Below are 144179 nucleotides of genomic sequence, written 5' to 3'. Positions count from 1 at the left end.
GTTTTCCGGGTCATAAAAAGCTCAAAAATGCACTGTTTTTGCTGAAATAAAAAGCTATAGGTCAAGTACAGGCTAAGGGATGATCAAGAGGATGAAGATCTATCACAAAGAGTAAAGAGTCTTTTGTAGATAAGCTCTTCAAATCTTGAATCTGCTCAGCAAATGAGCAAGAGTAGCAGTCCCTCTACTTCGCTTTTGATATAGTCAAAAGCTTTTCGATTTGGTACTCTTTTCTTCAAGAAATGAATAGCAAAATACTACAAACACCAACAAGATACTAGGCTCCCCAGCGGAGTCGCCAGTTTGTTGTGGGGAAAAGTATCCGATGCGGATGACCCTATCCCTACTCTAAAGGTGACAGTCTTTAGCAACAACTGAAAGTAAAGCTTTGATGTTTTCCTTTATGAAAGTACAGAGAGAAGGATGAAAAGATTAACCAACCTGGTGTCCTTCGCTTAGTCGATCTTGATCCTCTCTCTTTGTCTCTTGTTCCCACCTCCTTACTCTCTTTGCCGGTCCAGCTACACACAGATCCTGCACAAAACAAGAGAGGAAACTACAAGATACATGTACTCATAACTGATGCATGGATTAGAGTGAATCAAATATACATGTAAATACAATACATCAATGCAATACAAGTATATAGGAGAACATGCAAAACTTTATTGATAGAAGTAACAAGGTTCTGAGAAGGTTACAACCAATGATGGCTCCAATCCAGCAGCACCTCCCCAGCAGCAAGAACTCTCCTCTTCACCTCTAGTAAAACAATCACCCAATAGCTCTAACTGTAATCCAACAGCACCTCCTTGCTTTACATAAAATTCCAGCCTCCTTAGACCTCATAGAAGAGCTCTATATATAGGAGAGAAGAAGAGAGGATGAGTCAGCTTGAGGCTGGCATAGAGCTGACTAGTGTCCTCTCCCTCTTCAGTTAATCTTCAGTTCTTGAGTCCACTTGGAGATCCTTGCTTACACATGGTGATCAAGTACCTCTTACTCATCACAGGGCGAATCTCATGAACCAAGTGTCAGTTTGGAAGCTTCCTGGGCAGTTGACACCTTGCAGGATGACTGTGCCACTTGGCCAATCTTGCCCAGCGCAGGTAGCCTTCATTACTTTTGACTTCCAGCGCAGGTACAGAGTGGGACAGTTGCATTACAGCGCAGAAGATCAGTTAAGCAGCTGACATGATCCAAAATAAGCCTGTTTTGAAGTGTTTTCAGGTGGAGAACTGATTGGAAGTGCTGTTGTTTGATGACCTTGTTCTTTTAGGGGTAAGAACAACATGTTTAGGGACTGAGGATCCCTGTAATTATTGACATTCCATGCTCCATGATGCGAGGCACAAAAATGTCTATAACACCTGTGGTGTTCCTGTAATAGCATCAAAAAATATATTATCCATCTATATTTGTTTCAATGCACCCTTATGGGGCTGCAACAAAATGGTACATAGGTCAACCGTTTGGGATGCATAGAAACTTTGGCTCCATGGCCACTACTTTCCTCACATATTTTTAGCTCACGATCCAACAAGAGTCGGGCTTGGAACTCTTTACTCATTTTAAGCGGACACCTATTATACACATGTCATACCACATCCACAAATGGTGAAAGTGTCGAAGCCTGTGTAAAGATAATTTGGAAGCAAGACTGCTCCTTGATCTTTTTCTGAGATGTCTTACATAAAACATATCTAAGGACATGGTGAGTTCTGACCCAAAAAACGAGGAAGAGGCCATCAGTAAAGCTTAGCAATTATAGCTCAACTACACTCAGTCTAGATACATCTATCATATAATTCCATATTCCTTCCCTACCAAATTTTAAACAAGAGACACCAGGAACATCCAATTTCAAACAGATTGATTGATTCCATATCCAAAAACGAACCCAAAGGCACCTACCAGTATCCTAGATACATGTTTAGTGGCTGAATATTTGATTCTACACAAACTACACCACTAGGTTATTGTTATGGTCAACCTATACTGATGCAGAATATAATTAATAGGGTTAACCAATATCAACCCCTTCCTAGAGGACGACATCCTCCGCTGCAAGGAAACCAATACCCCTCTAGGAATGCAGACGCAATGTCCTCTTCCCAAAATCCATATTCCAATCACAGGAAAGGAAGTTAATATTCTCCTTCCACTACACAATAGAGTAACCCACTAGTGTAAAATAATGTAGGGGTTAACCTAGTTCAAACCTCCCTGTTGCATGTGGAACCTAATTATCTTCTTTATTTAGAGATATCCCCACATTGGATCCAATTTCATAATGTGGCACCAACGATACCCGTAAAATATATGCTGCAAAGGGGGTTGGGGGAGGCGGGCAACTGCGACCTTTGGGATCCTTCCCTAGTGATGGGATTGGGGGCAGCACCCTCGACACCAAAAATAGATGTAAAATTGCCTTGTAAAATGTTGTAATTTCATAGTCAATCTGAATTGTTCATTATGCGCAGATCTGATGGTAGATATTATGTTTAATTTAGGGTTTTTTGCCCTAGAAGGCACCCCCTTGCTATATATGAGGGAATTGTATTGCGTCTCGGTAGATCTGTATTCTGAGTGAGAAATATAGAGGAGATTGTGTGAGAGCGAAGAGGGAATTGCCGCAATATGCTGTAGGTTGTATCTCTTTAGTTTTCTTGATAATATAAAAGGAAGGACTAGCTATTTCTCCATGGACATAGCCCAAATTGTGTGAACCAGGTATATCTGTGTCTCTCTTGTTTTATGTGTTTTCTGTGTTTGTATTTTGTAATATATTTTATGTGTTCCGTTTCTTTGTAATATATAATTTTCTAACAAATGGTATTAGAGATGAAGGTCTATTTGTCTGATAAACTCGTAGGAGAGAAGGGCTCCTGGTTCTAGTGGGAGCAATGGTGGAAGATGGTAGGTCTAGGGTCAAAATATTTATCGGCCAAAACTACCAGCTGTGTAATACGCAGATGGAATATTATCTATATCAGAGAGACCTATACCAACCATTGAGCGAAAAGGAAAAGAAGCTAATGAGTATGACAAACACGAAATGGGATATTCTAAAAAAAAGGCAATTGGAACATACTGTTGTGCCTAGTAACATCGATAGCGTTTAATATTTCAAAGGAAATGACAACAGAGGGTTTAATGCCGACATTGGCCAAACTATGTGAAAAACCCTTGGCCTCAAATAAGGTATTTCTTATGAAGAATTTATTTAATATGAAAATGTCAGAAGGTGGATCTTTTGCTAATCATTAGAATGAATTTAATACGGTTACCAGTTAGTTAAGTTCTGTAGGGGTAACTTTTGATGATGATATTAGGGATTTGTTATTTCTATGCTCATTGCCAGAGAGTTGGAATCGTTTAGTTATAGCCATTAGTAACTTTGTCTCTGGATCTAGTACTTTAAAGTTTGATGATGTTGTTAGTGCAATCCTTAGAGAGGAAATGCGATGGAAAAGCTCCAGTGAGACATCAGGTAATGCTTTGACTATACAGACTAGGGGAAGAAAAATGGAAAAAGGAAAGAGCCCATGATATCATAGTAAGCCAAGGAAAGGCAGATCCAAGTCCAGATCGGGCATAGTGTGCTGGAAATGTGGGAAGAAAGGAAACCTGAAGAAAGACTACAAGTCTCGGAAGGGATTTAAAGAAGGAGACGCGCAAAAAGAAAACAATCATGAAGCGAATGTGACAGGTGTGTGTTACAAGATGCTTTGATTCTTTCTTTAGAAAATATTATTGATGCCTGGGTGGTAGATTCAGGGGCCTCATTCCATGCCACACCTGATAGGAAACATTTTCATGATTATGTTCAAGGAGATTTTGAACAAGTTCGATTGAGTGATGATAAACCATGTAAAATCATTGGAATGGATAAAGTTTTCATAAAACAACAGAATGGAAATCAATGGCTATTGAAGGAGGTAAGGCATTGTCCAGATCTAATGAAAAATCTTGTTTCAACAGGGTAGTTTGGAGGTGAAGGTTATGTGACTACTTTTATAGATAAAACCTGGAAGGTCACTAAAGGATCCCTGGTAATAGCAAAATGAGAGAAAAGTTCGGTACATTGAATTTATGCAATGGTATTTCTAATTATGTTAATTATTTAACCTCTATAGGAGAAGATACAACATTGTGGCATCATAGGCTCGGGCACATGAGTGAGAAGAGGATGCAAATTCTTCACTCAAGAAATTTGTTGCCATGTTTGAACCATGTTCATTTAAAATTCCGTGAGAATTGTGTTTGTGGAAAACAGAAGAGAGTAAGATTCCTCAAAGTTGGAAAAGAAAAGAAGAGCAAAAAATTAAGGCTTGTGCATACAGATGTATGGGGACCTACTAAGGTATCATGTCTTGGTAGCTCTCGTTATTATGTTACTTTTATTGATGATGGAACTAGAAAAACCTGGATTTATTGTATTTGAAATAAATCTGATGTATTTGATACTTTCAAGAAATGGAAAGCTTTGGTTGAAAATGAGACAGGAAAAAGGTTGAAGTGTCTCAGATCAAACAATGGAGGTGAATATTGCAGAAAAGAGTTTGATAGGTATTGTTCAGAGAATGGATTTGGCAGGGAGAAGACAGTTCCCATAACACCAAAAGAAAATGGTGGGTCAGAAAGGATGAACAGGAAAATCATGGAGCGTGAAAGGTGCATGAGATTGCATGCAAGATTGCCTTTACAATTTTGGGTTGATGCTGTAGATATTGTTGTTTATCTAATAAATAGAGGGCCTTCAAGTTCCTTGGATGGTGGTATTCTAGAGAAGGCATGGATAGGTAAAAAGGTAAACTACTCATTTTTAAAAACTTTTTGTTGTGAAGCATTCATCCACATTAATAAAGAAAATAGAACAAAGCTTGAGGAAAAATCAAAGAAATGTACTTTTATTCGATGTGGTGTTAATTATTTTGGTTATCTCTTTTATGATTATGAATAACACAAAATGATTAGGAGTAGAGATGTCATATTCAATGAAAAGGTTTTGCATAAGGATCAGTTGTAGGAAAAGAAACAAGAAAAAGAGAATAGAGAATACATAGTGCTTGATGAGATCGTAGAAAAAGTGATGGTGCCTAAAAATCATAATGATCAATGGCCAAAACAACAACCAGAAAAACAACAAGCACCTCAAACACCTGAAAGTGGTGTTAGAATATCTACCTGGATAAGTAGACCCCCTAAATGATACTCTCCTTCATTATATTATGTATTGTTGACTGATTATGGTGAATCGGAATGTTATGAAGAAGCAGTGTAGGTAGAAACCAGGAAGAAGTGGGAGCAAACCATGAAAGAAGAGATGGACTCATTAGCACATAACCAAACTTGGGATTTAATCAAGTTTCCTGCAAGTAAAACAACATTGCGGAATAAATGGGTTTACAGGTTGAAGGAAGAAGATGGAGGTAGAAAAAGGTATAAGGCTAGACTTGTGGTGAAATGGTTTGCACAGAAAAAGGGCATAGACTTTGATGAGATATTTTCTCATGTGCTTAAAATGACTTCATTTAGAACTATTTTAAGTCTATTAGCAGTTGAAGATTTGCATCTTAAGTAGTTAGATGTAAAGATAGCCTTTCTCCATGGGGATTTGGAGGAAGAGATATATATGCAGCAACCACAAGGATATGAGGTAAAAGCGAAGGAGAAACTAGTGTGTAAGTTGAAGAAGAGATTGTATGGCTTAAAATAGGCTCCAAGGTAGTGGTATCTAAAATTTGATAGGTTTATGTTTGAACAAGGTTATACTAGATGTAACTATGATCATTCCATTTATCTCAAAAGGAAACATGATGGCAACTATATTATATTCCTATTGTATGTAGATGACATGCTTGTTGTATGTTCTAACATGCTGGAAATAAATGTTCTCAAAAGACAATTGGCTAACTTATTTACAATGAAGGATTTGGGTGCTGCAGGACAAATCCTTGGTATGAGAATAACTAGAGACAGGAAGAATTGCAAGTTAACATTGTCTCAAAGTGAGTACATAGAAAAGGTGTTGAAAAGGTTTAATATGAAGAATGGAAAACCAGTTAGTATACCTTTGGCTAGCCATTTAAAATTAAGTAAGGAGGAGTGTCCCAAGACTCAGGAAGATATGGCTCATATGTCTAAAGCTCCATATGCATCAACAGTTGTAAGCTTAATGTATCCAATGGTCTGCACAAGGCCTGATATTGCATGCAGTGGAAGTTGTAAGAAGGTACATGAAAAATCTAGGAAAAGAACATTGGATGGTGATGAAGTGGATTCTCAAGTATTTGAGAGGTACCACAAATCAAGCATTATGCCTTGGTGGTTCAAACATTTCTCTATAGGGATATGTTGATGCAGATATGGTGGTTGATAGAGATAATAGGAAGAGCACAACAAGGTATGTGTTTATTGTAGGTGGAACAGCTATCAGTTGGGTTTCAAAAATGCAAAGTGTTGTTTCTAGAGAGGCTAGTAAAGAAATTATTTGGTTACAAAGTTTTCTAGATGAATTTGATAAGAAGCAGGAGTTGGGCAGGTTATACAGTGACAACCAGAGTGCCATACATCTTGCAAACAACTCTGCATTTCATTCCAAGACTAAACATATACAGCTCAAGTACCATTTCATACGGTCAGAATTGGAAGGTGGATAGTTGAAGCTGGATAATATATACAATTGCCAGAATCCTGCAGATATGTTAACAAAAGTTGTAACTAGGGAACAACTAAGAATTTTCTCAGTTTCAATTGGTCTTGAAGTATGATGAAGAAGATGAGAAATAGCCAAGTCCAAAGTGGAGTCATTTGCCAGCAAATGAAACAACGGTGGAGTTTCTATAATCAGTCTCCAAGTGGAATATTGTTGTGTGTGGAACATGATTATCTTCTTTAGTTAGAGGTATTGCCACATTGGACCCCAGTTCATAATGTGGTGGGAACGTTGCCCATAAAATATACGCTATAGGGGCGGTCTACCGGGGGCTACTGCAACCTTTGGGAGCCCCCCCTGCTATGGGGATCAGGAGCAGTGCCCCTGAAGCTAAAAATAGATGTAAAATTGCCTTGTAAATTGTTGTAATTTCATTGTCAACCTAGGTTGTTCATTAGGCAAAGATCTGACAGTAGATGTTATGTTTAATTTAGGGTTTTCTGCCCTAAAGGCACCCTCTCGGTATATATGAGGGAATTGTATTGCATTTAGTTAGATCTGTACTCTAAGTGAGAAAGAGAGAGGAGATTGTGTGAGAGTGAAGAAGGAATTATAGTGGACCTGCTATAGGTTGTATCTCTTCAATTTGCTAGATAATATAAAAGGAAGGACTAGCTATTTCCCCATGGACATAGCCCAAATTGGGTGAACCACGTATATCTATGTCTCTCTTGTTTTATGTGTTTTCTATGTTTGTATTTCTAGAATATATTTTATCTTCTCCATTGCTCTGTAATATATAATTTTCTAACACTCCCATTCTGAACAACAATTGTCATTTGATCAGGGGAATATGGTAAATCCACCAAATTTTACTAAGAAAAAACCAAATAACAAACCAAAGGGAGAGGTTTGCGAGGGGGGAAGTAATCAAGAACACCCCTCGTGGACACCAGCTGAGGGAAACCCCAACCAGAATCGAAACTAGGAATAGACTAATAATAATTCACAAAGGAAAAAAAAAGAACAAAAGTCTAAGGACAAATCATTCTTGTGACATATGTGAGGAAGATGGTCACTATACTCACCATTCTTCTCAACATCTCGAGTTGAAAAGGATTTAGGATACTAAGGGAGAGGAGAGTAAAACCAACAAACTATAGTAATGCCCTGATCCTTCCCCGCATTAGGGAGTGGTTAATACTCAACAACAACAACCATCCTAACCAAAGCCTATTGTAGGGAACCCCCATAATAACTCTAATGGTGAAATTTACATGGAAGGGAAATATATTCACCTAGAGACGTGAATTAGAAATTATGAAGCTCCCCCAGAAAACAATCCATCCACCTTGACCATGACAAATCCTATAACCATGTTAGCCATTGATTGGATTCCTATAGAACCCATGCCGAAATTTGTCAAAGGTCGTTTACAATGAAAAAGACATAACTATAAGGTTGCTCATAACTACCACATAGTAAATGACTTAGCTCAATTCCCTTCACCTATGTTAGGATTAGAAGTCCTACAATCATCCATAGCCTAATGGAAACCCCTATTTTATGCAATAGGTGCATTGGACCCTTCTGATTCTCTTTTAACAGTTTTTTATCTAGATAAAGTTGGCCCATGACTTGCCTTGCTAGTTTCCTTCCAAATATCGGTCTCAATACAAAACATCACCATTCATTGTTACAATGTTTATAAAGGAGCATCCACATGTATCATGTCCAAAATAGTTTGGAATATCACCAGAGGTCAAACCATCTAACATTATGCTCTGAGCATACGATGGATGCCCTTCAGCCCCCATAGTTTTGTACCAAGACGTGTGGGTACATCTCGTCTATAAAAGAATACTTATTGACGTCAAAGTCTTTTATGCATAATTGGATTACAAAATTCTTCTTGGCCTTATTTATATGTATGGAATGACTGCTATAGCATCCTCCATATTCACGGTAATGATGTTCTCTCATGAAGGGAAAGTCATTACAATTGACTAGCTCACGTATTACGAGAAAAAAAGAGTAACATCCCTTGATGGTGCCCTATTTTATGTAGGATATTCTCTATAGTTGACTACAACTTACACTAATTTCAGTCCCAGATAGTTTAAACCATCCACTGTCTTTAGTACATATCGTAGAGAACCCCCTCTATTATTGGAAGATGTTTCACCAACCAGAGGCTTTCTAGTGTGCACGATGAGTTCATCAAACACCCAACTGAGTCAAGAACGAGTGCCATATGCGGCAAGTGTCGTCACTAGTCACTCCATGTTCCTCCCATATGCGATCACCCAAACCCCTTTTTATACCCTCCACCTCGTTTTGTCTTGCATTGATTCATGGCAACACTTACATTGCCAAATATGACTCTCGCAATATGGGTCTGGTATCTTGCCCCTCTGACCATGTCAGAAAAATCAGGTATCACCTTGACAGGAATCATTCCTATAGCCCCTCATGAGGTCATCATAAATCAGGAAGCACTTGTATTTACAATATTTAATGCCATCAAGAGGGATGAGAAAAAAAATGAAGACAATGGACACCCCAAAGTCTTCAAGGGAACTTCCACCCCATGCTTTGTGTGGAGTCGTTGGCCACCACATCAACGTTTTCCCTGAGTTATAAGAGTTAAAAACTATTATGCATGCCCCAAAAATGATTGTCACCCCACCTCTACCAATTTTAGAAAATGTCACAACAGTAAATAAGAGATGCATTAAGTGCACTCGTACAAGCCAATTCTGAGGCTCCGTCAATACCAGCCACATAGCTAGTTAATGATGGATCCAAAACAATCCTTTATGTATGAGGAGAAACAACTTCATGCTCATACTTGAAGCTCATAACCCTCTCACTAAACCCCTAGAATAGAAGATGTAAAATAGAGTCCACACCTCCTGCCCTGGCATGTGCCTTGTACAATGAACTAAACCATTTTGTCGCCGAGTTCCCTGAATTAAGGGCATTGAACTGACGATATCTAGTCAATCACATTGCCTAAAGAACCATATCTAGGTGAAAATGTCTTACTTGCCATATTTTTGCAGTAAACCATCATGTGCGACATTGACCTAATCTTTCCCAATTCTGCTCTATGTTAAACTTCATGCTCTGATTCATCACTAAAAACTCTAATTTAGTCGTATTTGACAGCAAATCTTTAGACAACACCAAACCACAAAGGAATGAAGCATCTAAGTCCATGTTATGTATGTTTTAGGTAAAAATATCGTCAATAGTCCAACCGGTCTCCATTCACTATTATTGATCTAGATCAAGAAAAAAGACCAAATGCCCTCAATTTTCCTGGTTAAAACCACCCATCACATTTGCCCTATGCAATAGACTTAACCGCCCAGCGAATCAGTTACCGGAATTGAGTAAGTTTAAAAATGTATTTTTATTAGTGGTGAATATTCCTCAAATTCATCTTCCTAACCAAGAGAAAATCACACTTTGTTATTTTCGTATCTTCTCTCAAACACATCATACACCAAACTGTCAATACATTCAACGTTTTAGAGTAGTGCGAGAATCATTAAAAAAACCCATGCTAGGAACACATGTCACTCGAATACTAATATTGAGAGGTGGAAACTAGTGCAATATTCCCCATCTCATGACATTAACCATGTGCCGTAATCTTATACTATGAGTAATACTGACCCAAAGACTGCCTATTCAATTAATAGAAACCCTATGTGCAGCATTTGCGCCATTGATTCTCATAGTGAGGAAGCATGTCATATGTTACAAACATTTCAACATCTTAGGATTCAGCATCAACCTCTGATGGGATAAGAAACCTTTGTTCCTTGTACACAAACAAGGTCACGAGAGCTCCCTCCCACTCACTATAAACCATCAATTATGGAAATTATTCCACCACCTAATGCCGACGACATGCAACATCACATACAATTCATCTTCTCATCCATAGGAACCATGATTTGTGTTGTCTTCTCATCATTTTTTAGTGTCAAGATCACTAAACCTACCACACCAATTTTAACACCACCAAAAGTGTAGACCCATCCCATCTGCACATTGTCAACTTTTCTTGGTTCTATGGCATCAACCACCAAATCATATTCTTTCTTGTCGACCAACATTGCTACGCCCAAAATCCCTCCTCACGCCCTCGCACATTCTAATTCAACTTTAGATAATGTTTTTCACTCACATGAAGATAATCTTGAGGAAATGACGTAACCCAAGTTTCCATGGAACACCATGCACCATTGTTTGTTTTTTTACCTAAAAAAACATATTTTTCCTACTAACACACTAACCCACGATACTTGAGCCATCAAATACAAGACTTCCTACTGTTAGGAAGAGTAGATTGTTTCAAAAATGCCATCCCAGTGCCTGTCACATTTGAGGAAGGGAACATTCCAAATATTTCACCTACCATTAAGGTGAATATTTCAAGAAAACCTGGCAAGGACGAAGAGATCACCTTGGGGCCAGCATGCTCTCCAAAAGAGGTAACATCATACACAACATTTTTCCAAGAATACAAGCATATTTTTTCATGGGATTACTTGAAGATGTCAGGCATCAGTCCCATCATTATGGAACACCATATTGACACGTGGCCTGATGCCCATCCCATTTGGAAGAAACAATTTCAATTACATCCTTCTAAGGTAGAAGCAATCAAACAAGAAATAGAGAAACTCCACAAAGCTAGTTTTATCTATCTGTTATCTTACACGTCTTAGGTTTCTAACCCTGTACCTGTCATGAAAAAATAGGGCACCACTCACATTTGTATTGATTTTTGAGACCTGAACAAATCATGTCCCAAAGGAAAGTACCCTACACCATTCATAAGCAAAGGCATTGATGTTTGCGCTAGTCATAAGGCTTTATCCTTCATACACGAGTTCTCTGGGTATAACCAAAGTGAGATTTTCCATATGGATCAGTACAAAACCTCATTCAAAAATCGTTAGGGTTCATTCACATAAAACGTTATGCCCTTTGGTCTTAAAAACATTGGTGCCACCTTCCAGTGGGCCATGAATTAAATCTTCCATGACTTGGATCATATTATCCTCGCCTACTTTCACGACCTTACAATATGATCTAAGAAGCACACTAACCATTTGTAGGATCTCTGGTTGGCTTTCAGAGATGTCGACAATATAACCTATCCTTGAACCCACTCAATTGTTTGTTGTGTCAACTTTAGAAGACTACTAGGATTTATAGTCTCCTAACAAGGTATTAGAGTTGACCCTATCAATGTCCAAGCCATTAAGAAAGTTCCACTTCCAAAAACATTAATGCAGTTATAAATCCTATAGGGTAAGTCCGATTTCTTACAACGTTGTGTCCGTGAATACAGTACATATGCGTAGGGATTTCTAGCCCTCATTCGTTAGGATATTCCTTTCCAATGGGATGAACAAGCTCAAAAATCATTTGAAGCTTTAAAATATGCATTATCACAAGCTCCTTTCATTAGCCCACTTGACCACAATAAATATTATACCCTATATCTATTAGCATCAAATGTAGCCATTAATGGGGTGTTAGTTTAGGATGGAATATATAACAAGGAGCATGCAATTTATTACATCAGCACGCACCTATCTAGGACTGCATTGAAGTATGTGCGAAAATAAAAAATCGCCTTAGCTCTAGTACATTCAATACAAAAGCTTCAACCTTTATCATCCTTCGAACCACTATTGTAGTATCGTCTGTCAACCCCATGCGATATTTTCTCACTCATCAAATGATGAACCAAAAATATGCTCGATGGATAGTTATAATTCAATAATTCAGTTTACAGTTTAATTCCCATAAAAGAAAAAATATGCTCATCCTCACTGAGTTCATCATTGATCTCCCAATAGAGACCCAACGATCTCCCCTTAATAATGCTCTTCTTGATGAACATCTATTTTTAGTATCAACGGATGACCCCTGGTACAGTGATATCTTCCTATTTCTATGTGCTGAAATTTTCAAACCTCAACTTTCTCGTGATGATCATAGGTAGATATGTCATCAAGCCACCCGTTACCTCCTTTTGGGAATTTTCCTTTATCGACGAGGCATCGACACCATCATTCATATGTTCCTCACTCACAACCAAGTCGAGCAAGTCTTAAATGATTGTCACAATAGAGATTCTAGTTGTCACATATCAAGGATGGCTACTACCCAAAAAATACTTCATGATGGTTACTTCTGACCCACCCTTTTTCACGACTATGGCCAAGCAGTCAAAAGATGTGATATGTCTCAATGATATGCTCATAAGGCTGAAGCCACTCTAGCCCCCCTACATCTAGCCATCATTGTTGTCCCCTTATACAAATGGGTTATAGACTTGATGACCTACAGCCCCACATCATTTGGTAACCATAAGTACATTGTGGTTTTCATTGATTACTTCACCAAATGGGATGAAGCCATGCCCATGTATAATAACACTGTAGAAAATTCCACACAAATTTTCATTAAGCATGTCATAACAAGTTCTGATGTTCCCAAGGAATTGGTATTCAATCATGGGAAACATTTCAAGAATGAAATATTCTAGGAATTATCCCAACACCTTGGTTTCTCTCACGAGTTCATGTCCACATAATACCCTCAATCCAACATTTAGGTAGAAGTTGTCAACAAAGTTCTCAAAACGATGTTATAACATATGGTGAACAATCGAAAAACTAATTGGCCCCACATGGTGTTTTCAACCCTGTGGGCATACTGTATAGTGGTCAAAACATCACCAAGGTTCACACCCTTCTAATTAACCTATTGCAATGAAGTTGTGTTTCCCATTCAGTGCAAGATACCCACCTTGCACTCTACCATCAAACTTCTCACTGAGACCAAACATTTGGAGAAAAGGTTGGTACAACTAGATCTTGCCAATGAAAGTTGACAAGAATATCTCCAACATAATGAAACACAAAAAGAGGATCAAAACCTCTTTTTATTGCAACATCACCCCTTTTACATTCACCGAAGGTGAGTTAGTTATCCACTATGATGTTTCCCAAGAGGCTTTAGGACCTGGGAAGTTCAAGACATTATGGAAGGATCCATATATTATCAAACATTTCCTCCTCAAAGGGGCATACATTTTATCGGAGACCAATGGGACTTGACTAAAAAATACCATCAACGGACTCTACCTCAAAAAATTTCACCCATAATAATGCGCAAGTAGCCCTAGAATGTAAATGTATGCACCATGAATTATTTTTATGATGATCACCTCATCATGGAACCACTCTAAATATCGCTCTCTCATCATGTGTCATACATGGATCATCTGCTAGTCTATCATTATGGATTTTATGATGGTTCCTCTTGATGGTCACAAAACCTCATTGCAGTAGCCTGGGCCATATGCTCACCTGACCAGACACCTTGTCACACCAATGGACTATGTATCAAGTTAGCCACCAATAATCAAGACAAACTGGGCCATATGCTCACCTGACCAGACACCTTGTCACACCAATGGACTATGTATCAAGTTAGCCACCAATAATCAAGACAAATATGATGCCCTCATCGGCCTCTTGGTCAATGGCTCCCTCCTATGTATCCATGATCTGCATGTCTTCCTTGTTTCCCAACTCATTGTATCGTTGTTGAATAAAACATTTCATGTTCATGATCCATCATGCCTTTTCCGAAGTATCTAAATGCACAAAGTTTAGCTCAAATTTTTTATCATATCACATTTACACATATACCAAGGGATCAAAATCACACAGTTGATCAGATAGTTGATCAAGTCATAAACTGGATTGAATCACATATATACCATCAAACATGAACCATAATCATAATATCCATCAAATATATAAATACATACATAACATACATCACATGTATAAGCATGTACATCAAACACATCATGAGAGACACCAAAAAATCGCATCCCGTATATACATATCAAACAATATATATGAGTAAAAACAATAGTTGTACATCCCCTGTCTAAGGACAAGGTAAACTAAGTCCTTGAAAAAAAAATTAGGGGAGCATCCTCATAATGGGTTCTTTCCCTAGTCCATACATCAAAAAACATATATATCTAGGGCTATGGCCCTAACCCCCTCTCCTAAATTCCAACTGCCACATCAAGTGCCAAAATGGGATGGGATGTGGCCACTTCCGTAATGATACGCCGAAGAATCAATCATCATTCTTGCTTGTGCGCCATCACCATCTCCACCACCACCTCTCCAAGTCCTGCTCAATCATCCTCAGGAATCTCCCTCATTAGGGCATCGACTCTACCCTATGAATCCTCATAATCTTAGAGTTGTTCCACTAAATCTATTTAATGGGCCTCCTCTACCTTGCCATGCTCTCACAATATCTCCATATACTTGGGAGAAGAGTAAATATACTCCTTCCTATAGTGACCACCGATCTCAATCCGTTGGCCTGTGCAGGCCTCTCAGGTCCCCCCACCTCTTGAGCATCCCATCATCACCATGCTACATCAGGACCACCCGCCACTCTTATACACCATGGGTCATTTCCTACTAAGTAGGCCAATTGTTATCCATGTGACCCCACATCTGCAATTACAAATAATTGATATCAACATCATATAAAAATGTATCATAAAATATAAATATCAAAAAATTGAAATGCAAAATTAACAAATATCATACATGTTGGCCCCCAAGCTTCACTAGGAGGGAGCCCCATCTTTGGATCAGCCACAAATTTCACTCCACGATATTTGTACTCAAGAATAAAATGAGGGTTGGACACAAACCAACCCTCCACCTCGACATTACAGTAATGACACATTGCACTGCCACTAGCCCGCGACATCACAAACGCCCATCGTCTCATCCTAGGCTCCATAGCAGGATATGGGGCTACTTATATAAAAGGATGTAGCATCAAATCCCTCTCGTACATGATGCTACATAGAATATTTTCATAGCAAAATCTCTGAGCCCATCCCTACCACACCTCTGTCAACTAAGACGTCATCCCCCTATACACAAACTCGACCGAGTAAAAAAAATGCCCCGCCTATAGCCTTTAGAAGATGGAAATCTGGGACCCTGGTACTTGGTGTGGGGATGCAAAACCTAGCAACTACACGATCATTGAAAGCGTTTCTCGCTCGGTGAGATCCAATATAGCCTGCACCGTGATGCACCCCTCCCCAAAGTGGTTAGTCCTGTAGTGTCCCTTCTTCTCTGCCTATTGTCGGATGTCAACATTCCTATCTGGTATGGGATGCTGAAAAGCCCCCCCATGAGCTACTAGCTTGGTCATGAACTAAACATCCAATGCTATGTTTATCGGTAGATTGGTCCCCCTAATGATGAAGATTTTTTGATCTACATCCCAACACTGTATCACAAACCGCAAGAATGCATCTTGTGACCTGAAAATGAGGTTACAAAGGAACTTCACTAACCCCCACCCAAGTAATGTACTACTAGCCACATGGTCCTCTATAATCATTGTACACAAAGGCACTCGATCTCTCTCTCAATATAGCATGCCCATTATGTCATCAATGATGCCAAAATAGAAAAAATTAGCCTCTCAGGCTACAAAAATAAAATTTTCAACTTGTGTGTGTCTTTTCCCATTATAGACATGAATACCATGCATCCATTTTCCTAATAAGCATGTCATGCTCATGTCTGCCAAGAGACAATTCATGTCAGCACCGATTCAAGAACCGCATGTCTACTCACTAAGCATATGTGTTTTCTAAGCACTTTTTCTAGTTACAGGTGTGCAGACAACACAAGGTAGGGAGGTCTAGCTCTAACATCTCCATTCCATCTACTCCATGAATTTCAGACTTTTAGCCGCACTAATCATGTGGTTGCTAGCCCAATTCCCTATACGACCATAAGGCTGAAACAAAATTGACCATGTGGTCAAATAATTTTCACCTAAAAGGTCATACAGGGTTCCCTTGTACGACCTACCTAACCTAAGACTATAAAATTCAGAAAGTCTTGGTTTCAAGTACTTACTTGTCTCTCCCTGCACATTTCTCTGATACATAGGCTGATTGTAATAATAAGAAACAACTCCTGGATCAACTCTGGCCTCCCAAAATAGTAAGTGCAAATGAGGTGGCATAGGGCCCACTTTTCCCTATATATCTCCAATTTTGACATCTTCTCGAGCCCAGTACAGGAGCTCATGACCTTATTTTCAAATGCATGGGAGACACAAGGATCAACATCGAATCATATTTATCATGTTACCTTCCATTAGATTTTTTTCCCAAACTCATTTTTGGACCCACCACATGCCCATAATATCACTTCAGGTGCACCTTCTCTTTTTTTTTTTTAATTTATCTTGTTCAGTTGATTTTCGATTATTCATATGATCCAAAAATATGTTTTCACTTCGGGTATTGGTCACTGAAATTGTAGGTACACCATGAAATACTTTCCACGATCAACACCTTAGTGGCTAGAAGAGGTACCATTCACCACTCAACATGATAGGCTTCTTACAAAAGTTGTGCATATCCTCACATAATTTCTCCAAAAATGCCTCATAGGGTCCATTATCTCAACCGCATTTATCACTGCCTCACCTTCCATATGGTAAACATTCACTCTAGTTGATAGATCTTTCCCAGACATGGATAACCTCATACTTTAGAGCCCCATATATAATTGGTATCCATAACCATTTGCTCAAGCACGAGAACCACTTAAATTTCATGCCTTGAAGTTCAACCTCATTCTTCTTCACTCATCACTTACCTACCCTATTCCCAGGCCACCCTAATATTTTGCGATGGATCAAGAAGGATGCCCATTTTTATCACTTCATTCACCTCATGAACCGCACACCGAGACTAGCCAATGGGCCCCTCACCCCCACCCTCAAAGAACAACGCTATCTCTAAATCATTATGCAATTCAACGTCTTTTAGGGCACCTATCTCTATGTTTGTACATCAAAACCACCATTAAATTATATTGGAAAGCTTACAAAGAGTCTTTAGGAAAATGATTCCCACCCATATTTTCATGTCTTATACTCAGCGATAGTTTCTATTCATCCTTGGTTGGAGTTCATACATTATGCACTTACTCCCTTCACACCAGTCAAAACATACTTACACCTACCCTATAATTCTTATCGACTCTAATGTCATTACTGTCATAATTTATTTTTTTTGACTACCGTCACTTGGATTACATCTCCGACCTTAGGTCAGTTTTCCATAACCATTGATATCACCAACTACCTTTATCATGCCTTACTGATCAATAATATTATAGTTTGCTTTCATATAATATCTTGATTCCCTGAATCAACACTTTTCGGGTGGTTGATCCTCCTTTCATGTTGACTTCAAAAATAATATTCCAGGACTGAGGTTGTACCTTTAATGGTTCCCCCCTTTTAGCGACACCCATGGGTAGAAAAATGGGAACCACCATTTCCGATTGATATCATTGACCACTGTAACATTCGACACCAACACCATATTTCATTTCAAGGTGGTGTCGTACTTAATGACCATTGAAAATATTTCATTTATTCAAAGACCCATGTATCACTAAGCACCTCATTCAAAAATACTTACATCACGATGCTAGGGAGGTACCCAAATTCAAGGACCCATGCATACATAAGAACCTCACTCAAGAAATGTTTCACCTTTTTTATAAACGAGGGAACCAAATTCAGTCTATTTGTTAAAGAAACATCCTTGAGGGTGTCAACAGTTATCATCACCAACCATCAACATATCAAATTAGCACGGTTTGACCAAAAAGAACGATACATTGTTTGATTGTAATAATCCATCACTAGTCATCATAATGAGCATGGGACCTGTCAGCCTTATATACACACTTTTTCCAGTTTCATTTTCTTCAGAGTGTGGTTATCCTTTTTCCCAAATCAAGGGGTTCCTGTATTGATTTCCACAACAAGTTATTATGTCTCTCTCTCAAAGAAGTTACTTAGACTCTTAGTCAAAACAGAAAAAAATGATGTATTTTGGCTATAAGTTTGCTCGTAACCTCATACAACAAGGGGAAACTATTAACACCAGGAAATCATAAACTCTAAAAGAAAACTAAGGTCGTCCAATAGAACATACAAATAAAGATTTTCCAGATGCATACATTAGGAAAGTTCAAAACATATAGTTTCTCCTATGGTTGCCTATATCAAATTTGGATTGTGCACCATATAAGAAGGCCAAAAGTGCGACCACATGGTTTTCTCTTCGAAATTCATGCGGTCGAGGAAAAGTGTGACTCAGAAAATTTGGGACCACTTCCCACACTTGGAAGATGATTCCCTAACATGTGCCAATCAAGTAAATTTGAATTCAAATCACCCTGAAGATATGCATCCCTCAATGGAATCATCTTCTCCTACTCTTGAGTCACTATCATTCATGAAACAAGAGAGGGAAGATGGATTCAAAAAATTCTATATAAACAATGCATGGGAGAACCAAAACATGAGATAATCTTATTCTCACCAAATTTATATCATAGCAACACCACATTTCATTGTTGAAGCAAAATAAGGAAAAGTGTTAGCATGTTGGCCATATTTCTTCTAAGCAATCCATCATCCTAGTGATAGAATAAGAGTCCAGTATTGAAAGAGTCTCCATAGTTATTTTGAGATATAGGAGAAGCTTGCAAAGAGATTGAGGAAAGGGACCTCATTGCTGAGAAATTTTGGGCACCATATCTCAAAGTATTCTATTCAAGTGTTTGGTATTCATCTATTCTATTCATCTTCTGCCACTAGAAGTCAATAAAGGAAGATTTTTTCCATTATTTTGGTAACTTGATTGCTTCATTAAGCATTATTTTGTGTATTTATCTCCTTTTTTAGTTTATGTTTGTAAATGAATTGTTTTCACTATTTGGAATTATTTTTTATCTAAGTTTGTCCACTAATAACACCAACTCTATATGTGTTCTTTTGTAGGGAACAACCAAATTCTAAGGTGGTGTTATTTGGTACTCCATTACCACAAAAAACTGCCACAATAATTTTCCACCCTAGCTCAATATAGTCACTATTAATCACTATGTATTCATGGTTTTCCTCCTCATTATGTCAAATTTCTACTCCTGCACAAATATTTCCTATCGGTGCTCAAGAGCTTAACCAACCCATAGTTGTGGAGTCTATTTCTATTCCTTTTGGTAATGATTTGATTTCCATTGAAATATTGGTAGATGATTTTGATTGTCTTGCTAATCCACCTTTGACAGAACCTATAGGACCTAAGTTATTGTGGCTAAACCTTGAAGGTCCAACACCTACCTATACTAATGTTCCCTTCTCAATATTTTATCTTATGGTGGATTTGATTTATATTTACCTTATGTATAAACAATATCTTTTTCCAAGTCATCATTTCCATCATTTAGTGTGGCTACAACTACTCCTTTTTCCATGCTTCTCACATCTTCTTGGGGAATTCCACTAGTCTCATCAATGGCTCCCATAAATTTCACTCATGTCTTTGTGCCTACTACATCATCTACGTTGGCGATGATTGTTAATACTAGTAATCTGGTAGGGTCAAGAGTATTTTCTCCTATCTTTTCTCAACCTATGATTCATATTCCTCAGTTAGGTATGGGAACATCTGGAAATGTGTGGTGGGGGTCATCAGTTCCTCCTAGCCAGCCTCAGGGAAAAATGACTTCCAAAATGTCACAAGCCTAACACAATTGATTTTTTGGAGGGATGTAAACTTCCAACGCTTTTTCTGGAGTGGCTATTTTATATAATGGAAAGTTCCCTACTTCTAGTATGTTCACTTCTATGAATTACCCTCCTAATGTCATTTCTACTACTCAAGCTGATCCATCCTTTCCCATTGGGTGCAACCCTATCAATAATCATGCTCTCAAGGGTCCATTTCTATTTGGGAGTATTTACCGCAGTTGGGGGGGGTGGAGCCTTTCAACATTCATTTTGGACCACATCAATTATATGTTGGTGTAAACCCTTACCAGAGCCAACAACGATTACATCGTAATCCTTATATGGGGACACCTCAAGGTTTATCAAGTAATTATCCTACCTATGACTCATTTTGTAAACTTCACAATCCATTTTTATCTTCACTTGATTTACTATATTTGGCTAAGTTGACCAACGAACCCATTAGACATCATCCCTAGTGGGCACCTTTGCCCGTGAAATTACCCTCTGATATCCCCAAATTTGAAGAAAAGAATAGAGATAATCCATCCACTAATATCACCACATATCACCTTTGGTGTTCATCTAATTCATTAGTTGACGATTCAATCAAATTATTCTTGTTCCAACATACTTTAACTAGGGATTATTCTAAATGGTACATCGAATTGGACATAACATCTTATGGTGATTTTTCATCCTTAGCTCAAACCTTCTAGACATGCTTTCAATTTCGTATGAGGTATGATATCGATTTTGATCTCTTACCTAACTTTAAACAAGGTGATGCCACATTGATTCATAATTATACTCATGAGTGGCGTCATTGCAAGAGGTTGGTGAGAACCAATATTCCTAATGAGATATTTTTTAAATGGTTCATTCTATCCTTAATACCTCAAATCACCAAATATGTGTCTATGTTTAGTTTTGTCACTGAGGATCAAGCCACATTAGCTTCCCTACAATTCGATTTGATTTATTCACATTCACTTATGCTTTATGAAGTATTTCCCAATGCTCTTAGGCCTTTAATTGACCCACCAAAACCTACCCCTGACCCACACACTGATGGTGTGATTTTTCCTATTTCTAATTCCATGATCCAACTTTCTTCCCATCTTGGGAAATTTACCATTACGTCGCAAGCCCTAGCAAGTTCATTTTCCTCTTAAAAATCACTTTATTCTGTGCAGTTCACTGATGTTCTTATGGTGAATTCCAAAACACCTGAGAACCACCAATAATCTGCTAGTAAAAGGAACACAAAAAATAAACAAAAAGATCACCCTACATAGGAATCCCAACCAAAGCCAAAAAATTAGGGAGGGGGCATGACTGAATGTCCTTGACGGATTAAGTTTACTTGTAAATTTTGTCAAGGTGAACATTTAACTCATGACTTACCTCGAATGGATGAAGTTCATAGGATTCTTGTACCATCATCTACCCAACAACCTGTTGTTTTAACTCATCCATTTCTTGCGCAACCACATCCACAAATGGTTTCCTAGCCTCCTCCACCTCTACAAATGGGCAACGAGGGGCCATTTATCAATCCTAGAAATAAATCGTCCCTCTTTTTGTGTAAAGATAATGTCAATGTTACTATGTGATTTAAATCGTATGATGTTCCTAAGTCGATTTCTTTTCCTAAGGACTCACCCACTCCACATCCTTCCACTGGAACTCTCATGTTAGATAATCCTTTATAACATCTTAATCACCTACCTAATGGTGTCGTTTCTAAGACAACACACAACCCCTTTGCTTGGAGTGCTCAACACTATAGTACTGTTGAAGATATTTCCCAGACTCCCTATGCCATGTCTTTCCTTGAGGTTTTACAAAGTTTTCCTCAACAACGTAACGTCTTGTTGTCTTCAATCGATGGAGCAAACCCATCCGACTCAAACCTCATTACATTTAATGTTGAAAAGGTTTTCATTCAGATTTACCTCCATTCATATTTTTTACATTACTGTGCATATATTTCATAAGAATATCGATCACACCTTAGTGGATGAAGGGTCTTTCACTTATGTCATGTCAACATAAAGTAGGAAGGCTCTCCAATCTTCGACATTTTCTAAGTCTAATACCACTTTTCCAGCATTTAATGGACATAATTATGTACCTAAGGTGGTTCCTACCAAGTTTTCAATTGAGCTAGGAAGTAAAATTGTTTATGTCAATGTTGAAGTCCTCGAAGCCACTTTGGATTACAACATGTTCCTTGGTTATAGTTGGTTTAATGCTATGAAGACAATCATTTCATCGGTATTCCATGTCCTTTTATTTCCTCGTGAAGGAAAAATTATTACCATTAATCAACTCAATTATTTTGTGTCATTAGATTAGCTAACCACTATGGGAAATTGAGTCCTCCTTATTGGAGATAACCCTAGTCATTATGAGAATGTTGGTGCGGGCTTGCTTAAAATATCATCACTTATTGGGGTGTTTCCTTAATTAACACAACTTGACATTTCTTTCTCATACTCTAAAGCTCATATGCATTTGATCTCTTCCAAAACTTGTGGATCCCATAGATCTCCTGACCCTTCTGTGGTGTTTTGTGATCCTATGGAAGTTGATCAAGCTAGTGAGCATCCTTTTCGACCTATCATGCAAAATATTGCCCCTCCAGCAATTGCACCAATACCACTTGACATTGGTTAGAAACTCCATCATAATATAGAATATGAGCAGGTTCCTTTTTGCACATGGGCTTCCACTCAACCTATTCCACATGAATCCCTCAATGAAAAACCCCCCTGTTTAATCACCTTGGATGTCTTGGATATTCCCATTGATAATCCTAGGGATATTGTGCCTCTTAATGCCTCTGGTATCCCTTATTCAGAAGAAGCAAAGCTTCGCAACATGAATCTTGCAATGATTCAGGAGGGCACCTTTGTGGCCCTCCTTGGAAATACCATCCCTGGACTAAGTAGATTCTTGGGATTATACTACCGAAATTGGTAATGAATTTTCCAACTCATATATTGTTTTTGATGAGTGTCTTGTACCCCACTTATGCCTTGATCTTCCTTATCAGGTAGCTTCATTATCTCATGACACCATTCACCTTTTATATCCTTAGGTTAATTTTGAGAGCATATGACTATGTTAGAATGTCCTTGGCATGGTCAACCTTTCCGAGTTGGGAAGTTTTCTTTCTTTTCGCGTGGAACCACATTAATGAGCCATATGGTCCCCTTTCCCTCCATGAGTTCACGTATTGAAATCCTTGGCTAGTTCCCGACAATGGACACACTCTAACGTGACCTATTAGACAAAGTTTCACTTGTATATATTGAACATATGAGTGTGATTCTTTATCTCTTTTTTGTTTTGGTGTGTGATGAGAGTATTTGCTCTTCCTTATATATTCCAAAATTCAAAAAATAACTATAATTTTTTTTTTTTTCTCTTTTACCTTTGTCATCAAAATCCATGCTAGGGGGCAAGACCATGTCAAAATATCCCTGGAAATATACTCCATATGGGTAGTCATCCACCACCAATTATTCACCTCTCAACCACTTCTAGTATGTATCTGGGAACCAATGGCTACTATCGACACCCACTTTCCTTATCATGAGACTACACCACCTCACCATCTGAGGCTTAGTTGGTGGTGGATATACCACATAATCTAACGACATTGGTCTCATGACCAAGATCTTCTTAGAAATGAAACTGATGAGTAGACTCCCATAGGCAAAAAAAATTATCTTCCCTCTCTTCATCTTGCTAGGTTATTATCCAACATTGGATAACATGCTTTCACACAAGTTGAACAAGGTAGGTTGCATGCATCTTAGAGCTAGCGCCAGATGTGGTTTCATTACACTATGAGTTTCTGATGTACTTGCTACCTAAGTCATAGTTAAAGCTAGGGTTTGTAGTGTGATGTCACCAAGGTATTCAATCATAATTCTATCATTGACCCTATGAGCTCCTGCTCTACAATGATGCTGGATATAGCTTCAGATTTCTTCTCCACTTGTACTGCATACCCCTTCCAACACAACTGCAACACCTTGCTTTAATAAATCTGTGAGGAAATAGATGTCCTCCAACTCTATGGAAAATGTATCCAGCCCCACAATAACGTGTTGGGTTTCTACATCCCACAATCGAATGATTTCTGTATGTAAGAAGGGTTGGTTTTTCATGTTGGGGATCATGAAAAATTTATATAACACACAATTCCTTAGTGCATCTAAGGTTGGTTAATGGTCCATGATCTACATTTTGGTGAATGCATGGTCTCTTTCCCTCCATTCAACCATGTTTTCTCCTGTATCCACAACACAAAAAATTATCACTCATGGTCATGGCCCAATACAAAATTTCACTAAAAAAATAGATTTTCAGGCAAATACCAATGAAAATTTGTTAATTTAATCCTAACCGCACTTTGTAAACACACAATTTTCAGTTGCAACCACATGAAATGCATTGCATTCATGTGGTTGGACATTTCTAATCACAATTTTCCCATTCGATGCATGTGGTCGAGGAAATTTCTTCACAAAACATGAAAATTTATTTCAAAAATGACCATGACCTAAGAAAAACTTGCATTTACATCAGAAAAGAGGGAGCTCAATCTGCTTACCTTGATGGGGAAGCTTCTCCTTTGGCTACTCATGTGCCTACTTTCCTTTGCACCATCAACATTGGATGTTCTCCCTACCTCTCTACTTCCAAATAAAATGAACAAATGAGGAGGTATGGGCTATTTTATAACATTTCTAGCATCTTTATATAATATTCCTTTTTTAATTTATGGGCTTGAGAGGGTTTTTTCTTTATAAATGTATTTCCTAGTTCACTTTTTGCAAGAGATTGGTGAGCTACCTTTTAGTGTCACTTTTTGGAAATCTCACTTACAATAATGGGCCTGCAATATGTTTCCTTTACTAGCATATCGAGGTAGGTCATTTTTTTTCGTATTGAATTTTGACTGTCAATGCCATATGTGACTTAGGTCTGACCCTATTAAGTTGTAATTTTAGCCTCTTTCATTTATGCATGTCGTAGAAATTCCTTGTAAATTAAAGCTGCAGATTGTAATATGCTAAATAATTTGACTTTAATCTACTCTACTCATTAATTGAACAATAAATGATAAATTAAATCATGAAGCATAAAAGAGAAATAATTCAATCACACATAACACAATGGTTTTCTAGGGAAAGCCACAACTAGAAACCCTGACTATCTATATATTGCATTAATCATAAAATATGAGAAGATTACAATGCTTTTCTCAATCCTGAGAAACCTCTGCACTATCGTTATCTATATCACTGCTTCTTAGACAAGCTCAAGCCAATACCTATCCAATTTTGTTTCCTGTCAAGCTCCTATTTCCTTGCAAAATTTCCGTGGGAATTAGCCCATATTTAATTGGGAAATTTCACAAATATGAATTCCGCAATCCTAATTGGCCTTCCTCGAATTGTATGAACCACTTGTACAATTTAGATGATTATACAACTGATAATACGCTGTCCCTGAACTCCAATCTCAACTTGGTCTTTCTATGATCTAACATGCATGAGTTAATTATGATTGAATCTTTAATTTACTGGTTGATCACTACTAGTTACACCCCACTATTATAGGTTACACCCCACTACTAGATCACCCACTAATTACTCCATTGGTTGGAACTATTTTAATTGAATTAAATAATTACAACTCGAAATAAACTCCAACATGGCTCCTAATAAATATGAGACACTCTACATGACTCTAGTTAGATCCTCAATTCAAATTAACCAAGCCAACTAAGTCAAATTAACTTAGTTAACTATTATAAGTTGTCATGAGTTGTGGAATTACAATTTAATTCCTAATTTAATTCAAGGGAACAACTAAATTATGATTTTCATGTTGCACTTTCAACACTCCCTCTCAACACAAAGTGGATTATATGCTACCTTGATCTTGCGTTTGTGAAACTCGAATTTGGATCTTGAAAATGCCTTTGTCAAAATATCTACATCTTGCTCCTTTGTAGGAATGTACTCCAAGAACATGATTCTCCTCTACATAAAATCTCGTAGATGGTGATACCAGATGTCAATATTCTTGGACTGATCATGAAAAACTAGATTCTGAGAGAGTTTGATGCAACTTTGGTTGTCATAGTAGATCACTGGATCCATCTACTGACCAAACAACCCAAAAAGGGTCTTCCTCATCGATATAGCCTCACAAGCTACTTGACTAGCACCCATGTGCTCTACTTTTGGTGAACTAAGTGTAACTGATCTATGCTTTTTGCTATACCAAGGAACTAATGTTGATCCAATATTGAAGATTCCCCCTAATGTGCTCTTTCTGTTAGATGGATTCCTTACACAATCTACATCTCTGAAGCCTTGAAGCTTCACTCCCTATGTCCATCTGTGACAAAGACAAAACTAAGTGGTGTTTCTGAGGTAAATCAACACATGTTTAGCTACCTTCCAATAAATTTTTGTTGGATTAACCATGGCTTGACTAAGTTGGTTAACTACAAAACACATTTCCAGTCACGTGTTCACAAAATACATAAGTGAACCCACAAGTTGTCTATAAATAACCTCCACTAATTCACCTGAAGTAACATATTTCTTCCTCCAATTACTTACTAGAGGATTCTTCATGGGTTTGTTTCTCTCCATGTGGAACTTCTTCACAATATCATTGGCATACTTTCCCTAAGAGAGAAACAATTCCCCGTCTCCTTTTCATACTTCCATACCAAGAAAGTAATGCATGAGAGCTAGGTCCTTCATCTCGAGTTCTCTTGCAAGATCCTCTTTGCAAGCTTTTATCAACTTCTCATCACCTGTCAGAATCAAATCATCAAAATATAATACTATAATCAACAATTTACCTTCAACCACAATATGTTAAAGGTTCCCATCTACTTCACTTTTGGTGAAGCCCAACCTGGTGAAATAACTACCAATCCTAGTGTACAAAGCACGAAGTGATTTTTTTAGTCCATACATCACTCACTTGAGTCTGCACACATGAGCCTCTCCTTTGAAGGTATATAATCCTTCCAGCTACTATATATATGCCTCTTCATCAAGCATACCATTGAGGAATGTTTTATTCACATCCAGTTGATGTATCTTCCATCCATCTACACTGGCAGTAAATCTGATTGAAGAGTACCTTGCTACTAGAGAAAATATCTCACCATAATCAAGTTGCTCCACCTGAGAGAAACCTATAGCCACAAATATGGCCTTGTGTTTCTCCACACTCCCTTCTACTACTTTATTTACCTTGTAATCCATCTAGAAATAACGACTGACTTGTATGTTGCTCTTGAAACTACTTCATAAACATTGTTTTTGATAATGGAGTCATACTCCTCAACCATGGAATCAACCCATACTGGCTACTACACCACTTCCTTGAATGAGGACGATTCAATATCTACACTCTCTTTCATCAGAGCCATGTAGTCAGTGTACTGATCTGGTGACCTCCTCTAACTATGCTGTGACGTGGGTGCTCCCACATTATCTCTAGAATCATGCATCAATTTGTCAACGTCTCTGGTGCGCTTCCTTCCATCTCTAGAAGTATCTTCATGAGAGGGTGCTTACACTCTCTTCTCCTTTACATGAATCTGCTCCACATCATCCAAAGGTTCCTCCTTTGGAGCTAAAAGCTCCTCATATACATGTAACTAAAGCTCCCTCTCAAGGGAACATCTCATGATCTTCTCTTCATCAAACTTCACATCTCTATGAACCATTGTCATCATGTTGGATGGAAGGTAAACCCAATAGTTGTGAGGTGTATCAGTGTACCCCAAAAATATGCCCAACTAATTTTTTGGCTCTATATTTTTCATGCATCCTTGGTAAAATGACACTAGAATGATGAATCAAAGAACCTGAAGTGTGCCACATTGTTTTCTTACCTAAAAAATCTTCTTCTCGTGTACTTATCTCAAGAATTAGATGAGGGATTCTGTTTTGTAGATAAATAGTTGTGTTTCATGCTTCAAACCACAAGTGCAACAGTAGGCCCTCATCATGTAAAATTTCTCATGTAGCTCCCATAATACTTTTGTTCTTCCTTTCATCCACCCCATTCTCCAATGGGTTATGACGTTTTATTAATTCACGTCGAATTCCTTCTAATGCACATAAGTTTTTGAATTAATTCGACACATATTCACCATTATCACTTTTGAGAGCTTTAACTTTCCTTCTAGTATCTTTCTCGACAAACACTTTAAATTCAAAAACTTTAGCTAACATTTGATCTTTCTTCTGCATTAAGAAAATCTAGCACTTGTGAAAAAAATCATCAAAAAATATTACATAATACCTGTGCTTTCCGGTGGATATTGTTGAGAATGGTCCACACACATCTGGTTGAACTTGATCAAGGATTTCTTGCACTTGATTGTCTTTATCATGAAAGGAATCTCTTGTGTACTTCCCCAATGTACACCCTTTTCATGTGTCCCTCTTCTCTAGTGTACCATTGGGAAGTCTTGTAGATTTTTTTTGCATGATCTTCAAAGCTCTGTGGTGCGAGTGACCCTATCTTCTATGCCACAACTCACTGATTTCTTGACTCTACACCTTCTTTTATTTTGTGCTCAAAGAAACACAATCTTCTACATCCAATTTGTAGAGATAATTTATCTAAACCCCAATCTGCTTCACCCGTCATAAGGCTATGTGGTGAAGCAAATCCTTTCCCTTACTAAATATCACATCGTAGCCACAGTCCTCAAATATGGAAAATGAAACCAAATTATTCTTCAAACCTAGGACATACATGACATATTTTAATGTGAGAGGAGTATTAGACTCCCTCTAAAAGGTAACAATATTGATGCAAGTCACACTACACCTCCCATCATCTCCCATCTTGGTGTGCATCTGGAGGTACTTCTCCTCCACGTCACTGAAGAACTCTTTGTTGTCAGTCATATGGAATGAGGCTCCACTATCTAGGTACCACACAATACCATTCACCGATGTCACCATGAAAGTGATGAGGGTGAAATCCAGCTCAAATTGTGAAGCAAGAGCTTCACCTTCCACTCCTCCTAAGGGCTTATTACCGACCTTCTTGTGTAGACACTTTGTGACATAGTGTCTGAGATCATGACAGTGAAAATATTTAATCTTAGACATGTCCTTCTTTCCTTTCGAACTGGAATATTATTTGGAATGGGATGACTTCCCTTTCCATTTATATAACTTTATATCTAAGGAATAGTTCTACTCATCATCATGCTTGGATGAGGATCCAGCACTCATGTTATGCGAAATCTCTTCTTATATTAAGTTAGACCACAATCGCTCCCACTCTAGTTTCTTAAATCTCCATTAACTGATTCCTAGTATTTGTGTCAGCTCTTGGGAAGGGCTAGAAGTGGCAGGCTCACCAGATCATCTTCAGAAACTATAATACCAACACTTACAAGATCATCCCAACACTCAGTGAACTTGGTCAAGTACTTCGGTATTGTGTCACCCTTCTCCATCTTGATTTCGCTGAGCTTGTCCTTCAATGCTAGATTACTGTCATCACTATTGTTTTGAAACATATATGTGAAGGCCTTCCACATTGCAAATGGAGTTTCCTCACCATGGAGGTTTGAGACAATATGATCTCGAACTCCTTCTAAGATAATCCTTCTCACATTTGCCACACATTTTCGCCACTCTACCAGATCTTGAGCATCAACTGGATTAGGAGTATCTTTTTCTATGAATTCCTTAGGCCCATTGTATTCTAACACTACCTCCATCTCGTCCTCCCAAGAAATATAGTTTGACTACCCTAAAAGGCATAGTCAAGTCTTAATGTGTCGAATGACATCCTATTGGATCTGAAGTATGATACCGCAAATTTGATTTCTCTTGTAAAATTCAAACTAATATTGTCCTCATCTATAGTGATTTCATCTCTGATACCATGTAGAAATTCCATGTAGATTCAAGCTGCAGATTGTAATATGCTAAAAAAAATTGACTAGAATCTACTCTACTCATCAGCAGAAACAATAAATGATCAATGAAATCATTAAGCATAAAAGAGAAAGAATACAATCACACATAACACACTAATTTTTTGTGGAAAGCCATAACTAAAACCTCCGCTAGCTATATATTACATTAATCATAAGATATGAGAAGACTACAATGTTTTCCTGAAGCCTGATCAACCTCTGCACTATCTCTATCTATCTCACTTCTTCCCAGATAATCTCAAGCCAATACTTAGATAATTATATTACCCGCAAAGATACTATTTCCTTGTACATTTTCCTTGGGAATTAGGCCATGTTTAATTGGGAAATTCCACAAATATGAATTTCACAATCTTCATAGGCCTTCCTCTGATTGCATGCACCACTTGTACAATTGAGCTGAGTATACAACAGATAGTACATTGTCCCTAAACTCCAATATCAATTGGGTCTTTCTCTGATCTGATAGCATTAGTTAATTATGAGTGAATCTTCAGTTTACTGGTTGATCACTATTGGTTACAACCCACTACTACCACTTACACCCCACTACTATAGCTTACACCCCACTACTGAATCTCCCACTAATTCCTCCATCAGTTGGAACTATTTTAACTAAATTCAATCCATTTTCAATTAATTAAATAATTACAACTCAAAATAATCTCATCTAGGGATCCTAAAAAATAGGAGACACTCTACATGACCCTAGTTAGACCCTCAACTGGAACTAGCTAAGCCAACTAAGTCAAATTAACTTAGTTAACTATTAAAAGTTGTCATGAGATATGGAATTACAATTTAATTCCTAATTTAATTGAAGGAGAAAATTAAATTAGGATTTTCTTGTTACATTTTAACACATGTAATTTCTTGGTGGTAGAGCTTATGTGATCATGGATGCCCTAGTGTAGCACCTTTTTTTCATCCCAATGTCCATGCAGTCATTTTGTATTCTCTCTTAGAATTCCTCCTTCTGACCTGCCATGACCTAGAATCTGAATCTCATTTCCTCTTCTTCATCCTACTTCTGGCTATACCTGAGGAGGATTCCACAACTTCCCCTTTTTGTGATTTCCACTTTCTATTAGTGCATTTCTACATGATGAGTCTTGGTTTCTCCATTCCATCATCATCATCTGCTTGGCCTATCATCCACTTTCACTTGGTGTTTTACAATTCTTGGAGGAACCATTGCGATGAGTGGTCCTATTAACTAATGTCTTGTCCTCTTTATCATGAGTAGTGCCATTATTACTGGAACCAGTTGTCATCCCATATACCACTCATTCCTCTAGGAGGAGTTTTATTTAAGATCTTTTCATAGCCCTTAATTTCAATTATATTTCCAGGTGAACTTGTCTCCTTCAAGCTCATTAAATTACTTGAAGGCTCGTCTACCCAGTATAAGTTTAACCCTTTTCCATACTAAGATAAACTAGTTATGAAAAATAAATACTCTAGTCTATTATGGATAAAATGTTCTCCCTTTTTGCTATTGGGAAATCTAGTGTCTATGCAAAGCTGCTAGTCCCACTAAGACGGGTAGCTATCTTAGAAAAAAATAGATTAAAGTCACTTGTTTTTCCTTTATCAGAGAGAGATGGGAAAGAAGCAGAGAGTACCAACCTTAGTCTTCCACTTGGCTCCTTGCTTGTTTCCTTTCCCCTTTGACAGAATCTCGCCACTGCTTCCTTACTTGTCCAACTTCAAAGAGCACCTATAGATTCACAACAACATAATACCATCAAAGCATAGATATTTTTCACTGTAAACAATATAGGTTCAGATATATATTGGCCATACTGCATATAACAAACATAATATTTAGAGATACAGAAGAATATGGAGGAAAACTCAAATAGCTTTATTAGTAAAAGTCATAGAAGAGAGGATTACAACCACTTGGTCTAACCCAACAACATCCTACTAGCTTGAAAGTCCTCTTCACCTCACACAAAGTAAGATCACCCAACAATGTCTTCAAAGAGAAACCAACAACACCTCTTTGCAAATTACCAAATTCCAACCTTTGGATCTCTTGGATGAGGGATCCATTTCTAGATACTTGCAGGGGGCTGAGTCAGCTTCTAGGATTTTGATTACTGTCATCCCTCTGATAGTTCTTAGTTCCACATGGAGATTTTAGATCTCTTACTCATCCCTAGGTGAACTCAGAGAGGCAAGTGTCAAATGAGCAGTCTCTAGAAGATTTTCTGGGTTTCCACCTAGAAAAATGCTTGTGCCATTTGTCTGCTCTCACTCATTGCACCCTATAGAAAGGATTTCCAGTATGCATCGTACTTTTCTCATGTGGTAGGTGAGATGCATCACACCTTTAGCACTGGGTAGTCTGTATGGTCCTGCTTTGACTATTTCTGAGTAGATTTTCATGGAGAACTTCTAGGAGATGATGTAATCAGCTGACCTTGCTCCTTTAGGGTAAGAAACAACACTTTTAGGGACTTAGAAGCCCTTGGTTTATGGACATATGTGATTGGGGTTGCAGTGCGCAAATACGTCTATAACAGTTGCCCCCTAAAGCATGAGGTCGTAAATCTTTTGATGTTGGCTGAAATGCTTTATAATGAGGATCCAAGGTTTTTTGCACTGGAAGGTGACCTGTAATAAGATACAATATAATACATTATCCTCATAATATTTTTATGATCTAGCTGAGGCAGGCATTCCCATGCTCAGCTCGATAAATTCATTTTCATGTACATAGGACAGACAATCGTCTGTGTGCAGACTGATGATTCTGATATATCCATCATCCCTTAGTTTGGATGATTATCTATGTAGCAATGATGTACATTTGATGTCTTTATTTTCCTGATTATATCGCAGCACAGATGGATGAAACTAGATCTATGGTCTTTGAAACTCGTTCAATCTTCGCCCGCAAGTAGAAGTTGATCCATGTGAAAATATGTTCTGATGTCGAACATGGAAGGAAATCACCTGATTACCAACCAATGATGTAAGTTGTTAAAAAACATGAGAGGAATCACCAATGATGATGATGAACCTTAAGGTACTGCACTACAATTCACGTGGTGTGAATACATGAGTTGATGTCAAACACCACGCAAAATCTTTTGGACGAAGGCCATTAGTGTAAACCTGTCGCCGGAAGTGAGAAACTTGCCATTGAGGCATGCAAGCTTCAAAGTACTGGAAGGGTTGTCCCTAGGTCGGCTTCTTGGATAATGAGTTGATGTCGACAAGAAGTGACCCATCATAGGAAGGCATTAATGGATCCCACATCTATGACACAGAACGGAGCAAATGATTTTGTAGAGGTGAAAACGATCTGATGATACAAGGTTCAGGATGGCGGTCATGAAAGAATGAAGCATGAAGGTATTGTAGCGGATGAGACACAAGCTGGGTAGATGAATTCTCTGAGCGACTTCTCTTGAACATATCGGTGACACTGAAATGGATTGGTAGTGTTAACCCCAAAAGTGGATGGTGTTAGCTACCTATATCAATAGGTTTCATTTTTCATGATTGGCAAAGAAAGTTCCAAATATGCTCTGCTTTGGTGATACAAAGATCCCATATTTCCATGAGGAAACAATGTGTGTATATAGCTTTATGTTGACTCAATTTTGATGGATGGTCCAACAGCCTAATCTGGATCATGCCATGTTTCAATTTTCTGTTGTAGAATAGAGAAAGAAGTCTGTCCAAACTGTTTAATCTTGGCAGACCAATAGCTTAGGTAGAGAATTTAGGTTCCCAACTGCTTAATCTAGGACCTTGGAAGCAATACGGGTAGTTCTAGATAGAAAATCAAAAGAAAAAGCCAAGAGAAAAGAAAAGGCAAATAAGGGTCTGCAAGTCTAAGTGCACCCTCCAAGAAGAAACAAAAAATGTTAGGCAAGTAGATGGGTAGGCAGATGGGGTTGCGGAAATGTCATTCCTTACAATTGAATGTGTGAAAACGTAATCACAAAGGAAAATCAATGGATTGAGAATGTCTTCTTCTCCATCAGGTTGCAGCAAAGAAAAGGAGCATGTCTAATTTCCCATTTTCCCCTTCCCATTCATTACTAACATCCCTTCATCAGTTGAGATTCATGGAAGAATTTGTGGTTTTATGGTGGTTCTTACTCCTTTAAAAGCCACATGTCTTGTCTAAAAATCTTTTCATTTTGATCTACTCCCTAAACTAAGTGATTTTCAAATAAACTTAGTAATCTCACTCTTCATTCACCTTTTCCATCCATATTAACCCCTAACTTCTATTATCTAAAACCCCTATGTTACCCTTTCCCTACTATTATAACACTATGGTGTATAAACCCCAAACATTGTATAACTATCCCTCCCCTTGGCATTATAGCCATATGTTCACTGGTAGGGATTAAATTGGCATCTGGTCAGTTTAAGAGCCCTAACCCTTGCCCCTCTTTTCCCTTCTGAAGTGATTTAACCCATTAAACCCTTCATTTGCTAAGAAACCTTGTGAAAAACCCATTTCCACCCCTAACCCACTTCATTTGCAAAAAACATTTAAAAACCCACTTTTTCCCGTTTACCCAAAATTTGGCGCAAGAGCGCGTTTGTATAAAAAACATTGGAAAAACCACGTAATCCGCCAAATTTCCAAACGTCCCGTCGGGCGCAAATCTCAAAAGAAACATTATTTTATTCCCGCCCTCCGTCCGTATCGTTCGGCCACCTCAACGACCCGTCGACCGTCGGATCGGGCCCTTTTGATCCGACGGCCCTCGTGCATATCGGACCGGCCCCGACATCCGAGAGTTACCTTCCGATATCTGTCAGAGGGTGACGTCAGGCCTCTGCCACGCGTCACCCCCACAGCGTATCGGAGGTACATCTGACATTTCTGCTTTCGTATCAAAAGCGGTGCGATATGAAACCGCTAACCACTTCCAGTTTCAGTTGATCCGCCCTGCCAGCGTCACCGCAGTGTCAGCGCCCCGTCCTCCAGTTGCCCCACCTGTCTGCCACTTCACCATCCCCGTGGACCTCTTGTATTCCGCCACGTCACCCGATGATGTCATGCTGACATCATCCGACTTTGACCCCACCTGATGACGTCATGCTGACGTCATCCAAAAAAAGCGCCAAAGTCCTGGAAAAACCATATTTTGGCCAAAATGTCGCGTTTTTTGCACTTTTTGCAAAAAACGCTGTTGTATCCTCTGCATGAATTTTACGTCCGAGCCTTCGCCAACCTGCTGAATTCAACCTGGAGACCGCTGGCGCGCCATTTCACCTGCATTCTTGACCATTGCTGACTGTATATCAGGTATTCATCCATGCAAATCCTTTTTGCGCCCGGTTTTGTCTATAAATTGCCAAAATTACTTAAAAACAGTGAAAAAATATATAAATTCACTGGCAAATCCCCTGTGCCTGGTCCCCATTTGCACCTAGAACGTCGAAATTCACTAGCTAAGCCTCTTTTACCTGAAATTTTATGAAAATTGCATTCTGTTCGCGCAATCGCGAACTGGTAACCCACACTGTACCAATTTTGTTGTAAAAGAGAGAGGAAAGCCAGACATTTGCCTTATTCGTGTACTAAGCAGTATTTCAATTGTTACAATTCACCTTTTGTCCTCTGTTCCTGAGTAATTCACTGTCCTGTTCAAAGAAAACTCTTTGGTGTTGTTCTGCACAAGTAACACCAGTCCATAAACAACAGAATCCTAAAGCAACACCAGTCCAGGCTTTGTTGGTGCTAGGAATCCGAGTGAAATGTACTGTGGCTGCATCAGTGGGATCTTCTCCAAGGTGAAAGTGGTAAGAGTAGAACCATAACCAAAGTTCTTGGATCTTCCGTTCTTCACCTTGGTAAGTTGTTCTTTTATCACCGGAAGTAATGCATCACACCAGTTGAATACCTTTGGTTCAATGCATTCCAAGGCATACTGCTTATAGGACCTGTTGTCCAAGTGAAGAGCCGTGCTGCCAACCAATCTAGCAAAGGTTAATAAGATAGTCCTCAAGGACCGATTAGTGACATCTCTAATGCTGATATTTTCGTCCTTGCTCAGCTAAGATCCATCTCTATAGTATCGGTGAATGTAATCCCTCACAGATTCACCCCCACGGGCGGATCTTGACAGTGAGAGAGGGGCAACATGCCTTGATAAACTGGTCAAGAAGTAGATATCATCAATAGTCAAAGGGATGGATTTACCTCTAATCTGGAACACTTGGTTGGTAGGATCCCATGCATCGAGAAGATATTGCAACAAGTTGATTTGTTGCCTCATGCTAGATATGCGTAAGAACTTAAGCAAGACATAGTTCCACAATGCAGTCACTGTACCCAGATCATGTAAGGCAATCCTATCCTCTTCTTCATGATCACATTCATGCCATGTAATGACCAGCTTGCTTCGATGAATCTCTAAAAAACAAACAAGAGAAGAATTAGGATCCTGATTTGGGCAAAAACAGACAAACTTTCCATGAAAAATTAGTGCATAAACTTCCCTCCTTGTGCCCATCACACCCTAGCTATGTATTGGATGGGATGCATACTGACTGGCCAATGGCCAGCTCAGTATGCATCACACCTTTCAATGTGTACTACGTGTGATGGGGAGAGAATGAAATGTTCAAACCCTAGAGGCTCCAAAAAATAGGAAAACATGCTTAGAATCAGAAGAGGAAAGAATGCAATTGAAGAGGTCAGGGTTAGCTCCTACCTGGTCCAAATGGCACCGAAAATAGTCCACATAATCTCCCGGAATTAGCGGATGAAAATTGAGGGGGAAAACACCTCCAGAGCTCCAACAATCCCAAATTTGAATGAAATGGTAAAATGAGAGGTAAAAACTACTTTTATGTTACTATTCACGTAATTCAAATAAGGCATTGGTTTTTTAACTCATTTTTCAAGCATGTATTTACAATTCTAATCAGTTTGATGGAGCAATTGAATAGGTAGTACGACTGTCAAGAGAACATAGTGTTAATGGTGAACCGAACATCTCTAACTATTGTCACGAGAAATGTTTCTGCAAAGTTCAAGCTTGTTAAAAAATAAACCTAGCTATGAGCATATGTTCCCCCAGAGTTCAGGCTCACTAAAAGATGAACCCACTTTCGGTAAATAACCTTTGTGATCACATTACTATCAGATTTTGAGCCTTGGTCGTGTTCTTACCATCACCTCCACTAGATTTTTTACCCTTTTGAGGAACAGCTATGACAAGTGATTCTGTTAGCCATCTTCTTTACACTACTGTGATTGAAAAGTTCCAACCTTACCTGGAACCAGCTACTACCCAAAAATATCACTCATTACTCAAAGATGAGTCTCTTTTAAGCTCTTTTTAGACTCGTAAAATATAAAAAGATTATTGAGCAATTGGACTCTCCAGCTTGTTAAAGTGATTGGAAGTGCCATCCCTCCTCTAGATTTTAATCTTTTTGGACCTAAGGGATCATTACACAAAAAGATCGAGCGCTTGTATTTTTCGGCTCGTTAAAATGATTGGAAAAGTCATCCCTTTCGTATTATTTTATATTTTTTCGGACTTAAGGGATTATACTACAAAAAGATTACTAGAGTTTCCTTTCTGTTTCTTTTCAGACTCTCTAAAACTAAAAAGGACCGAGTTATCTTTGTCATTAAACTTGTGAAAACAATAGCGACGAGCTTGTCCAATACAAACAAGAGCGAGTTTCACTGTTTCTAGGCTCACTAAAACATAGCGGGAATTTTTCCCGAAGGGAAAATTATAGAACAAGCATTGTTATCGTCCTCAAGCTTGACAAAAATAAAGAGGTACTGGTCAAAAATGAATTGGGAAGAAAACTTGAAGAACTTTATTGGTAGCAGGTCGCTCTTGAACATGACACTTTCACTCCATCACCATGATTGAGTCAAGTTGGGTTATTCCGTTCACTGGTCATATCACCATTGGTCCTCCGTACCATCCATGTTTTGGGTTAACACTACCAATTCATTTTCAGTGTCGCCGATATGTTCAAGAGAAGTTGCTCAAAGAATTCACCAACCCAGCTTACGCCTCATCCGCTGCAATACCTTCACCCTCCATTTTTCATGACTACCACCCTGAACCTTGTACCATCAGATCGTTTTCACCTCCACAAAATCATTTGCTCCGTTTCGTGTCGTAGATGTGGGATTCATTAAGGCCCTCCTATGACAAGACACTTCTTGTCGACATCAGCTCATTATCCAAGAATTCGACTTAGGAACAACCTTTTTAGTACCTTGAAGCTTGCATGCCTCAATGGCATGTTTCTCACTTCTGGCGACAGGTTTACATCAATGGCCTTCGACTGAAAGATTTTATGTGGTGTTCAACATTAACTCATGTATTCACACCACGTGAATTGTACTGTAGTACCTTGAGGGTCATCATCATTATTATTGATTCCTCTCATGTCTATTAATAGCTTACATCATTGGTTGGTAATCAGGCGATGCCTTTCCATGTTCAACATCAAAACATCTTTTCACATGCATCGACTTGTACTTTGGGTGAAGATTGAATGAGTTTGAAGACCTTGGATCTAGTTTCATCCATCCAGGCTGCAATATATTCAAGAAAAATAAAGACATCAAATGTACATCATAGTTGCACAGATAATCATCCAAGCCAAGGGATGATGGCTCTACCAGAATCATTAGTCTGCCACACAGACGGTTGTTTGTCCTATGTACATGAAAATGAATTTATAAAGCTGAGCATGGGAATGCCCGCTTCAGCTAGATCATGAAAATATTATGAAGATAATGTATTGTATTGTATCTTATGACAGGTCACCTTCCAGTTCGGAAAACCTCGGATCGTCATGATAAAGCATTTCACCCGACATCAGAAGATTTATGACCTCATGCTTCAGGGGGCAACTGTTATAGACATATTTAGGCACTGCAGCCCCAATCACATATTTCCATAAACCAAGGGCTTCTAAATCCCTAAAAGTGTTGTTTCATACCCTAATGGAACAAGGTCAACTGATCACATCATTTCCCTGAAAAATTGCTCAGACTTGGTCAAAACTAGACCATACAGACTGCTCCATGCTGACGGTGCGATGCATCTCACCTATCACATGCAAAGGGTGGGATGCATACTAAAAATCCCTTCTGTAGGGTGCGATGAGCGAGAGCAGACAAATGGCAGAGGTAGTTTGCTAGGTGGAAACCCAAAGAATCTTCTAGAAACTGCTCATTTGACACTTGCCTCTCTAAATTCGCCCAGGGATGTGTAAGAGATAATGAAATCTCCAAGTGGAACTAAGAACTATCAGAGAAATGACACTAATCAAAATCCTAGAAGCTGACTCACCTAGCTGCAAATATCTATATATGGATCCTTCATCCTAGAGATCTAGAGGATAGAATTTTGTATTTTTGTAAGGAAGTGTTGTTGGTTTCTCAGTGAAACGTTGTAGTGTTGGGTGATCTAGCTTTTCATGAGGTGAAGAGGGTTTTCATGCTGGGAGGATGGCAGTGGGTCAGATCACTCGGTTGTAATCCTCTCTTCTACTACTTCTATCAATAAAGCTATTTGAGTTTTCCTACATGTTCTTGTATATTTCTGAATCTTGTATTGATGTATGCATTTGTATGGTTAATATACATCTAATCCTATATTGTTTATGCTGATAGATCTCTATGCTTTGATGGTATTATGTTTCTTTGACTCTACAGGTGTTCTTTGAAGCAGGACAAGTGAGGAAAGAGTGGTGAAGCTCTGTCAAAGGGGGGAGGAAACAAGCAAGGAGCCAAGCAAAAGACTGAGGTTGGTACCCTTTTCTTCTCTCTCATCTATCTCTCATAAAGGGAAACACAAGTAACTTTAGTTTGTTTATTTCTAAGATAGCTACCCATCTTATTGGGACTAACAGCTCTAAATGGACACTAGTTTTCCTGATAACACAAGGTTCATCTACTGCAAAGGGGGGAGAAAAGGGAGCCTCTAAGTGAGAGGTAATATTACCACCTAGGAAGAGACACACACGGACCAGAAAGATCCATCTAGCATCTAGCGGAATAGTCCACATCGTATGCGACAATTGTTACAACTAACAAATAGGGAAAGATCTATCTAATATCCCACGTAATAGTCCATAAGGATATGATTGAAAGAAAGACCATTAAAACACATTATAATTAAGATAAGGACTAAAATAACCGAAATAGTTTAACTATCTTAGTACATGTGAAAGAAAACATGAAATACAAACATCCACATAATAGTCTTACAAACATTTATAGTCAATGCATGAAGAACGTTATGAACTTAAAGGATTTCTTTATTAAGCAAAAGTTCCAAGATACGTGTCTCTAATTCCTTGTGGGAGGAGCCAAGGTGAAAAGTATTTTTCTCATACAATGAGGGGGTATATATAACCAAGGGGTTATTCTCCCCCTTTGTGACTCTTTAAATACCCTCATTATTGTTGAATGCCCTATGACATTTCAACTTACATCACTCTCCATATTCATGTGTGTCCTTTAGACTTCCACCTTACAATACATTTGAGTACAATATATATGTTCCACTAGAGTGATGTGGGATATGAAAAATCATGACATGACATGACATGACACTGCTGATATAGACTGCTTGGGGATGTGGAAATGCCAAGTCACTGTTGCTGCGGAGTGTTGGATGCCTTCTTATATATGATTTCTCTTCACCTTCGCATGACTTAGTGATGCAAAGTCTTCAATAATATTTAGTTTTGCATGGTAGTTTCAAACTTGTGTCCCTTTGCTTCCTCTTGATTGATATAGTTGTGAGTTCAACTACAAGAGAGTATTTAGGCATGTTTCCCTCCTTTTTTTCCTTCTTCGTCATCTCACCATGACTTGATAGTGTACCTATTCTTCTAATTCATGATGGGACGACATCAATCCGAAAACCCCGTAGTTTAAGATGATGCATTTTTATCCATGAACTGAGCCAGGGAATAGTCACAGACAGGGGAGAGGAGCCCAGTGGTTGCACATTTCATAGTTTCAACAGTCAATGGGAGAGGTTGGGCTTTGAGACTCCATAATTCTGTCACTAATGTTGGATGTATAATTGGTCGAGTTCATTTGTGTTCGATGTCAATTCATTTATTCACACTTAGTGGATTGTAATAGGTACCTTAGGGTCCATTTTCCTCATTGGTGGAATCCCTCGCAATCATTACCATTTATGTCATTGGTTAGTAATCAAATGGTTTCTACCATGCTCGAATTTAGCACATCTATTCACATGTCATAGATTCATACGATTGGGGTTATTTAGAAGACCCTGGGTTAGGGACACCTCACTCTTATATGGAATTCTTCTGAGGCTATGTTGGATTTATGTATCATTTATGTATTTTTGAGGCTATACTGGGGCACTTCTTTATCTATCATGTGTCCATAGTCCTACTTATGTATACTATGACATAGATCCACATTGTATTTGTTGGTGGTTGTGCTCTATATGTTGAGTCACATGGATCCAATGTTTATATCTTCATGGCCATGTTCAAGCATCTCATCTCATGGATCGACATTGTATGTTTTTGTAGCCATGTTCAGTATCACTTTCTAACAGAGCATGGGTATGCCCGCCCCGGGGATATTATCAACACATATGAGACTTCAACTTCTAGTGTCTTCTGATCCAAATTCTTAGCTTTTTCTTCTCCCTTATATTTCGACCTTTAAGAACTTTTGTAATGCATTTCAACCATCAATTAATCTTCTGACCTAATGCATTAAGGGGCATATGCTATCAACCTACTTTTCTCCATAGGGTTAGTACCTATGATTCATGATGTGGATTGACTTTTTGCAAGGCCTTAGCCACTCTTTTCCAGTGTTGAGCCCCAACTGGACGAATCTTGGCTTATGCGTGTGGTTGGAACCTTCCAGGCAATGAAGGGCACATAGTCGAAGTAGTTATGGCCTAGATTACACTATCTTATGTGTGTAGTTGGGAGACTTGTTCTAGAGACTTGCGGTTCCTAGGAGATCAATTCGAATCATCACCTTATCCTATCCATTCAAGTTGCTTGGGACTCATTATTGAGAAGCTTCTCTAACTTCTATTTTTCCTAAGAATATACTTTCATCCTCTTGGGAGTCCTCTTCTTTGTATTTAGAATGGGCCATATTAGAAGGTGAGACTAGTTTTTGGAAAGCCAAAGATTCATATAATGTGATTCATAGAGTCTTTGCTTCTTTTATGGTTCATATTTTAGGTCTTCATTCCATTATGATTCCTTATTTAATATAGTGGGGAGACTCTACCAGAATGAGGAGAGAAGCACTAAAGCTTGAGGTATATTTCTGTATTTTTATTTATATGGTTAATGAAATATATGTTCCCTCCCCTCACATTAGTATTTGTAGTTATTTAGATGTGTAATTTTTGGATGTTTTGAGCTAATGATCTTCTATTAAATATCAATTTTCATCTCTGTTTGTTTGCTTTTATGTCTAAGCTTTGGATCAAAAGTATATGAAATGTATTTCTTGATTAGAGCGCAAATATTTTGCATGGGGCCCAAAACCATTCACTGACCTATGAGGAGGCAACTCATCTCTTGTAGCATTAGAAATTACATAGAAGTTATGTGGATGGCCATCAGGTTTGGGTATTTTTATTAGAAAATCTTAGCCATTCTTTTTGTTGTTTGGTGACCTCAATCGGGCATGAGATCACAGAGAAATAACTACTTGCATGTAAAATTTACAACAACAAGTTTCCTGTGCTAGTTCAAGCTTAGATAGTTAAACCATTACAAGAGATTATTAAGAAATATGCAATTTATAAATTGGACAAAAAATAGAAGGATGTTTTTTCTTATATCAAAAAAGCAATCATTGATGCACCTACATTATTCAGTTATGATTATGGCAAGGATTTCCTACTTTACACTTTTGTTTTAGATTCTTCTATTGTGGTTGTATTGATGTAGAAGCATGATGAAGGAAATGAATGACCTAGTTATTTCATGAGCGATAGCTTGCAGGGGTCAAAGATAAATTATCTTGCTGTGATAAACAATATTATTTTGTATATAAGGTAGTCGAGTATTTCAGGCCTACTTCCTTAAAGCTAACATGATCATATATGTGCCTCATCTAGTGGTCTGAATGCTCCTTGTGCAACAACATCTAGGTGGGAAGAGGGAAAATTGGATGACCTGTATGGAAGAATATGATCTAGAGTTTGTGCTAGTTCATACTATTAAGGTTCATCACCTTTATCAAGTTGCAACTAAAGAGAGAGATGTTGCAGATGAATATCTTTCAGTATGGGAGAAAAATTATATATGTATAATGTTGAACAATTTCTCTAGACAAGTTCAACAACGCCATGGAATTATGATATATGTGAATTCCTAGATCACGACACCTTTCTTACACACTTATCAAGTAAAAAAAATATGGTAATTCACCTTAAAGCTCTATCCTATCAGGCTATTCACAAAGTGCTTTTCAGAAAGCGCCATAACGGTGTCTTACTAAGATGTCTAGAGCCCCAAGACACAGAGAAGGTGTTAAGATATTTGCATCATGGACTAGTAGGTGGTCACTAAGTGAGCAATACAAGTACACATAAAGTAATGATGGCTACTTATTATTATCCCACCTCATTTAAGGAAACTAATGCTTATTCCCTTAAGTTCCTATCTTATCAGAGATGTGTTGATCGAGACCAAAATTCAGCTGCCCCAGTGCTACCCGTAGCTATTATGGAACTGTTCCAACAATGGCGACTAGATGTTATTGGATAAATATTCCCACACTCATCAAAGAAACATTAGTATATTTTGATATCTATTCCCTACAAGGAACAACACTTTTCCGTGTGTTTTTTTTGTTCCGTAAAGGGAACAACACTTTCTGCGAGTATTTTTTTTTTTACTGTTCCCAAAAGGGAACAACACCTTTTCCTATGTGCTTTTCTTTGTTGTTCCCTACAGGTAACTGTTGTTGTTCCCTATAGGAAACAAAACTTTTCACGTGTGCTTTTCTTTGCTATTCCCTATAGGGAACAACTATTATTCCCTATAGGGAACAACACTTTTTGCGTGTGTTTTTCTTTGCTGTTCCCTACAGGGAACAACACTCTTCGCATGCATTTTTCTTTGATGTTCCCTATAGGGAACAACTGTTGTTCCCTAAAGGAAACAATACTTTTCGCATGTGTTTTTTTGTGCTGTTCCCTACAGGGAACAACTACTGTTCCCTATAGGGAACAACACTTTTCGCATGTGTTTTTCTTTATTGTTCCCTACAAGTAACAGCTGTTGTTCCCTATAGGGAACATCACTTTTCGCGTGTGTTTTTATTTTCTGTTCACTACAGGGAAAAACAACTGTTCCCTATAGGGAACAACACTTTTCATGTGTGTTTTTCTTTACTGTTCCCTACAGGGAACAACACTTTTCAAGTTGTGTTGTTCCCTTAAGGGAACAACATTTTTTTGAGTGTTTTTTTTTGCTGTTCCCTTAAGGGAAAAACAATTTTTAGAGTTTTTTTGTTCCCTCCAGGGAGCAAAATTTTTAGATTTTTTGTTGTTCCTCTATGGAACAACTCTTCTTTTGAGTTTTTTCTGAGTTTTTGTGGTTCCCTTAAGGGAATAATACTTTTAGGGTGATTTTGTTGTTCCCTCTTCGGAATAGCATTTTTTCTTTTTGTGAAGTTTTATGTGTTGTGAATAGCACCTCCTTCCTCTTGTGGGATTATTCCTAGTTCATCTCAACCACACTTTACCGATTCCCTTTCATGGCATGAAGTACACTACTTTTATGTGGACAAGAATTATGGATTCTATTGAAGCGAGTTAATATCATTCATGTTATGATCTTTAACAGGACAACTTCTGGATGAGAGATTCTTTTTAAGAAAAGGGACGTAGTAATTTATATACTACTTTACTGCATTGTTTTCTGATGTACATGATATTAATTGATCATCTTAATACCATGTTGGTTCCACCCTTCCTAGTTATAATATTCTCTGTCTGTCACAAATGAGATTATGGGTATATTTTTTTCTATTGACATCTTCAGCTTCTTCCACCATCCCTGCTCTTAAGGATTACTGAGACTTCTTTTATTTATCATAAAAATGTTTAATAATAGAAAACTTTTGTTTGCAGATGGAGGATAGGGGGTCTCATTAGGAGCCAACCTACCATGTTCATAAGGCTGTAACAAAGTGACATTCCCATTATGGCCACCACACTAGGGTTATGATCCATTGGGTAGCAAAAATATCCTTGGAATAGGAGGTCTCATCACGAGTCGGCCTGATCACTTTTGCTACATCCCAACGAATGGCAGTGTGGTTATCTAGTTACCACGCCAACACACTGATCTCTTCTATAGAACAACACTGGAACTCTCCATTTATAAATTGAGGATTCTGGCTCATATGGCTTAAAAAACAACCCTACCAAGGCTATGGATGCTTGCTGGCAGCAAAGGCTCTACTTATGGTATTGAAGTTATATATTATTGTCAATTATTACTATAATACCCCTTCCTTATTCTCTCTTTTTATCGGAGAAGTTATTTCCTTAATTTTTCCCTGTTTTGAACCTTTACACATGAGAAATTGTTTTCTGATGAATTGCATCATTCTCGGGTAGAATACCATTAGCAAAGCATATTTTTGGCATATTGCTATCTTTTTTCTTTTTTCGCATAACTTATCATTGATCCAAAGCATCCTATCTCTTATTCATAACTATCTTTACACACTCTGATCTCATTATAACCATACCTCTTGTTGTCCTATCATTGATATGTGTACTCTGCTTCATTTACTGTCATACTATTCATTCCTTTACCTTTCCATCAAAACAACACTTTTCCTATGCTTTATGGTCATGAACACCCATTTCCAATTGGAGGGGAAAGGTTATTCAAAAGTTTTCTCTAATTGAATTTTTTGCATGCGGCTTATCTATTGCTGTTCAAAACTAAACTTTGGATTCAAGAAATTTGCATGCAAAATAGTGATTTGTTTATAGGAGAACAACAAGTGTTGGGGGGAACTTTATTTGCAACAAGTACACTTTATTGCAACTAACAGAAGAGACTCTAGCAACTCACAGACAATATTTTCTTGCATGGCTTCCACCTTTTGCATCACTTTCAGCATGATCTTAGCCAACATCAGCTTCAACCAATATCAGTCCATACATATCATTACACATTTTTTTGGAGGTACAACTTGAGATAAAATAGCATAATTTTCTTATTTATTACAAATTTAGGAGAATTTCATGAAAATCCATCGAGCATTATTTATCATCATTCATTCCACATCTTTACCACTTCCCATTTTTCAAAGACATAGATTCTTTCAGTTTGGGGGAGTGTTCCTTTCATTTATTTATCATCCATTGATCTTCTTATTCATTCTCAACACCTCCCTTATTCCATGTTGTTTTACATCAAGCATAGATTTCAACAGATGGTAGCAACCACCTCAATTTGTTTTCTAGCATTGCATGAGGGCATGATAATTCTCCAGTTTGGGGGAGGAATTGCTACACATGATGGATGTTTTCTACTTTCTTTCTCATTTAAGGCATACAATTTCATTTTTATATAGTGTCGACATTGATTTTCATATATCTTTAAAAATATGAACTGAATTCTTATGATTTCTGGAAAACAAAGAGGTATAATTAAAATACACAGACCCAAATAATTTCAAGTTAAATTAGTTCACAAAATTTCGGAAACCATGCACTCTCACCTACATCCATTTTGTTTATATCTCATGATCCGTGCATCAAAATGATATGATTTTTGGATCATAAAAGCATTAATATAGTGGAAATCTACTTGCAAAATTTCGGAAATGGTTAATGAAGTTTGTTGTTACTTATATCATATTTTGCTGCAACTTCATATACATATAGTTGAACACCAATGTAAAAGTTGTTATGCCTTCATCAACATTTCTAAAATTGAATATTCATTATTTGAGGAAGAACACATTCATTCCATCCATTTCATGAGTTGGGATGAACAATTTTTGTATTATTGCTTGGTTAATACAGAGTCTTTGGGTTACATGAGGACATGCAATATATTTAGTTTGGGGATATGTTGGGCCACTAGTTTGTCCTTATTATTATCACTCTTTAATGTCTATTTCATCCATTTCTACCATTCTTTATCACATCATTTCTCATGGTTTACATATAATTCCATTTTATAATTATTTATGCTCTTATGGATAAATACTATTTCTTCTCCTTTATTTTTAATAAATTGATGATTCTTATGCATGATTTTACCAATGATGGTTTATTAATGAATTTGTTGTAACATCACTCACCATTTTAGCCTCCAATATGTTTTCCAGATTGCAGATTTGATCTATAGCTCATCATTAAATATTCCAACTCAGAAATTTGTTGGAATAAGAAGTGACAGTTTTTCATTGGACGTTTCAGGTAAATGGAGAAGAATCTGGAAAATTCAAAACATGGATTTTGTTCAGAACAGATGAAATTAGTTTTCTAATGAGTGGTTTTCCTAAATTTGGTTTGTATTAAGAGAAATTAAAAGTTCTCTAAAGACATTTTTCTCAGATTCACTGTTGCGGCCGGTTTCCAAATTGTCTCAATTGCAATACCAAATTCAACCTATTCTTGTTGAATGCTAATTGAAAGATATTCCGGATATGATCTTGCTGATCAATTTGTTGTGAACAATCCAATTTTGTAATGGGAATCATATTATAATCATCCTAGTTGTAAATTCTCTTTTCTCTCTGTGTATTTAAATGAAAACAGAGATCAAAGAGGGATATAGATTATTAGAGATAGATTAGATAGGAATGATAGAATAGTAGGATAGAATGGAAAGATTTACCTTTTTTCTTGGGACCTCAATTGTAATTTCAATATACAAAATGTGATTCTGAAGGAGATCGTATTGTAATGACAAGTGAATTTGATGGTTAATATATAACTTGCGTTGTTTTTCATCTGGATATTTTGAAGTAGCTCAACAGTGTTTGTTGGTGGCTAGAGCTTGGCCCCTGGTGGATCAAACTCCTCTCCTCTGTGTTATATCTTTCTAATTCTCGCGAGTCTAATTGGTTTTATGTTTTTCCATTTCCTACTAGTTTACTATGTTTGATATCTTCCTATTTCCTATAAGTTTACTTTAAGGTTAGTTTACTTTCCTTTATTCTAATCTCATGTACTTATTTCAGTAATTTGCAACTTTGTTATTTGATCTCATTTATGCTTACTGCAGGATGAATTAATTATCAATTAAGACATTGATTTTTCATTGATTACGATAAAAGTGTGGCCAGTATAGACTCAGCTGAAAGAGATTGGTTAATACTACTAAAGTCTCGGTTGACATCATTTCCATTCGAATTTTTTAATTGAGATAGAGTGTGATTCATATAGAATCAGTAGAAAGAGATTGGTTAATGCTACTATGCTCTTGGTTGATGCTATTTTTAGTTGAATTGCTTGCTTTAGATTTGGTTATGATTTCAGTTGAAGATTAAGTCTTGATGCTTGCATGTAATATTTCCCTTAAAAGTTACAAGCTTAAGATTTATGGTTTGATCTGTTTACTCTTGTATTGAATTTAATATATTATCTTAAATCATTACTCTCTAGATTTATAGCTTGCACATATTATGTACACTCTTGAAACAAAAATACTTACCCAGGTTGATAATTAATGTGAGGTAATTAGGAGTTGTAAAAGACACCTTTTAGCACCCAACAAGTGATAGATTATTTTACTCAATGGATGGAAGAAGTTCCTTTAAGATAATTTAATGACGATGAAGTCATCCAAGTCCTAGAGTAGAACATTATAACTAATTTTGGTGTTCCAACATCTCTTGTATTTGATAATACGACTTATTTTTATTGGTTGAAACTTTATTAATTTACATTAGGAAATAGTATTGTATTGAACCATGTGTCGAATTATTAGCTGTATGGAAATGCTTTAGTGGAATAAACAAATAAAAACCTCATTTTCGTATTCAAGAAATTTTTTTCTCTAAGAAATGTAAGTCACGTAATGCTTTGGTAAATGCATTATGTTCTGACTATGTAACTCCTAAGACTTCCCTTAAAACCTCAATGTACTTCCTAGTTTATGGTAAAGAATCTACCTTTCCTCCTAACCTATATCTCCCAGCCTTGAAGCTTTCCCAATAGTCCCAAGGTAGACCATGCCTTTTGCTTCAAAGAAGGATAAACAATTTTCCTAAACATTAGGAAGAAAGGTTGAAATATAAGGAAATATTTTTTTATCTATCAAAAGCATATTAAGTGTTGGTTGGACAAAAAATATATAGGCATAAAGAGTTTCAATGTGGATGACTTAGTATTGAAGTGGGACAAAGCCCATGAAGAGAAAGGAAAGCATATTAAGTTCCAATATTTATGGGTGGGTCCATTTACCATCGAAGAGAAACATGGAGATAATGATTTCAAACTGATATCTTTAGATGGGAGGAATGAACCTCTTCCTATTAATGGATGAGATTTGAAAATTTGTTTTCTGTAACAACTCTCAGTTGTGTGACCTCTAAATTTTGTCTCTTCATTTTCTGTTGTTTGTCTTATGTTTTTTGTGTCTAGTAATGTCATGTCTTGTTTTTTGTATTGGTCATTGTACATAAATAAGACCTTATGCGAAAGAGTGGATGGCTTAAAATGAATTTTTAGTGGAATAAATAGGAAATGTGTCAACCACAATGCTTGGTTGTTCTCCTTCGTTGTTTGGGAAGTTTCCGTAGGTTGAGCTAAGTTTGGATGGAAAATATGATACATCTAGGAATAAAACCTTGAGAGACCCTATTAGATATGCATCTATTATAGTATCCCAACTCCCCAACTTGGTTTTAAATATGCTCAATGTTTTTACATGCTTATCCAATTTATTAGAGAAAGGATAAGTGGAAAATCTCTAGTGACAAAAAAACATCAGAGATTTATATTAATACTTCTCTAAACAAGAAACCTCTTCTACTCTCGATAATTCAGGATCCCTCTTCTACCATTGAAAATAATCACTGTCATAACACAATTCTATTAAATAAATAAATAAAGGTTGAAATAAGATAAAGGCTTTCTACATGGAGAGGTGAAAGAAGTGACTTTGCTAGGGTAATGTTCAGGCTTGTTGGTAGCACCTAGAAGGGTTGGATGACTCTAGAAGGTTTTGTAGCATCTTTGGAAGGTCAAATTGGTCATGTCATGTTGGTTACACTTTCATAACTATACTTGGTGAGTTGAATCATATCATAGTAACTCTTCATCACATGTTTACCTCGTTGGACTGGTTAGCTTGGGTAAATGTTGGAGGAGGGTGTTACAAGGTGATATCAGAGGATCTTTTTGTTCTCCCTGGGTGATGTTTCGTTTCTGTTCTCATATGTGTCCTTATGCTTGTGGTCTATGTGCTTGTTTTGTATGCATGGTGGTTTTCATGGCTGTCATTTTGATGTCATTGAGAAGTCAAAATGTGTTCGTCATGAATACATGTCAATTTTTGTATATATTGTATATGCATGTGTTTCATCCATATGTTGTTATCCATGCATCGTGTCTACTTGGTGTTGTATTTGTGGCATAATGCATCGTAACTGGATATGATTAAGATGATATTTATATACTTTATGATTATGGTTATACATGCATTGTGCTAATTTGGTTGATCTTACAAATGAGATATCGTCCCATGAAATCTACTGAGGTATGTTGGTTATTTTTATATTTTTGTTTAGCTGAGATGATATGCTTATAGGATGAGAAGAAAAAAGATAACTAGAATATGGTAGAATAGATTAGATGAGAAACATGGTGCTGACTACTCCCCTTAAATAGAAAAAACTTTGAGAAGTTCAAAGGCATAAATAAGGAGTTGTAAAGAAGATGATGGCCTAATCATTCAATCACAACAAATAATTTATACGGTACAGGAGAAACAAGAAAACATTAATGCATTTATCCTTCACAACTTGTCATACTTGCAAAGATAAGGTCTGCTTAGTATCATTCATTGAAGGAGGATAGGTCTAATGGACCATATGGTAACAGGTCACATGGTGGGGACATGTTAGATAAATATGACACGGTTAGAGATGGAATATTCAGGATACGCCTAATAGATGAGGCAGTGGACAAGGCATTTACTCTAGTTCTAATTTGGATAGGTATCATGGTCATCATCGCTATCATTCATACAGGAGAAATGTCAGGGGATATTTTCCGAATGAGTTCAAGAAATAAAATACAACGACAACTGATGGAGAAACAAAGGAGTTACATGATGCAAAATCTTGGTTGCTTGGAATGAATAAGTTCTTCAAATTGCATGATTACTCATCAAACAAGAAGGCTATAATAGCTACATTTAGTCTTAAAGGTAAAGTAGACATCTAGTGGGAACATTAAAGAATGCTAGAGGTATTGAAGAAATGGATTTGACTTGGAGTGACTTCAACAAACTATTTAGGAAGAAGTATCTATCAGAGAGATACTATGATGATAGGGAAAATGAATTATACGAGCTGAGGATGGGATCTATGAATCATGAGGAGTATACTAGCAAATTATTCGAGTTGTTGAGGTATGTGCCTTATCTAAAGGAGGAGAAAGAGAAGATTCATAGATTCATCAGTGGGTTTCCGGTAGCATTCAAAGACAAGATTGAGATCGAGGAGCCTAGATCATTGGAGGAAGCCATCAAGAAGTTAAAGAATTTTTATGAGCAATCAAAGCGTAGATCAGAGACTAAGCAGGGTTGGAGAGGTAATGCAAAGAATAAAGGAAAGCAGGACAAGAAGTGATTAATACCTTAGGGCAAAGGCAACAAAGAGAATGCAATGCCACCCTTGAAGTTCAATGCATCCTATAGAGGACAAGAATTCTATTCTGAGGAGAATAAGGGTGAAAGATGGAATCCTTTACAATGTTGGAATTGTGGAAAGGATCATCGCAGGCAAGATTCTGCATAGCCATAGGGTGGTAGATCACAGATCTACAATTCTCAATATCCACAGATAGTGGGGGATGTTGGATAGAGTATTCATCGATTTTATGTAGTGTTGGATAGAAGGTAGGAAGATCACCAAGCATTTATTATCAATATGGATGGTAAGAATTTTGAACAAGCTATTTCTATTTTGATTAACCTTAGATATAATTATAGTTATATTAATCCTCACCTAGTGGATAAGAGTTGTTTGAAAAAAAGTGTATGCAGAGCCTTGGTTAGTGTAGTTGGATACAGGTACTAAGAAGAGAGTTCATCATTAGGTAAGAAATTTTCATTTGAGTTGAATGGTGTGCCTACTTCAAAACATTTGAATGTACTTCCATTGGGGTCATATAGTATTCTTTTGGGTATGGATTGGTTGTATATTCATAGGAGTAAGGTGGATTGTTATGAAATGGTTATTGAGTGCTTGGATGAAAATGGAGAAAAAAGGATCTTACAAGGTAAGAAGAAGGAAACATCAGTTAGAATGGTCACAACTATGTAGGAAAAATGTAGCTGTCGGAAATGGTATGTGTTATTTGTAGTGCATATTTATAGTGATAAAGGTGAGGATGTTGAGGATGTCGAGGTACTAAAGAGGTACTTGGTTTAATAACAATTTTAAGATGTGCTTTCCGAAGATATTTCAGAGTTTCCCCCTCATAGGGAAATGGAATTTTCTATTACGTTTGTACCAGAGGAGCATCAACATCAAAGGAACCATATAGGATGAGCACACTAGAGTTAGTGAAATTGAAATTACAGTTGAAAGGAATGCTTGGGAAGGGTACATTAGGTCAAGTGTGTCTCCGTGGGGTGCAATAGTATTATTTTTTAATAAAAAGGATGGTATTATCAGGCTATGCATTTATTATAGGAAGTTGAACAAGGCAACAATCAAGAACATGTATCTATTGCCTAGGTTGATGACTTCGTTGACTAGTTGAAGGGAATAACAACGTTCTTGAAGATTGATTTCTGAGCATGATACCATCAGGTATGCATTAAAGAAGAGAAAATTTACAAGACAACTTTCTAGACCATGTATAGGCATTATGAGTTTGTTGTATTTCCTTTTCGTTTGAATAGTGCTCCAACTACTTTTATGTGCTTGATGAATAGTGTATTGTGTCCTTTTCTAGACAAGTTTGTTATTGTTTTCGTTGCTCATATATTGATATATTCTAAGAATGAGGAAGAGTATGTCAACCACTTTGCAACAATACTCATATTTCTAAGAGAGCAACAATTGTATGTCAAGCTTAGAAAATGTTATTTCTTTCATAGATAGGTACATTACTTGGGGCATGTGGTGTCCAATGAAGGTATAGCAGTGGACCTGGAAAAGATAAAAGCTATCATGGAATCAGAAACTCCTAGTAATGTGGATGAGCTAAGGTCATTTATGGGATTAGTAGGTTATTATAGGAGGTTTATTAGGAACTTTTCACTAGTTTCTTATCCTATTACATCATTGCAAATGTAATGCCCCACTTAAATCTTATCCTACAAATTTTGTTAATATTTACATTATCTGAAAATATTGAGAAATATTGGTCTAATATAAATTTATGATTTCCATTATTCAAATTCCCCACTTACCTTCTCAAATTGAATATCATGTAGGATATGGCATCCTTCCATTATTTCAAAATATATGTATTCATTTCACATTCCCCAATGTACCCTCACATTTACTAAGGAGAAGACATGGCCCTCTCCATGTAAGGACATTTCACATTCCCCAATGTACGTTACCATTTACTTGGGAGAAGACATAGTCCTCTCCATCTTATCATCAATATATATTTATTCATTTCACATTCCCCAATGTACCCTCACATTTACTAAGGAGAAGACATGGTCCTCTCCATGTAATTACACTTCACATTCCCAAATGTACTTTTCAGATTTACTTGGGAGAATACATGATCCTTTCCCATTAAATTCTCAATTTTATATTCATGTCACAATTCCAAATGTACTCCTAGCTTACTTAGGAGAAGAGAAGTCAACTGAGGGATGAGAAGTTAATGACATTAATGAGAGGTGGTTGAGGAAAGAGGGTATAAAAACGGAAGGGGGAAGGAAGAAAAGTGGGGAGTTGGAGTCTTGCTTAGGATGGTGGGGGTTGGTTGTGATTGTTTGGCCTTGTTATGATTTTTGGGAGACCTTGGAAGCCTGTGGAGGTTTCTTGGGTTTGAGAGGAGGAAAGTATCATTATCTAGTTTTGCACATTCTTCTTGAGGACACACTATATCTGGTTAGACTTGGGCACAGAGGGCTAGGAAACCTGTGGAGGTTTCCTGGGCTAGGAATTTATTTCCTAGTTGGCTGGGAGGTAAATCCAGTTGGGTCGACCAGAAGGAGCGTTCAGCTGGAGCTATAAGACAAAGGTATCATCATCAACCGCCGGAACAGGTATTTTTTCCATGGACTACTCTTGTTAAGTTGATATCAATGGAATGCTCACCTTAATTTATGTTGCTTATGATAAAATGATAAGATGTTAAATGTTTAAAGCTATGTAAGAAGGTCAGTAAGCTCATTTTAGTACTTTTAAATCAGCAGGAAAATAGATCTGTTAGTGTATAATAGATTGAGGCTCTCATAATAGGAATCAAGCCCTTACACATGGTATCAGAGCCAGGTTCAAAATCTGGACCCAAAGCCTACTAAACCCGCAATTCATACTTTCCACAAGCCTCCTTATTGTTTGATGCAAATCCCCACCCATGGCTACTGGCCTTCACTTATGACAGGAGTCCGTATTCCATTCGCATTTGGTTTGACTCTAACATTTCTTCCACTAGCAAAAGCCTGATTGGTTTGACCATATTTCCAAAGGCGCGGTGTCAATACATCTCAGGATCGAGTCATTCATCGATGCAAATCGTAGTGCTGACCAACATCTCCGATCACATGAAAGATTTTGGTTTGGAGCCCTTGGAGATGTGCTCGGATCTAGAAAATCAATCAGATTGAAGAGCAACCATGGAAAAATTATTGCTTCAACCCTGTATTAGTCAGCAACTATTATTTAGTTCAGAATGATCAATCTGATTTTCATCGCACTATTATATTTCTCACTACAACATTAAAATGGAATGCGAGATTCTTAACTTGGATTTGGTCCATGAATAGATGCATTCACTGAAACAACGATAATTAGACGGAATGCTGGCAAATCAACAGAAATTTAGTTATTCACTGTAAAGGTCATCTCTTACTCTTGGGCTTTTAATTGATCTATGGAGGTGCACTTGAGCATTTCATCTGCAAACAAACAAAGACAGTTGACTCCCCAAAAAAAAAAATCTATAAGCACTGATACGATAGCAATTCAAATTAAAATACAATTCTCTGCAATATGATTTGGTTTTCAATTTATATTTATAATGAATCCATTTGTCTTGAATTTGAAGATGATTTCTGCTTACCACTTTCTTGCATTTATTGGTAACGAAGGATCTTTCGCTTGGGTGTAGAGAAATATATTCTGGATGTAAGTAGTCGTCTTTAATTTGCCGATAAACCTCTCTAAAATTATTCCTAAAATAAATTTGTAAGGGACCTTTAAGGGCCTCTTCCATGACAGCAAAGACACAGGAGATCTTTAAGTGTCTCTGCCATAAGAGCAAAGACACTTAAGGCAGCCTATTCTTTTTCTTTTGTTTCCTAGTTACATTCTAATGTTTAAATTTGATATGATTCCTGGCTTGATTAGTGTCCTCTCATGTTCTACATCCTCTGCATTTCAACATAGTCCAAAGAAACAGGTTGATTTCCACCATCAGCAAGCCCACTAGCTTGAATATGTAGTTGTGTCTTTAGAACCTCTGGTTTACATGGAGTATTAAAGTCAGGTACTCCAATCTTTTAAATTTCTAGCAATGTCATGTATTCCAACCTTTATATTTTTAGCTAAGGTTAGTTGACAAGAATAAGCCGCTAGCACTAACAATCTGTACCGACAAAGATACACCAAAGATCTCGATTACCAGGTATTTGCTGTTAAATAACTTGAAGCACTAATTCAAAAATTTAGAGATGTTACAATTGTGTTGGAGGAACGCGACATTAAAAGGAAATTCGTTGTTGCCAATTGGGGTTCTAATGTTGATTAAAATTAACAATCCACTGATGTTGCAGTAGCCATTCTTTGTCCAGATGTAAGTGTCAAATCGTAATGTCTCAGGATAGATGATTTCAAACTATTTAGAGAATAGTAAAATACATCTTTCAAAAAGTTAACTAAGCAAGTAATTGACATCTTGATTCTCAACAACATTTTGAAGTTCTTGGCAGCTCAAGAGTTTGAAGCTGTTTCTACAAAGAAAATTCCAGATTTATGGAACAGAGCTCTAAATGATATTGAGAATTACAGGTTTATAATTTATCTATAGCAACATCTAAATATGCAGAGTATAGGTTATGGTTTGCATTTTGGAAGATGCGATTTATATATTATATTGAGGAATTCTTATTACAAATATATAAGATGAAATGGGAGCTTTTATATTCTGAGAAAGTTGAAGGCTGACATAATGATTTTGTTTTGTAGTTTCTTGTGACGTGAATCTGGCAACATCACTTGTTTGATTACTGATGAAATTTATTTCATGAATTTTTTTTTTACTAATGCAGTATGTACAGGACCTGTGACATCATAAAGATGATATTTCCCATTTTCTGAACAGATTATATGAACATATTTGAAAGGAACAGAATTTCCTGATTTCGAGATTAACCTGGACATTGACCTTCTGAGGATATATTTGGGGATTTTCTGTTTCAGGTCTCTGCAACTTGGTTTTGGTTTCCTCTCAGTGCATAGGTCCACATAAGTATTGGGCCCAACTATAGCCCTTACAATCTAGAATGTGTTTTCTGTTAGGCCCTTACAATGAACCCTTTATGGAAAGTAGTGAAGTAAAGATGTTGTCAACGCCCATATTGTTAAAGAATTTGAGATAGCAATAAAGAATATAATTTGATAGTTTTGACAACCCTTATGAAGCATCGTTGCTTATTTGTGAATCTGGCTTTTGAAAAACTTTCCATAAGTTCTAGCTCGACTATTTACCAAAAAACTCGTAGTCCAGTCTATTTATGAGTTCTTTGTGTCTTGTAGTTTCTGAAGTTATGACACCATAAACCACCCCTTGATTGAGGTCTGTAGCCCTTAGTTCCCGAGCCTTTAAAGTAAAAATTTTGTTGTGCAAATCGTGCACTTTTCTGAGATGATAAAAGGAACTTGCTTTCTTCAGATATAGCAGTGTATTTGTCCTGCTATTATGAGTAATCGTAATGTACCCTTCCTCAATTTCAATGTTAGGAGTTCCATATTCTCCCATGCTACCCAGTTTAAGTTTTAACCATATGGAATTCTGGGCTGAATTCCTTGATAGAAAAAATCACATTCTTGGTTCCAATCACATTGTTATTCTGAGTATACACTACTCTTCCTCTGTCTATCATGGAATATGGAGCAGAACTCTATTCTCCAAAGTGTATGACTGCCTCGGGTTCAAAGGACTTGAAAGCCTCTGCAAGGAAATCAAAATTAGAAACATCTACTGCAACGAGGTCAAGTTGTTTGCTAGAGAATTTCTTCCATCTCTTTATTCTCTTCTGAATCCAGACCATGGTTGTTAGAGACCGATCCCAAGCTTCTAGGAAAACAACCTGCGGACAAGGCTATCAACAAGGACAACTTGGTATCCTTTATTTGAGAGATGCAAAGCTCTCGCCCATCCACAGTAACCATCCCATCCTTCAACCATTACTTTCTTACCATTTACCTCCCTCTTCCATGGCAGGGGATGTTGTTTTCACTTCTTTCTCCTTCATAGCAATAGCCCTCGGGGAAAATTTCGCAATATTTCTTCTACTGCACTGTCTTTTAAACAAAGATAAAGATAAAAATTTACTGAATCCAAACAAGGCCTCTTGCTTCCAAAATGAAATAGAACTCTGCCCTCTTCTAAAGGAAATTGCATTAGCAGGCATCTAGATAGTTAAGAGGCTTAATGCAAGCCATTGAATCCAAACAAGAAGCAGTCGACAACATCTATGACATGGGTTCACTGTTTGTCAAGAAGTGCCATTAAAAGCCACAATTCCATCATTTTTCATGAAATGTCTCTATGCAATATTTTATTGCTCTCCCTGACAAAGAAACTCTTGCATTATTATATTAGAGAGCATGTTTTGTCTACCATAGCAAATATGAATTACAAAACAATTATGAGTACTATAGAAAAAACTAGAGCTCATATTTACTGCAAATGTATAATGAAGTAAAAGTGGTGGACACCATAACAGACCTATAAAATTGAGCTTTGAACTTCTTTAATTGATTCACTCTTCTGACATGGATCAACAAAATCCTTGTAAACAATTATTTCTTTCTGAGCCCAACTTTCAGTGAAATAACTAAAACATCTAGCACTCAAATTTCATACCAAGTTTTCCCAAGAATCATGTTCTCCTATCTTTGATGAGTAGGCAGAAAATGATGGCATAAATGATCTTCGGATACAAGAAATTTGGCCTCATTTTTTCTTATAGAGTGAAAAAAAAAAAACCCTCTTGGTTACTGTTTCCAAACTTTCCAATAGAACCCACTGAAGAACCCCTGGTATACTTTGAGAACAACATACAATAGAATATCTAAAAATGATTTCAAATGTAGATAAATTGATACCCACAAAGTATTTAGAAATATCCTCCGACTTTAGTAACCAACACTTATTCAGTGACCAGTAACACACGGGATAGTATTATTTGCAATTTGGTTAACAAACTTCATCAAGCAGTATGGCATCTCATCTAAAGCCTGGCCTGAAGCATCCAGTTCAGCAAGCAACTCCCTTGCTTTTTCAAAAAGACCACTTCTGGCATATACCTTTAGCAACGAGTTCAATACCACCTTGTTTGGAACTAAGCCTGCAGACTTCATATCATCTATTAATTTTTCAGCCTTTTCATGCTTTCCTTTTGCTGCATATGCATTTAGGAGTGAGCTATAGTGAAATTCATTGGCAGGAAGACCTTCGTTCTTCATCTGCTGAAAATAAGTCTCAGCTTCTTCATCAAGATTATGTGAAGCACAGAGAGCTAAAAGAGATCCATACATGACTGAATCAAACTTCAAACCCGTCCCTTTGAAATCCTCTATCAACTTGCAAGCTTTGGAATACCCATGTCGAGCTTTAACACAGCCTGCAAGTAACGTACTGTATGTAACAATATCTGGATTTAGGCCCCCTTCCTTCATCTGCTCAAACAGCTTGAAAGCAGTTTCAACCCTTCCATTGGAAATAAGACATTTTAACATTGAATTACAGACAAAGACATTTGACTTGATATCTTCATCTTCCAAATTGTAGTACAACTCCAATGCAATTCTTGTTTGGCGTCCTTTGCCCATCAATGTGATAAAACTTGTATAAGAGGCGGCACTAACCTTGCCATGTTGCTTCATCCAATCAAAAGCTGAGAAACTTCTTGCCATTTTTGCATTCTCCCAAAATAACGTAGAACCAAGTTTAGATCTTGTGTTTGCAATTTTTCACCAACCCTTTCGAGAGTATCGGACAAGTTCTCCGTCATCTGAATCGAAGTAATGGCAGCCCTTCTTTGAGGCCAAGGCAGGCTGCCCAATAAATCTACTTCGCCTTCTTCGTTCGGCCAGAAATGCTTGTGCAACTCCTGTTCAGACGAGTCCTCTGTCGCTTCCTTGAGGTTCCGACGGACATAAACTTCTCTCCTGTTGCCGAATTTAGGGATTGTCCCGTTATGCCGTTGAGAAGAGTGGGAGGATTCGATCTCTTGACCTCGTTTTGGAAATTTATACGTGTTCTCCTCCGTAGGCAGTACGAATTCGGTCGCCCGAAGCTGCGCCAAAGTGGCATTTGCCTCATTGTGGCTGAATTTGGTGGGAGCGAGGTGTGGGACGCAGATGGAATTGCAGAACGTGAAGGTAGAGGAATGGATTGAGCCATGGAGCTGCATTGTGCTTCCCATGGTACTACGCAGCAAATTGAAATGGATAGATTCAATCTGTCTCGTGATGTGGGGGAACTCGGCCCATTATTAAGAGAGCCTAACATTGAAGCTTTTCAAAATGTTCATCATAAAGCACGCCAAATCTAATGTTTTGTGCAAGTGTATAACAAGAATGGGATTTCTGCCCCCATGAAAATTAGAAACACCAAAATGTTGTACATGTGCTCTCATGCTTTAGATGGGATAATATGTCTCACAACATAAATTCCACTATCAAAGGCAAGAAGGGAGAACATAACACAATGTTCTTAAAATATGAATTATGGGCACAGAAGGTGATGAATTTTATATTGCACTAGTAAACCATGGACCTGCCAGCAGATCTTAAATCCTAACCCGACTAGCACATTGCATTTTAAGACTATTTATCTTTTCTACTTCTATCAACTAGAGTCTGCGTATATATATATATATATATATATATATATATATATAGATATATATATATATATATAGATATATATATATATATATATATATATATATATATATATATATATATATATATATATATATATATATCTGTGTGTGTGTGTGTGTAAGAGGATACAACCATGAGTTTTGCTTGCAAAATTGTTGCTGAACTTGACCTTGTTGATTAAGACGTTACAAACATTACAAATTACATTGATAAAGAAATCCTTGATTTGGTACTTGATTGGAAAGCAAGGGTAGCAATAGATGATGACCACTCTTTCTATGGGCATAACAATTCCACTTACAAAACAAGTGAAACTTGATGGTGGAATTATAGCGATCACCTCTTTAGTATCTCTTCTTAGGGTTCTTTGATGGAATACCCAAGGTCTCACAACTATGTTGACAAGAAGTCAGACATAATGCCTTTTACTTGAGTTGAATGTGTAGCCATGCATGATTGCTTTGAAAGAGTGACATTGGAAGTTGACGCAAACAGATTTTTCTTCATATGTGGAAGAGAAATCTTGTACAATTTCAATCAAATCATTAGATGTTCTTCATCATGATTGGGTCAATGGAGAGGATCTAGTTTCATCCGGATCTTTAATGTCACATGGTTCAAGGGATAACAATTTTGAATATTCTTGATCACGTCTAATATACTGAAGCACTGATAACACAGAGGATGTATTTCCATGAAAACCTGCAAATCCTCTAGAAAAGATAGGATATGTAGATAAATTTGGAGAATGTTGGAGCCATGGATATCTAAAGGGTTTAACCCTATTAATGATTGTCACTGTCTTAGGTCTATCCAGAAACCTATGTTTCAAGCTCAGATGACTATCATCAGTAAATGTTTTATCTAGTAAAGTTGAAGATTCCACTAATAAAGAACCACGATTATTAGTAGTCAAACATTAGAAGGCACTAATGGAACCCTAGAGAAGACATGGGCATTCCCTCTTAGAAAAAAAAAAAAAAAAATGATTTGAAAAACAAAAGACCTCTCAAACATCTTTAGATAAGAATAAATTCAGTCCTGAAATAAATTTTTAAGATTAAAAAAGGAAGTCAATGGGCAGCTGGCAGAGTTGGTATATTAGGAAGGGTTCAGGGGTTTGCAGCCATTAAACAACTTGGATTTGATGTTTAGGGAAGAAGACTTTCTAGCATTTCCAGTCATATATTATCACTTAAGAATCTAGTAGCTAGTTATGATTTTCTAGGTCTAAGGAAACTGGAGCTAAAAGTAGTTAAATTTCTACTGGACTCTGTTAAGTGTTGCTATCTATAGGAGCTAGCTCGCATTCTTGCAATTTTGAATATTATTGATTTTTATTGATTGTTTTGACAAATTCTAGTTCAAACCTCCATCACCATGGGAGCAGTTGTCTTCCAGTTAATTAATCTCATCATTTGAAAGTTCTTGCATGGTGACAATATCCTTACAAGATTATATTTATCTTCAAGTTGTTCTCCAAACAACCATCTTCAAGTGATTAACTGTCTTCATGTCATGAAAATAATTTGGTCTTTTGTTGGCTAGACTAAGACGACTACAGTTAAGGGATATCACCTAGGCTTGGACACATCATCGGGTCCAAGGAGTCTCCTGTATATGGTATGTTATATTGACCCAATCGTCTAAGGCCAATCTTCAAAGAAGTTAGGGAGTCTTTCGTATTTTTTCCAGCTTCTTTACATTTAAAGGCTCCCATATATAGCATGACTTGTTGACCCAACGCACTTAGGCTCATCTCCAAAGGAGCTATGAGTCCTTTGTGATTATCCCAGTGTCATTACATTTGAAGATTGTTTCCCTCGTACCTTCATGGCTTCCAAAGTGAGAAAGAGGCTTTATATTAAAACAGATCTTCAACTTCTACTACAAGTTGGTTCTATGTTGATGTTATGCATGCGTCAAATAAATTTTACAAATAGAGCTAGAGACTCCCTTTGAATAATAATAATAATAATAATAGGTCATGGCCAAGCCAGACATGAAATTGGTTTATGAGACCCCTTGTTTATGGGACAAGAGATCCACCTCCTTGTAGTGATTTGACTACTAAAGTCTGTGGAGGTTTACCTTTTCTACTTCCCTCTAGATTTGAATCTATGACCTCTTACAAGGAAATACATGTTCTTAACCATTAAGCCCACCAAGGCCATTATAAGCTTTATCTTTGTACAAATTTTAAACATTGCATGCTTTCTATAGATGAATGATTATAGAAATAAGAAGATGAGGTTGTTAAGCTTCTTGGAACCTATAAGTAGATGAGGTTGTTAAGCTTCTTGGAACCTATAAATGGAGACACCAGATCTGCAATATAGTGACGATGTCACAACGAAGACCTAATTATAGAAATTTAGTCTGTGGTTGTAATGCTCATGACTTCTGTTGACTAGCATGTGTCATTTAAATACCCTCTACTTTAAACATAGGGATATAGTATAGAGTGGTTTGAGTTACTACGAAGCCCAAAACATGCCAAGAGTTTTCCCTAAGTGATCCAGTACTATCCTTACCATTTGATAGTTCTTTTAAGGCATGGTTAATTGGTTAAAGTGTTCTTAATTGAATTGAACTTCTCCAAAAATCGATTTTCACTAGAATGCATCAATCTAGCATGGTGAGACTCAATGTAATGGTTGCTTCTAATCCATACATATTAAGCATAGTCTTGTAACTAAGTATGCTTTGTCATGTTGTTTGTTTACTAAGATGAAGAAATCTAGAAAGTAATCAAGAAATTAGTTAATAATGAATAGGTGCAGGTAACAGAGAAAAACAATAAAACCAGCAAGCAAACAATCCAAAGAAAAATGGGCTGACATGATGTAACCTAAGGTTGAGGAAAAGAGGATGCCAACAATTATTGCATGGTGCATAACAGATGGAGGCTTGACAAAGATGGTCTAGTGGGGTAGAATTTTCTAGTGAAAATATAGATTGAATACTATGGGCTTGTGTAAGGCTTACTCTGACAGTTGTTTTTAATGATCTTAAATTAAATGAGAAGATCAATTCGTAGAGAATTTGAGATTTTAGAATGGAAGCTTATTTAGTCAATAAAAGACTAGTGAAAATATTAGGATACACTTTTACCCTTATTCTAGTGTCGAATAAAAATGTCGTGAAAATAATGTGTCTCTAGTTTTGGATAAAAGGACCCTCAACTTTCTTTGCAACTTTTGTGGTCACTGGCCAATTATGAAAGGAGTAGGCATCTTTAGAAATGCGATGCCATTTAGAGGGGAAATACTAATAGCAACAGGGCAAAGGCAATTATTCCGTTCATTTAATTATTTCTCATTTGTCTGATCATATTGTGAGCTGCAATATATATCATGAGATTGTTTTAGTACTAGTAAACAATGATTAAATATATGATAAATTTGAACCTTTTGACATTTAGAGGACATTCCTCTTAATTTACAAAAAAAATAAAGTATGAAAATCATGTTGGGAAACAGTTTCTGAAGTTTGGAGTCTTTTATTTTCAAGATTAACTAAATGGGTTGGAAGATGAAAAAAAAAAAAAAAAAAAAAACACCATCAAATTGGAAGAGCGGGACTTTTATATTCACTAAGGTTTTAAAGGAATTATATGCATAAAACTTATACTATCACCTCCTAGTGGAATTGATAGTGCACTAATCTGTTGCTTGCTATTATTTTCGTTTGGTACCACCTTATAGCATATACGGGTTCAAATGCTATTTTCCATGATGGACAGTTGAATCTGTTTCAACTCTAATTATTATTGAAGGGTTCCACAAGGATGTCACATGAGCGTTTATGATGCCCATTTTAACATAGATAACCACCTATGTTAAGGTTCTATTTTGCAGTTCCATGTTATTTATGAACATTATATACATTTGGTTGGACACGGGAAAATCAATTGATCAATTTGGTATTGATGATGGACATGTTGGATGTATGACCAAATGTATGACTTACTTGGTTACAATTTATCTAGTGCATGACTTGTCAAAGTTATTGTTGCATCATATAGGCTTATATAGATATGATTTATCTAATCAATGACTTAGTGAAATTATGATTTATCTGATGTAAAATTTATTTCCAGTATGAACAACAAAAAAATTGACACGTGGACACTGGGCTTAATAAACATGATGTTTAAGATCATGTATCTATATCTATTTTGTGGTTGTATATATGCATGGATGAGAACTAAACTACAGGTTGGAAAGAACCGTATGATAACCAAGATCTACTATTCCATTGGGGAAGTTCGAGACGACCAATGAGGAAAGGTACGATGTACATTGTTCTATTACATTTGGTATCTACTTGATATGCACTCCTATGACATGAGTAAAATGAAAATGACAGGTGGCAAGACGACCTGACTGGATTATTCGATGACAAGTCCAACCAGCTCTGTAGTGTGGTCCGTGCTCTGAAGGAGGGGTGGAGGTGTTTCCCACCGTGTATCCTCCGAAACCTAGAATCGTGGGGAGGACAACTGAATGCTCCCCCTAGACGTGTGATGACGATTGCCAGATGCCTGCTGGGGAAAGTTCGGTCAAGGTATTCGACGCTTCCACCATGTCGGTTTTATCAGTGGTTAGTATGGCCGTTGCCACTGATAGAGCAGCAGAGGATGGATAGGGTGGGAACGGAAGTAGGCCAGGGTGGATAGGAAGATATAGATCAGTTGGAGACTCTTGATGGGATTTAATGTCATTGTCTGACTTATCGAATTTTAATGATATAACTCTCTCTGGTTTGCTTTGCTTTCAAACTCCTTGTATCTTTTCATTCTAACTTCGGGACAAAGTTTTCTGAAGGAGGGGTGTATGTAATGCCCCACTTAAATCTTATCCTACAAATTTTGTTAATATTTACATTATCTGAAAATATTGAGAAATATTGGTCTAATATAAATTTATGATTTCCATTATTCAAATTCCCCACTTACCTTCTCAAATTGAATATTATGTAGGATATGGTCTCCTTCCATTATTTCAAAATATATGTATTCATTTCACATTCCCCAATGTACCCTCACATTTACTAAGGAGAAGACATGGTCCTCTCCATGTAAGTACATTTCACATTCCCCAATGTACCTTAACATTTACTTGGGAGAAGACATAGTCCTCTCCATCTTATCATCAATATATATTTATTCATTTCACATTCCCCAATGTACCCTCACATTTACTAAGGAGAATACATCGTCCTCTCCATGTAATTACACTTCACATTCCCAAATGTACTTTTCAGATTTACTTGGGAGAATACATGATCCTTTCCCATTAAATTCTCAATTTTATATTCATGTCACAATTCCAAATGTACTCCTAGCTTACTTGGGAGAAGAGAAGTCAACTAAGGAGGGATGAGAAGTTAATGACATTAATGAGAGGTGGTTGAGGAAAGAGGGTATAAAAAGGGAAGGGGGAAGGAAGAAAAGGGGGGAGTTGGAGTCTTGCTTAGGATGGTGGGGGTTGGTTGTGATTGTTTGGCCTTGTTATGATTTTTGGGAGACCTTGGAAACCTGTGGAGGTTTCTTGGGTTTGAGAGGAGGAAAATATCATTATCTAGTTTTGCACATTCTTCTTGAGGACACACTATATCTGGTTGGACTTGGGCACGGAGGGCTAGGAAACCTGTGGAGGTTTCCTGGGCTAGGAATTTATTTCCTAGTTGGCTGGGAGGTAAATCCGGTTGGGTCGGCCAGAAGGAGCATTCAGCTGGAGCTATAAGACAAAGGTATCATCATCAACTGCCGGAACAGGTATTTTTCCATGGACTACTCTTGTTAAGTTGATATCAATGGAATGCTCACCTTAATTTATGTTGCTTATGATAAAATGATAAGATGTTAAATGTTTAAAGCTATGTAAGAAGGTCAGTAAGCTCATTTTAGTACTTTTAAATCAGCAGGAAAATAGATCTGTTAGTGTATAATAGATTGAGGCTCTCATAATAGGAATCAAGCCCTTACAGCAAAGGCAAGGTAATAAATCTGAATGGATAGAGGAATGCTCAATCCGTTTTTAGCAGTTAAAGAAGTTGTTGGCAAATGCTCTGGTTTTAATGATTATAGATCTGGAGAAAGAGTTTGTGGTATGTACAGATACTTTGACGAGAGGATTTGGTGGAGTCTTGATGCATGAAGGACAAGTTGTGTGATAGCAATCAAGGAAACTCAATGAGAAAGAGCAAAATTATGTGACACGTGATGTTGAGCTTGCACTAATCATTCATGCATTGAAGATGTGGAGGGCACTATCTTCTTGATAGGAGGTTTTTACTTGTGATCGATCATAGTGGATTTAAGTAATTATTTGACCAACTAAATATGAATGCTAGGCAAGCTAGATCATTGGCCATGATTAGTGAATTTGGCTTTGAGATCAGGTATATTAAAGGGAAAGAGAATAAGGTTGCAGATGCTCTTAGTAGAATAATAGTTGTTAATCATATAACATCTATAAGTTCATATGGGACATATTTATAGGATTGGATCTTACAGGGAGGTCAATATGATGATAGGTATAGGGGGCCTATTCAAAGGTTACAACAAGGTACAAGTGGTCAGGATGTGGACTATCATCTCACAATGGATGGATTGGTCAGATTTAGGGACAGGGTCTTTGTGCCAAACAACAGTGGTCTCAAGAAGCTTATATTGAGGTAATTTCATGCTAAGCGACATTTAGGTCAGCTAAGATATTATAAAACATTGAAAGTGGTGAAAGTTTTCTACTATTGGCTGATATGAAGAAGGAACTCACAGATTTTGTGGTTAGATGCTTGGATTATCAACAAGTAAAAATAGGGTGTAAGCATCTAGGTAGTTTGCTAGGGTCAATTTTGATTCCATAGTGAAAATGGGAGGTCATTTCTATGGATTTCATCACATGTTTTCCGAAGACATCTAGCCAACATGATTTCATCATTGTTGTGGTGGATAGGTTGACAAAGGTAACACACTTCATCCTGGTGCGGTCTACATATTCAACTAGTGATTTGGAACAGGTATTTATGAGAGATGTGGTGAGGTTAAATGGTGTGCTGAGGAATATTTATGGAAATATTTATTTATATGTTTAGGTATATAGTTTTCCTTTACCACAAATTATCATCCACAAATAGATGGACAGATGTGTAGGGTCAACAAGATAGTAGAGGACATGTTGAGAATGTATGTGATGCATCAAAAGTGAATGTGGGAAGAGTATCTACCTTTGGTTGAGTTTTCTTACAACAATGGGTATCAGGAGTCTGTGAGGATGAGTCTATTTGAGGTAGTCTATGGGAAAATTCGTAATACTCCTATCGGTTGGACTTATCCAGTTAACAAAATATTGATTAGAATGGACATGCTCGAAGAGGTGGAGCAAGAAATGTAGGTTATCAAGAAAAATTTTAAGGCAACACAAGAAAAGCTCCTTGAGGATTGGGTCATGTACGAAGCTAACACCTTGATATTGTGGACGTTTCGAGATCCTTAGGAGGACTGGAATAGTGGCCTATTGAGTTGCATTGCCTATGACAATGGAATTCCATGATTTTTTCCATGTTTCATTGCTTAAGAAGTATGTTAACGATATTAGTCATGTGATTGACTAATTTGTATTAAAGGTGTAGCCGAAAGGATAATTATAGCTCAAACCTCAATGCATTTTGCACATAAATGTGGTCATGCTCTGGAACAGAGAAATCGATTAGGTTAAAGTATACTGGAAGCACGTTCAGCCCGATGAGGCTACATGGGACATGGATGATCAAATCTGGACTATGTATCCATTCCTGTTTTTTGGTTGAGGAATTTTTTTTAGTATATATATGTATATTCATATGTAAGTAAATATCACAATAAGTTGTGTTATAAAGCTCGAATAAGTAGTATGGGTGTCGTATTTTATTTTTATCATGTTGATTATATTTTCAGTAGGTTGTTCATTGTAATTACTCCATCGAGCTAAGTTATAAAGCTCCATAAGTATTAGGTTTTATTTTTTAGCAATTTTTCTAGTTGTGGGTGTCATTGAATATCAAGGATGGTGTTCCCCTAAGGGGAGGGGTCTGTAGTAGCCCCAAGTTAAAAATATGTGTAATAAAGAAAAAACAAGACCATTGTTGTGGGAAATGTATTCCGATATGAATGCTAGGAAAAACATAGTGAGAGAGATCACTTGTGATTAATTAATGTCTACGGAAAGTGGCAATATAAATGGCAAAGGATTTTTAATGATAAAGTGGCATTTATTTATGAAAATAATGGAAATTAGGAGGAGAGGAAGGTGAAAGGTCACATGTTGGATGTGAGTTAGAAAATGAAGCAAAATAATGAAAATGAAGAAAATAGTGGCCTCATTAATAAAAAGGCTTCGAAGCATCAGTTCAACATTTTTTTAGTTTTAACTTGGAGCTCTATCTCTCTCTACTCTCTTTCATACTCTTGGACACTTAGATTTTTCTTAGAGCACTCTTGGAGTAGTGTGGCATACTTAGGATTTGGAGAAGAAGGCAAAGTAAACAAAGGAAAGTGCAAGACGACTGTGGGATCAACAACTACAATGACATTTTCTTGCAGGTACTGAGTTGGATGTATGATTTCCTTGCTAGTTTTGGCATGTATGGCACATGTATGTGGTCTATTGGTTATGATCCATCATTGGCATGGAGGATTTCCTAGATTGAGAGTGGCTTACCTTTATTTTTATAATTGTTTCTCATGCTCCTAATGGTTGTGGATTGAGTTACTAGTTCCTAGAAGTGTTAGTCAGACAAACAATCTCGAAGCTTTATAAGAGCTTGGGTTGAGTTACTAGTCCTAGAAGCCTTTCTTGGAAAAGAATATCTAGAAGCCCCTGGTGGGTTGAGTTACTAGTCCTGGAAGCCCTGGTTAGAAAAACACTCTAGAAGGCTGACAATAGCTATGGGTTGAGTTACTAGTCCTGGAAGCCCTAGCTGGAACAAAATCTTTGAACCCCTAGACATCTTGCGTAGAGACCAATCTGGTGATGGTTAGTGATGTCCAACCATGAGGTGGAATTAATGGTTGAGAGTTGAGGCGGTTTGGCCTATAGAAGCCCTAGATTTTTTTTCTTGGTTTATTCCTTGGGATCCTACAATGACACTTTGAATATAGCATGAGGGTGATTGCATGAAAGAAAGACCAAGTTCATCCCAATCTATGGCTAGGTGGTACGTGGAAGTCTTAGAATTCATTGCATTTTTCATAAGTAAATATCAACTCTTTTCCTCTTGTATCTTATGGGAAAATGTATTTTTTATTATGTGATCTTGATGGTTGTATTGTAATTTTTATTTTGTTGGTTATATATAGGTTAAAATCATGGTTATGATAGAATTGATTTATGGTTCTCATCATGTTTTATTTAGTATGTGAAATTTTAATGAATGAATGACCTAATAGATAAGATTGCAGTGATTAGGAGGAGACATTGGTACTCCTTATTGATTCTCAGATAAGTATGATATCCATATGCTTAGATATATTATTATGACCTTTAGATTACATGATTATGATATGTTTGATGAAATTCCTGTCATGGCTAGTGGAGGTTAGGTCAAGTCCTTGTTCATGTGTTTACATTATTAACATTGTTTGAATGGTATATTATTTATGGGAGTTTCATGAAGTTATTGGCATTGGCCTGAGACCTACCCCTGAAAACATAGCTCAGAATCTAGGGGTGCTGACATAGAACTACATAAAAAATGCCATAGTCACATGGATGCCTTGCTGTGAGAGTGATTGGAGGGTCTCAGTTACATGAATGCCTTGTCATCAGTGTTACTAGGGCTCTAGTTCTGGAAAACAGTATGTTGTATCAAGGTTTGGTCACCTGGAAGGGTTAGTTGGTCCCCCAAGGTTCTCTAACATATGTGGAAAGTCATATTGGTCTTGTCATGTCAGCTCCACTTCCTTAACTGTACTCTGGTAGTTTAATCATATCATAGTAAGTCTTTGTCACATGTTTACCCTAGTGGACCAGTTAGAATGGGTAAATGTTGGAGGAGGGTGTTACACATTCCTCATTCTAAACTGCGTCCTATGTCCTCCAAGAGTCCATGGTGCACTACCAAGCATAATTCCCCTTCCTTATCCCGAACTTCTCCCTTAAAGAAAGCCTTCCTCATTGTTGATTGCATGGTGCATCATCGAAGCAAAATCATCATCCCTTCATTTTTTAGACTTACACACTACACCATCCTGAATTCTCTTAAGCACATAGTGTAGTTGGGAAGGATGAATCCTAACCCCTTGAGCCTTCATCACTATTCCCTACACCCTCTTGGATTCTCTTGAGTGCATAGAACACTTGGGAAGGACAAAGCCTCGTCTCTTTAGCCTTTTGTAGTGCACCTTGAACCTTTCCTGTCTCCCTCGAGCACACAACACACTTGGAGGCCTTAGTGGTCTTCTTTCATCTTTCATACCTATTCCCTACACCCTCCCTTGAGATTCCTCTCTCCAATTGAGCACATGAATGCATCCCAAGGCCCCTAAGCACCAACTCCTTTCCCCTTTGATAGTGCACCTTATGCCTAAAATTTTTCCTTGTCCTTCCAAACACACTTTTAAGTCATGAACATGAAATCTGCGTCAAACATTTTAGGATAAGATATTTTTTAGGCTAATGTTTTCTTCCCATGAGTGATTTCAATTGCAGGTATTCTAAAATAACATGGAAATGATGCATGAAGAGATTGTGTAAAGAATGCATTCAAAGGAATCATTAAACAATAAAAAACACATTGAAATCTAAGTGATTGAAGCAATCCAAATGACTTGATGTGATAAAAGACACTTCAAAGGGTGAAGAAATAAAAAGCATAGAATTTGCATGCAATATTGAAGAAAAAAGTGGCAGCCTTCTCGCTTATCAAAGAAAGTCCATGTCATAAGAAGAGCTTCGGCGTAAATCACATATAGAAAGACCTTTGTCAACACGTTTCGAGCCAACAAGTGTGGCTCATCGTCAGGACAAGTTGAAGAAACAGATCCAGCTTTGCGTGTTAAATAGTCTGAGCAGGGCCTCAACAACTATCTAGATTAACGGCTAGCTTTGACTTAGGGACAATCAAAAAGTCAAATTGATTATTTAAAGGAAGATAGTTAATTACCATACCTATATATAAATATATAATTATATAAATGAAATAATTTTAGAAGGGGTTTACGTTAATAATTAGTTAAAATGTATAATTTAATAATTAAATTTTTTTATTAAATGGGAATTAGTTAAATTGAAGACCTAACTTATTTATAAATAAGGTAAATGTAATAAAATAAATAATAATACAAATCAACAAATAAATAAATAATAATAATATATATTCGTTAGATAAATAAATAAATAGATAAAAATATATATAAAATAAAAATGATAATAATATATATAAATTAGTTATGAAAGAAATAATAAAGTAAATAATAGTAGAGCTGAGGCTTCTGTGATCCATAACAAGTTTGCGAGAGATTTTTCGGCGAAAATCACATGAGAAACCATTTGTCGACGCGTTTCGAACCAACCAGTGTGGTTCATCATCAGGACAAGTTGAAGAAACAGATCCAGCTTAGCATGTTAAATAGTCTGAGCAGAGACTCCAACGGCTAAATCGACCAACGGCTAATTTTGACCTATGGTCCATAGGTCAAATACTATTCATTAATTTAATATTATTATTATTTTTTAATATTAATACATAAATTATTTATACTGGTTAGTTATAAAAAATTAATTTCTTTATATATATATATATATATATATATATATATATATATATATATATATATATATATATATATATATATATTAAAGTTATAATATTAGGTTAATAATACAAGTTAGGATCCAAAATAAATAAAATATTATAAGTGGTTAGTTTAAGAGGATAATTCGCTTATTTATTTAAATTATCCATTGATTATTGTTGATATAAAATATATATATCATATAGTTAAGGTTAAAATTAGTTAGAAAAGGTAAATTATTTAATTTAATAAAATAAGTAATTTTTGTTTAATTAAGTTATTTATTTTAATTATCATAAAAATAATAATTTTATGATAATAGTTAGTTAAAAATATTAATAAATAAATGACATGTTATGTTAAATTAGTAATTAAAATAATTCATGACAGTGGTTAGTTAAAAATAAATAATTAAAAATTATATTTAAGGGCAAAAAAAAGAAGAAGAAGAGTATTACCATAGGGGGACCAATCCCTTAAAATAAAATAGAATAAATAAAAATAATATAATGATAATATTTAGTTAAAAATTATTAATAAATAATTAAAATATAGATATATATATTTTTATTTACTTAATTTTATTATTATTATTTTAAAATAAATAATTAAAAATAATAAGTTAAATTAGATTAGAGGAAATAAAAATAGGACTATTTTTATATAAGTGAAGATAAAAGAAAGAGAAGGTATGAATGAAAAAATTAATATAAGTCAAATTAATATATATATATATATATATATTAAAAATAAAAAATAAAAAATAAATAAATAATTAAATAATAATAATAATAATAATAATAATAATAATAATAAAGAAATAATAATAATAATAATAATAATAATAATAATAATAAATAAAATAAAAATAATAATAAATAAATAAATAAAAGTATCAAAAAAAAAAAAAGGACGACTAGGATGAGAGTGTTGGGACACAGCACCGACTGATTTTCCAGCCATCATCTCTATTGAGATTACTCGGCCTCTTTTCAATCTCAAGCGCCTCCCTAAATTTTCGATGATGGAAGTGCAAAACCTTAGCAATAACACTAGCTTCCTCAATACAAACATGATGCTTGGTTTTCTCAGCATGCTCAGCTAAAGCGGAAGACTTAGTTCGCCTATGCTTAAGGTCTGCAGCATGCTCACTAATCCTCTGATTGATGGAGCGACCAGTTTCCCCAATGTAGGGGGTCCCACAGGAACAGGGGATCAAGTACACACCTTTCATATCTTTAGGGTCGATAGGATCCTTCGCTGATCGGAGTGACATGCGAATGGTGTTCAGGGGCCTAAAGGTCACAGGGACACTATGCGTCTTGAGAATCCTACCAATCTTATTAGTAGTCCCCTGAACATACGGAAGATGGACACCTGGAACTCGCTCCTTTGGTTCTCGTTGAGACAGCGAATTCTTGGAAGCTTTAAGGAAAACCTTCTGACCCAAGAATCTACTATAACCATTCTCAACAAAGACATCAAGGAGATGGGATTTTTCTTTCTCAAAAATCTTCTTATCCGAGATCCTTAGAGCCCGAGTAGCAAGGGTATTGAGAACACCCATCTTTTGAGCCGGGAAATGATGGGAACTGGCATGAAGATACTGCTCAGTATGCATTTTCTTCCGAAAAACTTGGTGGCCAAGGCAACCATCACTATTCTTAGAAATAAGAATATCGAGGAACGGAAGGCAAGCATCGACCTCCTGCTCCATAGTGAACTTAATAGCAGAGAATTGATTATTGAGATGGTTGAAGAAGAGAACTAATTCTTCTTGGCCGTGAGACCAAATAACATTGGTGTCATCCACATATCTGGTCTCACGGCCAAGAAGAATTAGTTCTCTTCTTCAATCATCTTAATAATCAATCCTCTGCTATTAAGTTCACTATGGAGCAGGAGGTCGATGGTTGCCTTCCGTTCCTCGATATTCTTATTTCTAAGAATAGTGATGGTTCCCTTGGCCACCAAGTTTTTCGAAAGAAAACGCATACTGAGAAGTATCTTCATGCCAGTTCCCATCATTTCCCGGCTCAAAAGATGGGTGTTCTCAATACCCTTGCTACTCGGGCTCTAAGGATCTCAGATAAGAAGAGTTTTGAGAGAGAAAAATCCCATCTCCTTGATGTCTTTGTTGATAATGGTTATAGTAGATTCTTGGGTCAGAAGGTTTTCCTTAAAGCTTCCAAGAATTCGCTGTCTCAACGAGAACCAAAGGAGCGAGTTCCAGGTGTCCATCTTCCGTATGTTCAGGGGACTACTGATAAGATTGGTAGGATTCTCAAGACGCATAGTGTCCCTGTGACCTTTAGGCCCCTCAACACCATTCGCATGTCACTCCGATCAGCGAAGGATCCTATCGACCCTAAAGATATGAAGGGTGTGTACTTGATCCCCTGTTCCTGTGGGAACCCCTACATTGGGGAAACTGGTCGCTCCATCAATCAGAGGATTAGTGAGGATGCTGCAGACCTTAAGCATAGGCGAACTAAGTCTTCCGCTTTAGCTGAGCATGCTGAGAAAACCAATCATCATGTTTGTATTGAGGAAGCTAGTGTTATTGGTAAGGTTTCACACTTCCATCTTCAGAAATATAGGGAGGCGCTTGAGATTGAAAAGAGGCCGAGTAATCTCAATAGAGATGATGGCTGGAAAATCGGTCGGTGTTGGGTCCCAGCACTCTCATCCTAGTCATCCTTCTTTTTATTTTTATTTTTTTTGATACTTTTATTTATTTATTATTATTATTTTTATTTTATTTATTTATTATTATTACTATTATTATTATTATTATTATTTCATTATTATTATTATTATTATTATTTTTTAATATATATATATATATATATATATATATATATATATATATTTGACTTATATTAATTTTTTCATTCATACCTTCTCTTTCTTTTATATTCACTTATATAAAAATAGTCCTATTTTTATTTCCTCTAATCTAATTTAACTTATTATTTTTAATTATTTATTTTTAACTAACTGTTATCACGATTTAATTTTTACATAATATTTTTAACTAACTATTATCAGAAAATTATTATTTTTATGATAATTAAAATAAATAACTTAATTAAACAAAAATTACTTATTTTATTAAATTAAATAATTTACCTTTTCTAACTAATTTTAACCTTAACTATATGATATATATATTTTATATCAACAATAATCAATGGATAATTTAAATAAATAAGCGAATTATCCTCTTAAACTAACCACTTATAATATTTTATTTATTTTGGATCCTAACTTGTATTATTAACCTAATATTATAACTTTAATATATATATATATATATATATATATATATATATATATATATATATATATATATATATATATATATATATATATATATATATATATATATTAAGAAATTAATTAATTAATTTTTTATAACTAACCAGTATAAATAATTTATGTATTAATATTAAAAAAATAATAATAATATTAAATTAATGAATAGTATTTGACCTATGGACCATAGGTCAAAATTAGCCGTTGGAGTCTCTGCTCAGACTATTTAGCATGCTAAGCTGGATCTGTTTCTTCAACTTGTCCTGACGATGAATCACACTGGTTGGTTCGAAACGCGTCGACAAATGGTTTCTCAGGTGATTTTCGCCGAAAAATCTCCCGCAAAGTAAATAATAGTAAGAAAATAAAAATGATAATAATACTAATATATATTGGTTAATAAATAAATAAATTACATCAGTCACTACGAGTCCATGTCATCAATGTTAGTCACTTGCAATGTTCGAACCACATGATAATGTGGAAACCACAATGTAATTATGTAATTATTATAAATACAAAGAAGTAGAAGTCCAAGAATCATGTATGAACAAAAGATCCATGTGAAGAAGTCAAAAATACATGTAATTCCAAGATTCATGTAATTCCAAAAGTCATTTGGAAATTCAAGAGTTATAGAACTCTAGAGGTCATTACAAGTTGAAAAGTCATAAGGGGAACTCAAGAGTCATGAGGATATGAAAGGTCACTCCTCAAGTTAGAAAACGAGCCTCGTTAGTCAAGAAAAGGAATTTAACCTTGGCTTCTCCCATAAGGGAGTAGAGAGATAGAGATTGTACTTTTGGGGAGAAAGTAGTGGCTCTAACACTCCACTATTGAAGCTAGTGATTTCATTGTACCTATGTATCTTAGAACATTTGCTTAATACTTAATGCCATTCAGCCAACACATTTTCACGCATGTGCCATGGATCAAGGATGCTTTGAGACTACTCTTCTTATGTGTGCAGTTTATGCTGGATTTAGTATGTAGTAAAGTAATTACACTATTTCGAAGACTTTGGTGCTCAAATCATTGGAAATGTGTTGTGATGATTTTAATGATCATTGCATCTATGTGGACTATTTCACTTGAATTCTAATGGTTATACATCATTTACGTGCATACATTCCACTAGATTAGTATGACTAATTTATGTTTCAGATGCTCATTTTTTCTTACTTGTAGTGAAAGAACCTAAATACGTCTACAATTGAACATGTTGAAAATAACAACAAGAAATTCTAAAAATAGAAGTGCTAAAAATAGCACTACTATAAATAGCAGTTTGGGTACTAGTGCTGGATTGGGAAACAAGGAATGAAAAATGGAAGTGCTAAAAATAGAGTTGTTATTTTTAGCAGTTCAAGATGGATTCCTATTTTAGTCAGTCCCTGGACTAAAAATAGGAAGTAAAATTTGAATTTGAACTTAACAGTTGTTTGAAAATAAATTAATTAATTCTCCATGAGTTAATTAGTTGTGAAAAATCATACATGAAGTAAATGTGAGGACATGCAATAGTTTATCTATTAATTGAGGAATTTATCCATTGGTGAAAGAGATAAGGATGAGTTCTAATTTGAGTAGTAATTAGTTGGCTCAATTAACTGAGTCAAGTCCAGTTAGAATGATTTAAACAGTTTGTTTAAATTAAGTAATTTCAATTAGTTAATGCATGCTTGCATATAACTATTGCATTTCAGATAACTGAAGATTCTCTCATGAATAACTCATGCATGTCAGTTCAGATAGAGACCCAGTTGAGATCAAAGAAGGGATAGTGTACTAGCAGTTGGATGAATATATTTCTTATAAAGGAAGCTCATCCACGATGATGATTTATCTGCTTCGGGATTGCGTAGTTAGATCAGAGGTTAGTGAGTGTGTGAAGAGCCCAATTCACACAAGTGGTTGCACTAGACCCAAAGGAAAATTGTGCAAAGAAATAGGAGGCTTGGAGGGTAGACCAGAGGTTTGATAGAGATCTTTGACTCTCTATGAGCAGCACAGGTAATGCAGAGAGAGTAGGATAGCTTTTGAGCTGATTATTTTTGTAATACTAGCTATATTTCCACTTGTATGATAATATAGAGTTGGGGTTTTAGGCTGAGGCTTTCTCCTGGTTAAATCTTCTATGTTATGTGTGATTGATTTCTCCATATTAGTTATATGTGTTCTTATTGATGTTGGTCATGTTCGATTAAGATTCTGCTAAATTGGTTGTAGAAGTAGATCAAGTATTTTGCTTTAGTCTATTGCATTATCAGGTGATCTACAGTGGGAATTTCTACAGAACATTCCACAAGGCACACTCTCTTTCACATTCAAAACAACATGCCCACTACTCTCTCATCCTAATTTCTTAAGCCAAGGAAAATATCTAAGTTAATGGAAGCTTGGCCATATTTCTGGATGGGACTCCTATACCAAAGTATGTGAGGTATGATTGGAACCTCATATTAGGGAGATCCCCTCTATGTTGGTGGGATCTAGCACCATCCATATAATGATTGAGTAGACACAATGCTTGATGAATCTGAATATACTTTAATTCACTTAAAATAGATGAATTGGTTGAGAAAGCATTAAGACCATACATAATTACTTTTTCTTGATTCCATATTGTTATTTTTTATGCAAACAAAATATGAAAATTAGATTCCACGGTGAGGGTCCTTGATATTTTAATGATTTTCATCCATGATTTTTTTATTAATGATTCAAGAAAACATTAGGGGGTATCCATATCTTATGGTCCTATAACCCTCAATTTGATTCCAAAGGTAACACTTTTGAGAACGTAAATTGTAAATCTAAGTGATTTCGTAGATTGTAGATGCTAACTATGTTTTCATATTGTTGAGGTTTTGGTGAAATATTAACATGATTTGGTTGCTACTTTAATTATGAATTTTAGGAGACAAATAGGTTGAGGAAGAACCTTAGATTGATGTTAGAAAATGGTTATGAAAATTACCTTAGGAGATTATGGCTTCCAAGCATTTGCTAAAATTCCTCAAGAGTGGTAGATTGCATGCTTTTAAATTGTTTCTCAAAATACTTCAATGGTTGTAGATTTCATGCAAATAAATTGTTAGAGTAAATGTCATAGTGAATGTAGCTTTTATGTACTAGAAATTGATGAATAAATTATTCAATGGATGTAGCTTCCTATGTATACTATTTTTTGTACGAATCTGAAAATGGATTTAATAAAGTTGTTTAAGCATGAATAGAGAATATTTCAGTTAGATAGTCGTTACTTTTATTATCTAAAGCTAGAATGAAAAAATGGGTTTTTTGTTCAAAAAAATTTTACAATGACCAATTTTTTAGGATTTAACTGCTTGTGCAAGTGAGCATAATATGTTTCGTTTGAGCTACATGTATTCATGGGAGGAGTCTTTGGATCAATGACTATAACAAACAACTATATGTGCCCAATTTTTGGGAGGTTCATATTTTTACTTTCAATTTGTGAAGAATAATATGCCTCTAAATTTGTAATAGTGGTTTCTCTTGCTATAACATTCATTATACGGGTCACATGATTGAAGTAATGCCATTTTCCAAATAACTATTCTACCTTAATAATTGGGATTGAGAATTTTTAATTGATGAATTTGGAAATATTATTGCATCAATATCTTTTATGATTCCATTTTACATTTCATAAACATATCATATTTATTAGACTTTCTAGATGAATATAGGCATATTCCTCTAGTTACCTTATTACAAGTAGGTTAATACCCATACCTTTACATGTGATTTTTGTAATAGAAGCATAATATTTTAGGTTGTTGTGGCATATTTTTGTGGTTATGATGTCAAGAGTAAATAAGTGGAATATATTTAGAATAATGTAGGAGATCAAATAGGTTGATCTAGCTTAAGACTTGAACACAAGATTACAGTAGAACTTGTTTCCATACTTGCTTAAAGCTCACATATAAGTATGGAAAGAGCACATACTATCTTCTTTTAAACTCTGAGAGAAGTGTGTTTTGGAATTGGTTTTAAGGGAAATTTATCCCTAACTTATTATGTTATATTTTTATATTCAAATAGATGAAGGAACACAATTACATAATAACTACACTAGTCATATTATGAAAAAAATATTAGAATATACTTCTCTATATTATTGATGGTTAGTAAAGTAAGACCTTACAACATTATTTTACTCACTAAAAAGCTCCCATTTTATGTAAAATTATTTTAACTAAACGTTTGGAATGCTAAGTTCTCCCATCTGTATTTCTTTATAATTACCATTTATACTATATGATTTACTTATATTTCTCTTTTAATCACAAGTTTCATATTATAAAACATCAAAGAGTTTGGGTTATTTCCTTTATGTACTAATAATTTATACCTGTCATTTTAATCTAAGTTCAAAAGATTTATCACCTATTTTTCGACCGTAAGTTCACAAGATTCATCACCTATGTTTTATCAACCAACAATGTAACCATTTCAACCTTAATGTGCCTCGTTTTATTTCATCATTTCAAAACATATATGCATATCATAACGTTATGTGTGGAATATATCTTATCTAGTAATGTGGTTTAAGATGGTTCAACGTTATACAATTTGCATTGATTTATATTCTTCTGTTCACATTAACATTCTGAGCTAGCCCTAGGGGAGTAATTCTCTCTATCAAAATTGGCGACTCCACTGGGGATTTTTGGGTTGAAACCCTAGCAGACTGAAAGTTATCTATTCAAAGAAACATGCATTCATACAGCCATTATGCTATTGTAAGCAAATTCTATGATAAGGGTACGTACCTTTGGTCCTACGTTTGAGAAGGCCTTTAGGGTCCAAACCCTTCTTGGAGTTCCCTTCTTCTCTTTTGTCCTGCAAAACAACCAATTCAAAGAACACAGTAGTATATGGACAAAAACTTATAAAGAAACCATCTTCATGTTACAAAGAAAGGTAGTTAGTTATGAAATCCAAACAAACTTTTATATATGAATTCTAAGCATGAATATCATTAACATAAAGAAGATTCATTTCGGGAACCAAGACATGTGTTTCTTTTATTATAGACAAATAAAGTACATAAAAAGGAATATTTTCACCTGAGTCACCTTCAGCAGGCTCCAAGCAAAGCTTCCTTCCGATCCGTTCCAGCGTCAAGCCTCTAACAAACTCCTTCTATGACTCTCTCCATGATGTCATAAATGATGGATGAACATCAACACACAAGGAAACAAAGGTTTCCTGTACAAAATGGGGAAAGTGCAGAAGGCACAAGGGACTTCAGACCTGGTCAAGGAAAAAATCTCAGCATAACCTTTCTCTCTCTTCTCTCCTCCCTTAGGCCTTCCCTTTGAGGTCTTTTTATACCATCTCCAAAGTAGTTTTTTAGTTAGGAGTTGGTTGGGAACAGTTGGGCCACGGGCACTAACAGGTGATCAGCAGGTAAAACCCACGATCTCCACCCGAAAATAAGGAGTTTTATATTTTTTTAAGTGTTCTAATACATACACGCGAGTTGGCTATACACATACCTGCGTATACACGCGTTTAACTCAGGGCAATATCACGTATAAGGGATAAAACACTGTTTTTTAAATTTTAGGACCAGGTCTGGAAGGAGGGGTTGCCCTAGGCCATGAGTACAACATCACAAACCATAAGAGTGAGATTTGAAGCTATAACACATATGTTCGAGGTTCCATTTTTGCACAGGTGGAAAATGAAGTTTTAATGGATTAATAATATATGCCACATATACACCAGCAAAAAACTACTTGAAGATAAACATAAAGGATCAAGGGCTTTAAAGGTAGGAACTCTGTCTCCTTATTTTTAGGACAGTTAGGTCATGACTCACCAGGGCTTGCAACAATATTGGAGACATCATAAAGCTCGAAGACATGGATTAGCAATTGATTAAAGAATGTATTTAAGTCATACATAAGGTTATTGAAAGCATGGTTTAGGAGTTTCATTCCTATTTGTATTAGGACTCTTAAAGATAGCTAGCTGTCAAGTTGTAATTAAGTACTTTGTTTTATGAATAGATAGGTGTCAATGTTAGCAATTTGAATTCTCATAAAGATGGATCATAGAATCCAAGGTTGTAAAAACTCTATATAAAGCATGAGAATCGAATTCCTCAGGTTTGGGGAATTTCATTAGCAAAAGAAAGTTGTGTTATTGTAAGAAACTGTGGTTTTTCAAACTTAATACAGAGATCAGTTTGACTACTCAATATTCACAAAGGGTTTTTGTGTTTGATGTTCTTATGGCCTTTTTCAATTACTTATTTATAGTGGTATGAGTTTGTGATACTTAGAATTCATTGGAAAATTCTTTAACTTCCTCCACATGCTTGTAAACTATGTTGATTCATTGTGTTACTGTTTTACTTATAGACCTAAACTCCAAGTGCCTTGACTTCCATGTTTTGTTGATCATGTTGTTTTGTTGAAGACTATCTTGACTCCATAGCCCAATAGATGTTTGCTAATCTTTGATTCAACCAGTCAACCAGTTATACATTTGTCCATTTTTATTCCTAGAGTTAACCATCTAATCATTAATAAAAAATCATAAACCTATTGAGAGAGCCCTCTCAAGTTGAGGAGGCCAAGCCTCAACCAAAAGATTGGTTTGAAAGAGTTACTCAGAGTCTACTTGATCAACAGCCTATCAGGGTCAAATTTTGTGATAACATTTTGGTGTGTCTGCCATGAGCCTGAAGATTACTCATTCCCAAAATCAAGAAGTTGAACTTCTGAAGGTCGCAGGAGCTCAAAGAGCTTTTCGAGGCTACAATATACCTTGGTGACTCCATATATTTTCAAATATTTAAAGGTGGCTTTGAGAAGGAGATACACATGGAGCAATCTTGATCCCAATCCACCTACCATTGGAGACAATCCAAACATTGTTTCAAGAGTCAGTCAAAGATTTTCAGAAATATCAGGTACTCCATCTTATTCGAAATCTTTGCTCTCTGAATTCTCAAGAAGTCCTGAAGACAAAAAAGTTGATGATAAAATTCATGAAGTGTTGTTTAGATCAGAAAATGAAAAGGAACTTGTTGATATTATCTTAGACCTACAAAAGAGAGGAATTGACACTTCAGCCCTAATAACCCAAGAAGACAAAGAAGAGTTTTGGGAAATTGTTACCTTTGAGCTATTGTTAGAAAAGGAGTCTCTAGATAAATTGAAAGAACTTGACCCTTTCAAAGTCGCGCTGAAATCAAGAGCTGGTTTACCCCTTCCAAACTAGAGTTCATTTGTTAGTGGCTTACAGAAGCCAAGTAGTCCTCCTCATATCAATTCTTTAGCTTTTGTTTCTTCCATTCCTAGTGGCTTACAAAACCCAGGTAGTCCTCCTCATATCAGTTCTTCATCTTCTGTTCCTATTGTTCCTGTAACTACTGTTCCTCCTTTAATCATGGCTGCACCTGCTAGGTATTCTCCACTTATGCTCCCTGTTGTTTTTGCATAACCTTCCTAGTAAATATGCTGCTAGGATCCCTACCTGGTGTAGTAATAAAGAAATTATAGCAGAAGAACATATAGATAGATTTAATGATTTTGTTGATAGAGAAGAAGTCAATGATGAGGATGTGAAGTTAGGACTATTTGCACAGAGGTTTATTGGTGAAGTTAGAAAATGGTTTAAAGCTCTTACACTGAGAAGCATTCAAAATTGGGTTGAGTTTGAAGATAGTTTTCTAAGGAAATGGGGAAAAAAACTAATCCAATTCAAGCACTTAGTGAATATAACAGCCTTAGAAGGGCATCTGATGAAACTATTCAAATTTTTTCAAAAAGATTTAATAAAGTGTTTAACTCAATTCAAGCTCATTTGAAACCTTCGGAAGCCTTAGCACAAATGAGATATGTTGAAGCATTTGGTTATGACTTTTCTCTCTTGTTGAGAGAAAGTGAATCACCTACACTTGCAGAAATGTAGAGTGATGCAGTAAAGGTAGAGGTAAACATGATAGCTGCTAAAATGTCAAAAATGGGGAAACCTAAATTGAAAGAAGAAAATAAACCTTGCTCTTCAACTTCTGAAGATGAATTAGACTCAATGATGAAAACCATGGAGAAGTTGATGGATAGGCTAGCTCTTGGAAACACTTCTGCTCCTCATTTGCAACAAGAACCTCAATTTAGAAATCCTCAATTTAGGAGACCTCAAAACCAACAACGACCAAGAGAAAATAGAAACCAGCAGCCTAATCCTCCAATAAGACCTTCTTTTTAGTAGAATTTGGCTGATGAAGAAGATGATCCTAAAATTATTGATGAATTTATCCATTGTCTTGATGAAGATATGTTAGGAATTTTATTGACTAAAGAAGAGCATGATGAGTCAGATTTGGTCAATCAAGGAGAAGAACCTTCAAATTATTTTAAAGGGTATCAACATGCCATGTTTGAAATGCCAAAACAATATGATCTTAGAAACAGAAATGTGTCGATTATTGCAAACAAAGCACAGCCTAAGAAAGATGCTCCAAAGGTTTCTGAGGTTAAAAATGATATCCCAAATATTGTTGAAGGTAAGAAAGACACTCCACTTGGTAAAAAGGACACTCAACTTCCTCCTCCTATCAAAGAAGCTGAAAAATCTGTTTCTATTTTCAACCTTGAGAATGAAATTTCAAAGATTAAAATATTAGCCCCTTTTAGTGAGATTCTCAAGGTAAATAAATATAGAACCAAGATTGTTGAGATGTTGAATTCACAACCAGAAGCTCCTCATATTTTAAATGTCCAAGAAGATAATCCTACTATATATTTGGGTCCAAGGTTAGAAGATTATCAAAATGAAGAGTTTCCTCCTTTCTATGTAAGCATTAGTATTCATGATATGAATTTACATAATGCTATGTTGGATTCACTGGCTTCTCATAATCTCATTCCCAAAGTAATTATGGAATGGATAGGGTTACAGCTAACAAGACCATATAAGGATTTATACTCTTTTGACTCAAAAAGAGTTCAATGTATTGGTTTAATTAAAGATGTTGTTGTTGGTCTAACACAAATCCCAACAAAGACAATTGTTATGGACATTGTTGTGGCTGATATTCCGCCAATGTTTAGGATGTTACTATCAAGATCATGGGCAACAAAAATTAAAGGCACAATGCAGATGGACCTTACTTATGCCACAATTCTTGTTTTTGGTGAACAAAGAAGATTGTATCAGGAGACTAGAATGGATTATATGGTAAGAAGCAAAGATAAACCTTAGAATTTTCCTATTTATGCATTTGATACTGACTTTGGATCTGCCATAATTTTTGAATGAGTAAGTTGATAGTGGTGTGGAAGAAATGAAAGTAGAAAATCAGCAAGTAAATAACAAAGAGATGGAGGGATGGTGGTCATTGTACTTTGATGGATTAGCAGGAAAGGAAGGGGCATGAGCAGGAATTTGGATTACAATTCGAAGTGATGAGAGTAAGTTTTACTCTTACAAACTGAATTTTGATTGCACAAACAACATGGCTGAATATGAATCTTTGATTTTGGGTCTAGATGTTTTGATAAGGATGAAGGCTCGAAATATTTCTATTTTTGGAGATTCTGAATCGGTTATTAGACAAGTTGAACGTGTTTATCAAACAAAGGATGTATGAATGACAACATACGGGAATCTAGTTTTAGACATGTTGGAGAATTTTCAAGCCCATTCTTTCATTGTCAAAACTAGAGACCAAAATTCCATTGCTGATTCTCTTGTTGTTTCAGCGAGTCTTTTTGTCATTCCTATTCATTCTTCTGAGAAATATGAGATTGAAGTTCATCATAGACTAGCTATACAAGACAATGTCACCAATTGGCAAGTTTTTGAAGATGATCAACAAGTAAAGAATTTTATTGAGTTGAAAGTGTTAGCACTTGAAATTTCACCTCAGGCTGAAAAGGCAAACCTCAAGGCTACATCAAACCATTCAGCCTCGTAGCTAGCCCTACGAGGCAGGAGAAGGCTCTCTCCAGTCAAACTCGGTGGATTTTTCAATAGGATGAGCTGACCAATTAGAAACACTGATATTAGGCTAGTAAACTGATAAGGAGGGTTGATTTAAAGTTTTTGGGGTTTTTGGTGGCAATTGGAGGGAGTGCAATTCAGGGTGCGGGGATTGAGCTCAGGTTTTGCAGGTGGGTCTTTGGGGCAAGGTAGGAGTTTGTGCTGATGCCTTTAGCTGAGATGGATGATCAAGGAAGAAAAAAGAGAAGCTAAAGAGGGAAAACAATGACTTTGAATCCTCTCTAGACAGTGGAAAACATAAACATTAAACAAATTTGAAAGCTGAGCATGGCAAGCATGAATTCAAACTTTATCACTTCATTTGTTTAATAAGCTGCAGTAAAGAAAGAGATGGAACACATAAACACACTTAAAATTACAATAAGAGAACACACCATCAACACAAGAGTCCACAAGAATCCCAATGATGTCTGCAAAACCCTGGTCTTCCTTAGCCAAAAATTGCAGAGATACAAGCAAAATATACAATGATAGTTCCTCCCTCAAGAGTCCAACCATGAAAATGAGCAAGAGAAGGCATAATATAGATGATCTAACTCCTTTCCCCACCTCTAGGGGTCGAGCTCAGCTTCCTAGGAGTTGTTTCAACTAATTCTAAACTGAGCACTAGATAATAGGCAGTCAAAACAACTTGCCTCTAAAACTTAGGAAACCTATCCATGCATTAAATTTTTACCATTTACATTCAAGAATCTTCTAGAAGTGATCAAGGAGAGTAAAAGCATCATAGAGCCATGAAAATTACACAAAAATCCATCATTTACATGTCCAAAACATTAAACCAAGTGAAAACAGTGTTTTTCTGGCCGAACTGGTCAAAACAGGCAAAATTCCCTGACGGGTCGCGCACATGTGCCTGATGGGTCGCTCACATTGCGAGGCCTGTTTGGGGGCCTTCCCGCTGTCCAAATCAGGTACAAGATAGCTCATTGGAAAGGTCTGCGAGTCTACTTTCCAACCGCACCGGAATTTTTGAATTTGGAGTTGATTTGACCCCTCAAAACTCAATTCTCCCAAGACAGCTTTCTGCAACTCAAAATAGGGGTAGAAAGTCAAAATTTGCATGTATTTTGACCTTTTGGAGGCCCAAATCTCCATAAAAACTGAAGTCCATCCACAGGTAGGTGTAACTTTGCATGAAAATTCGAAAAATGCTGAGTTTTCCCCGTTCTGAGTTGCCCCCATGTAGGGTCGCGCGCGGGGTGAGACCCGTTAAAAGGCCAAAACCTGTCAATTTCCCAAAAATGCCAAAAATGCCTCAAAACTTTCAAAATTTCTTGTGCTAGCTGCTAGGAAGAGGCTAATGAGTATCATGGTGAGTGAGAGAAGCCTCGACGAAGATACGGAGTGGGTTGGTCTTCTTCTTCCTCTTGCGGGCCTCGGACAACCTTCTTTGGAACATTTTCATCTTCGCCTTGCAAACATGCATCCTCGCCCAATAATGATTCCTCATGTTCCTTAGCAGCCTCTTGTCCTGGTTGGCCTTCTCCAACAGCCTCCCCAAGCGAGCATTCTCCTGAATGAGCAAAGACTCCCGGTCAGCAGGCAATGGGTCACCGGGCCTCCTACGGTTCAAAGTTCGATCACTGCGGATCCTCCATAGCTCATCAAGTTCTTTTTCCTCTTCTAATTGTTTGTTGCGCTGCTCCAGATAAGTGATGGTCCATTGAGCCATTTGGAGCTTTTGCTGCAACCCGAGGTTCTCCTCCTCTCTCTATCTGATAATCTCATAAAAATCTGAAGAAGGAGAGCGGGCATCAAGGTCAATGAAATCATTATGTGCATCACCGACTCTCTCATCCTCAACAATGGGCTGCTTGCCCTCCCGCACTGCCTCTGCTGATGAAGAATACGAGGCCCCTTCCACCTGGTGTGGAGATAACACTCGCTGCCCTAAAGATGATGACGAGACCCCTTCCACCTGCTGTGGAGAAAGTACTCGTCGAGCTGCTGCAAACAAGGCCTTGTGGCCTCTCTGGTAGGTGACCTGAGGTGAGGAAGCAACATGTCTCGGAACAGTGATCTCGGGCTGGTAAGATGGACCTCCCTCCTCATAAATGACCTCTGGCTCCGGCTGTGGCTATGGTGGCGCTGTGAAGAACTCATGGGAAATGAACTCTTCCCATGGAATGCCCTGCTGACTCAACTGATGGCAAACAATGAGCTGGATGAGACCATAGTGACATAAACTCCTAAACTGCTGGGCTGGGGTCTTCCTCTGTAACATAGGCACCATCCTCTGAATATTCTGGAAGAAGAAAATCGGGATGTTCATCATCCTCACTCGGGTAAAGTGCATCAACAGGCGGATGTGATAAGAGTACACCTGTGAAAACCTGCCCTCACATGTAAAGTAATGCATGATGAGTTTCAAGATCAGAGCATACTCCCTCCAGAGAAATCTGAAAGGAAAGACCCCCGACAAGTGTCTCATGAAGGCTGGCATGACATATGGCTCAAAATGAACAAAATCCAACACTTTGCGCTTGGGCCACACCTCACCCACATTTGGTATCCCGGTAGCCTCTGAAATCACTTCCGGAGACAACACAAAGTTCACTCCTACCAGAGTGACCTGCCCATCATGAAGGTGCAAAACAAATAAGCGGGCCAACTCCCTGTGGTGCTGGATCTGAGCAAGCCTCTCGCAAAAATGAAAACATGACATATACCGAAAGCAATTCACTGCCAAAGGACAGGCCTGCAATTCTGCCAATGAGGTGGGATCCTCTCTCTTATGATGACCACCTCTGCCCCCCCTACAAGGCCTCCACTGTACCTCAACCTCTGTAGAAGAAGACTGGTCATCACCTTGCTCATAGGTCTCGGTGGTTGACATGGTGCTTTTGAGCAAAGTGGAGAAAATAAACAAAGTAAACTGCTGCCCTTGCCTGCAAAAATGCTGAGTTGTATGCTGTTTTCAAGGGGAAAAAATCATGAAGGAAATGTTAGGGGAGAGGATTTTTTAATAAGGAAAGGGAAACATATGAAAACAGGGAATTTTCAAGGGACAATTCACAAACTGTCAAACATATAATCTCATCTTAATCAGCGAGAAATCATTTGCAAAGAAATGTTTTTATTAGGGAAACATGGATAATAATAACCAAGGGAAATGACATGTATGCTCAACAGGGGGATGGAACAGCATAGATAACTTGCTCATTTGATTTTTGCCTTTCAATGTACATCATAAGGCACACTCTGTTTTTTCAAAGGGGCTCATGTACATTTGATGCTAGGGGAAAAGGGCTTCATTGACAAGGATATTAGGGGATAGAAGGGAAAACATGGTTTTTGCTTTTTAGGACCACAGCAACATTACTTTTGATCAAATATACATAGCAATATTTCCTTTGCTTTTGTTTATATACACAGCCACATTTTCTTTATTTCTTGTTTTGGCATTTTATCATCATATTGCTTTCTTTTTTGCATAATCATTTTGTTTTTCTTTCATAACATTTTGTTCTTTTTGTTGTGTGTGTTTTTATATCACAATGGAGGGTATTAGGGTTTTGGGAATGTGTTTAGGGAGGGATAGGGTTTGATACTTGGAAGGAGGAAAATTTCATATTCTTTGCAAATAAGATAAGATAGAGACATATGATGACAATTGTGAAATCAATGGGGAAACATGGAGGGAACATAAATGGGAATTAAAACCTTGAAAAAAAACACCAAACCCTAGCATTATGCCTACATTGACAAGCAATCACAAAAATCGATTTTCTTTGCATTCTTAGTGATAAAAACATATAAATGAAAGCTCATCATTCACCATTCATCAATTCATCAAGTGTATAGACCCTACCTCGGTCAATTTTGCAACTTAGAGGGCGATTGGACAAAATTTGGGGCGGTTTTGGTGTCAATAGCTTGACGGGTCGCGCAGGGCACCCAACGGGTCGGCACAGCCCGACGGGTCACGCTCGTTACAAATTAACGCTGCTGGGAGGCACCTGACGGGTCGCGCACTGCCCAACAGGTCGCGCACAACCTCTGACGGGTCGCGCACCTGAAACTGATTCAATTTCTCTGCACTTTGCCTCCTTTCGCCTCTTCGCCCTATCACTTCTTCTTGCAAGCTCTTTGGATGCACAATGAGGGTATTGAGAGGGAATTTGACTCTTTATAAGCTCAATTTGAAAAAATTTACTTACCAAACCCACTTTTGCCTTGACACTTTCTTTTAACACTGTTTTGAGTTTTCTTTTGTTCTGAATTTGACTTTTTGGGTGCTTTAGCTCCGTTCTTTTTGCAGGTAGACCATCTGATGGACTCTGGCGAGGAGACCAGGGTTATTGCCGGCATTTTGAAGAATTTTTGAAATTTCCTTATTGCTTTACAAAATTGACACGACCTTGGGTTTAAAAACAGAGTTTTTAAATCCAAGGTATAAATAAACTGTACATGATGAAAAATATCAATGAAACATATTTACATACCTCCTTCTAGCTTGCTGGGGACTCATGGACCTCTGACTCATGATATTGCAATGACATTTGACTGAAACCCTAGACCTAAGACTTTGGACTTCAAGACAAAACAAAACAAGTGTGACACAAGCTCATTAACTGATATGACCTGATCCACCAAAGCCAAGAAGGGAACAAGGACCAGCTCCTCCATCAGTTTTATGGCATGCCTAATGGGATGCAAAACTGACATTGATGAGACACCTACTTATGCAGATGCAAAGAGTTTTTTGATCACTGATGGAGGGCATCATGACTGACACTAACAGAAAGAAGAATTTGAAAGTACTCAAGTAGTTCAACAAAACATGCTTGTTGAGTCTAAAGAAAATTTTGAAGTCTTGCAATTAAAGAATAATTCAATACAAAAGGGTCTTATTCCTCTTGAGAAGTTTTTTGATCACAGTGATGTTTTCAAATCACCAAAGATACAAGCTGATGAAGAGGAAGTAGAAAGCTGCAATCTGGGTACATCAACTTTACCTAAAATGATCAAAATTTCAAAGTTTCTTTCAGTTGATATGAAATTCAAATTTATTGAAATGATGAAGAGGCTTGTTGATGTTTTTGCTTGGAGTTATGCTGATTTAAAACAATATGATCCTTCTGTTATTCAACATGCTATTTCTATTAAAGAAAATGAGAAACCCTTCAAACAGAAGTTGAGGAGAATTAATCCCCTTCTCATGTCATTGATTGAAAAGGAGATTAAGAAGATTTTTTATGCTAAAATCATTGTCCCAATCAGATTCTCAAATTGGCTTGCAAATTTGGTACTGGTTAGAAAGAAGAGCGAAGAAATCAGAATTTGTATTGATTTCAAGAATTTGAATAAGGCTTCACTAAAGGACAACTATCCTCTTCCCAAGATGGATTCAATTCTACAAATTATTGTTGGTTCACAAAGAATGTCTATGCTTGATGGTTTCTCAGGTTACAATCATATTCTTGTGCATCCAGATGATCAAGAGAAAACAACCTTCACGACACCATGGGGCACATTCATGTACGCCAAGATCCCTTTTTGTCTCATGAATGCGGATGCAACTTTTCAAAGAGCAATGGACATTGCTTTTTCTATAGAAAAGGACAAGATGGTGGTTGTTTATCTCGGTGATATAACAATCTTTTCAAAGAAAGAGGAAAATCATCTGAAACACCTAGAAAAAATTCTACTGAAATGTAGAAGGTTTGGTATCACTCTTAATCCTACTAAAAGTGTCTTTGCTTTAACTACAGGAAAATTACTTGCTCATATTATTTATGAAGATGGAATTAGGATTGATCCTAATAGAGTTAATGCAATTCAAAAAGTAGATTTGCCAAGAAGTAGGAAAGAGATTCAATCATTTCTTGGGAAAGTGAATTTTGTTAGGTGCTTCATTCCTAATTTTGTTGAGATTGTTAAAGATATAACAAGGATGTTAAAGAAAGGAGTTGATATTAAATGGATAGCTGAAGCAAAGAATTCTTTTGAGCAAATTAAGAAGGCACTCACGAAAGCATCAGTACTCATCAGTCTAGATTTCTCCAAAGATTTTCTAATTTTTACATTTGCTTATGAAAATACAATTGCTGGAGTTTTGCTTCAAAAGGGAAAGCAAGGTATTGAACATACTATCTCTTTCTTTAGTAGAACATTAGCTAATGCTAAGTTGAAGTATAATATTCTAGAAAAACATGGTTATGCTTTGGTAAAAGGTATTAAAGATTTCAGAATTTACATTCTGCATTCTTAGATTGTGGCATATGTTCCAAGTACTGTGGTGAAACATATTCTAACTCAAGCAGATCCTGATGGTAAGAGGGGAAAATGGATTGCAAAATTGTTGGAGTATGATATAGACATCAAACCAACCAAATTAGTGAAGGGACAAGGGTTGGTGAATTTAATGACTCAGTCATACTTGGATTGTCTTGACATAAATCTAAATGCAGAAATATCAGAGATATTTTTGGCCAACAATGTTTAAAGACATTTACAAAAGAATTGTTGCATGTCATGAATGCCAAATTTTTGAAGGAAGAAGAAAACTTGTACCTTTTCCATTGGTTCCTATCTATGTGGAAGTTCCTTTTCAGCAGTGGGGGTTAGACTTTATTGGAGAGATACATCCATCATCATCAGGACAGAATTGCTGGATGCTTACAACAACGGACTACTTCACAAAATGTATAGAGGCGATCCCAACAAGGCAAGCTAATGATTATGTAATTATTTCTTTTATAGAGAATAATATATTGTATCGATTTGGTTGCCCCATGAAGATTATAATAGATAATGCTCAAGCATTTAAGTCTAAGAAAATGATCAATTTTTGTCATCAATATCACATCACTCTTGGACACTCTACAACATACTAGCCGCAAGGAAATGGTCTTGCTGAATCATCAAATAAGATCATTGTAAGAATCATCAAAAAGGTATTACATGAGAACAATAATTCTTGGCACTTAAAGCTGAAGTATGCCTTATGGGTTGATAGGATATGTACAAAGAGACAATTGGGACTTCACCATATTAATTAGTTTATGGTGCTGAAGCTATTTTTCCGACATCACTCGGGGTACTGGTTATGAAATTAATTCAAGGACTTGAAGAAGAACCAAATGCCACTTAGGGGAGGATTAACCAGCTGATAGCTTTGCAGCAAAAGAGGAATGACGTCTACAACAACCATCAGCATGCTCAAAACAGAATTAAAAATACATTTGATAGGAAGATTAAAGAAGACAGTTTCCAAATACAAGACAAAGTGTTGAAATGGGAGGCCAAAATTGAGGAAAAGGGCAAGGATGGTAAGTTTGAGAATTTATGGAAGAGTCCTTTTAAGATTGCTGGTTTTCATGGGACCAACACTTATATATTGCAGGAAATTGATGGAGGATCATATGCTAGAGGGCTTGTCAATGGCAGGTTCCTAAAGCATTATACTTGCTGAAGTTTTATCAAACACTCATGACATTGTATATATTCCATCCTTGTCAGTTTTATTGCTAATAATGACACGCTAAAACATAGAGCTTAAGCTTGAGTTGAAGGCCCAATAGCTTGAAGAAGATGCTTGTCAAATCAAATAAAAGTATTTTTGTTTTACCAAAAAAAATGGATAGCACTGGAGCTACGATTTCTTAGTGTGCCATGGGGGTACTATCCCAAGTAGAGCCAATGTTATCACCAAAATAAGAATTTACATTGTTCCTAGTCATGGTCTTAGATAAGTTTCAAGTCATCCTATGTTTTAATGGGTAGGTGATAGGTTAAGAGTCTCAAAGGTCTCATTTTTCATATCCAAATAAAGTCTAGCAACCTTATTCCATCTCTCATAAGTCTGACATTCTATTTAGAAACTCATATCTTAAACCATTTTGAAAATTTTTGGAATTAGCCCCAAAACCACGTTTTCATAGTGCAAACAGTGTAAAATGTCTATTTTGCACTACAAAAGCGCTGCTACTTTCGTACCACTTTTCCCTGCATGCTACAAAAGTGCGGATTCATAGGCAGTATTGTCAAAACATCAATACATTAAGGTTCCATTAAATTTTCATTATTAGGTGTCAGCTAGGAGTTAGTTCTTAAACATGCCACCATCCAAAACTCATCATTTCGAATTTAGGGGTCATCATGATAAGAAATTTCAAATTCAAAAAGGGTTGGCTAGTTTCTTTTTACAGTTTGCATGCAAACCCTCAAACAGATTGTTTTTCGAATGGTAACCTATGGTAAATTCTTACCAAGGTTTCTTTCATCCATAACTAAAGCGAGGCTGACCACCATAAGAAAGCGAGGCTGATCAACAGAATTTCAAGCGAGGTTGGTTTGTTATAGGAATTCAGAAGAAAAGATGACAGAAGAGAAGAAAAGTCACAGGTCTGGTCATTGTTTAAGAATAGAGCTTGAAAGCACCGAGGTCTTAGTCAGAGATAAATCAGTTGTATAAGCCTTCAAGAAAGTAGGATGTTGGAAGTTCTGTAAAAAATTGCAGAGATGACATACTCAAGTGACAAAGGAGTTTGCACTACATTTCACTAGCACAAACACAAATATTGGAATCCTAAACTTGCAAATTTCTCCAGAGATCATAGCTTTGGTGTTAGAGATTCGTACGGGGAAAGATGTATGGTTCAAAAACTTCATATTTGACATGGAACCATGTAAAGTGTTCCTAAAGCTAGAGTTTGCAGAAATAGACTTAACCAAGGAAATTCCAAGGAACTACGTCAAAGACACCTATGCCAACTTGCTCTTCAACATTCAACGTTATTTTACCTGTGAAGGAAGATATCATAAGGTTTATTCATATCATTTTAAACTCCTGTTGCATTTTATTGGTATGATTTCTTTAGATTTGCCTTTCTTCCTGTATCGAAGTATAGCTAAGATGGCAGATAAAGTGCAAATGAAATCTCAAGGACATGAAACTTCCTTGTTTCATCATGGTCTAATTAAACTAATAGTTTTACATGAACTTAAAGGATCAATAGAGAATGGTCTTCATTTTTGTTTATATGTGGTTTTGGAGGGGAAAATTAAGATATATGAATTAGCCCTAAGGTTAAAGAAACTCCATCAGTAGAAACCAGCAAGTTTTTAATGTCCAAGGCAAAGAGATTTGTTAAGATGATGGCTAGAAAGTAGGTGAAAGAGCAAGTGAGAAAAACATTAGTGGTTGTTCTTGAGACTCCTAAATCCACAAAGGAAAAGATAGCTGAAGTTAAAGAAAGGAAACAAGAACAGTCAGCTACCAAGCCAGTACAAAGGAGATTGACTAGAACTCAAATTGCTAAGGAGAAGAGTAAATCAGTGATCTCGGGAGAAAGTCCAAGTTTGAAGGGTAATTTAAATGATATTTTAAAATCCATTGATATCGTAGAATCTGATAAAGGAAAGTCGAAGAAGATGAAATCCTCTAAGAAACTGGAATTCGAGGATGATGTTACATCATTTGTGTTCAAGCCCGGAAAGCCCTTAACCAGACAATCTAAAAGGATACAAGAGTATAATGTTGAGTTAGGAAATATAGAAGAGGATTTCGCTATTTAGAAAGAGTTGATAGACCTTTCATCACCAATACTTGAAGGTGACAAAAACAGAGTTTTTTCTACTCAAATAGAAAAAGTCAGTTATGAAGAAATGGGAGAAATGTTAAGAGCATCCAATAATGAAATTGCTAGATTAACGATGAGAGCAAGAAGGCACACTACTGAGAAGACAAATTTCAAAAGGATAAAGGTCCTCTGGGAAGTTGAAAAGTGTTAGGACCCTACATTGTCCCTTTTTGACCATATATTTTGCTATTATGTCATCCTTTTCCAACCCATATTTAAAGTCCATGTTATTACTTTAGTCCATTTTTCCAAAGGTATACAATATTTCTTCTGATTACTATACGTCTAATTTATTTTACATATCATTACATTATCTTCATAGTTAATCATTGAATCGGATAGTTGCTGAAACAGTTTATCATTGCAGTCTACATTGCGAAAATAGCCTGAAGACTGCAGGGTTATCATTACAGTTTATGTTGCTAAAACAGTTAGAACAATGCACAAATCTCATTGTTGAGATAGCCCATGATTTTCATTTTAGATTCGGCAACAACAAAAGGAGATCATTGAAGGAGCTGTTACACTGGCCGTAACAACTACATTCCAAAGTCAGCGTTACCATAACCATTGTAACAACATTTTGTTAATGGAAGAACTTGTTAGCCTCCTGTTGCAACATGTATTCATCTTTCATGATCAACATTTTTACATGCCAAATATGTCATACTTTGCACATTGCAATGTTCCATATTTGCTACAGAGGCCAAAGAAGTGTCCATGAAAGTGTGCTAGTCTAAGTGCCACTTCTATGATCCTTTTTTTTATGAGTTGATCCATTTTTGATGAGTTTTCAGTTATGGGAGGGCCGAACAGCTTAATCTTGGTCTCCTTAGGTTTAAATTTCCTAATGTAGAATATAGAGAATAATTATCTGTCCAAACAGCTTAATCTTGGCAGATTTATAGATAGGTAGAGAAACAAGGGTGCTCAACAGCTTAATCTGAGCCCCTGGATGAAATAAGTGTAGATTTAGATAGGAGGACAACAAGAATAAAAGAATGAAAAAGCTGGGTATGCTAGTTCAAGTGCACCCAAACCAAAAGAAGAGAAAATGCTAGGTGAGTAGGCCGGGTAGGTAGTTTTGTGGTTGCAGAATCATGGCTTGTGATCCATTTCATCTTTTCAAGTGTCACATCTATTCATATCACAAGTTTGAAGCAGTTTTTATTTTGAAGGACTTCAAGCGAGGCATGACTAACTCCCCCATCTTCCTGTTCCCCAAATCATTCACTAACCTCCCCAAAGAGGGCAAGATCTGCTTAATACCTCTTAGTTTCATCACTTTCCTTACCATTTGCCTTGGTAAAGATCTACTTTACTCAAGGAGTGTTCATACTTCCTCTATGAGTCATTTTCCCCCCTAAATAACCTAATATTTACATACTTAGCACTTTCTTCACAAAATTCATATTAACTCCTAACTCTATTATGTAAATCCCTCCTTATTTTTCCCCTTCCCATACTAAAAATATATGGTAAAAATCCCCATTATTTATATATCCCCTCCTCTAGTTGAAATATAACCATAAGTATGCTTGGGAATTACTAAGTTTACTTGAAACTTAGTAAGAACCCTCATTTCGCTCAAAAAATTGTCTTCCTAAGGTGTTTGGACTCCTTCCAAAACACAAAAACCCCCTTCAAATGCTATCAGACTCCTTCCGATGCATCAAGAACCCTTCCAAAGCTTTAAAAAGCCTTTTTCATTCGCATTAACCCTTCTCCGATGAGCTTTCCTCTCCTCCGACGCGATATCGTTGTCGGAGGTCACAACGTTCATACATCGGCCTGCCCCCTTTTATATCTCCCCGATATCACTTCATCGATGCGATTTCGTGATCGGCAGTCGCAAGTTTCTGTACCTGTATGTATATCCCCCCTCTCATCCACCAACGCGATATTGCTATTGCACCCGAAAGCATATCGCATCGCGATCCATTCATTTCCTCAACATTTCCCATTTTCGCATAGCCGCATGCCTTATCGCCTTTCCGAAATTGGCGATCGCTCCCATTGCATCACATATATAAAAGCCATTTCCCCCTGTCCCCGCCAATTATCGATCTCTGATTTAATCCCCACCGTACTCCCACATCACCCTGCCACGTCACTGCCGTACTGGGACCCACTGCTGATGTCATCACCAAAAGAAGGCACGAAGGGTGAAAATTGCAGCAAAGAGAGCCCGGAATGAAAAACTGAGGCAGTTTTCGATGCGTGATTAGTGCTTAGTGCTAATCGCGCATCGCTAAGAAAAAATGACCAAAATGGAAAGCTTCATATCGCTTGGCTACCAATAGGCCCGAAAACTCGCAGTTTGACAGAAACTCCTCATTTATATTCCTATTCAAATTAGCCAGCGCCGGTAGCATTCTAGAGGCCACGGAAATCATTTGCAGCAGCCATTCTTGCCTTGAAAGGGCAGAAAATGGGCGATTTGATAGTTTCAAGCATATCATATCAAGAGAAAGTAGCCCAATTTAAGTGTTAAAGAGTATCAGAGGAAAGACGAAGCCTCGATTACACTAAAGAGTATCAGTGAAGCGGTAAAGAGTATCAGATCGAAGCAGGTGAACATTAAAGGCCCCCAAACAAAGTCAAAGAAAGCGGTGAAGCCATTTAAAGGATCTCAGATCATAGTTAATGCACATCAAAACCACTCAAGAGTAGGGATCAAATCCCAAAGCATAGTTATGGCTAAATGAACAGCACAGAACCATCAGGACAGATTTCGACTCATTTTTGTGGCGGCTGCCCCAACACAGCAATTAGATATCTTTTTGCATTAATTCCACGACAAGACTAGATTAAAGAACTCACTTCCCTCAGATCTGTTTAAGATCTTCTGTAATGGATATTTTTAGATATTTTCCCTATATAAACCACCCTAATTCATTGTTTAAAGGGTTGGTTGGTTGATTCTCGCTCTGTATACTTGATGTTTTCCTTAATCAAAGACTGCTGAAAAGCTTGGAGGATGGATTGTTTACTGTTTGTTTAACAGTTGAAGAGTGAATGTGGAATTCTTGTGCTGCAACATGACTCAATAAGTGTTTTCTACCTCTGTTTTCCATTGATATATGCTCATATCATACATATGTCACCATCTAAAATAGCAGGAAAAATGAATAACTTAGACTTTGTTTAACTGCACTCTATGCTCAATTTTTTGCTGTTTCGTTATGTTTTCCTTTGAATTAGTAATAAATATGAATTCCCTTTGGCTCATATTTCCCCTGATTCGCTCATGTTTGATAGTTATCTAGGGATTCTTTACTGCTCCTATATAGATCTCATTCACCTTCCCTCTGTTAAGCTGAAAGAGAGATTCTTAATTGCCTCTCATTCCTTGACCTCCAATCCATCTCCATTTAGCTTGAATTTTGTTTCATGTGTAACTATCTTGCTCCATATTCCTCTTGTGACCAAGAAAACGCACCAGCAGTCCTACTCCATCACTCCATGCCCAATGGTTTGAAACTTATCATACTATGCATTACCTCTCTACTTGAAAGCACCATCCTTCCCACCAAAACTCGAACAAAACCTAAAGAAGCATATAACTAGCCTAAAATCAACCCAAAACAAAGTTAAAACAGAAAGAGAGAGCCCTCTCTGATTGCAGGTAGGCTAGGACTTGCAGTCCAAAGATCGGTTTGTGGTTACCTCGGCCGTGTCCCTTAAAGGAGCCAAGGGACAACCTGAGTGATAACATCATTGGTGACTCCGCTGGGGAATTATTTAGGAAATTCCAAAAAACAAGTTAGAAGCTGGCTCCTAAGAAGAAAACACATAATACCAGGTCGAATCCAGACCCAAATCCCCCAGCTATTTTTGAAAATCCCAATTTAATCCCAAGAAACCCCAGGAAATTAGAGTGAAAAGAGGATTTTGCTGATTCTAGTCCTGAGATAGTTCAGCTAAGCTGTGTTCCCAACCCTGTCAAAGTTTTATTTCGTTGAACCCCTAGTTCCCCTTGTTCTTCATCCACCTCTCCAAACACCTTTTCCACACCTTCGTTCACTGCGCATACTACCACTGCTACTCCTATTATCCCAGTTGTTCCAGCTGTTCCGTTTATCCCTATTGCTCCACTTATACCTGTTAATATGGCTAATAGATATGCACCTTTACAGCTGCCTGCTAACCTCGGGGCTATGCCTTAGGATTACCAGACTAAAATAACTTATTTTGATGGAACAAGTGCCTGCACAGCCTTTCAGCATACAAATAAAATGCAAGATTACTTTGAAAGCTATGAGATTGACGATGATGGGGTGAGAATGAAGATTTTTGTCCAAAGTTTGACAGGCGATGTCAGTACTTGGTTTAGAGCACTCCCAGCTAATTCCATAGCAAACCCAGAAGCCTTATACTAGTCATTTATGAATAGATGGGAGAAAAAGAAAGACACGTTGCACATACTAGCCGAATACGATACAATTAAAAGAGGCCCTCAAGAGTCTGTTTTGGACTATTGTGCAAGATTCAATAATGTCTATAATGCAATACCGCAGAACTTAGGGCCTCCACCTGACCTTGCCTTGTATAAATTCCCTGATGGTTTCGACTCAGATATGGCCTACCAGTTAAAAGAAAGAGCCCCTAACAGCCTTGCCGAAATGCAAAATGTGGCTGTCACTGTGGAGGCAAATTTAATCGCCAAAAGAAACAGAGCCAGAACAGAGAGGAGAACGACCTTTAAGGAAGAACCCTCAGCCATAGACCGAAAGTTGGATGCTCTTATCAGTGGCATGCATAGGCTGGTAGATAGAGTGGACAATGTTGAGAAAAAATCATCATGGGACGGGCAGCAAACCAACACTGTTAGGAACCCGAACTTCAGAAGGAATCAAAACCCAAACGCTGGAAGAGTGAGGCCAGATCGTGAAATAAGGCCTCCTTTCCAAGAAAATTACGCTGAGACATCAACAGCTAATGAGCCTATCAAAGACACTCACATAAACCTAATGGGTTTGAAGAACAAACAACATGTCTTCTTAACTAAAGAACACCAAAATAATGATAATATGCATCAATTCCAAACCCAAGAGTCTTTCGACTTTGAACAAGCCTATGACCCAGCCGTTTATGAGCTAAACAAGCAATATAAGCTAAGAACCAGAACGATTGATGTGCCCAAGCCCATCAAACCAAAGGAAAAACAACATCCCGATAAAATCAAAGGCAAGGCTGTTATAACAGAACACGTTGAACAATCTGTCCCAAACCCACAGTACATAACCATAGATGATATAACTATCAAACAACCTTCTAAAAAGCAGCCTGTCGTGCCTTTTTCCTCAAAGGAAAATGTGCACAGTGTTCCAAAAAGCCTGCCCATAACTGAAAAAACGCAAGTAATCACTCTCCATAACGCTGGCAAACGAGAGAAAATCACTGATAATTCAAATGAAAAAGAAAAATCTTCCATCATCAACACCAAGACTCCACTGGAAAAGCCATTTAATTTAGAGGCAGAGATTGGAAAACTTAAGATATCCATCCCCCTCTCAGAACTTGCCAAGCATGATGTTTATAGGCAGCAAATACAAAGATCGCTACAAATGCCACAGGTTAAGGATGATGTAAATATTTTAGATGATAACCCATAGCTGCTCTTTGGCCCAGAAGTCAATGGGAAAATAGTTAATGGAGCAGTTTTTCCATTCTATATCAGTTTTCATATCCATGATAAAGTTTTACATAATGCAATGTTTGACTCAGGTGCATCACACAATCTTATGCCCAAAATCGTAATGGAAAGACTAAACCTTGACATAACCAGGCCATACAAAGATTTATTCTCCTTTGACTAAAGTCAAGTCAAGTGTTTAGGCCTAATCAAAGACTTGTGTGTCTCCTTAGTCCAATATCCTAATAAGACAATCCTCATCGATGTGGTGGTTGCTGACATTCCACCAAAGTATGGCATGCTCCTATCAAGATCTTGGGGGGGAAAACTCCAAGGATCCCTCCAATTAGACCTCTCTTACGCCACTATATCAGTCTTTGGGCAACCAAAAAGACTATATAGAGAAACACTCATGAAATATATGGTGAGTAGCGAGGATAAGCCACAAAAATTCCCCATATACTCAATCCACACTGATATGGACTCATTTATTTTGTTTAATGATGATAGCTGCCCTTTAACTGACGTCAAGCCTTTGGCTCTAGAACAACAAGCACACATCAATGAAGAATCGGTTGCACATACCCATGAGACTGTCACAACAACCAATGCAACCAGCACACAAGAAGAACCTCCCGAAACACGAGACTCAGGTCTGCCCAATCCTAAAATGACTGAAACTCTTAATACTAACCACAAGCAAGAAATCACATGGTATTTAGAGTTTGATGGTTCATTTAATAAGTTAGGAGCAGGGGTAGGTGTATGGATCCACAACACACATAACAATTATGCACAAGGTCATGCATATAGACTGAATTTCAAATGCACCAACAACATGACCGAGTATGAGGCACTCCTCCTAGGCCTTAAGCTGCTCATAGCTTTAGGAGCTGCCAAAGTGTCTATTCTAGGTGACTCCGACCTAGTAATCCAACAAATGAAAGGTAACTTTGTTACTAATGACAGTATAATGAGGGCATATAGGACAGATGCCACTAATATACTCAATGCATTTTGTAAATCCAAGCTTGCCAAGATTTCAAGAAATCATAACATACATGCTCACAGCCTAGCCACTTTTGCTAGCATATGCAAGCTTCCCTTTGAGCCAAATCACCATTTCATTGTTGAAATAAAACATAGGCCTCCTGTCCCAAATAATGTTAAAGATTGGCAAGTGTTTGAAAGCGATGAACAAATTAACAATTTCCTCACTCTTGAGCATGAGTTTTAAAATATAAAAATTGACATGGATGCCATGAACGACTCCCAACAGCAAACAAATGGAAATCAGCAGGCTGTAACAGCTGTAACAGCGAAACAAATCCTAAACCCAACTGTTTTTTACAATGAAAACATAGAAGAGCTGAAACAAATGCATTTGGAAGAAATAGCCGAAACAGAGGTCGAGATCATTGATCTAAAAGATAACTTTCTCCCTGTTGGCCTTACTCCATTAGAAGATATGTTTGATGCAAATGATCCCAAAAAGCCAAAAATGCAGCCCTTAAATGCCACTATAGAAGAACACAACATTGGTGTGGAGTACTAAAAAGGTATGTTTTTAATGATCATTTTAGTGGCATTTCAATAGGACTTATGAATCTTTCACATCATGAATGAGGAAAACAATAGTGAACAGTGGTAGAATACGTGGAATTAGTATGCAAAGACTTATTCGTTGATAATTGTCATTTTCCTGTGCAGGAAAGGGTAGAAACAAGGAGCTGTTGTTCCAAAGAAGAAGATAAGAACAGGGTAACTGCTGTCCCTTTGACGAAGGACCGAGTGCAGACAAGGCAAAGCAAGCTGAAGCAAACCGGTCCAGAAAAGGAGGAAAAGGCAACAGCTCAACGGAAGAGAAAGAAGTGATTAGGGATTAACAGTTTTGCGAATCCCTCTACTTTATTTATCTTACCACTTAGACATCTCCGTTGTTATCCTTATATAAAGGGGCGACAATGTTAGTCTAAGAGGAGGCTTTTATGTAACTTTTTGTCAAAGACTTAACTTTGATCATCGAGTTTCGTTGAACTTGGCTCATTATACTTTCTATTTTATGCATTAATATAAACTTGGTGATTATCTCATCTTCGCGTCTGGATTAGCTTAAAGCGGTGTAACCTTGAGGTTAAGGGCCCGGCCCCGGAGGACACTTGCTTCTGTATCACTATGATTTGATTTCTGCGTAGTTTTCTTATCATCACTAGTTGGTAATCTGATATGTTTTATAAGTTACATTACATGCTCTGCTAAGATTCGTTCATTAATGTTCTTTCCATTGACTCTGCATTATATTATCAATACTTTCAGAGCGGATGAAATCTTATTGGATTCAACTGAACAGTGTTATCCTTTTGTTATGAAGCTTCTATGCTAAGTATGTGTGTTAAGGTAATTATCTAAAAGGAGTGTTCTTTATGATTCAGAGCTCATGCTGTTCCATTTGGAAACACAGTTATAATTCTTGTTGATGATTGGGATTAAAGTCAGATTACTTTCTTAGAATGTTGTGTGTATGACTTTCACATGTTGTTCCATAATTGAGAATTATTGTTGTTCCTTTAGTGGATTGTGTGATTTGCTTTGAGAATGAAAGATTGGAGTTTTGATTACGATAAGAGCTTTTGAGTTGATAGTATAAAGTGTGATTGTTACTCGCGAGGTTTAGTTTTAGTGATTGCTGTTCCATTTCAGAATTGTTGTTCCATTTTAAGCATTGTTGTTCCTTTCTAGATTTACTGTTTAATTTCCTATTTGCCGTTCCATTTCTATCTGTCGTTTCATTTACTAGCATTTGGTGTGAGAGACGATCTGTGGCTGTAGTGAGCCTCTGCATTTACTGCCCTGCTTCCAGACCCGTGATCCATGCTCTAGTTTCCTTTTCCATTAGTTTCCAAAGGGATGGACTACTACTGTCGGACCCTTGACTGATATTTTGAGAGTGTGTTATTTAGTCATTTGAAGGAACTTAGTTATAGACAAGCATCAGTTTACTCTTGTATTTTGTAGGACGCTATACTACTTGCATTACTCTGACAAATAGCCTCGGATTGAGTCACTCTTTGAAATAACCAAACGTTCCTGGATTGACATATTAATGTGAGGTAATTAGAGGTGAAAGAGACCCTTTTTATAGCTCTATATTTTGGCGCCGTTGCCGGGGAAAGAGTGTAGCCATTTGTTTCTTCAGACTGGTGTATGAACCTGCTAGGAAAGAGTTGGATTTTAAAAACAAAAGGTAAGAACCTGCATACGGAGCATGTAAAAGCCTTGCTCCATTGTCCACTTTCCTAACAGATTTGCTTTTGCTTTGATTGAATAGAACTTAGCAGTTTATTTGAGTGCATGACTAAGCAGAAAAAACCAGAAAAGAATATCAAGCTCCCATCCAAACCTGAAAAAGCCAAGGGGCCGGTGACCCTTGGCCGAACAACTTTCATAGATGAAATCTATAAGAAAACAGAATCTCATCCATCAGTAGGTTTCAGGAAAACCATTTCTAAGCAGCCTACTAGTTCCCTTCAGGCCACAGGATCACCATTTGTAGCCTTTGCTGAGGTGCATAGTCAAACTGAAGAGCAGGACTATCAAGAAATTGGAAATTCTACTCCAGAACTAGTGCAGGAAGGGAATTTCAGTAACTTTTGTGAAGGAGAAGGAGAAACAGGGGAAACATAAGAACCAAAATCTCTCATTGGAACAGATCAGCCAATAAACAGCCCAGATAAGGGGAGTGCTGCGAAAATCATTGTTGAAAGAATTCAATCCCCTGAAACATCAGGTATTCCTCTTATCCCAGATAAAGGAAGTGCTGTTAAAACTGTCCCTGCTAAAATCGTTCCCTCTCAACCTAGGAATACCCTCCTAGATATCCCAGAAGGTTATTGGCACATATTTGATCCTATGGCTCAGAATCAGCCAAATACTCAAACCTCTACACTACAATATCCTATAGTGGATTCTGCAGCAAATGCACCCATGAAAGCTATCCCTCTTCAACATATCCCAACCTTTCACGGTCTTACATCAGAAGATCCAGATGCATTTTTATTCGAATTTGATGTGTTGTGTAGGGGATATGATTACACCACTGATCCCAAAAAAATGAAATTATTCCCCTCAAAATTAAAAGGGGCTGCTCTAAGATGGTTTATGGGACTAGGTGGTGGGGTCATCAACAATTGGGATCAGATGAAAGAATCCTTCTTAAAAAAATATCCGGATTATTGTATGTCTAGAGAATTGAAAGATGAAATATTTCAAATGACAGCCAAACCAAACGAAACATTAGAGGAATATGTGGAACGTTTTCAATATAATTTACAAAGATCTCCTTATGAATCACTACCTTTACCTGATAATGTGTTAAAAACTGCATTGATAAGGGGCATGAAAGAACAGTGGATCGAAACATTAAACATTATGGGAAAAGGGGATATTTATCAAGAGAATTTTGTTGACATTATTGATCTATGTATCAGGAGTTCGAGAGGCAGCACAAGAATTAAACCGGCAGAATATGATCGGTTTGCAAGAGACAATAAGATAGCAACAGAAGGAGTAACGCGTGTGGAGATTGGAAATTTACTAGAAAATTTTAAAACTCATATTCTATGGACACTAACTACACAACTTGATATTTTGCAGGCCAAGCAGAAGCAGATGGAGGCAGAACAGAATTTGGAAATCTTCTGCCCCCGATGCAGAAAAAAACATAGCCACAAGGAGTGTCCACTGGATACATTCCAAACATGTGACATCTGTACAAACGATCATCTTATGGAAGCTTCCCCTCACTTCCTGGATTAAAAGCAGTATATAAGGAAGCAGAGGAAGAACCAGAATCAGTGTACTTGATCAACCAGCACCGCCAGTGGCAGCAAAGACAATCTGGTATGTTTTCAGACCCAACCTCTTCTTTTCAGCCTCCACAATATAACGCTCAACAATATAATATGTGGCAAAATCAGCCCCTACCCCCATTCCCAAATTGGTCACCACCACCGTTTCCTTCTTCAAACCCATGGCTAAATCATCCAAATCAATCTAGTTGGCCGAATTTCCCTTATAATTCACCATATTGGCAAAATAGCCCATATCCTCCGCAATGGACTCCCCCTATTTCACAAAATTCATCCTGGCAGACGAACTGGCAAAGACCGATGCAACAGCCAGTAGGAACTATTCCGCTCCCTCAACCTACTCTTCCAGCTCTACAACAAAATTCCCAGTCTAATTTGAGACCGCAGCTCCCAGCCCAACCCAACCGCAATCCAAATAACAGACTAGTCCAATCTCTTCAAATCATTGAGTCACCAGAAATAGGACTTGATCTGCGGGAGTGTAATGATCTTCAATTACGATCTGGACGTATCATTCAAAATGAGGGAGATAAAACAGTTCATAATGAAGATCAGTTAGTAAGATAACATCAATTGCAACGAGAGGATGTAAATAATCAGCAGTCTCATAATCAAGCAACCACATCCTCTCCCCCATTCCCATAACGATTAGTCATACCTCAACCTTTACAGTACCCTGACTTTGACATTCTGGGGGAATTACAAAATTTGTACATAAAAATCCCGTTCCTCCAAGCCATTCAAGACATTCCTATATATGCAAAAACTATTAAAGAATTGTGCATAAAGAAACCAAGGAGGAATATAACAACTAATCCAAGAGTCCAAGTAGTCGGCACTTTATCTGATCTCTTATCCGGGAAAGAAACACCCATCAAATATGAAGACCCAGGAAATCCAATTGTAACTGTTCAAATTTACAGTCAGACCTTGTCTAATGCCTTAGTTGATCTAGGAGCTGCAATCAATATTTTAACAACTACCACCTGTCAAAAGCTCGGCATTACATCTGTGGAACCTACCTCTACTTTGTTAGAATTAGCTGACCGATCTGTGATTAGACGAGAAGGTGCTCTACACGATGTCATGGTCTCTGTAGACTCCTGGGAATATCCGACCGATTTCCTGATAATTAATCCAAAAACCCGACTTGATGGACACCCGCTAATCCTAGGAAGGCCTTGGCTTGCCACTGCCGATGCTTACATTGGTTGCCGGCAAGGAAATATGACCATAACTAGAGGACCCGATATTAAGAATTTGGTTCTATACGCTCCAGCGCAGCCAAGTCTCACAATAATTAGAACTAACAAGTATCTTGTATCATACCTTACTAATAACATTAGATCTCCATTGACGTTGCAAGAGGCACTTGATTCTAAAGATCAAACAGAAGATGATGCCATTAATAATTTCATCAGTCGAATTGAATCCTGCACACAATGTCAAATGATAGAAGCATCATTTGATAATAAATTAGAGGAAGATCCTCTGAAAGACACATATGATCAAACAATACCTGTTACTTCTATCGCAAATAGTAAAATTGTGGAAATTGAACCGGGAAAAACTTTAAATATCAATGCCAACCTCACACCTGAAGAAGAAACTAAGCTAATCCATGTATTAAGAAAATATCAATAGGCATTTGCATGGGATTACCCTGATATGAAAGGAATAGACCCACATTTGTGTACACACCACATTTATATAGAAAAAGATGCTAGACCCGTCTATCAACCGCAGAGAAGACTTAATCTTCATTTAAAAGATGTGGTTAAAGCAGAGCTTCAGAAACTGTTAGATGTTAATTTTATTAATCCTATTTCTGACAGTAAATGGGTCTCTCCACTTGTGGTCGTACCAAAAAAGAATGGGAAATGGAGAATTTGTGTGGATTACAGAGAACTCAATAAAGCAACACAAAAAGACCACTTTCCACTCCAATTCATAGACCAAGTGCTAGATACTCTGGCAGGAAAAATATTCTTTTCCTTTCTGGATGGCTTCAGTGGATACAATCAGATTCAGATTGCCCCTGAAAACCAAGACAAAACAACTTTCACTTGTCCTTGCGGGACATTTTCCTACCGAGTCCTACCATTTGGCCTATGTAATTCTCCCGCCACATTCCAAAGGGCCATCCTTAGCATTTTTGCAGATCTAATAAATGATGGACTTGAAGTATATATGGATGACTTTACACCCTATGGAGATGATTTTGATCCGACACTAAATACCCTAGAAAAAGTCCTACAACGCTGTATAGCTACCAGGCTCTGCTTATATCACGAAAAATGTTACATGATGATGACTGAAGGACTTATTCTAGGACATTATATTTCAGCAGCCGGAATTTAGGTAGACCCGGCCAAGATCCAAATACTTTTGCTTATTCCCACTCCTACTACTCAAACAGAGGTACGCAACTTTCTTGGATTTTCTAGATATTATAGATGATTTATAGAACATTATTCACATATTGCTGCACCTTTATATGCACTAACTAGTAATGTTGATTTTCTTTGGACAGACAAGTGTGAACGTGCTTTCAAGGATTTAAAGAAGCTTGTATCTACAGCCCTAGTCCCGCGAGGACCAAACTGGGACCTGCCATTTCAAATATCAGCTGATGCCTCAGATACAGCCATTGGCACAGTCCTTGGCCAAGAAGAAGATAAAAAACCATATGCTATCTATTATATCAGCAAAAATTTATCCCCTACTGAATTAAATTACACTGTTACTAAAAAGGAATTCCTAGCTGTAATACATGCTGTCAATAAATTTAGACATTATATTACAGGCTATTCTGTTATTTTGTATACGGATCATTCCACCATAAAATACTTAGCAAATAAGCCCGTCACAAATGCCAGAATAACTATATGGTTGATTTTATTGCAGGAATTCGATATCACAATCAAGGACCAGCCTGGCAAAGAGAACCTTGTAGCCGATTTTCTCTTAAGAATGCCAAAGCCAGTTGATGCAGCAGCAGTTGAAGATCAATTTCCGGACGAACATCTGTTTGCTGTTACCGTTCGAACACCCTGGTATGCTGATGTTGCCAATTACCTTGCAGTAGGAAAACTACCAAAACACTTAACCCCTAATGAGCGAAAACAGATTGTTCAGAAGAGTACTCGATTTTCCTAGATTGGGGGCTATTTGTTTGATACAGGGGCAGACATGCATATTAGGAGATGTGTTCGAGAAGATGAAATCTTTGACATTCTAAAAGCCTGTCAGAACGGACCATGTGGGGGACACTTCGCTGAGCGTAGAACGGGACACAAAGTATTACAGACAAGAAATTACTGGCCCGCGATTTTCAGAGATGCAAAGAAATTTGTCCAAGCCTGTGACAGTTGCCAGCGAGCAGGACGTCCTGGTCAAGCTGATGAGATGCCCCTTAAACCTCAGTTATTCATCGAACCATTTGAGCGATGGGCTCTTGATTTCGTTGGACCCATCAACCCCTCATCAAGTCAGAGAACATATATCTTGGTGGCAACAGAATATGTCACCAAGTGGGTTGAAGCAGAAGCATTGCCTAGGGCCACAGAAGACTCTGTTATACAGTTCCTCTTCCATCTATTTGTACGTTATGGCCTTCCAAGGGAAATAATCACAGACGGAGGACCACAATTTGCTAGCCATAGATTAGCAGCAACACTTAATAATTATCATGTCCAGCACAAAATTACTACTCCATATCACCCACAGGCGAACAGACAAGTAGAAAGCATCAATAAGATAATAGAATCAATCCTAACAAAAACCATTGCCTCACATAGGCGTGACTGGGCTGCCCGACTACCAGAAGCACTTTGGGCCTATAGAACAACATGGAGAAGCACCACTGGTTACTCACCTTATCAACTAGTGTTTTGAAAACAACCCATTTTCCCTATAGAATTTGAAATCCAAACATTACGAACAACATCGGAAGTCGGCTTAGATTTAACTGAGGCACAGATTAATCGACTACAATAGATCAATGAATTGGACGAAATCAGGCTCTCCACACTACAAAATACAACATTGGTTCAACAGCAGCGAGCTAAATGGCATGATACCCTTATCAAAAACAAAGTCTTTCATGAAGGAGATTGGGCCCTATTATATGACTCTCAGTTTCAGGATTTCCTTGGGAAACTCCAGACTCGTTGGTTAGGACCATACGAAATCCAGAAGGTACACGACAATGGGACCATCACTTTAACTACCATTGACGGGTCTGGATATACCTTCAAAGTGAATGGCCACCGAGTTCGTCTCTATTGTAAACCACTCACTCGGGAATCCTTCTGCCAACAGCTATGCAGAGACGCTGATATGGAGATCTTAGGTGAGGAAGAGAAATCTTCCTCACCCGTAATTCATTAAGCAATCTATTTCTTTTCACAATTTGTACATAATCTTTTTTTTCAAACTTTCAATTTTTCTGCCGAATGGCATTTGCATGTTTCTGCTGTTCCTTTTCAAAAGGAACAAAACTCTTTGATTTTCTGCTGTTCCTTTTCAAAAGGAACAACACTTGTTGATTTTCTGTTGTTCCTTTTCAAAAGGAACAACACGTTCTGATTTTCTGCTGTTCCTTTTCAAAAGGAACAGCACGTTCTGATTTTCTGCTATTCCTTTTCAAAAGGAACATTACGTTTTGATTTTCTGTTGTTCCTTTTCAAAAGGAACAACACGTTTTGATTTTCTGCTGTTCCTTTTCAAAAGGAACAACACGTTTTGATTTTATGTTGTTCCTTTTCAAAAGGAACATGTTGGGTCCCTATAATACTAGTGATTACCCCATTACTATTGTAGTTATACCCCTTATTTATATTGTTGTGCCCCTATTACCCCCATATTTGTGCCCCATAGAATCCCTCTATGTTATTTTTGTGGCTTTATATTATTATTGTTAGGTCGGTTGGATTATATTGTGACTCCTTAGACTCCTATATATAGAAAGGAGGTTTTGTCATTTGTATCATCCAAGAATTGTTCATTTATGTAATGTAAAGGAGGTTGCCCCCTCGAAGAGGCTGAATTCTAAGGCGTTGGTCTATCTCTTCTATCTTTTCTTGAGCTGGTTTCATAACATTTGGTATCAGAGCTTTGGATTCTAGGGTTTCGCTGCTCCAAACAGGTCATCGTGGCATTTTAGCTATAACTTTTTTTCTGTGACGTTTCAAAAGTCGCAAAAAAAACCCATTTGAGAAGAATTGGCGATGAACCTTGGATCCAAATGTCAGAGCTTTTCGCCGATATTTTTGGAGATATGATCTGAGGAAGTTGGTCTTTTTGCAGACTCATGAATTACATTCAAAACAGATGACCTAGGGAAAATCGTCATAACTTTCTCTCTGAGGATCGGATTGAAATTTCATAAAAAGGTACAGAAAGAGGACAGACTATAGTTTCTTGTGGGTGTTTTTTAGATCCAAAGTTTGAAACAGTGACTCGCAGCACGTCGTACAAGTTAGCTCTACTGAACTAGTCTATAATCAAGTCACGGTGGGAGATTTCACATAACTCTTCCTTGGAGAATCCAATTTGGGTCAGACTTGTGGCATTGGAAAGAGGACACAGAGAGCTACTACAGGTCACAATTTCAGAACTAGATGACTGGAAAGTACAGAGATACATCAGAGGCAATATCGATCTCCTACAAAGTGAAAAAAGGTGTGTAGATTTTTTAAATTTTTGCTTAAGCTTGGTTTGAAAATTTATTTTGAAGGAATTCAAAGGGCATAGTAGAGCATTATTATCAGTAACTGATGCCTCGAGGAAAGAAAATGCAAACACCTAGTAAGGAACCTGAAAGCTCTAGCATGACTCATGAAGAAGAGGAAGAAATGCTACATGATATATCAAAATTACAAGAACAAGTGCAACAAATGTCACACTCACAAAAGTTAACAGATGCTAAGATAAATGGTGTGGAAGCTAAGATAAATGGCGTGGAAGCTAAGATGGACAATTTGAAGATAGATTTGAACACAAATTTGAAGACAGGCATGGCAGATTTGAAGACAGATTTGACTAATTTTCTACAAGAAATACTTACTAATGGTGAAAAGGTAGTAAAGGAAACTCATGATGAGAACAAAAGAAATGTTAATCATGATTCCATAGATGTTAATGTTGGATCGAAGAATCACCACATTCCAAAAATCGATATGAGGAAGTTTGATGGCAAGGATCCCGCCACATGGATATTACAGATGGAGCAATTCTTCGATCTCAATAATGTGCAAAACACACAAAAGGTACGTATGGCAACTTTATATTTGGAACCAAATCAGTTTGTATGGTATCAATGGCTTTGTTCTCGTAAAAAATTTATCACTTGGGCAATTTTTACGGAAGAATTGATAGCACATTATGAGGATACAAAAAGCAACACTTTTTTTAGCCAATTGATAAGTCTCAAACAAAAGGGTTCAATAATGGAGCACATTGAGGAGTTCCAAAAATTGAACATAAGGGTAAAAGATATTCCAGAGGAGCATAGGATTGATGTGTTCATAGGGTCTTTAAAGGATAATATCCAACATGATGTGCGCCTTTGGGAACCTGATTCATTAGAGAAGGCATTCAGGTTAGCAAGAAAAATGGAAAGCAAAATTATGGCAACTAGGAAGCATACCATTCACAACTATAAAGACGGAAGTGTTGTTGCCCATAGTCTTCCACAACCTACAAGGTTGACACCACAACAATTGGAAGAAAAAAGAGCAAAAGGGCTTTGTTACAATTGTGATAGCAAATACACAAAAGGTCATAAGTGTGCTGAGAAGAAATTATTCTACATAGATTGTGAAGAGGAAGAAGAAAAGGAGCAAGAAAGGTCAAAAGAAGAGAATATATTCCAGGAACAAAGCCTAGATGAAGAACAAATAAATCCGACCATATCTTGTAATGCATTGGCGGGAATTACCACTCCTCAAACCATCAAGATAGAAGGACAAATCAAGAAGAAAAAGGTAATAGTGTTGATTGATTCAGGAAGCACCCACAATTTTATTCATTGTAGGGTAGCAAAAGAATTGAATTGCTTCCTATATCCAGCACCAGAGTGTCAAGTGATGATTGCAAATGGAGGAACAATAAATTGTTCTGGAAAGTGCCATAATATCAAGCTATCCATGGGAGAATATGTATTGACTAGCCCAATGCTTTCCATTCCAATGGGAGGTGCTGATGTTGTACTAGGAGTCCAATGGCTACAATCCTTGGGTACAATAGCTTTTAATTTTCAAGAACTTTTCATGAAATTTTCTGTGGAAGGAAAGGAAGTTGAATTAAGGGGTATTGCAGGGAAACCAGGAAAGATAATCAGCTCTAATGGCATGACAAAGCTTCTAAAAAAGGAGCAAAGAGGTGTAATTGCACAATTATGTTCGCTAGATGTTTCCACATTGGAATCATCTATTTCTCCAGATCTCCAAAAAGTCCTGGACAATCATTCCAAGGTATTTGAGACTCCCAAAGGTCTCCCACCTATGCGTGATCATGATCATGCTATTCATCTGATTCCAGGAAGTGTTCCTCCAAACATCAGGCCGTACAGATATCCATATGTCCAAAAAAGTGAAATTGAACGTATGGTTGCAGAAATGCTAGAGGCTGGTATAATTCAACCGAGTCAAAGTTCTTTCTCAGCTCCAGTAGTATTGGTGCACAAGAAGGATGGATCATGGCGCATGTGTCCAGATTATAGGGAGCTCAACAAGCTCACTATTAAAGATAAGTTCCCCATTCCTGTCATTGATGAATTACTGGATGAATTGCATGGATCAATTTACTTCACCAAGTTGGATCTTCGTTCGAGATATCATCAAATCAGAATGAAGATTGAAGACATTCCGAAAATGACATTTAGAACTCATGAGGGTCATTATGAATTTTTGGTCATGCCTTTTGGCCTTACCAATGCACCTTCAACATTTCAAGGTTTGATGAATTCAATTTTCAAACCATTCCTTAGAAAATTTGTGTTAGTATTTTTTGATGATATACTAATCTACAGCAAGTCTTGGAAGGATCATGTTGAACATGTTGACAAGGTGCTACAACTATTGGAGGAGAAACAATTATATGCAAAAAGATCCAAATGTTTCTTTGGAGTCCAGGAGGTGGAATATTTGGGTCATATTGTATCTCATGAAGGAGTTAAGGTAGACCCTAGCAAAATTAAAGCCATTAAGGAATGGAAAATCCCCACATCCATAAAGCATCTGCGAGGATTTCTTGGGTTGACAGGGTATTATCGCAAGTTTGTTAAGAATTATGGGAGAATAGCAGCACCTCTAACAACATTATTGAAGAAAGATTCATTTTCATGGACTCTGGAAGCAACAAAGGCCTTTAAACATCTTAAAGAGGCAATGTGCCAAGCACCGGTCTTAGCTACACCGGACTTCACAAAAACCTTTATTGTGGAATGTGATGCTTCAGGAAATGGAATTGGTGCTGTTCTAATGCAAGATGAAAGACCCATTGCTTTTGAAAGTCGTCCAATCAAGGGAAAGTTTTTAAGCAAAGCTATTTATGAGAAGGAAATGTTGGCAATACTCCATGCACTTAAGAAATGGCGACCCTACCTAATGGGAAGACACTTCAAGGTAAAAACGGATCATGATAGCCTTAAATACTTTTTAGAACAAAGATTATCCTCTGAAGAGCAACAAAAGTGGGTCACAAAGATGTTGGGTTATGACTTTGAAATCATCTACAAAAAAGGGAAGCAAAATGTGGTGGCAGATGCACTCTCAAGAAAGGATGAGGATGTGGAAGCATTGTTGTGTGCCATTTCTATTATCCAACCAGATTGGATAAACGAAGCAAAGGAGGAATGGAAGAATGACGAAGAAGTGTGGGCACTTATTCGAAAGCTACAACAAGATTCCAGTACTTCTGATACATTTAGCTGGCAAAATGATTCGTTATGGTACAAAGATCGCTTATACCTCTGTAAGAATTCCCAGCTAAAACAAAAGATTCTTATGGAATTGCACACTTCTCCCTTAGGAGGGCACTCAGGATTTTTAAAAACTTACCACAGGGTTAAGAAGGAATTTTTTTGGGATGGCCTTAAATCAGATATTCAAAATTTTGTGGCGGAATGTTTGGTTTGCCAACAAAATAAAGTTGAAACAATTAAGACACCGGGTCTATTACAACCTTTATCCATTCCAAGCCAACGTTGGGAGGAGGTTTCAATGGATTTTATCACAGGTTTACCCAAGTCTGAGGGAAAGAGTGTCATCATGGTGGTAGTTGACAGACTTACCAAGTATGCACACTTTTGTGCATTATCACATCCATTTAAAGCCAGTACAGTTTCTACTGCATTTATGGAAACAGTTCAAAAGCTACATGGAAACCCAAAGATTATTGTAAGTGACAGAGATCCCATTTTCACTGGAAATTTTTGGACAAAATTATTTTCTTGTCTGGGTACTCAGTTAGCTCATAGCTCATCTTATCATCCTCAATCTGATGGGCAAACTGAGATAGTAAACAAATGTTTGGAAGGATATCTTCGTTGCTTTGTATCTGATAAACAGACACAATGGGTCAAATGGTTGCCTCTGGCTGAATGGTGGTATAACACTTCCTTCCATACAGCAACAAAAATGACCCCATTTATGGCACTTTATGGGTACCAACCACCATCAATCACATCATATTTAAGAGAAAATTCTAAGGTTCAAGCAGTGGAACATCACATCGAACATCAACAACAAGTCCTCCAACTCTTAAAGGATAACCTCGTGTTGGCACAAAATAGAATGAAACAACAGGCAGATCAACATCGCAGTGAAAGAAGTTTTGATGTAGGTGATTGGGTATTCCTACGGCTACAACCATATAAGCAAATGTCCCTAAAGCAAGCTAAGAAGGATAATAAATTATCACCAAAGTATTATGGTCCGTACAAGGTGTTGGAAAAGATTGGTACTATGGCATACAAATTGGAGCTTGTTGCAGCTTCTCGATTGCACCCAGTTTTCCATGTTTCATGTTTAAAGAAGGTTATAGGCGACAAGCTCCCAGTTCAAACAATATTGCCAGAACTTGATGAGGAAGGAAAAATTATATTGGAACCGAAAGTAGTCACAGAAACAAGAACTCGACAGCTACGAAATCGATCAATTTCAGAGTATCTTATCAAGTGGAAGAACTTATCCACTGAAGATTCCACATGGGAGGATGAGAATTTTATGCAGAAGTATCCAGAACTACTCAAGCGTTGAGGACAACACTTTTTTGAAGGAGGGGGGCATGTTGGGTCCCTATAATACTAGTGATTACCCCATTACTATTGTAGTTATACCCCTTATTTATATTGTTGTGCCCCTATTACCCCCATATTTGTGCCCCATAGAATCCCTCTATTGTTATTTTTGTGGCTTTATATTATTATTATTAGGTCGGCTGGATTATATTGTGACTCCTTAGACTCCTATATATAGAAAGGAGGTTTTGTCATTTGTATCATCCAAGAATTGTTCATTTATGTAATGTAAAGGAGGTTGCCCCCTCGAAGAGGCTGAATTCTAAGGCGTTGATCTATCTCTTCTATCTTTTCTTGAGCTGGTTTCATAACAGAACAACACGTTTTGATTTTCTGCTGTTCCTTTTCAAAAGGAACAGCACATTTTGATTTTTTGTTGTTCCTTCTCAAAAGGAACAGCACGTTTGGATTTTCTGCTGTTCCTTTTCAAAAGGAACAACACGTTTGGATTTTCTGCTGTTCCTTTTCAAAAGGAACAACACATTTGGATTTTCTGCTGTTCCTTTTCAAAAGGAACAACACATTTTGATTTTTTCTGTTCCTTTTTCAAAAGGAATGGCATTGCTGTGTTCTGCTATTTCTTTTTCAAAGGAATGGCATTTGCACTTTTTGAACTCATGCTCCTTTATTCATCTAGTATACTTCTTCTCTCTTTGTGACATAGCTAACCTCTTGCTGGTCTAAGTAAGGATGCTTCTTGCCCCTATTCTTTCAAAGTCTTTTAGAGACAAAGAAATGCACTTATGCAATGAATCCAAATCACAACACACTGAAATCAGGCAATTATAAATCGCTATCTTTATAAGGCTATGTATTCGTAAGATGACAGAAGGAATGATGTACTTATCTTTTGCTATCATTGTCTTACTAATCTTGCCCTGATTGGTTATCTTTTATCATGCCATTCTTTTCTTTGATTTTGTTCAAGAATAAGAGCAAAGGGTTTATATCCTCCTATTGAGATGATGAGACTTCTTCCACCATTCCTACTCTTAAGGAGTGTTGAACCACCCTTTGTGGATATATAAGGAATAGTACTTTATCAAAAAGAGAAACAAAAAGCAAATGAATTATAAATTGTCAAATGCAGGATAGGGGGTCTCATCAAGAGCCAGCCTACCATGATCATGAGGATGGAAGCGAAGTGGCATTCCCACTATGGCCACCACACCAGGGATATGGTCCAAAAGGTATAGTAAAAGAAAAAACCTTGGAACATGAGGTCTCATCATGAGCCGGCCTGCCCACTTTTCGCCCCCTCCTCGTGAATGGCATTATGGCTACCTGGTTACCAAGCCAGCATAATGACCTACACTTTGACATTGCATTCCTTAATATGCACACAAAGGATCATGGTTCCGCGGGTGAAATAAACAACTCTGCCAAGGTTATGGACACCTGTCGGCCGCAGAGCACTGTTAATGGTATTGAGGTCACATTAATTACCCCAATAGGCAGGATACTAATACTCTTTTGTCTCTTATATCCTAGACACTAATCATATATTATCTCCCGATTTATATACCGCATGGACATTTATTACACCAATCATGGCAAAGGAGGTGACAATGACCACTTCAGATTTGGCAAGTACGATAGACGTCCTATCCCTGGCCTCGCATCATATCACAGCAGCCTCTTACGTAATATGTGATCCAACTTTACGCCTCGATTTTGGCAAACAATTGTTTTTCTAAATATGGCATATGTTCATACGATGTTCCTTTATGACTTGGTTATAGATCGGGGTGCCGATCCTTTCTTTGATGGCTGGGGCAGCCTATCTCATTGCGGGGGGGAGGTTCACCTCAAGATTCCCCGGGTTATGTGTCAGCTCATTATTCGGGAAAGATAGCATACTAGGAAATGGCATGGTTTAACGACATGACATCTCTATTTTTTATATACAAGTTGTTGTTCATAACTCATTTCTGTTGCATACTCTGTGTTTTTTTCCAAATCCGACGATTACTACTCTCTCTGTGTTTCAAACAGCACACGCGGCTGCTGTTCCATTGTGAATTCACAGTGAAACCATGGGAGGCAGGGCAGTTCGAAGCGAACCACAAAAGTTGACAGTCTCCACTGCTGCTCGGGAGATCCTAGAAAGAGCAGGGTGGCTGACTTATCTCAGTCGCATGAAGGAGTCAAATGAAACAGTAGCAATGGAATTTTTGTATAATCTGCAGGAGGATCACTCCACGGTGTGGGGGAAGCAAATAACAGTCACCGACGATACAATTGTCGAAGTCTCGGGACTACCAGCCACCGGACCCGTATGGACATTGAAGAAGGAAAGACTCCAGAAGATCATGGAAATTTTCCAGGACGAAGGCCAGAGCTTAACAGTTAAAGGGAAGGGAGTCCTGCCAGCAATGCTAGGAGAACCCTGGGCGGAACTAGCAAGAACATTGCAAAGCTACATCACCTGCCAGGGGAGAAAAGACGTGATAAGGCCGCAACAGCTTAAACTCTTAGCTGTTTTAAAACAGAAATGCTCTGTAAACCTTCCTGCACTTTTGAATTCTTTACTCCATGATGCCGCACGAAGCCTAGAATCAGTTGTCAGCCACCATGGATTAATCCAACTAATAGTTAGTCATAGTCTCACCCAGCAGCAAAGCAGCTGGAAAGAATTAATTGCAATAATCGAGGGGAGAGCGATAGAACCTTCCCCAAAATGTAAACATAATCTAAGCACACCAGAACGACTGGAAAAATGTAGAGAATTAAGAAAACAAAAACCTGTTGCAAGCACATCCGAATGACCAGAAACCCGCCAGGAGTCAGCAAAACGGAAGCATGACACTGAGACACCGGAACAGCTAGAGAAATGCAGAAAATCAGTCTGGATAGCCAGAATAAGAGGAAGGCTGGAAAAACTCCAGGAAAGCACTAGCCAGCTAGTGGTAATTGAGGATGAACAACCCACACGACCAAAGATAGAAGAAGAACAAGTTGAAGGAGAAAAGGAAGGGGAGGCCGAGAAGGCTAAGCGATCCGAAGAAGAAAATGATGAAGTAGCCGAGCCCCCTGAGACAGAAGTTGAACACCCTGAGACAGAAGCCAAGCCCCCTGAGACAGAAGTTGAACACCCTGAGATAGAAGCCGAGAACCCTGAAATAGAAATTGAGCATCCTGAGGCAGAAGATGGACAATCCAGGCAGGAGGAGGAAATGGGACAGTAGGGAGGTATCCCACCACAGGACCCAGTGGGAGAAGAGGAATTGGCCATAATATTGGCCAATATGGGTGAGTATGGCCAACCTTCCACTCCACCATACCTCCGCGACAAACCCCAGGAAGAAGATGCACCTGAAAAACCACATGCAGAAGAGGCAGAGGAAGGAAATCTGCCCGTTCATGATGAAAAAGAGATAGGAGATACTGAGAGGGAACAATCTGTTCCCACAGAACCAGAAGAAATTCCGGAAGAAGTGAGAATAGAAAGTGAAGCCACGAAATGAGCTAGGGTTCTTACCCGAGAATAGCCAGCACAACATAGTGAAGAAGTACCCCAGGAGAAAAATCAAGGGACTAGTCAAGGCCCAGGATGCAGTAAAAAGCCTGTTGTTCCTTCTAACAAACGTTGGAAATTAGAGAATTACGAAAGGAACAGAGGAGGTTATTGAGCATAATAGCCCAGCTCCACCAGCAGATCAGGATTCTGAAAGCAAGGCAGAGGACAAGGAAGACCGCCAGTAAGAAAAACATGACCACTGCAGTAAGAAACTGCTAGATAAAATGGCGGAGAACTAAAAATCGCTATGTTGATCAAAACCCTGCCCAAAATCCAACTGCTGTTCCAAATGAAGTCGAAGGCCTAGCTGACATTCCAAAACAAGCTGAAGGCCCAGCTGTTGTTCCAAATGAAGCTGAGGGACAGACTGTTGTTCCATTTGAAAAGGAACAGCTGCCAGCCGGTATTCGTGTTAAAATAGAAAAAGACAACAAGGAGATTCCAACAGAGGCACCACCCTCAGGGGTGATAAGGGTTTTGAACTCAAAGCAACGAAACAAGAAAGTTCAGGTAAAACTCTCAGCCTCCACTGATGCATGGAAAAGAGATCCAAAGACAAGGACTCTGCACAAAGGATTAAAAGAGGCTCAACAAGAGATGGAGAAGCTTAGAGAGCAGACAATCCCTCGTGGGAAGTATGAAGAACTCCAACAGCAACTACGGAATGTTAATCAATCTGAAAGCCAGGCCTTTGAAGGGTGGGAAAAGGAACAGGAGAAAGTTGCAAAGGTAACCCGTAGGATAGATACTATTATCAAACAGATGGATACCTTGTTTTCTTTATATAATGACGTTTTAGCATGTAGGGCCCCTGCCAAAACTATGCTTTGTTTTTATTGGAGCGATACTTGCAATTAAAGATAAAGGCTGTTAAAGCAGGTGCCCCAATACAAATTAATACTGTCAATGACTTTATAGATTGTTGTAAACATTATGGAGTGAAGGTTCAGAGATTTCTATGTGAATTCTATTTGCATAACCTCGTGCTAGATCAGGAAACATAGTTGAACCCTGGCCCTTTTGTTGGGGACATTCAATTGCAAGCATTCATCTCATTCGGGGTCAATCAGATTAAATGGCTCAAAGCCTATAACACTTTTCAGAGACAGGAAAATGGCCTAGACCTATGGGTAAGGGCTGAGCCTAGGGACCCAGCGCAGTTATGGAGAGCACATAGAAACCTTATGAGAACTCCGGGTGTCATTGAAATATTAGGACCCATGCATGAGGCACTCATTCGCCAAAGTTTAGAATATTTTATTTCTATCAAAGACCTCATCATTGATGCAGCCAAATTCCGGTACCGAACCTCTAATCCAAACATCCAGCTCAGGGAGCCATTTAAGTATGAGAATTTTCAGTTAGCCGCCAATCGTTTGAACCTCTATGGCGAAAGTATTTTGAGGGCAGGGCCATCTTGGTTAGGATATAGATTCCGCAGTCCAATTATCTGGCACCCTGCACCCGTATATCAAGCCCTATATGAGATGCCTGAGGGTCAAACAGGCCAGTTCTTTGACTACCTAGTCACTCACCATGGTTGTAGGCCTCCACATGAGATTCCTTCTCCAGCCTACTCTCTCACTGCTTTACATGTCAACTACAACATTTTCATGAGGGCATGAAACAGGGTAAGTAGGGGAGTGTGTGGAGTACTAAAAAGGTATGTTGTTAATGATCATTTTAGTGGCTTTTCAATAGGACTTATGAATATTTCACATCATGAATGAGGAAAACAATAGTGAATTGTGGTAGAATACGTGAAATTAGTATGCAAAGACTTATCTGCTGATAATTGTCATTTTCCTGTGCAGGAAAGGGTAGAAATGAGGAGCTATTGTTCCAAAGAAGAAGATAAAAACAGGGTAATTGTTGTCCCTTTGACGAAGGACCGAGTGCAAACAAGGAAAAGCAAGCTGAAGCAAACCGGTCTGGAAAAGGAAGAAAAGGCACCAGCTCGGCGGAAGAGAAAGAAGTGATTAGAGATTAACAGTTTTGTGAATCCCTCAAGATCTTCGATCCTGAGGGATCGCTGCTTTATTTACCTTACCACTTAGACATCTCCACCATTATCCTTATATAAAGGGGCGGCACTGTTAGTCTAAGAGGAGGCTTTTATGTAACGTTTTGTCAAAGACTTAACTTTGATCATCGAGTTTTGTTGAACTTGGCTCATTGTACTTTCTGTTTTATGCATTAATGTAAACTTGGTGATTATCTCATCTTCGCATCTGGATTAGCTTAAAGTGGTGTACCCTTGAGGCTAAGGGCCCGGCCCTAGAGGACACTTGCTTCTGTATCACTACGATTTGATTTCTGCGTGGTTTGCTTATCATCACTAGTTGGTAATCTGATATGCTTTATAAGTTACATTACATGCTTTGCTAAGATTCGTTCATTAATGTTCTTTCCATTGACTCTACATTATATTATCAATACTTTCAGAGTGGATGAAATCTTATTGGATTCAACTGAACAGTGTTATCCTTGTGTTATGAAGCTTCTATGCTAAGTATGTGTGTTAAGGTAATTATCTGAAAGGAGTGTTCTTTATGATTCAGAGTTCATGCTGTTCCATTTGGAAACACAGTTATAATTCCTGTTGATGATTGGGATTAAAGTCAGATTACTTTCTTAGAATGTTGTGTGTATGACTTTCACATGCTGTTCCATAATTGAGAATTATTGTTGTTCCTTTAGTGGATTGTGTGATTTTCTTTGAGAATGAAAGATTGGAGTTTTGATTACGATAAGAGCTTTTGAGTTGATAGTATAAAGTGTGATTGTTACTCGCGAGGTTTAGTTTTAGTGATTGTTGTTCCATTTCAGAATTGTTGTTCCATTTTACGAATTGTTGTTCCTTTCTAGATTTACTATTTAATTTCCTATTTTCCGTTCCATTTCTATCTGTCGTTTCATTTACTAGCATTTGGTGTGAGAGACGATCTATGGCTGTAGTGAGCCTCTGCATTTACTGCCCTGCTCCCAGACCCGTGATCCATGATCTAGTTTCCTTTTCCATCAGTTTCCAAAGGGATGGACTACTGCTGTCGGACCCTTGACTGATATTTTGAGAGTGTGTGCTTTAGTCATTTGAAGGAACTTAGTTATAGACAAGCATCAGTTTATTCTTGTATTTTGTAGGATGTTGTACTACTTGCATTACTTTGACAAATAGCCTCGGATTGAGTCACTCTTTGAAATAACCAAACGTTCCCGGATTGACATATTAATGTGAGGTAATTAGAGGTGAAAGAGACCCTTTTTATAGCTCTACAATTGGGACAACAGAGAAGCCCAAAATGATCAAACTATCTCAAAATCTGCCACTTGATCAAAAACCAAAATATGTTGGTTTGTTCAAAGAGTTTCAAGATGTATGTGCTTGGAGTTATGAGGACTTGAAGTCCTATGACACCTCAGTGATCCAACACACCATTCCTTTAAAACCAAATCAGAAGCCCTTCAAACAAAAACTTAAAGAATCAATCCCATGCTCCTCCCCTTGGTTGAGAAGGAAGTCAAGAGGATGTTTGAAGCAGGTATCATAGCACCCATTAGATTTTCTGAATGGGTGTCGAATCTTGTTCCCACAAGAAAGAAGACAAGTGAGATTAGGCTATGTGTGGACCTAAGAAACTTAAACCAAGTCTCCCTAAAAGACCACTACCCATTGCCAAAAATGGATCACATTCTACAAAGAGTAGTGGGGTCATCAAGGATTTCACTGCTTGATGGCTTTTCAGGTTTCAACCAAATACTTGTTCACCCAGACAACCAAGACAAGACAACCTTTACCACACTGTGGGGAACATTTAAGTATGTTAAAATGCCTTTTGGACTAAAGAACGTTGGTGTAACTTTTCAAAGGGCAATGGACATTGCATTTGCCAAGGAAATCCATGATTTCCTAGTTGTCTATCTGGATGACCTTACCCCTTTCTCCAAATCTGATCAAGAGCACCTCAAACACCTAAAGCAAATATTCATGACATGTAGGAAATATGGCATTTCCTTGAACCCCAAGAAGTCTCTCTTTGGCCTTGAAGAAGGTAAATTACTAGGCCATATCATCTCAAAAGATGGGATTAGAATTGATCCTGAAAGAATTCAAGCCATCCTTCAAATCCCATTTCCAAGAAACATAAAAGAGTTGCAAGCATTCCTTGGAAAGATCAATTTCCTAAGAAGATTTATCCCAAACTTAGCCGAACTAACAAGAATGTTGAGCAACATGTTAAAGAAGGATGCCAAGGTAAAATGGTCTCTTGAAACCAAGCAAGCCTTTGAGAGTGTCAAAGCTGCATTAACCCAAGCCCCTGTCGTCACCAGCCCACAATTTGACAAAGATTTTATCATCTTTTCTTTTGCATCTGATCACACCATAGCTGCTGTCCTGTTACAAAAGGATGATCAAGGAAATGAAAAACCAATTGCATTTTTTAGCCGAGCCCTTAGGGATGCCCCTTTGAAGTACCAAATCATGGAGAAGCAGGCCTATGCCCTTGTTAAAGCAATCAAAGATTTCTGAGTTTACATTTTATATTCACATGTGATTGCCTATGTCCCAAATGCTGTTGTAAAAGACATATTAACCCAAGAGGGATTAGAAAGCAAAAGAGGCAACTAGATTGCTAATATCCTTGAGTATGACATTGAAATAAAGCCAACCAAGCTCATAAAGGGACAAGGTTTAGCCAAACTAATGTCTGAAACAAACTTCCAAGCCTTAGACATTAACCAACTAGACAATGAAAAGGAGCCGACGACTCCACAAATTAATGAAACCTTTTTGCAATCCCCATGGTATGCCGATTTATGCTTTGTATTGTTAAACCTGTTTGCTCCCCCAGGATTGTCCAGAACCAAGAAAAGGTTTATAAAAATGAAGGCTTTAAAATTTTGTGTCTTAATGGTGCATTATTTTGGAAAAATCATGAAGGCATACTGCTTAATTGTTTAAACATGAATGAAACTAACAATGTCATGAAAGAATTCCATGAGGGGGACTGTGGAGGAAATCTCTATTGGAAGTCCACTGCTGATAAAATTTTAAGGGCTGGTTTCTATTGGCCTTCCCTGTTTGCAGACGTAAAGAAGTTTACTACCTCGTGCCACAAATGCCAAATCTTTGAGGGCAAAAGAAAGCTGTTGCCCTTGCCCCTTAAGCCCATCTCAACCGAAAAGCCTTTTCAACAGTGGGGTGTTGACTTCATTGGAGAAATCCATCCCTCTTCCTCAGGCCAGCACAAATGGATTCTAACAACCACATACTATTTCACCAACTGGATTTAGGCCATCCCATGTAGGCAAGCCAATGACTCCACCATTATCCAATTCCTCGAATGAAACATCCTTTCTAGATTTCTCTATCCTGAGAAGATCATTACAGATAACGCTGCTGCCTTCAAATCCAAGAAAATGATCAGTTTTTGCCACAAATTCCATATTACCTTTGGTCACTCCACAGCCTATTACCCTCAAGGTAATGGCTTGGCCGAATCATCCAACAAGAGCCTGATTAATATTATCAAGAAGATCTTAGAAGAAAAAAAGAAGAACTGGCATAGAAAGCTCACGAATGCCCTTTGGGCAGATAGACTTTAAACAAAGAGATCCATTGGGATGAGCCCTTATGAGCTGGTATATGGCACAGAGGCTAGGTTTCCATCTTCTTTGGGCATTTCCATTATGAAGCTATTACAAGAGATCCAAGCTGAACAAAATGATGTTCAACGAAGAATCAACCAGACCATTCATCTTCAGCGAACCAGAGAGCAAGTGTATGATAGAGCTCAAATTGTGCAAGAGAGGCTGAAGAAAGCATTTGACAAAAGGACCAAAGTTGAGGATTTCTGTGTTGGCAACAAAGTTCTAAGGTGGGACTCATGAAGAGAAGACAAGGGAAAGCATGCAAAATTTGATTGTTTATGGAAAGGCCCATTTGTTATCAGTGACGTGCAAGGCAATAACACCTATTTTCTCAAACCTGAAGATGGCAGCGAAATTGAAGAAGGCCCTGTGAATGGCCGAATGTTGAAACATTATCGAGATCCCTTTTAAGGGATACAATGCCCCTGTGCATATATTTGTATATTAATGTTTGTATATATGTCAGTGCTTTCCTTTTTTAAGCAATCTGATTGCTTGGAACCAAGTGGCATTGCTATATCAAATCAAATCTAGTTAGAAGTGCTACAATCAAGCTTCCCACTTTATTTAATAGTATCAAAATAGAGGAGTGGTTTTTGTGTTACACCTACAGCCTGTTCAAGGACAAAATTAAGAGGAGTTGCTCCAATTTGTCCCCTTTTTGTGTTTATTTCAGAAGGCAGGTCTCAAGCAAAAATGTATGTAATATCAAGCACGCAGAAGAAAGCAGGCGACACTATATAGTTCACAGTAATTCAGTTGAGGAGAGTGCTATTCAGATCTCAAGATCCCAGTTTTTAGCAGCCAATGAAGAATTGTTTTCAATTCCACAGCAACAATAGAAGATCAAGGCAGTCTGACCTGCTGTTCTTGGATTTTCACAAGGAAAAGCCATCCCCAAGTGGAGCCACTATTAGCCTCCTATTGCAACAGGTATTCATCTTTCATGATCAACATTTTTACATACCAAATATGTCATACTTTGCATGATGCAATGTTCCATATTTGCTACAGAGGCCAAAGAAGTGTCCATGAAAGTGTGCTAGTCTAAGCGCCACTGCTATGATCATTTCTTTTGATGATTTGATCCATTTTTGATGAGTTTTCAATTACGGGAGGGCCGAACAGCTTAATCTTGGTCTCCTTAGGTTTAAATTTCCTGTTGTAGAATATAGAGAATAATTATCTGTCCAAACAGCTTAATATTGGCAGATTTATAGATAGGTAGAGAAACAAGGGTGCTCAACAGCTTAATCTGAGCCCCTGGATGAAATAAGTGTAGATGTAGATAGGAGGACAGCAAGAATAAAAGAATGAAAAAGCTGGGTATGCTAGTTCAAGTGCACCCAAACCAAAAGAAGAGAAAATGCTAGGTGAGTAGGCCGGGTAGGTAGTTTTGTGGTTGCAGAATCATGGTTTGTGATCCATTTCATATTTTCAAGTGTCACATCTATTCATATCACAAGTTTCAAGCAATTTTTATTTTGAAGGACATCAAGCGAGGCATGACTAAGTCCCCCTTCTTCCTGTTCCCCAAATCATTCACTAACCTCCCCAAAGAGGGCAAGATCTGCATAATACCTCTTAGTTTCATCATTTTCCGTACCATTTGCCTTGGTAAAGATCTACTTTACTCAAGGAGTGTTCATACTTCCTCTATGAGTCATTTTCCCCCTTAAATAGCCTAAGATTTACATACTTAGCGCTTTCTTCACAAAATTCATATTAACTCCTAACTCTATTATGTAAATCCCTCCTTATTTTTCCCCTTCCCATACTAAAAATATATGGTAAAAATCCCCCTAATTTATATATCCCCTCCTTTGGTTGAAATATAACCATAAGTATGCTTCGGAATTACTAAGTTTACTTGAAACTTAGTAAGAACCCTCATTTCGCTCAAAAAACTATCTTCCTAAGGTGTTTGGACTCCTTCCAAAACACAAAAACTCCCTTCAAATGCTATCAGACTCCTTCGATGCATCAAGAACCCTTCCAAAGCTTTAAAAAGCCTTTTCCGATCGCATTATCCCTCCTCCGATGAGTTTTCCTCTCCTCCGACGCGATATCGCTGTCAGAGGTTGCAGCGTTCATACACTGGCCCGCCCCCTTTTATATCTCCCCGATATCACTTCGCCGATGCGATTTCACGATCGGCAGTCTCAAGTTTCTGTACTTGTATATATATCCCCCCTCTCATCCACCGACGCGATATTGCTATCGCACCCAAAAGCATATCGCATCGCGATCCATTCATTTCCGCAACATTTCCCATTTTCGCACAGTCTCATGCCTTATCGCCTTTCAGAAATCGGCGATCACTCCCATCGCATCACATATATAAAAGCCATTGCCCCCTGTCCCCGCCGATTACTGATCTCTGATTTAATCCCCGCCGTACTCCCACGTCATCCTACCACATCACCCTGCCACGTCACTGTCGTACTGGGACCCACTGCTGACATCATACATACATCATGCTGACGTCATCACTAAAAGAAGGCGTGAAGGGTGCAAATCACAGCAAAGAGAGCCCGGAATAAAAAACTGAGGCAGTTTTCGATGCGCGATTAGCGCTAATCGCGCATCGCTAAGAAAAAATGACCAAAATGGAAAGCTTCATATCGCTCGGCTACCAGCGGGCTCGAAAACTCGCAATTTGACAAAAAATCCTCATTTATGATTCCTATTCAAATTAGCCAGCGTCGGTAGCATTCCAGAGGCCACGGAAATCATTTGCAACAACCATTCTTGCCTTGAAAGGGCAGAAAAGGGGCAATTTGGCAGTTTCAAGCATATCAGATCAAGAGAAAGTAGCCCAATTTAAGTGTTAAAGAGTATCAGAGGAAAGACGAAGCCTCGATTACATTAAAGAGTATCAGTGAAGCAGTAGAGAGTATCAAATCAAAGCAAGTGAACATTAAAGGCCCCCAAGCAAAGTCAAAGAAAGCAATGAAGCCATTTAAAGGCTCTCAGATCACAATTAACGCACATCAAAACCACCCAAGAGCAGGGATCAAAGCCCAAAGCACAGTTATGGCTAAATGAACAACACAGAAACATAAGGATAGATTTCGACTCATTTTTGAGACGGCTGCCCCAGCACAACAATTAGATATCTTTTTGCATTAATTCCATGACAAGACTAGATTAAAGAACTCACTTCCCTCAGATATGTTTAAGATCTTTTGTAATGGATATTTTTAGATATTTTCCCTATATAAACCACCCTAATTCATTGTTTAAAGGGTTGGTTGGTTGATTCACTCCACTAGGGACTCGCTCTGTATACTTGATGTTTTCCTTAATCAAAGATTGCTGAAAAGCTTGGAGGATGGACTGTTTACTATTTGTTTGACAGTTGAAGAGTGAATGTGGAATTCTTGTGCTGCAACATGACTCAATCAGTGTTTTCTACCTCTGTTTTCCATTGATATACACTCATATCAAACATATGTAACCATCTAAAATAGCAGGAAAAATGAATAGCTTAGAGTTTCTTTAACTGCACTCTATGCTCAATTTCTGCTGCTTCTTTATGTTTTCCTCTGAATTGGTAATAAATATGAATTCCCTTTGGCTCATATTTCCCCTAATTCGCTCATGTTTGATAGTTATCTAGGGATTCTTTACTGCTCCTAGATAGATCTCATTCACCTTCCCTCTGCTAAGCTGAAAGAGAGATTCTTAATTGCCTCTCATTCCTTGACCTCCAATCCATCTCCATTTAGCTTGAATTTTGTTTCATGTGTAACTATCTTGCTCCATATTCCTCTTGTGACCAAGAAAACGCACCAGCAGTCCTACTCAATGACTCCATGCCCAATGGTTTGAAACTTATCATACTATGCATTACCTCTCTACTTGAAAGCATCATCCTTCCCACCAAAACTCGAACAAAACCCAAAGAAGCATATAACTAACCTAAAATCAACCCAAAACAAAGTTAAAACAGAAAGAGAGAGCCCTCTCTAATTGCAGGTAGGTTAGGACCTGCAGTCCAAAGATTGGTTTGTGGTTACCTCAGCCGTATCCCTTAAAGGAGCCAAGGGAAAACCTGAGTGATAACAAAACTGATTACCCTATTTTGGCATATTGGGTTAAGGATAGCATTTATAATGTAATAAATTGTAAAAGATGTCTCCTCTTTAAAAAGAGGATACATCTACATTAGAGGGAGAGACTATGGGAAGGTCTAGCTGAAGGAAAAGAACTAGAATCTTTTGTAATATGATACATTGACAGATGAATAAAATATTGTTCTAAACATTCCTTCCTAGTTCCTTTTTCTAGGGAATCTTGTGAGAAGGACAGGGCCAACCTTCATCACAAGATTCACCCATTACATTCCTATAGTGTGTTAAGCATGTTTTCTATCCATACCTTGTTAAGTTATGTTTAATGAATATTGCTTATGCGTTATTGCTGAAACTTTGTTTTCCAGTTGATTGTTGCATCACTTTCTTGAATAATTCACAGTTAATCAGTGAGTGCTTTATTGGTAATTGAGTTTACAAAGCATGTTGGTGACCATAGTAATCAGAAATAGGTGCTGAATATTCCTGGTTGGGGAATAAGGTCCTGTTCTCTGTTACAACATAGCTAGTTCCTTTCTTTGCAGATTGATTTATTTTACTAGATTGTTCTTTTTAATGTAATCAAGAATTATTTGATAATTGTCTACAATAGATCGTTTTTGCTGTAACTCAAAGTAGGGCTTCAGTTTGCTTAGGACAAGGTGTGATTAGTATATTTATTACTACAACTTTTACTGCTTTTGAGATTCAGCACATACAGTGTGTAGTTTCCTTTGAAATAAACAGACTTCCCTAGGTTGACAATTTATGTAGCACTTAGTTGTTTGAATTAATAACCAATTAAAGTGACCAACATTTTGGCGCCATTGCTAGGGAAGGCACTCTTAGATTTCAAAAGCATTAATTTTTTTCTTTTAGATGTGTAGAATGCATGAGAGGATGCAAGAAAACTAACCCTACAAGTGGCAAGGGCAAAGGAAGAGGAGGGAGAAAAACCTTTATTGATGAGATTATATGAAAAGTTGAAACTTCTTAGAGGCTAAGCTCTCGAAAGTCAAAGACTCACCATTCTCTCCAAAAAACTACGAAATGGAGGAAGTTATGGGCCCTGAAAAGGTTGAAGAGACAGTGGAAAATATTGAGGAACCAGTAGAAGATATTGAGGAACTAGTAGAAGACATTGAGGAACTAGTTCAAGATATTGAGGGGCCAACGGAAAACATTGAAGACTGAGCAAGTGCAACAGGATAACAACCAATGGAAGGGAACAATGAAGGACTCTTTGGTGGAGGATAGGTAGGAGGAGACAGAAAAGATGAGAATTCTCTCTCTACCTTGGGATTTCTTATTAGCGATCTTCCTAGAGGGGCAACTCCCATGAACAATATCCCACTTTCAGCCTTACCTAACTTCCATGGTTTATCTTCTAAAAATCCTGATGAGTTTCTTTTTGAGTTTGATATATTGTGTAGAAGCTATGATTATGTTACTAATGCTCAAAAATTGGAGCTATTCTAGCAACACGAAAAGGAAATGCACTAAGATGGTTAATGAGTCCAGGAGGCCATGTAATCACAATGGGGGAACAAATGAAGTAGAAGTTTTTGACCAAATATCAAGACTACTGCCGAATGAGAGAAAAAAGGGATGAATTGTTTAATATGGTCTAAAAGGAGGATGAAAATCTGGAGGACTTCGTGAAAAGACTACAATACAATCTGCAGAGATCCAATCATCCTGATGTAAGTAAAGATATTCTAAAAACAATATTATTGGAAGGGGTAAGGGATGATTGTTTAGATATGCTAAATATGCTTGGTAAAGGGGACATATCTAAAGAATCATATGATGAAATTGTTAACCTCTGCAAAAGATGTTTAAGAGGAGCTGCAAGGAATAGATCAAACATCAGGGATAATACATATTCAAGAGTCCAAAAATCAGCCAGTGGAGGAGAAACAAGAGCTGAAATAGGTAATTTACTTGAGGAATTCAAAACTGAAATGTTAAGCTCTTTTTCTTCACAGATTGGCACCTTGCAGGTTAAAAAGTAACAAGCAGAAGCAGAATATGTTTTAGCTATTTTCTATCCCAAATGCAGAGATAAACATCCACTAAGGGAATTCCCATTTGAAAAGGTACCAATTTGCACCATTTGTGAGAAGGATCATGAAACTCAATAATGCCCTTCTTTACTAGGAATAAAAGCAACATTGCAACCAACCGAAGAGGAAGTTGAGGAAGTCTATTTGCTGACACAGAGAAGGCAATGGCAACCACGAGGAGAAGGTAGGAACTCTAATATGCCATTTAGATCTTATAATTGTTGGAATAATTATCCTTATTTCAATCAAGAAAACTACCCACCATTTAACCAGATGCAATACCCACCCTTCAATCAAATGAATTACCCACCCATGCAACAAACAAAACCTCCCTTTGTAGACCCTGCAATGTGGACTCCTTGGCCTCCACAACAATCTTATTTTAATCAATGGAACCCAAACTGGAGAGCTCAAAAAACCCCATTCCCAAACCAATTTCCTCATTTTCAGCAACCACTCCCTCTACCATCAGGTGCTCCACCAAAAAATCAGACAATAAGACCCCAACTGCCTGTGTAACCAAACCTTAATCCTAATAATAAAGTTGTGCAAGTCATTGATATTTAGAACAAATCTATACCTCTTGTTTTCCCTGCGTAGTGTAATGACATTCATTTATGATCTGGGAGAATAGTTGAGCCTATTATTAATGATATTACCTCTTCTGACTCTAACAAAGAAGAGACAAAGAGAAATAGTTTACCTAATAAGGGTGCTAAAACAACAGAGCCACCCTCTAATAAAGGTGTTGAAATAGCAGAGCGACCATTCCCTGAGCATTTAGCTCTGACTAAGACACCTGAGCCACCTACCTTTAATTTTCTAGGGCAATTACGAAATATTTATGTCAAAGTTCCACTCTTACGAGCGCTCAGAGATGTACCAATTTATGTCAGAACTATGAAAGATATTTGTATCAAGAAACTTGGTAGGAAAGCTAAAGATTCCCTTACAGTTCATGTTATGGGTGATCTATCTGCTTTAATGTCTAGAAAGCTCCTCCTGGTAAATATGGTGATCCTGGCCATCCTACCATTACAGTACAAATTGGAAAAACTATTATTTCATGAGTTCTGGTAGATTTAGGTGCTACTATAAATACTATGACTCTTGAAACTTCACAACTGTTATAGCTGAAGAATGTGATCAGAGACACACCAACCATCCTCAAATTAGCTGACCGTTCCACAATCAAATCAGAAGGAGTTATTGAAGACCTAATAATTTCAGTTGAATTGTGGAATTACCCAGCTGACTTTGTGGTGCTGTAGACTAAAAGAAAGTTGGGGGGGCATCCTCTAATTTTGGAAAGACCTTGGATGGCCACAGCTGATGCCTTTATCAGCTATAGATCAGGTTCAACGATAATTTCTAATGGATGTGAAACCAAACAACTTACTCTTTATCCTCATGCCACACCTATGATTAATAATCATGATTCTGTATGGTTGGATTACGATGATAATGCTACTCAACCCATTTTAACTATCGGACAATCTTTAACTCTTCAAGATACCATGGAGGATGAAGTAATTAGTAATTTTATTTATGAACCCTCCTCAGTCACTTCTGAAACATATAACCAGCTCACTGTAATTTTGGAATCTGGAACCCGGGAAATGCTTAAATCTGAAAATCTACCTCAAACATCAACTGCTATCTCCTCTAAAAGCATAACAATAGAAATTGCACCTCAAAAAAACATTGAACATAAACCCCAACTTAACATATGCTGAAACACAGCAATTAATGAAGTTACTTTGTGAAAATAAGGAAGCATTCACATGGGACTATATAGATATGAAGGAGATCTCTCCTGAATTATGTACTCATTGTATCTATATCAAGGAAGGGTGCCAACCAATCTGTCAACCCTAGCGGTGAATGAATCCCAATTTGAGGGAAATTGTTAAAGAAGAACTTCAAAATTTTCTTAATGTAGGGTTTATATACCCCATATCTGATAGTGAATGGGTTTCTCGATTGGTGATAGCACCTAAGAAGAATGGGAACTGGAGAGTGTGTTTAGATTATATAGCCTTAAACAAAGCCACTCAAAAAGATCACTTCCCCTTGCCATTCATTGATAAGGTTTTAGATAGTTTGTTAGGGAGGAAATTCTTTTCCTTTTTAGATGGTTTTAGTGGATATAACCAAATCAAAATTTCACCCCAAGAGCAAGACAAGACCACCTTTACTAGTCCCTAGGGAACTTTTGCTTATAGAGTTCTCCCATTTTGACTATGTAATGCTCCAACAACTTTTCAAAGAGCAGTGATAGGAGTCTTTTATGATATGCTTAATGACTCTATGGAGATATTTATGGATGATTTTACCCCTTATGGTGTGACTTTTGAAGATGCATTACAAAACCTTGAGAAAGTACTTAAACGTTGTGTACAAGCTCACCTTTCCCTATATACTAAAAAATGTCATATGATGATGAATGAAGGAATTGTACTTGGACACTTCATTTCATTTCAAGGGATCCAGGTAGACCCATCAAAAGTACAGGTAATTCAGACCCTTCCTATACCTAGAACACAAACTGGTGTGAGAAGGTTTTTAGGACATGCTGGATATTATAGAGGATTTATCAAATTTTTTTCTAAAATATCTTCTCCTTTGTTTGTGTTACTTATGAAAAATGTTGAATTTAAGTGGACTAATCTTTGCCAGAAAGCATTTGATGAACTCAAGCATTAGTTATCTACAACTCCTATTCCAAGGGGACCTGATTGGGCACTACCCTTTCATATATCCTTTGATGCTTCGAATACTACAATTGGGGCTGTCTTGGGACAAGAGGAAAACCACCTTCCTTATGCTATCTATTTCATTAGTAAGAACATGACCCCTGCTGAGCTCAATTACATAGTTACTGAGAACGAATTTTTAGCAGTCGTTTATGCTATTAATAAATTTCGACATTACATTACTTGTTACTCTACTTTTGTTCACACCGACCACTCAGCTATTAAGTATTTAATGAACAAATATGTCACAAATGCTCGAGTTACCAGGTGGTTATTGTTATTACAAGAATTTGATATTACAATTGTAGATCAACCAGTTAAAGAAAATGTAGTTGTTGATTTCCTTTCTCAGTTAAAAGCTAATGATAATACTTTAGTAGATGATTCCTTTCCTGATGAATATTTATTTGAAGTATCTACTCACTCACCTTGGTATGCAGACATTGCCAATTATCTGGTTGCAGGAAATTTACCATCACACCTATCACATCAGGAGAAAAGAAAGATCATTCAACAAAGTGCTGGGTATAGCTCGATAAGTGGGTGTCTTTTCCATATAGGACTTGATCATGAAATCCGAAGATGAATTAGAGAAGATGAGGTTTATGATATATTGAAGGCTTGTTATGATGGCCCTTGTGGAGGGAATTTTGCTGATAAGAGAACAACACACAAAATTCTCAGAATGGGTTATTATTGGCCCTCACTCTTCAAATATGCAAAAAAATATGTTCGGGCCTACGATAGCTGTCAGAGAATGGGTTAACCAAATCATAGATATGAAATGCCATTGAATCCCCAGGTAATACTTGAACCCTTTGAAAGATGGGCTCTAGAATTTGTAGGACCCATTAATCCTCCATTCAATCAAAGAGTTTACATATTGGTTTGTACAAACTATATGACTAAATGGGTGGAAGCTAAGGCTCTCATTAGAGCTAATGAAGAATTTGTTTTAACCTTTCTATTTGAAGAAATCTTTGTTAGATTTGGAGTGCCTAGACAACTAGTGACAGATGGAGAACCTCCTTTCAACTCTCATGGTTTTAAAACCACCCTTAAAAAATATCATATTCATCATAAAATGACTACACCTTACCACCCCCAAGCCAATGGATAGGTGGAAAGTACAAACAAAGTGATAGAAGCCATTTTAACAAAAACAGTGAAGGAAAATAGGAAGGATTGGTCCCAAAGGCTTCCAAAAGCATTATGGGCTTATAGAACTACCTAGAGGAATACTATAGGATTTTCTCCCTATGAATTTATTTTATGGTAAAAGTGTTGTTTTTCATGTGGAATTTGAAATTAAAACCTTAAGAATTGCTTTAGTTGTTAACCTTGATTTGACTGATGCACAGATAGTCATGTTGCAGTAGCTTCAGGAATTGGATGAAAAGAGGTTATATGCCATCCATCAAACAACTATGATTCAACATCAAAGAACTAGGTGGCATGATAAAACCATTAAGCATAAGTAGTTCCAAGAAGGTAATTGGGCTTTATTGTACAATTCTCAGTTTGAAAATTTTCAAGGGAAATTACGAACAAGATGGCTGGGACCTTACGGAATAGATACTGTTTTTCCCAATGGAATAGTAAGGCTCCTAACAATTGATGATTCTAGAACACCATTATTAGTAAATGGGTATCGACTTCGTTTGTACCAGCAGCCCATTTCTAAAGAGGATTTTAAGGCCACCTGCATGGAAGATTCACATTATATTTTTTGGGGGAGCCTGCTACCCCTCATTGCATTTAATTTTTGCATTGTACTTTTTAGCATTAGATTATATTTCTTAACTAATAATCCCTGTCAAGGGTTTGCATGTTACAATTGATTATTTTGCAGATCCCAGATGTAGGAGAGTCTGATTGAAAAGAACAATCCTACTGCAGGTAGATTTAAGCTTCATTTTGTGAAGCATTGTCATCTCATTCCAATTCACAATTGATTTCCCCATTTCTATCATTTTTCCCCCTTTTTCTCCTCCCTATGTTCCCCATTATTCTTCAAAAACATCTTTCCCATTCTTATCATTAATGAAATAAGTATTCCTCAGTAAGATTTTCCCTATTTCTCCCATTTACAACAACATTTTTCCTTACTTTTCTCATTGCTGAAACACCAACCTATACCCATTTTCCCCATTGCTGAAATACCATTTCTTCTTAAAGAATTACCATACACTACTTCCCATTGGGAGGATCACCTCTTTCATTACCTTTATAACTCTTCTCTTTCACTGCCTTCTCCTAAGATTATATAGACCTTTCATATAATCACCCTCATATTTCAAAACCCTTTTCTATAACTATTGATGATCTATTAGCAGCATACCCAAATATGAGTCAAAGGTAAACATGAAGTATGTGATTATTATGTGTAAATATTATTAAACTATAGTTAAATGAGAATATTATGTCATTATTACCACGATCCCCGTACATTTAAAATCATTATTTCAGCCGTAGTTGGGGGGAATACCAAAATTACATGCCATCATTTCACAGTAAACCAATCACCATCCGTTTTTTTACCCACGATTACATCTTATCACCCTGTCTCTATCCTGTTATTCCATGATCTCATTTACAAAATTTACTCTATCTAGAGTGCAGTAACTCGGTTCGTGACTGTGCATTTTACTGAAGTTGGTAACTATGGGAGGACCCGCTATTCGACATGAGCCCGACTCAATAGCTCTACTAGAATTACACCCAAAAGTGTATCAGATTTTTCAGCAGGCAGACTTCAGGGATTTGATCCACAGCAAGTCCTTGAATTTTCACGTAATTTATGGGATGGCTACTCTACTATCCGAGGAGTTCGAATTCTGTTATCAGAGTATGATATAGCACAATTTTGAGGCCTACCGGTCACTGGAACTTGATGGTTTACTCATAAACACATCATTTTGAATGCACAACAGGACTTTCTTCTTCCAAGAGAGAAAGTTGAGCCCAAAGGCCAGGGTGTCTGACTTCATTCATTACTGCCTCCATGGTTGATGGTTTCTGAATTCGTCAAGCACTATCTCACCTATGAAAGTTGCTACCAGGTAGTCTATCAACATGATTTTGTCTTGTTAAATCATTTGAGACATGGTCAACTCTTGAATATACCGTATTATCTACTTAGGTGTCTAAAGAGTATGTCGCATTACTGTAGTCATGCAAAATACCCACTCCTTTCCCTCACCCATCATCATCTTGTCTAACTATTAATTCAAAGAGGTTTGGCTCGACAAAATCCTACCCCTCTTAACAATCCACCCCTATAACCTCAAGAAGCTGTTGAAATTCCTCAAGCAGCAGCTAAAATTCCCCAACAAGCTGCTCAGATTCCTCAAGCAGTAGCTGAAATTCCCCAAGAACCCGCTGAAATTCGTGAAGTTCCTCATTTAGCTCTTGAAGTTCCTCAACTGGTTCCTGAAATTCCTTAACAAACTCCTGGAATCCCTCAGCAAGCTAAAAATCCTTCCGAACAATAACCAGCGAGCATTCCTGATTCCCCTGAAATCCCACCAGCAGCATTAGCCAACCCAATTGACCCTTCCACCACATCAACTCCATCCCATAATTTAGTAGAATCATCTAGTCCCACTGTCCACATTCCTAGTGATGATTTTGAAGATAACCTTCCCATCACTATGCTAAAAAGAAAAAGGCAAGATAATGCTACTTCCCTACCAAAAAGACGAATGAGGGCCTCAACCAAAGAAGCCACCATCCCTGATAACCCTCCCCCTCTAAAAAAACCGACTCATAAAATAAAAATTACTGCTCTCCCTACCTTTTTACCCTGAAGACGTATGAGGGTGTCAATTGAAGCAGAAACTGTTGCTACCATCATAAATTCCTCACTTATTGGTCTAAAACGCTATACCCCACCATAGTCCCAAGTCCCTGAATCTTTACTTGTCTCACCCTCGAGCACTAAAATGCAGAAAATAGACACCCAGGATTTTGTGACATCATTTCTTTCAGAAAAAGTAGCTGCCACACAAGAACCAGCTACTAATTCAACAGCTACCACACATGAACCAGCCATTGATCGACAAAATTTAGATACCCAAGATGTTATATAGCATGTAGCTGCCACACAAGAACCAACTAACGATTCAGCAGCTGCCACCCAAGAACCACCTGCTAATGAATAGAATACAGATGACCAAGATGTTGTATAGCATGTAGCTGCCACACAAGAACCAACTATTGATTCAACAGCTACCACACAAGAACCACCTACTGATGAGCAAAATACAGATGACCAAGATGTTGTACAGCATGTAGCTGGCACACAACAACCAGCTACTGATTCAATAGCTTCCACACAAGAACACAAGAACCACCTGCTGATGAATAAAACATAGATGACCAGGATATTACACAACACGTAGCTGTTACACAAGAACCATCTACTGAGTTAGTAGCTACCACACAAGAACCACCTGCTGATATGAAAAATCTCAATGCTCAGGATGCTGCAAATAATATAGTTGCTACAGAACCAACTACTAATTTAGCAGTTACCACACAATAACCACCTGTTGATGCTACAAACGATGTAGCTGCTACGGAAAAACAAGCTACTCATCCACTAGAATGAGCTACTGAGACTGTGATTGCTACACAAAACCAAGTCACCCTGGCTTCCCTTCTATAGGAAACGAGTTTCTAAAATCAGAACTTGAAGCTTATAAGCAGGAATTAATAATGGCAAGGGAAGCCTATGACAAAGAGCTTAATTTGTACACTTTAGCTCATGCAGCATCCATAGCTAAGAAGAGTACAGAGAAAGACTGGTATAATGAATATATGTGCAGCCAATGTGGTAACAATCATAATCAAGCTGGTTACAAAATAGTTGAAATTCCACTGCCTGGATTGACCCCTGTATCCACTTCTACTGCAATTAAAGAGGAACGTCTTGTTGTCACACAAGAACTAGCAGGGCCTTCAAATTTTTTTGAAAAAGAGGTTAAACCACAAATACCTCAGCCCATTGTGACTGTTAAAACGGAAAGTCCTGTACCTCAGTATACAAAAACTGTGTTTACTTAGACTGAACCTCAGCCTACAAAGACTGTCTTTACTCAGACCAACAACACTCAATCACAAATGGATAAATGGAAGAAAGAATATGTTATGTTGCAAGATAGGATCTTGCAGGAGCATAAATCATCGTGGAAAAATCATATATATTGAAACTGGGAAGTTTTGGAACAGGTACTCCAACACTCTCATGCCCAGAAGAAGGAGAATAAACAACTAAAAACTAGATTGCTCCTCATGTTTGATTTGGTTCAAAGATTATTAGCCACCAAGAAACCATCATCCAACTACTCTCTTTTTCTTGCAGAACGCTTAGCGTTCTTTCAAATAAATCCAATTAGAGATGGGAGACCTCATGAGGTATCTAGACCTGAACAGTTTGTGAAAAATTTCACAAAAACGTTTATCAGTGAACAAAATTTACCCTATGAATTATATCTCCATAATGAAGCCATCCCTGAGGATAGGAAGCTCAATCTGAATCCTTTGGTTGGTGATGTTCAGATCAGGGCCTTTGTCTCTTTCCTTGCTAATCAGCTCACGTGGTAGAATTCCTTTCTTTCAGCAAGGCATAATGAAGACAATCGTCATCTGTGGATTTGATCCGAGCCACAAAATTCTGCCATTTTTGTTGCTAAATATCGTCTGTTTTTTAAGGAACCAGGAATGGGTGAACACATCAGATAGCTACAAGAAGCAGTGTTAGAAGACTGCAAAAATTATGTTAAAGCTAAGGGAGTTCTTGCCTTAAAAGGAAGTAACTTATTTTGGAAACAATCTTCTAAGGAGAGGCAAGAGTATCATCCCTTTAGTCCTCCCAATATCGAAGCAACAATTTCACAGGTACTTGATTATGTCAAATGTGTTCAGCAGTGTGCTGAAAAATGAGTAGGATATCATTTTCATTTCCCTGTTCTACGGATGCCAACACAAGAGTATAGGGCTCAGTACAGGTTGTCCAAAAAGGAGGAAGTAGCAGCATGGCAAAGGCTACATAATGTGTCACAGCTTCGGAGATCTGGCTGATAGCACCTTCTATATTTACTGCCTAAGTAATTTGCACTCCAAGGCCCAGTAACTGGACTCAAATTCAGAGTAAAGTTGCATGAGGACATGTAACCCTTTCAGTTGGGGGGGATGTTAGGACCCTAGATTGTTGCTTTTTGACCATATATTTTGCTATCATGTCATCCTTTTCCAACCCATATTTAAAGTCCATGTTATTACTTTAATCCATTTTTCCAAAGGTATACAATATTTCTTCTCATTACTATATGTTTAATTTATTTTACATATAATTACATTATCTTCAAAGTTAATTGTTGAATTAGATAGTTACTGAAACAATTTATCATTGCAATCTACGTTGTTGAAACAACCTGAAGACTGTAGGGTTATCATTACAGTTTACGTTGATGAAATAGTTAGAACAATGCGAAAATATCGTTGTTGAGATAGCCTGTGATTTTCATTTTAGATTCAGCCGCAACAAAAGGAGATCATCAAAGGAGCTGTTACACTGGCCGTAACAACTACATTCCAAAGTCAACATTACCATAACCATTGTAACAACATTTTGTTAATGGAAGAACTGATTTCCCTATTTTGGCATATTGGGTTAAAGATAGGATCTATAATGTAATCAATTGTGATAGATGTCTCCTCTTTAAAAGGAGAAGACATCTACATTAGAGGGAAAGACTGCGGGAAGGTCTAGCTGAAGGAAAAGAATTGGAATCTTTTGTAATATGATACATTGACAGATGAATAAAATATTGTTCTGAACATTCCTTCCTAGTTCCTTTTTCTAAGGAATCTTGTGAGAAGGACAGGGCCCACCTTCATCACAAGATTCACCCATTACATTCCTGTAGTGTGTTAAACGTGTTTTCTATCCATACCTTGTTAAGTTCTGTTTACTAAATATTGCTTATGCATTACTGCTGAAACTCTGTTTTCCAGTTGTTGGCTACATCACTTTCTTGAATTCATTCAGAGTGTATTGGTGAGTGCTTTATTGGTAATTGAGTTTAAAGAGTGAGTTGGTGAGCATAGTAATAAAAAACAAGTGCTGAAGATTCTTGCTTGGAGAATAGGGTCTTGTTCCCTGTTACAGCATAACTAGTTCCTTTCTTCGCAGATTGATTTCTTTTACTAGATTGTTCTTTTTAATGTAATAAAAAATTCTTTGATAATTGTATGCAATAGATCATTTTTGTTGTAACTCAGGGTAGAGCTTCAGTTTATTTAGGACAAGGTGTGATTAGTATATTTATTACTACAACTTTTACTACTTTTGAAATTGAGCACATACAGTGTGTAGTTGCCTTTGAAATAAACAGACTTCATTGGGTTGACAATTTATGTAGCACTTAGTTGTTTGAATTAATAAGAAATTAAAGTGACCAACAAAAAGGTTTCCAAACCAGAAATAGTCAGCAGTGAAGCTCAATACTTCACTTGGACTGTTCCTGCAATCAATGAAGCCAGATTTGCAAGGAGGATGAATGCTCAGTTGAGAGCTACTAACAAGAGATTGAAGAGATAGATTGAAGACCTAGAAATACAGTTAAAAAAATCTGAAGAAAAGGCTATAGCAATAATGAAACAAGATGATGAAAAAGGATAGTGAAGTATATATCTTAAAACAATTTTGAGAAGGTCATCTGTGAAGAAGAACATCTTATAAGGGTAATTTGTTTTGATTTTCGCTGATCATTTCAGTCTTTATGAAATTTTGGAAATTCCTAAATTGCAGATTTTTGAAAACTACACTGGAAAGAGAGCATACACAGCAGTTTCGTAGCGTGCTACGAAACTGCTGAAGGTGACCTCTTAGCACTTTATAGATGCATTTGAAGGTAAGGTCTAATAAATTCCAAGTTTTGATGTTTTTGGTAGACATATGAGGATCATAGATGAAGTTTCAAATGCTAGTGATGCAGAAAGAAAGGTTCCAAGAAGTATTCCATAAGTGATATAAAATATGTGCTATGAAAATAGACTATTTTCGTAGCACAATCATCTTTCATCCTCTTTTCCATATGTTTGAGGTTCCCCTTTTGCATATGTGGAAAATGAATTTTTAATGGATTACTAGTATATGCCACATATGCACCAGCAAAAAACTGCTTGAAGATAAGCACAAAGGATCAAGGGATTTAAAGGCAGGAACTCTGTCTCCTTGTTTTCAAGACAGTTAGGTCATGGCTCAACAGGGCTTGCAACAATACTAAAGACATCATAAAGCTCGAAGACATGGATTAGCAGCTGATTAAAGAATTTATTTAAGTCATAGATAAGGTTGTTGGAAGCATGTTTTAGGAGTTTCATTCCTATTTGTATTAGGACTCTTAAAGACAGCTAGCTGTCAAGTTGTAATTAAGTAGTTTATTTTATGAATAGATAGGTGTCAATGTTAGGAATTTGAATTCTCCTAAAGATGGATCATAGAATAAAAGGTTGTAAAAACTCTATATAAAACATGAGAATCGAATTCCTTAGGGTTGGGGAATTCCATTAGCAAAAGAAAGTTGTGTTACTGTAAGAAACTGTGGTTTTTCAAACTTAATACAGAGATCAGTTTGACTACTCAAGATTCACAAGGGGTTTTTGTGTTTGATTTTCTTATGGCCTTTTTCAATTACTTATTTGCAGTGGTATGAGCTTGTGATACTTAGAATTCATTGGAAAATGCTCTAACTTCCTTCACATGCTTGTAAACTGTGTTGATTCATTGTGTTATTGTTTTACTTATAAGCCTAAACTCCAAGTGCCTTGACTTCCATGTTTTGCTGATCATGTTTTTTGGTTGAAGACTATCTTGACTCCATAGCCTAATAGATGTTTGCTAATATTTGATTCAACCAGTCAACCAATTATAAATTTTTCGCATTTTTATTCCTAGAGTTAGCCATCTAATCATTAATCAAAAATAAAAAATCATAAACATATTGAGAGAGCCCTCTTAGGTTGAGGAGGCTAAGCCACAACCAAAAGATTGGTTTGAAAGAGTTACTCAGAGTCTACTTAATCAGCAGCCTATCAGGGTCAAATTTTGTGATAACACATTAGACAACACTAATGCAATTAATTATTTATTATTCCCTTGGCTTAGGCACTTCTAAAGAAAAATCTACGAGAATCATTATACAACAACTCATTAAGGTATATGTACTTAAATTTCATTGTATTCCCTTCATTTATCACAAATGTTGTTAGGTTATTTGTAGATAATCCCTTAACTCTACACTCTCTACTATTGGGGTATTTACTTTTCAACCGATGTACATATAGAATGGTTGATTCTTTTCTGTAACAATTTTTCGATGGTGAGAAATTAGATATTCGTGGATAATTTATTCTCTATACTAGTATACTTCATTTTCTATTATTTATCCTTCATTTTCTATTATTTCTCCTTCTCGACTCTTATGAATTATTAAACCATCCTAGGTTTTATTTTCATGGCCAGGTTTTTATGGTTAAAATCCCAAAGTAAGGGTTTGGAGCTAATAAAATTCTGATGTGTTAATTCTTGTACATAGTTTCTTTTTTGTTTCTACCTAG

The 144179-nt window shown here is 37.4% G+C and overlaps 3 pseudogenes; 1 reads left to right on the top strand and 2 right to left on the bottom strand.

Annotated features, from left to right (window-relative positions):
• Nucleotides 1–57508: 57508 nt before the first annotated feature.
• On the bottom strand, nt 57509–58432 carry LOC149188195 (UDP-sulfoquinovose synthase, chloroplastic pseudogene; annotated as a pseudogene).
• Nucleotides 58433–59187: 755 nt separating this feature from the next.
• Nucleotides 59188–60498, bottom strand: LOC149188194 (uncharacterized; annotated as a pseudogene).
• A 267-nt stretch (nt 60499–60765) lies between these two features.
• Nucleotides 60766–119670, top strand: LOC149188193 (uncharacterized; annotated as a pseudogene).
• Nucleotides 119671–144179: the final 24509 nt, after the last annotated feature.

Source organism: Pinus tabuliformis, chromosome 3_1, assembly GCF_031772625.1.
Source record: "Pinus tabuliformis cultivar Carrire ecotype Pingquan chromosome 3_1, CPIR1, whole genome shotgun sequence".
NCBI lineage: Eukaryota > Viridiplantae > Streptophyta > Pinopsida > Pinales > Pinaceae > Pinus > Pinus tabuliformis.
This window is presented reverse-complemented; position numbering and strand designations above follow the sequence as displayed.